This window comes from Gymnodraco acuticeps, unplaced genomic scaffold, assembly GCF_902827175.1.
Source record: "Gymnodraco acuticeps unplaced genomic scaffold, fGymAcu1.1, whole genome shotgun sequence".
Classification (NCBI taxonomy): domain Eukaryota; kingdom Metazoa; phylum Chordata; class Actinopteri; order Perciformes; family Bathydraconidae; genus Gymnodraco; species Gymnodraco acuticeps.
The window spans coordinates 773,856-918,034 of NW_022990271.1; the positions used below are offsets into that span (position 1 = coordinate 773,856).

General features: G+C 41.3%; 3 protein-coding genes across 7 annotated transcripts in view; all 3 read left to right on the forward strand.

Moving 5' to 3' along the window:
• Positions 1-3,681, forward strand: part of LOC117549295 (zinc finger BED domain-containing protein 4-like) — a 6,812-nt gene extending 3,131 nt beyond the window's left edge. Inside the window, exons 2-5 of the mRNA XM_034221064.1 lie at positions 513-689; positions 968-1,045; positions 1,189-1,532; positions 3,270-3,681. Coding sequence (XP_034076955.1) covers positions 513-689; positions 968-1,045; positions 1,189-1,532; positions 3,270-3,681 — 1,011 coding nt within the window. The remainder of the gene's footprint in view (positions 1-512; positions 690-967; positions 1,046-1,188; positions 1,533-3,269) is intronic.
• Positions 3,682-15,814: 12,133 nt separating this feature from the next.
• On the forward strand, positions 15,815-91,159 carry prmt3 (protein arginine methyltransferase 3). Of its 2 annotated transcripts, none has more exons than XM_034221079.1 (16): positions 15,815-15,899; positions 16,152-16,287; positions 17,406-17,488; positions 17,571-17,620; positions 17,854-17,959; positions 20,512-20,650; positions 21,792-21,933; positions 31,358-31,423; positions 32,991-33,112; positions 36,635-36,734; positions 52,813-52,891; positions 60,719-60,906; positions 64,261-64,347; positions 80,506-80,556; positions 81,433-81,520; positions 90,932-91,159. In XM_034221079.1, exons 1-16 carry the CDS (start codon positions 15,878-15,880, stop codon positions 91,039-91,041), a joined length of 1,569 nt encoding a protein of 522 aa, XP_034076970.1. In that variant the 5' UTR covers positions 15,815-15,877; the 3' UTR covers positions 91,042-91,159. The 2 variants fall into 2 exon arrangements, with proteins under 2 accessions (XP_034076970.1, XP_034076969.1); XM_034221078.1 differs by having other exon boundaries at positions 15,848-15,908.
• Positions 91,160-95,232: 4,073 nt separating this feature from the next.
• On the forward strand, positions 95,233-118,752 carry slc6a5 (solute carrier family 6 member 5). Of its 4 annotated transcripts, XM_034221376.1 has the most exons (16): positions 95,233-95,303; positions 96,273-96,752; positions 98,609-98,756; positions 99,284-99,415; positions 99,545-99,718; positions 101,166-101,316; positions 102,012-102,144; positions 103,757-103,891; positions 103,987-104,090; positions 104,924-105,048; positions 105,239-105,351; positions 108,846-108,977; positions 109,369-109,468; positions 110,924-111,024; positions 113,574-113,741; positions 114,726-118,752. In XM_034221376.1, exons 1-16 carry the CDS (start codon positions 95,301-95,303, stop codon positions 114,879-114,881), a joined length of 2,355 nt encoding a protein of 784 aa, XP_034077267.1. In that variant the 5' UTR covers positions 95,233-95,300; the 3' UTR covers positions 114,882-118,752. The 4 variants fall into 4 exon arrangements, with proteins under 4 accessions (XP_034077267.1, XP_034077265.1, XP_034077268.1 ...); XM_034221374.1 differs by lacking the exon at positions 95,233-95,303 and having other exon boundaries at positions 96,146-96,752; XM_034221377.1 differs by lacking the exon at positions 95,233-95,303 and having other exon boundaries at positions 96,146-96,743.
• Positions 118,753-144,179: the final 25,427 nt, after the last annotated feature.

Here is a 144,179-nt window from a genome sequence, read left to right on the forward strand (position 1 = left end):
AGAATTACAACGAAACATTAATATCCTGTTTTATGTCTTATCTAAGACTACAGGCTTTCAATACGTTTGTTAGGCTTGGAAGTAGCCTACCATATTAATGACAAAACAGCTAGTTTTGAGAGACTACCTATCAACAGGAAAAATATTCAGTGCAACTTTTGAGATGTTAACATCTCAAAAGTCTCATCAGATCATAATGGTTTGGAGGTATCATGCAGATGGTGGACCATAGTGTATAAATTACTCACAAATGTTATGGAAATTTCCCGAGGTTTGTTTAATAAGTTAAGGAAAGTCCAGAAATGTATGTAAGTCAATGAGAGGTAAAGACGTTACCTCTCATTGACTTACATACACTGCTATCAGTTTTGCAACCAGCAGATGGCTGCACTCTATTTGATACTATTGTGACATTGACTGCTTATTTTCCTCACTGACCAGTATCAATAGGCTATTGATATTCATCTATCTATCTCTCGCCATCATCCTCTCTCCCAATCTCTCGACTGTAGGCATTTGCAGACATGGGGGTGCAGAGCCTGGGCTGTTTCGCACACACACTCCAACTCGTGGTCATCCAAGGCCTTCTCGCCCAGCGAAGCATCATCGATGCTGTCGCCAACGCACGGAAGCTTGTGGGTCATTTTAAGCATTCCCCAAAGGCCTACTCCATCCTCGAAGACATTCAGGTGGTTATCATTTTATTATTATTATTATTAGTAGTAGTAGTAGTAGTAGTAGTAGTAGTAGTAGTAGTAGTAGTAGTAGTAGTATGTTATCTTTTTAGTAATTGCACTTTCCCCCCTCCCTGTCATGTCATTGTAAAGCAATCCATCATTAGGCTACACTAGTGTTGAAAGGATGTTAGCCAACAAATAATTAACCTAAATATAGAAGCATTTTGAGTGGCCTACTAGAAACACACAGCTGATTTATTTGAATTATTATCATTATTATTACTTTACAGAAAGACCTGCACATGCCAACACAACGACTCCAGCAGGACGTGTCAGTCAGATGGAACAGTACTCAGTACATGATACTGGTAGGCTATATGGATGGAAGGAATGAATGCAAAGAATGAATAGATTTTTTTACATGTGAATCAGCCTAAATAAATACATTTAGATGTGAGGTATATAGTTCTACTTGTATTTTACACATGAATGTTATTTACTTATTTTGCAGAGCCTTCTTCAGCAAAAGAGGCCGCTCAGTGTCTATGCAGCGGATCACGACCTTCCATGCATGCCCTCTGCCAACCAATGGGCGCTTATGGAGAAGGCAGTTGTGGTCTTGAGTCCATTTGAAGAGCTGACAAGGGCAGTGAGTGCTGCGACTGCAAGTGCCGCGGATGTGATCCCTGCAATAACTGTCCTCAAGCGTCATCTTTCCTGTGAAGAGAGCACAGATGCTGGAATCAAGACTATGAAGAGAACACCTCTTGAGGCTATCACTGAGCGCTTCGACTATGCTGAGACTGAACCAATCTACTCCGTTGCTACATTGGTTGACCCAAGATACAAAGATAGGCAAGTCCTGTTTGATTCAAAACTTATTTTGCGATATATAATTGCTCAGGCCTAATCAATTCACCACTTGATTATTAATTATCAAATAACATCAAAATAAATGTTCCAAATGTTGTTCTATGACATTGACAACAATAACTTTGATATGCTAAGGCAGGGGTGGCCAACCAGTCAGAGGTTAAGAGCCACATTTTTTCTATGTTACTGCAAAGAGCCACATCAAACACACAGTCACTGATACCGCTTGTTTCAGTTTTTTGTTTTCTGTAGACAAGATTTCAACCACGTCACTGATGCATTTTTGTGGCATTGGGATATATATTTTTTAAATCCTCTGGAGCAGAGAGAGGAGCTGTGGATTATTGTTATTGATTAATGCATCAGTGTTTTTTAGGGTCAAAAACACTAAACTCACAACTTAAAATGAAAGCGTTTAGTTTATTTAATAAAAGAGCACATGTTCAATGTGAAAGTGACAGTAGTTATAGATTATTTGCAATTTGGTGCTATATATATATTTAAAAAAAAATGATATATATTTTTTGGGCGCAGCGCCCCTCCAAGACAATGGTAGGGGAAACACTGGATAGTGTTTAATCAACGATAGGTTTCCCCCCCCTCAAAGGTGATTGGTTCACTGCATCACAGGTATTACTGTGATTGGCTCTTGGGCCACATCAAAATTAGACGCGCTCGCGCTGTCATCCTCTCCTACTGACACCTGACACCACACATACGTGGGGAGATGGGGGAGAGCCGGGACGAAAGTAACACGGGACGAAAATAACGGAGCGATTTTATCCGAGCCCAAACAACTTTGACCGGCCAAATTATGTCAGAATTATCAACATTCAATACTTAACAGACCTACTAAATATCAGGTTTAACTGTCAGGAGTAGTGTTGTCACGATACCAACATTTTGGTTTCGATACCAAGTCAAGAATTGCGATTCCGATTATTTTTCGATACTTTTCTTTAAAAAAGGGAAACAGTCTTACATGTAATTATTGTGCTTTATTTCACACCAGAACCATAACCATAACACAACCTTGTAAACAATGAGAACAATAAATAAAATAAATGACAAGAATTCGTATTAAATAAAATTAATAAATGTCTTACAGACAGGCCTCGTGGTGTCCGTAGGCTTGCCCTCACTGTCAGAGATATAGCTAAAATACATCAAAATGTCGCTTCTGGCGTCTTTTTTGTCAACAAGCCGAGGCGCAGCGGCAGTTGCACTCCCACTTGCAGCCATGCTTCTCGTTTTCTCACATGCTCTGGCAGCAAGCGCGTGGCTGAGAGAGGGGAGGGACTTAGAACGTGCTTGAGAGGGGCGGGACTGCAGGCACGGCTGCAGTGCAGGGATTGGAAGCAGAGCGCTGAACACACGGCTCGTATTAAAACGGCGCTTTCTCACCGGAGTACTTTCCCCCGTCATTCTTAAAGTAGGCCTACCGATAGGCCTAAGAATCGTAACGTTTTTAACGGCAGGGTATCGCGGTATACCTTTCAAGTATCGGTACACCGTGCAACACTAGTTAGGAGTCAGTGTCTCTCCCCCAAACTCACACATTTACAATTCGATATGAACTGAAGAGCCGTATGAAACTAGGCAAAGAGCCGCATGCGGCTCGAGAGCCGCGGGTTGGCCACCCCTGTGCTAAGGGAACGACAACATATGGTAGGAAACAAATAATAATTTTTAACTAAATGAAATTCTATCCATTTTCAGATTCTTCACAAGTCCAGACCACCAGGAGCTTGCCAAGGAGGCTCTCATTAGAGAGGTGGAGATCATGGAGAGAAAGAGGAAGGCTGGCAGTGAGGTGTCTGCAGAAGAGCCTCCAAGAAAGTCACCACGTCGAGGCGGTGTAGGCTGTGCAGCTGCAAACAGCAGCTTTGTCAGTCTATATGACGAGATCTTGGAGGGGAATGTGGTGGAGTCGAGGCCTGTGAGTACGTCAGCAGTCGTCACTCAGGTGGAGGCCTACCTGGCTGAACAAACCATCCCAAGGTCAGAGAATCCTCTACACTACTGGCGGGCACATGCTACACAGCGACCCACACTGGCTGATACAGCCATGAAGTTTCTTTGTGCACCTTGTACATCGGTGGACAGTGAGAGACTGTTTAGTGCAGTGTAGGGCTGTGCGATTATGGCAAAAATCATAATCACGATTATTTGGGTCAATAATTGATATCACGATTATCTTGACGATTATTCATTGACCATTTATTGAACTTTAAAACAAATAATATTTGACCAATAAACAAGATCAACAAATATGTTGGAGCGCACTTCCAAAACCATACTAAACATATATTAATATGATAAATAAAAATAAATTAGACCTAAATCAAATATGATGCAGTGCACTGTCACAACCTACTGAAAACTCCTTAACATATAGCCAACATTTTGGTAAAACATATTCAACATATTCCACTCAGTTAAACGTTGAAGGCTGGCCAACCGTCATGGTCCAGAAGTAACAGGAAATAAATGTTGAACTACAATTTAAGACCAAATAAAAATGTTTAGGCCACCATGGCAAATGCTGGTAGGACTGCTCATGTCATCTCTTAAAGATGCTTAGCAAGAAACAACAGCCTGTTTACATGGTCTAGTTTCAGAGATGAGCGCAGGCAGGTGACGATATTGCCACCTGTACTGAAGACCCTCAGCCACGCCCCGACACATGGGGTGACGCCGGCCAATCACAAAGCTTTGATGCGTTCAAGTGCATTATTCTGGCACAGGAAGATTATGTTACAGGACATAAAACAGAATATTGTTGTTCTATTTTTAGACACATCTCGCGATCGACTGGTTGGGCACCCCTGGGCTAGACCATAGGTCTGTTGTGGTAACAAAGTAGTCAGCTGAAGCCACATCTGTTTCAACTTCCCCACGGCATTTGTCATATAGTGCAGGCAGCGCAGACCTGCTGAAATAATACCGAGACGGCATCGCGTAACGCTTGTCCAACGTGTTGACAAGTTGCTTAAAGCCCTGGTTGCTAACAGTGCTAACTGGGCACATATCTTTAGCGATGTGAAATGTAATGGCACCTGTAATATCTCTGTGTCTCTGCGAGCTCGTCGCGTAGGCCGTTGCTCTGTACAATGCGTCCTGAATCGATGACTGTGATGATGTGGTGGATGAAGTCGAGCGGGCATCTGCTTTTTGTTGTATTACTGCCCGGTCGTATTGCACTTTGTGGTTGTATTTCAGATGATTAAAGAGATTGGTTGTGTTAGCGTGTGGTGCCAACACAACCTGGTAACAAATCCTGCACTGTACTTTATTTTGCTCCACGTCGGACTCCTGAAAGCCAAAGTACTTGCAAATAGTGGAAATAGTTTGACCCTTCTTTTTAACGAGTTGCTGCTCTTGTTCTGACATCTTCGCTCGCGCTGAACACTCACAACACATGTCACTCCCACGTGGCCGAGTGGGCTTTTAGGGAGGGGCGAAAGCGCACCCAGCAAAATAATCGTATTTTGTCAATTATGCTGTTTTCATAATCGTCGCAAGCCATAATCGTAATCGCGATTAAAATACGATTAATTGCACAGCCCTAGTACAGTGTCAAATGTCCTTGATGAAAAAAGGAACCGGTTGACAGCCGATAAGGTGCAGGTGTTGGTTTTCATAAAAAAAAACCTGCACTACACTTTGAAGAAGTCAGTGCAGTAGATTAAGATGGAGGAAATAAGGAGCTCTATTACACTGTAAAAATGTTTATGTTTAAGTTTAGTGATTACATGTCTCTGAGATCCCTTAATTACCCACACTGAAAAATAATAAGTTCAGTTTACTTGAAAAAAGGGTGGAAACTCGTTGTCTCAAATAAGTAACCAAAACTTTGTGTATGTTATGTTTACTTTATGTGTACAATTAATGCAAAGATTTTTAAGTTATGGTTACTTACTTCCAAGAAGTAAAGTTTAGTGAAGCTTACTTGTATTTACTGCTGTTAAATGAGTAACCTTTTGAGTTGTAAAGGGTACTTTATGTTGGATAGTAACGTTTTTTTAAAATTATTATTGCAAAAAAAAAAATGCTCTTATTTGTGATAGCGAGAGAATAAAAGCTATTGAGCACAGCTTGGGTGCCTGTCTATTTCTTAATGTATACGAAATTAAATGCTGTTTGCCAACACAAAAAGTGAAATCGGTATCGAAAAACCGGTATCGGGAAATATCGGGATCGGATCGGAACCTATATGAAAATATCGGAATCGGATCGGAAGCTAAAAAATGAGATCGGGACATCCCTAGTGAAATCCACCCACGGGTCGGAAGTACAGACAGCCCAGTAACTGAGCTGCTGCTGGGAAATCAGCCGACGACCGTCCCCGAGAGTCTCTGGGACGGTCGTAGGCCAGACCTGGCGACGAGTCTGCACCAATAAGGACATAACTCGTCCCCATTCCCTAGACCAGGGGTGGGGAACCTCCGGCCCCCGGGCCGTATACGGCCCGCGAGACCATTTGGTATGGCCCTCGAGGTAATTTATAAACACACGCAAAAAAGAAAAAAATTAAAGAAATCTAGACCGCAAAATAATTAAACAAGCAAGTGCTTGTTTTTCCTGGCAATGGTCATGGTCCTTGAACACAACACGAGCCTAACGTGTCATCACGTGGTATATGTCTCGTCTGACAGGGGTGTAGTTCTGACGGAGAGCACCAGAACGCGGCTCCGGGACTTCAAAAAATTGCAGTAGGCATAAGTCCGTACCATAAGGAGCCGTACACATGCTGCAGTTTCTGCGTGTCTTTAGTTGTAAGCCCAGTGGCGATCTGCTCATCTGTCATACTGATCATACAGTCAATAGCTTTGTTGTTATTAGCATCTGGTTAGCTAGCTATGCTAACGAATATAAGAAGCTTTTTCTCCAACCAGTGAGGTAAAGCCACATCTTTATGATCATTATAGTTATCAAAAAATAAGAGAATAAAGTAAACAGGTATAAAATACTATATGACAGTTAAAGGGGAGTGATTTGTAAAATATCCATAAAGAAAAAGTAAATCTGTTTACAGTTCTGTTTCATCTGGGTGTTGAGAGATGTTTCCATAGATCTCTTCATGGTGCTCTCAAAGTGCACCAGATTGATGCTTTTAACTTCAATATTTAAAAAAAAATCTTCCCGGGGGAGCATGCCCCCGGACCCCCCTAGAGGAGGTTAGGTCCCCCCCCCCCCCCACTTAAATCATGTCCACATGGATAGGAAACTAAATACATTTGCACACATCTTGTGTCCATATCTTTCTGTTTGGTGGTCATGCCACACCGTGCACGTGCATTCATGCGCGAGTCATGGTGAGATACTCCTCTGAAGGAGGAACAGTGGGAGTGAAAAGGGGCAGGGTTATGCCTGAAAAAGGCGCTAGCCTGAGCCGAGTCGGCCTGCGGAACCTGAAGCTGCAAGCGTACCAGGGCTGTACGAATAATGGCCGCCATGAAGGCGTCCTCCGTGCCCTGCAAAGAGCTCTGAGCAGAGGAGTGGGAAGCCTCCTCGGGGGTGAGCGGGGCCCCCCTCCCCCCTTCATAGAAGAGGTTTGTCCGGAGCCGCTAGCGACATGGCATCCTCAAGTAGAGGTGTGGCAACCGAAGGAGGGCCAGGCGGCAAGCTAGTAGCCCCCGCACCGGCCCCTGGCTGAAGGGCCAACAGGAGCGACTTCGTCTGCTCCATGACGGCAGCTAATCGACCCACCTTAGAGGACAGCCTGTTTCTAGCCCTCTACCTGGGGGGTGAACCCATAGCCATCCCTCCATCAAGTCGCCGGGAACGGTCAGACTGAGCTGGAGGAAGTTGTGACGAGGAGAGGTGCCACCTCTGCGACTCTAACTACTCTGAGCGCCTGAGGCATGAATCTACAGCTCATGCAGGCGCTTTGCGTGAGACCCTCCCTCAAATGCTCGAGGCCAAGGCAGAGGGGGGCAGCGGTCATGGCCGTCCTCGGGCTCAAGAGAAGCCATACAGGTGCTACATGAATGAGCCAGTCTATAGGTAGCCGGGAGTGGGCGCGAGAACACAGCCTTCCCCAGCTACCTGCTGAACGGAAAGAGTAGAGCAATACTCATACTCGCCGAAAACAAAGAGGGATGTAACTACACCCACGTTACCGGCAGAGGGAGCGGGAGCGAGAGCACTGCCTTCACCTAGCTGGATTAAATAAAGACGTTTAACAGGACAGCTTAGCCGTGCGGCTGCTGCTAGAATCAAGCAACACGTCTACCAGGAGCGGGGGCGAGCACACTGCCTTCACTGGTTGAGTTCATAACGAATGCCAGGTGCAGCGTACCCGGGAGCGGGTGCGAGAACACAGCCTTCACCGGCTACCTACTGAACGGAAAGAGTAGAGCAATGCTCCTACTCGCCGAACACAGAGAGGGATGTAACTACACCCACGTTACCGGCAGAGGGAGCGGGAGCGAGAGCACTGCCTTCACCTAGCTGGATTAAATAAAGAAGCTTAACGGGGCAGCTTAGCCAGGCGGCTGCTGCTAAGAATCAAGCAGCACGTCTACCAGGAGCGGGGGCGAAAAACACTGCCTTCACTGGATGAGTTAAACAACGAAGCTCAACAGAACACGCCAGATGTTAGCCAAGCGGCCGCTGCTAACAATCAGAGCAATACGTTACAGGGAGAGGGAGCGAGAGCACTGCCTTCACCAGCTGAGTTTAAATAAAGAAGCTGTAACAAAACATGCAAGATGTTAGCCAAGCGGCTGCTGCTAACAATCAAAACAATACATTTACCGGGAGCGGGAGCGAGAGCACTGCCTTCACCAGCTGAGTTTAAATAAAGAAGCTTTAACAAAACCGGCAGCAACACACAGCAAAGGAGAATTATCGAAACAAAACAAAGTGTTTTTATTTATTTATTTAAATTATAACTACAATCCGAAAAAACAGGGGAAGCCTGGCTTCCCTTGGCCTCCGGGAGAAAACGCCACTGGAACACAGCAGTTGCCTAATGTTGCTGAACCATCTGCAAACATCATCGATGGCATGGCTCTTCTACAGAGTCTCCCTGACTCAGGCTTTCAGACATTCAATGACCTGGGTGAGTGTGTCTGGAAGAAGATCACAACACTAATGGAAAAGTAAAAACAACAACTGTGTTGCTCTAGTGTTTGATAGGTATAATCATCCACACTCAATCAAAGACCTGGAAAGGCAAAGAAGAGGCACCATCCAAGCAAGCAGATCTACACATGTCATCACAGGCAAAGCCAAAGTTCCTAACTACAGGAAATACCTCAAGGTCAGTGGTAACAAGGCTGCTTTATGCAGCTTTGTAAGCAACTACATAGCCAATACAGGGCCCAAGAGAATCTCCTCAGAGAACACAGTCATTTTGGCAGGTGGCTTTGAAAATGGTGAGGAGGTCAAAGTGGTCAGCAAGTCAGGTGTTGACAACTTGACAGATCTGTATAGTGACCAGGAGGAGGCTGACACCAGATTGGTATTACATGCAATACATCTAGCAGAGTCTCATTCTCGGGTCGTCATCAGATGTGATGATACCGACGTACTGGTTTTGCTTGTGTATTATTCCAGCAAAGGAATGTTTGGATCCTCAACGGTGTTCATGCACTCTGGACATGGCCCAAGGGAGAGGTTTGTCCCAGTCTGTCCCATCGCAAAGAAGCTTGGTGCAGCATTTTGTGCATGTCTATCTGCATGCCACGCCCTCACAGGTTGTGATACCACAAGCAGCTTGTACAGAATTGGGAAGGCTACTGTGTTTACAAGACTTAAGACCCATCTGAGTGACTTAAATGAGATGGCCAGTTTTGGACTTTCTGGAAGTCTGGAGGAGGCTATTCCTGTGGCAAGAAAGTATGCCCTCCTTCTGTATGGCCAAAAGAAAAGGGAGGATGGCCGTCCTTGCACCACCTTGCATGAGCTGAGGTACACACTAGCATCTACAACAGATTCATCAGCTGCAAATCTACCCTCAACAGAAGATGCCTTCCAGCAACATGTATTAAGAGCCATGTACCAGACCGCAGTGTGGTGTCACAGCCATGTGGCCAAGCCTCATCTCTGGAACCCAGTTGGTAGAGGGTGGAGGCTCAGAGAAGATGGGTCTATTGAACCAGTGATATTCGTCAAAGAACCTGCACCTAAAGAAGTCAGAGACATCACCCACCTATACTGTAAGGACGGAAAGTGCAATGATAGCAGCAAATGCCAATGTCTTTCAGTAGGCTTGACAGAGTTTTGCTCTTGCTCTGACTGCCCAAATGTGAGCCATGTTGTTTTTGATGACAATGTGGATGAGTGATAGAGATGTGTTTTATATGCATGTATCCCCCGGCTCCCACTAACTTAGGTTTACTTAAGTTTAGATAAGAACATTTCATTTGAATACTAAAGTTTGTTAATCCAAAAACCTGTTTCCTTGTCTCTGTGTCTCACCTTCTAGTCCCTGGCACATTTTGGCTGCATTTGGGCATAACAGTGTATAAAGACACCATAAACGTTTAGTGACAGAACTCGATGAGTATGTAAGCTACCTTTACACAATTGCTGGATTCAGTAGAACCACACCTTTTCAACAAGCCATTGTGTGTGTTGCTATGGCAATCCATGTCAGGGTCACTACAAAGTAAAGAGATCATTCTACATAGATACATTTCCGCCTATTGTAGGTATGTGTTCAAATGACTGTATCTCCAATTTACATTAAGATATTGACATTCAGTCTTTTCTATAATGCAGAGGGATGTCCTGACCTCAGGTATGCCAAGTTTTAAACCAGACCTTCCATTGTGAATCTACATGAGTTGTTATGCCTCAACCCCCAAACGGCCAGCCTTTATTTTTAGTTTGGGGTGTCTAACTTTATATATCAATTTCACCACTTTTGCAGTAAAATATTTGTATACAACAATCCATTTCATGTATGGGAGGCCTTAGAGATGAGGAAAAAGTAAGTTGTGTTTTATCCTAACTCCGGGAGGGGTATCTCAAAAATGTTGGGGCCATTGTCACTAGCCTATTAACTCCTAATAAGTAATAATGTACAGTAGAACCAACCAAAAATAGACTTTTTTTTGAAGAAAAAACGAGCTGCTTTATTTTCTTCCTGCAGCTTTAGGTGTTGCCATCATGGCCGCCCATCCATTAGTACAAAATGAGGAACAGCTGAGCCGATGTCTCTCACTGCAGAGAGTTTATAAATAGGGTTTAGAGTCTGCCCTTCACTCCTGGATAAGGTGCAGCTTAACAATGAGCCCTACAGACAGGTTTAGCTAAGTTGTTCTGTTTAATTGCAGCTTTTTGACTTGTGTTTATTTTAATATGTGTTTATGACCTTTGCCCGTTGTGCCCTTTACTCTGCAGGCTGTGTGTGCTTTGTTTGTGGCTGCTGCTTGGTTATGTCAATTGTAAGAATACCCAGAGAGGTATGTATGCAATGTTAACAGCCATTAGGGATTTATATACAATTATTTTTACACTCTCTTTCTGTGTTTTGTTTTAATAGGTTATGTCCAGTCAGGACAGGCTCCAGTGGGCGTGACAATAGAGAATATAACAGATGGAGTGGTTACAATGGCAACATGTACCCTGCAGAAGATCACACCACAGCCTCTCAATCCTCACTAATCCAAATCCATCATCCGGTTATTCCTGAAATTCAAAAAAGCAAAGTTCCAGAAATCCAAATCAGCCATTTAAATCCTGGCTTACGGCCCGTCTACACGACAGGCATCAACAAATCTTGAAGCTGGGCGTGTCTGAGGCTTGGCGATTTCTCGCGACCAACAACCAATCACATGAATCTCCCGCCCCCGACATACAAAGCAATAGCAATGTTAAAACGAAGTAAACTGGATATAAAATCCCCAAACAGGCGAAAACCTACCAGTTTCACCCACTGTCTCTGCCACCTCCCTCCATGCCTGGTTCCTCCGGTTTGTATCCTGGTAAATAGTTCTGGTCGTAAAGAACCGGATGATTTGCTACCGTAATTTCCCGTTTGGAATATGAGGAAATGAACTGCGGTCTGGCTCTCCCAGCTTGCATGCGGTTTGATTGGCTAGCGCTTGTACTGGCGGGATTTGCATAAACGGGATTTGATTGGCTGATGCCAAGCATCGAGCCCCCCGATAGATGCTCGTGATGCTTGTAAAGCCATGCCATGCTCCCCACAATGCAGTTCGGTGAAGATTCAAAATCTTCTACGTCACCCCATTCAAATGAATGGGCGAAGCGTTGAAAGCATTTTTCGATGCCTGTAGTGTAGACGTGGCGTCAGCCTTAGTAACTCAAAGACATATTATTTGGTGTTCAAGCGCTTTGGAAACAAGGCATTCACTTCCCCTGATAGAAGACTCAGCAGGTAAACCCTGATTCGGAGTTCTCTGCAGGTGTAGAGCAGCGTCCACCCCGTGTCTCTCACACCACATTGAAATCAACAGGAAGTTTTCCAGCTGCTCCGGTAGACAGAGCACCAGACTTTGGACCAAACGACAGAAGGGTCCCGGTCTACTCATACAGCAGTAATGCACGTCCAAGTATTCAAACCTTTAAGCCTAATCTGAAGTCTATGTCACAAAAGATTCACGTAAACCCCACTGGGTCCAACGTTTCCCCCACAAGCTTGAATCATGGCAGAATAACCTTTCGACCTATCAATAAAGGACATTTTCCTGGCAGCAATCCAGCAGGAAAGGTTGAGACACGGATATCTTCTCCATCATGGAGTCCCAGGGTCTATAGCAGTGATGGGATGTCAAGAGGATACACCCATGTGCGCCACATTAAGCGTAGTCTTGACAAAACATGGCCCCAAGCTTCTGTAGGTAGAAGGACTCAGGATAGATGGGGTCTACCACCAACAGAGAGAGCAGATATCCCCGTCCATGGAGGGAAATTCAGACCTTTCCAAACACGTTTTACAAACAATGATCTCCCTGCTCGGACCAATTCATTAGACATTACAACAGCCCCCATTCAGACATTTCCACAGACAACCCAGCCCCCCAGTTTGATTTCCACAGGTAATGCAACAGCTGTTCCTCCTGTTACTGGGGAGTGGAGCACCAAGACGGCTTTGACCTTGCAGACAGAGGGCCGAGATGCAGAGCTCACACCTCAAGCATCAAACCCTGAGGGCCAGTCTGAAAGCAAAGCAGAAGTTGGATCTCCCTCTGAACAAAATGGGACCGTTACAGTCTTTCCCCCAAAGCTGCAACCAGAAGATGAAGAAACAAAAGCTCCTAGTACTGTCTCAGGTCTTCAAAACGAAAAATAATTGAGTTTGAATTGACCTGCCAGATGCTGATTTGACAAACATCAGCAAGCCTTGTGGTAAAACTGAAGTATTATTTACAAGATATTTTTTGCATCTGTTTGCAAAAATTTAAATTCCAAAGTTCCAGGGCGGTGAAATAGTTATATAATCCCCCCCCAGATTTGACACATTACATTACATTACATTGCATTTAGCTGACGCTTTTGTCCAAAGCGACTTACAATAAGTACATTCGACCAGGAAGACACAACCTTGAAGAAAACAGAATCATATAAGTATATCAGGTTTCATAGAGCCAAACATTTCAAGTGCTACTCAACTGGCTTTAGGTAATCCAGTCCTTTATTGGTATAAAAGTGCTTCGTTAATCGTTCTAACGCTCGAAGTGGAGTCGAAAGAGATGAGTTTTCAGTTTGCGCCGGAAGATGTGCAAGCTATCTGCCGTCCTGATGTCAATGGGGAGCTCATTCCACCATCTTGGAGCCAGGATAGCAAACCCACGTGTTTTCGCCGATGGGAACTTGGGTCCCCCTCGCAGCGAGGGCGCAACGAGTCGTTTGGCTGATGCAGAGCGTAGTGCACGCGCTGGGGTGTACGGTTTAACCATGTCCTGGATGTAGGAAGGGCCAGATCCATTCGCAGCACGGTAAGCAAGTACCAGTGTCTTGAAGTGGATTCTAGCAGTTACCGGAAGCCAGTGAAGGAAGCGGAGGAGCGGAGTGGTGTGGGAGAATTTAGGAAGGTTGAAAACCAGACGAGCCGCTGCATTCTGGATGAGCTGCAGAGGTCGGATGGCACATGCAGGTAGACCAGCCAGGAGGGAGTTGCAGTAGTCTAGGCGTGAGATGACGAGAGCCTGGACCAGAACCTGAGTCGCTTTCTGAGTCAGCTGGGGACGTATCTTCCTGATGTTGTAAAGCGTGTATCTGCAGCAGCGGGTTGTAGCAGCGATGTTTGCAGTGAAGGACAGGTTGTTATCTAGGGTCACACCCAGATTCCTTGCAGTCTGAGTCGGGGAAACAACTGAGGTGCCGATGTTGATTGTCAGGTCAAGAGTTGGACAATCTTTTCCCGGGAGGAAGAGCAGCTCAGTCTTGTCAAGGTTGAGCTTGAGGTGGTGAGCAGACATCCACTGAGAGATGTCAGCTAGACAAGCAGAGATGCGTGCGACGACCTGGGTCTCTGAGCGGGGAAAGGACAGAATTAATTGGGTGTCGTCAGCGTAGCAGTGGTAAGAAAAACCATGCGGGCTAATGACTGATCCGAGCGAGTTTGTGTACAAGGAGAAGAGGAGGGGACCAAGAACAGAGCCCTGAGGGACCCCCGTAGTTAAATGACAAGGGTCGGACTCAGACCCTCTCCAAGTCACCCTGTAGGTACGGTCTTTCAGGTATGAGGTGAGGAGGGAAAGTTGCAGAGCCAGAAAACTCCAAGTTTTTGGAGAGTGCGAAGGAGGATCTGATGATTCACCGTGTCGAATGCAGCAGACAGGTCCAACAGGATGATGACAGAGGAGAGGGATGCAGTTTTGGCAGTGTGCAGTTCCTCCGTGACAGCAATGAGAGCAGTTTCTGTGGAGTGACCTGCCTTGAAACCAGACTGGTGCGGATCCAGAAGGTTGTTCTGATTGAGATAACAGGAGAGTTGTTTAAAGACAGCGCGTTCAAGTGATTTAGACAGGAACGGGAGGAGAGAGACAGGCCTGTAGTTTATAACATCAGACGGGTTGAGAGTGGGTTTCTTTAGGAGAGGGTTTACTCTTGCCTCCTTGAGACTGTTTGGAAAGTGACCAGAAGTTAGAGAAGTGTTGATGAAATGGGTGAGAAACGGTAGAATATCAGGAGCGATAGTCTGAAGGAGGTTTGAAGGGATAGGGTCCAGAGGACAGGTGGTAGGGCGGGCAGAGGTAATGAGGGTAAGAACCTCACTTGGAGAGAGAGGGGAAAAGGAGGTTAGTGTGTTGGTGGAAGGAAGGTCTGGTGACCCAGCGGTGAGTAAAGGTGAGTCAGAAAAAGAAGAGCGAATATCATTAACCTTTTTTTCAAAGTGGGTAACAAAGTCGCTTGACAGAAGTGAGGAGGGGGGAGGAGCTTTTGGAGGGTCCAAGAGGGTGGAGAAGATGGAAAATAGTTTTTTAGGATTGGAATAGGAAGATTGGATCTTATCTTGAAAGAAAGTGCTTTTTGCCTGAGAGATCGAAGCAGAGAAAGAGGAGAGGAGAGCTTGATAGGTTAGGAGGTCGTCACGGTGTTTGGATTTCCACCATTTCCGCCACCTGACACCTACCAGAAGTTCTGCAGCTTGTCCAGGAAAGCTGCTAACTGACTGCTAATAAAGAACATTGATGCTTTACTTTTGTTCTTCAGTTTCTTTCTTTACATAAATGCTCTTTATTACACCTGAAATATAATCTAACATAAACCGTTTTTAGGTGAGCTCTGCCAGTTTGGAGTAATATGTTTTTGAAATTATAATTATTGTAATCACCACAAATCTATTTCAACTTGCAAAACGTATAACATATATTTTCCAAATGTTTCTGTCTGCACCATTTTCACTTAATTTTAGGAAGTGTAAACTCCTATTTGTCAGCTATATAATTTATTAACACCCTATTTCAAAAGAACAAAGTATCTGAGCGTCTTCAAATAATAATATTGTAGCTATTGAGCTACATTTAGAACCAACATTGTCAAATTAAACTATGCATTTTTCTTTATCAAACTATTAATGTCCCAGCTGCCTGCCCTCTAAATTATTTGTCTAGTTAGACATTAGTGGCTGTGGGTGAGAAGTCAACAACACAAAGATTATGTATCTGGAATTTTGAATAGGTCACAATAAACCCCGTTGATCTGTATGAGTGTAGGTGTAGACCGGTGTAGACAGAGGTATCATCATCATTGCTGTGTCATGAATTAAAATCTGGCGACATCTTGTGGTGTTTATTTAGATGTGCACGCTCTTCTTTTCAGTTTATGCCAGTCTATGGCCCGGCCCCTTTCTTTACGTCACCAAACGTGACCAGGAAGTCCACTGAAACCAAAGCGACATCATGGCAGAATACACAAACCCACGTGAGTTTGGTAAATAGCAAATTTTAACCCCAAAAACGATAGCTGTTGAACATATAAACCCTTTTTTTGGCTGACGTTTAATTTTAAAGCGTAAATAGTGGAATAACTGTGAATTTAGTTACGTCAAACGTTAAGTTATACACCTTTTGCTTAGCTGCAACGTTGATGCTAATGTCTGAGGAGACTAGCTTACTAAAACACAGCGAAAAGTTACCGTGTGCATGCAGCTGTAATGAGGTTTTATTTCTACAGACTGTGACGGGGTTGCAGACGAGATGCCCGAGCTCTCTGACGGTGAGGATGAAGACATTGAGGATGAGCAGCTGTGGCAGTGTATGGATGAAGATGACAGTGAGCCAACTAAAGTCACCTGTCTGTTCTGTGACAGGTGAGATGACTTTCAGCTAATCTTACAGAACATCTTTACTGTCAGACTTCTCTTTCACTGGTTGTGTCTATTTAACCGAAACCTCAAACACATAAGAAGTTACTTTGGTTTTAGTCTGCACAGCCAAATGTCATTACTGTTTAGTACCTGTTTTAAAACTATAGGACTGTGATATAGAGTGCTTTGCTTTTACACCTGCAAGAAAAGATGCATGTTGCATTTTAGTTAAGGTCAAAGTCCTTCTCGCAATTACATTTTTACAAACGAAACCAAAGGAGTCAAACAAAAGTTACTAAAAAAGATAACTTGTTGATTGAACACACGTTTTTATTTATTTTTGTTTTGAACTTGATTTTTGAACACAAATTGACAAGCAATGATGATATAGCGGTTGTGTTGTATGTACATTACAGCTGTGAAAAACATAACATACAATACAACAACAACACAAACAGCTTGGTCATACATGTCATACAAAACACATAATCTCCCTTTTCAGGTCAGAATAAAAAAAAATCAAAGATAATAAAAAAATGTATTACTAAATGTATTATTAAATGTAAAATTGTATTTATTCTCATTTGTCGTTCTTTGGTATATCATTTGAATTCAACTCATGTTATGAATAATATTTGAGATCGCAGGGACACACTTTAAAATTCGACTCAATGAACTGACTAAGTACATAGAGCAGTAACATGCAAAGCAGTTTAACTAGCTTTTGACCTATTAAACAGGGGAAATATGTGATTACTGTTGATGTGCTTTAATGGGTTATATACATGGCTTTATTGCATAAATAAGATTGCTTTCTGAGCCGTTTTTACAATTAGCTAATTCGATTTATTAGTAATTAAGCCTTTTAAAAACATGCTAAAGTCCCATACCAGCTATCATAAAATGGTTTGTTGGCTTTTACACCACAAATGAGGCGATCCAACTGTTTTGTATTCATACAATTCAGGGTGTAATTCTATGCTTTACTGGTTGTGATCCAGTCAATTCTCTACACAGCAAAGTAATACATCTCAGGATCCGTTACGACGTTTGAAGATGAACGCATGGAAGTTTACTGTATATATTTAATTAAACATATTTCCTCACTTGGTATGTTTTAGGTTGCTGAGCTCCGTGCCGGCCACCCTGCAGCACTGCGTTGTTGAGCACCAGCTCAACCTGGTGGACGTGATGAGAAAACACAGTAAGCAGGCACTCATGCTTTCTGTGTCAGAGGAATATTCGGTTTTTAAAAAATGGCTCACTTTTTTGTTTTCCCTCATTAGATCTAGATGACTATGGTTACATAAAGATGATCAACTTCATACGGTCAACAGTAAGTACAATCTGTCACAAGATTTAATGTTCACACTATATTGTTAAATTGATATATTGTTTGGTTTTTCCTTGATGTTTGCGACTTTTGTTTTTACCTTGTGTTCACTGAGCATAGAAATTGCTAACGTTTCGTCCAATAAACATCACAAAGTATCCACTGAAAAATAGCTAACTAAATGAAATATACATTTAAAAAAAAGTGCAATAGGACTGATGGATCTTTGTCTACAGAAATGTGATGCAGCCTGTCTAGCAGGGCTGCCAGACGGTCCTTTACCCTGGGAGAGTGAAGACTTCCTGCGGCCAGTAATCCAGGACGACCCCCTCCTGCAGACAGGTACGGAACTGCTTTCGTTTGATTGAACTCAGTTATAATCTCAATAGATATGTCCGTCTCATTAGAGAATATTTGCAAAAGTTTATTAGATTTTCAAAACTACTTATGAAACTGTCTTGTAAGGTTCTCACAAAGGCATAACACATTCACATTTAGCAGTTGCTCAGCGGTGGTTCGTAGGAAAGAGGTGAAACATGTTCAGTAAGTGCCATTGAATATAAAATACATAATTTTCCAAGTATAAATCGTAGAAATGTGAATAACGATGTACATTTTTGTATCTCAATATCTACTTAAAGACATCCCTGGTGTTGGGCTAGGTTGTGCACAGATACAGTCACACAAGTAGTTGTGGGAAAAAACATTTTTAAAGCGAGAGCTCCACATAATCATTTAGTATAGTTAACAAAATGATTTATGGAATTTTGTAGATAGCATTTCTCTTGTATAGCTGTTTTTAACCTTTACTATTAGTGTGTTATTGTTCCGAAATGAGTGAAGGAGCAGGATTTAGTTTTGGGTGTAGGTGCAGAGAGCGCTAGTGGAGTTATGGGAGTGATATATATTTTCCTGTTGAGAAAAAGTGTGACTTTTGTACCTTTTATTGAGCACCGAGCCTGGCTGTAGAATTAAGCCTCTCTGTCTCCTCTGCTGTGCAATCCTCACTGTATGGTTGTAAATGTGCGGAAATGGCAGCTGCAGCAAGAAGCCTTTGCTCTTTGATGATGTTTGTAATTGATATTTGAGCTCAGGCTTTATTAACAACTGGTGAAAATCTAAAGCTATAACATTCTTTCAGGAATAAAAACAAACACACAACATCTAATTACTAGGGCCGGGACTCGATTAAAAAAATTAATCTAATTAATTAGAGGCTTTGTAATTAATTAATCGAAATTAATCGCATTTTTAATCACATATAAATATTTGACCTGAGAACAGTGAGAAGCAATTTTTTTCACATGGATTTTAGTATACCATTAGGCGCATTCACACCGCAGTACTTTTCCCACAAAGGTTCATGAGAATTTAGTTCATGAGAACTCTTTGAACCTGGGGGTGGATTAGGCAAATGAAGCCGCTGACGTCACTTCTTCTTCTTCTGCTTTGGGTTTACTGGCAGGCCGCAAACCACTTCACGGCGTATACTGCCGCCCAAAGTCCCCCGGCCGGAAGTCCCCGGAGTTGGGGACTGGCTTCAGTAGAAGCTGCTGGGAGTCCCAGCAGCCTTCCGAGTAAATCGCCAGAACGCCGACACCTCCTCATCTCCACCGCTCCCATGTTTTATTTTGTGTTGCCATAAGTTAGTCTCTCTGCGTTTCTGCGCTGGGCTAATGCTAATAATGCTAATGCGAGGATAATAAAATGGCGGCTTCACAAAACTTTTTGGGAGTTTTACGGGGCGTGGTTTGCAATCCGCCCAGCCAATCAGAAATATAGCTCTTTTCTCACAAGAGAGCCGCACGAAAGTCCCTGCTCTCTAGCAGCTCTCTGCTCTCTAGCAGGGACTTTCGTGGGGGTAAAAAGGTTCTCATGAACTAATTTTAGTACCGGCTCTTTTTGGTGTGAACGCGATAAAAGAGGCTAACGTCCACGCTAGCTTCCACGCTAGCTGCTATATGTTTTGCATTGAGGTGATACTTGAGGCTTGATGTGCTGCGGTGATATGCGAATTCCTTTTTGCATAATTTGCACACAACCGTGCTCTTATCGACGCTTCCATCCGTCCGTTTTTTAAAACAACATTTCCCACTGTTGTTCACTGTGGTTTGTTGTTGTCTGAAGTCATGAACGTTAGTTGGTGCTCCAGTATAATCGGTACGCCTGAAACTCATCCAGTGAGAAACGTTCCGCGGTGCAAAAATAAGTGCGATTAAAATGCGTTAATTTTTTTAACGCGTTAATTGTTGTGTAATTAATTAATCTTAATTAACGCATTAAAGTCCCGGCCCTACTAATTAATGAACATTTCCTTGGAAAGGGTAATGAGAGTTTTCCCAAAACCACTGGCAGGTTTGAATATTAGATTAAAAAACAGGTCCTTAAAACCCCTAGGAGTTTGTGAATTTCAAGAAAGAAAATCAAGGCCTTGACGATGGTTAAAAAAAGACACAGATAGACCTAGATCATTAAAAGTTCTTGAATTCATATTGATCAAGAAATACATTTTATTCCAGAAATATTAGTTATTGCTAGTTTACTGTAACCCAGCACAATTGAGATGTGAACACACATGCAAACCTCTGCATCTTTTTGAAGTTGTGTAAAGTCTGCCAATTCTCATTTAACAATTAATGTAACCATTTTTTAATGTTGCTCTAATCAACCTTCTCCTGGTCTCAAACTATTTAGTGTTTGATACTTGAATTTGAGAACATTTGGCCTGAGAAAGTCCTTACATTTGATGTTTAAGATGTTTGTGCAGCAGCCCTGTGAAATACTCTCGATAAACATGGAGCTCAAAATACACAAAATGTAAACTTTGTCTTCCTGTATTTGAGCTTGTGTTAGTCACTGTATTCAGAAGCCTTTACGTTCTGTGTTTCTGGCAGACCCTGAGGATCTCTGTGAGGGGTCGAGCCTGTCGGCGTGCCAGTCGTCTGGGGCCATGTCCCATGATGCACAGGAGCAGAGGATACAGGCCGCTGAGGATGCGCTGACCAGATCCCTGGAAGACATGCAGAAAATCAAGTCAGTGACATTTCTGGATTTTTTGTTGTTGTTGTAACCTCTAGATCAGGGCTTCTCAAACTCCGGACCAAGGTCCGGATCCGGACCGAACTACAAATCAATCCGGACCGAACCCTGTGTCCCATTATAAAACATTATACAAAATAAAAAGTTTCTCATTCTGATGTAAATTAATGTATATTTTCTGATGCGTTGTGAGAATGAACGTGCATATATATTTACTTGTGTGCGCGAGCGTGACACGCATTGCATTGGGTGACTTTACTGGCATTGATCCGGACCAGTGACCTTGTATAAAGTTCACAAGTGGACCTTTAATAAAAAAGTTTGAGTACCCCTGCTCTAGCTGTAATAAGGTTGACCTATCAATTGATTTCATGTCAACATTGGTATACAGTCTACGGTCAACTAGGGCTGTGCAATTAATCATATTTTAATCTCGATTACGATTTTGGCTTGCAACGATTCCGAAAACAACGTAATCGAAATAAAACGATTATTATTTTTATAATAATTTTTTTATTGGTTTTTCAGTTGAATTATACTTAAAGTTCAGGGTAATCAACTGTTAAAAACATACTGTTCTCATTTTTTTTTTCAATAAATGGATATTTTCAAAGTAAATGGATAATCGTTTTTAATAATCGTGATATCAATTATTGACAAAAATAATCGTGATTATGATTTTTGCCATAATCAAGCAGCCCCTATGGTCAACCCTTGTAAGCTTGCAGTGTGTTCTGCGTGTTTACTTCTGCACTTCCCCCTAATGGCCTGCAGAGGGCCACAGTGAACCCAGTATTGCAGAAACATCCACTAGAATACCTTGTGGAAGAAGTTTGGAGCAAGGGAAAAGATTTATAAAAAAAAAGGAGGAAGGAAAATTCCACTGCAGCATGGAGGTTAAAGTGAGGAGGGGAGGTAGGAAGGAGGGGGGCAATAAGGGAAAATTACAGAAAGAGTGAGGCTGGGGGGGTTGGAAGAGAGTTAGAAAGATTAATGCCTCCCATCTCCTCCATTTACTGCTACGTCCTGCATGAAGGTTGTGTGTTCTTTCTGCTTTCTGGTCGCTGCTCTTGTCCCGTGTACTAAATCTATATATATGAGAAGTGAAACGCAGATTTGTCCCGTGTTCTCGCAGGCTGCTGGTTCAGGGTCTGGTGATGAACACAGACACCGGTCGACCTGGCAACCTGGGCACCGTGGCCGAGCTCCGAGAGGACGAGGACGAGGCCTACTTCAGCTCCTACGGCCATTATAGCATCCATGAGGAGATGCTGAAGGTCTGTGTTCTGCAAAAACATATATATATACACACACACCACCACACACACACACCACACACACACACACACACACACACACACACACACCACACACACACACACACACACACACACACGCCACACACACACACACACACACACACACACTGACCGGGCCTGCAGGTCTCATCGCAGTGTTGTGAGTCACTACCCCACGGCTGCCAGAAATCTCCGCAGAGTAAAAGTGTGCTCATCAGCGTGCGTCTTGGCTGAAAGATTCCATGTAGCATGCATATGAAAACGATCATCTTTATGCACACTTGCTACTGAGGACAAGTCATTTTCTCAAAAGGGATAAATCAGCAATAAATGTTGCGCTTTCATGTGAGACACCAGCAATGCCGATGCTCGAAAGGCGGAAATACATCTTTACACTGCTCAAGCGCTGAAACCTCAAAGTGTCAGAAGGCAGAGGGGGTGTGTTTGGGGGGGGGGGGGGCTCTCTGTCTCCTCCTTTCCTGTTCTACTTACCGCAGTGCTTAAATATTCCTGTTGGCTGTCCTGATTGGTCCCGAGGACTGTTAAGTTTTGCGTCATGTATGTGCTAGTGCGTCAGGTTGTAAAGTCCATCATCGCCTCAAAGGGGCAGAGAACAAGTGACGGGGGGGGCTTTGCAGTAGATAGTTGTCAACTCTTTTACAGGTTGCAATGAAGAGCAACACCTATGACGCACTGTGTGTGTGTGTCACAATATGACGTGAGTTAGACGTACATTGCTTCGGTTTAAAATGAAACGACTCATAATTTATCCCCGATTTAACCTTTTCTAAGTTAACCTGTCTAACTTTGCTTTATGAAGCTATCCCATCGAAACATTTAATTAGTTTCTGTGGAGAGTTTTAGTGTTCCATCGTGGTGGAAATTGTTCATATACTAAAATCTGATTACATTTTTTAAATTTAAACTGCAATACCTGGTGTTCAGTATGTAGCATTCATTTTACACAACATTGACTTTATGGACCAAAAAGGTTTTGGGGGAAGAACGCATTCAAGTGTAGCTGTTCTAAAGTTTGGATCTTCTATACTGAAATTCCCTCCTAGTGTAACTGTCCCTCTGCTGCTGCTCAGCAAGGAAACACTGTCTGGTAAAACACAGAGGGCTGGAGAGAGAGTTCAATTAGAGTGACAGATGACTCTCTTAAAGGGGACCTATCTTGCAAAATGCACTTTTTCATGTCTTTTATACATAAAGATGTGTCCTCGGTGTGTCAGGGAACTCACGCAGCGTCAGAAAATAAAACCCGCTCTCTTTTCCTCCGTACCCAAATCTCTAAAAACGGGGCTACAATGGAGCTGATCCAGATTTGCGTCTGATATGACGTAATATCGGAAATGTGGACCCACGGCACTATCAGAAAGTTGCTATCAGAAACAATGCCCGACTGTTTTGGACGTAATATGGTCGATAGGGGTGTAACGGTATCCGTATTCGTCACGGTTCGGACGTCACGGTTCGGCACACGCAGTCACACGACGAATACGCCTTTTTTTTACGAGTGGGAAAAAAGTGTCATTCAGGGCAGTATCCACTACACTATTTATAATCCAGGGGGCGGTATTGCGCATAAAAGCTGTTTGCCAGCCGCCCTTAAACAACAAAGAACAAGAAGAAACACAACAGCAAAACGAACAAAATACAAGAAGAAGAAAAGTTAGTATGGCGATTTCAGATAACACACAGGAGCTAGAACCCACCTGCTTCTTTTAAATCAGCTGTGTGGGAACATTTCGGGTTCCCTGTGGACTACAATAACGATGGAGTGTACGAGTGGTGGATCGGACGAGGACGGCGTGTCGGCGTTGTTCTACAGCGGTGCGGAATGCTAATGGTAACACACGCCAAACATGCTAAATCATATCAGAAGGCATCACCCAGATTTGCCAATCACCGGAGCCCGGCAAAAGCCAACAGCAGTTCAACAGCTGATCCCCGCTGTTTTAGAAGCCAAGAGACATGAGAGCCGAGAGACCAAAATAAATAACGGAAGCTTTTGGCATATGTTTTTCAACGACTTTGCGCTCTTGAAACACTTTCTTATTATTTATTATGTCATATTTTCAAGACATTCTTTTTAGTTTTACAGCTTGATGAAACCTTTTTGTTTGACATCAGCCATTATAGATAATATGGCCATCTGAGTGTACTGTGTATGGTTTGTTTTTAACTGTTTAATACAGTTAATTATTCAAAAAAGAGTTCTTTATTTTTAAACTGAAACTTGCACTACTGTTCAAACATAAATAACAACAAACCTGGAATTATGCATTTGGGACTTGTTGTACCGAACCGTGACCCCCAAACCGAGGTACGAACCGAACCGTGACTTCTGTGAACCGTTACACCCCTAATGGTCGGTGTTTACATTAGCATCGCTAACACTCAGAGCTAACCTGTACTGGAGAGCATGTGTGTGAAGAAGCTGGATATCAAAAGGAACTCACCTTGTGGTATAACGGGCAAGAGAGAAAGCCTTTGAGCTCCATACTGTTTCAGAAATACTCCTTTTTTATTTATCCTTTATTTATCCAGGAATGTCCCATTGAGATACAAGATCTCTTCTTCCAGGGAGTCCTGACCAACACGGCACACAACAAGTTTCAACATAAAACAAGGACATTAAACAAAAAACATACAATTCAAATATAAATACAGAAGGCCATTTGTGCAGTGGCAAGAAGCATAATCACATCAGCAATAGCATCAGGTAAAACAGTTACATGTTTCATGAAGGGCTAATCGTAGCATACCTTTTAAAAGCATTTACAGTAGGAAGTGATTGATTGATTGATTGAAAAGTTTATTAACAGCTTGTATATTGGGTACAGTACAGTACAGCTCAAAACATACAATTGTTAAGGGGATGCAGACCAGAGAAAGACTTTCGTCTTGTTTACATCAGGGTCCCCCATTTCCAATTCATCATATCATTTAAGACATATAAGACATATTTGACATACAGATGGCTTATTTACAATTTACATACAGGTGGTTTTTTTACATACAGATATGTATGCCTCTAGACAAAGTTTTACTTGCAGCGTATTCCATAAAAAGGGAGCATAGTGGGAGAATGCAGCTTTACCAAGCTCTGACTGCATCAAAGGAACATTTAAAAGCATCCCATTTGCTGCTCGTCTGGTATTAAAAAAGCAAGTATAAAAGGACAGAAGTCTGGAGATATATAAGGGCAGCTTACCTAGCAATGACTTAAGGATAAAAATCAACATGTGTGATTGTCTTCTTTGGTACAGAGAGGACCATCCTAAGGACTGATACAAAGTGCAGTGGTGGGTGCGAAAGCCTGCACCCGTTACAAAACGTATAGCAGTATGGTACGCAGAATCCAGCTTTTTAAGCAGGGAGGAAGGAGCATGCATATAGATCACATCGCCATAGTCTAATATAGACAGAAACTCTGCACAATTCTCTTCCTGGCTTCAGACGGGAAACATTTCTTTAAATGGAAGAAAAAGCCCAGTTTAGGTCTAAGTTTTCTCAGTAGGTTCTAGTGTTGTCACGATACCAACATTTTGGTTTCGATACCGATACCAAGTCAAGAATTGCGATTCCGATTATTTTTCGATACTTTTCTTAAAAAAAGGGAAACAGTCTTAAATGTAATTATTGTGCTTTATTTCACACCAGAACCATAACACAAACGTTTAAACAATGAGAACAATAAACAAAATAAATGACAAGAATTCGTATTAAATAAAATTAAGCATCATCTCAAACAACTTTTCTGTTTTATAAAATATAATTTTTTTGATATTATATTAACATGTAATAGTACAGTAATATAAATAATTATTGACAAAATGTACATTGCAGATATTAGCCACATTGGTAAGTTAGCTAAAAAGATAGCCATATTAGACAGTTATCATTGCCATTAATTGCCTCGTCAAACTACGAAAACGTTCGATTGTCACAAAATAAATTACACTTCTTTGACTTAGATTTGAGGGCATGGGCTTGAGCATGATGTAATTATGTTATCTATCACATTCGCTAACCTGTCTGTCTTTAAATTCTTTAAACAGCTCTGGATTCCGGTCGGCGGGGTGCTTAGTCAAGTCTGATGTGTTGGCTCCCTTGGTTTGCAGGGATCTAAAACATTTCTCACAGACAGGCCTCGTGGTGTCCGTAGGCTTGCCCTCAATGTCAGAGATATAGCGCAAATACTTCCAAATTTCGCTTCTCGCGTCTTTTTTGTCAACAAGCCGAGGCGCAGCGGCAGCTGCACTCCCACTTGCAGCCATGCTTCTCGTTTTCTCACATGCTCTGGCAGCTAGCGCGTGGCCGCGTGCACGAGAGAGGGGAGGGACTTAGAACGTGCTTGAGAGGGGGCGGAAACTGCAGGCAACGGCTGCAGTGCAGGGAGTGGAAGCAGAGCGCTGAACACACACGGCTCTTATTAAAACAGCGCTTTCTCACCGGAGTACTTTTCCCCGTCATTCTTAAAGTACCGATACTAATGAAACGGAGGAATCGTACCGTTTTTAAACGGCAGGGTATCGCGGTACCTTTCAAGTATCGGTACACCGTGCAACACTAGTAGGTTCCCAATATGAACATCAAAGGCCATCTTTTCATCAATCCATATGCCTAGATATTTGTAGGATGCTACTTTGTCAAGGCATGTCCCTTCCAGTGTCAGAATCGGAGGGACAGCTGTATTAGCTCGAGAGCGAGAGAAGGTCATGTACTTGGTCTTTTTTGCATTAAGGACCAGTCTTAGCCTTAGCAAGGAGTGTTGCAGTGTATTAAAAGCATCCTGTAGAAGCTCTATGGCCTGAGTTAAAGAGGAAGCCACTGTGTAAACAACTGTATCATCGGCGTATAAATGAAACCGTGCTGGGTTTATCCCATTTCCTAGTTCATTTATAAAGATGGAGAATAAGACAGGGGCCAAAATAGAACCTTGTGGAACACCTTTGTTTACAGTAAGAGCAGCTGAGGTATAATCTTCTACTGAGACACACTGAGTTCTTTCAGATAGATAGTTTTTAAACCAGCTCAAAGCCATTTTGCCAAGACCTATGCAGCCAAGCCTCTGCAGTAGCAATGCATGATCCACAGAAAAGCTTTAGACAGATCAACGAACAATGCTGCACAGTGTTTTTTCTTGTCTAGTGCTTCAATTATGTCATTTGAGACTAGCATAGCCGCTGAAGTAGTACTATGGCCTGATCTGAAGCCTGACTGAGACTCGTTAAGAATATTATGGTCAGTTAGAAACTTTTTCAGTTGTTCGTTTACAAGAGATTCAAAGACTTTGGCCATTACAGACAGTCTGGAAATAGGGCGATAATTATTTAGGTCAGAGGGGTCTCCGCCCTTTAACAAGGGGAGAACCATGGCCGACTTCCATGAGCTAGGCAATTCACCAGCACAAAGACTGAGATTCAAAATAGAGGTTATGGGTTCTGCAATCAGACCTGCAGCAACTTTGAAGAAGAACGGCTCTATCTTGTCTGGGCCTGACGATTTCTTTACATCTAGGCTCATTAAAGCTTTGTGAACCTGAGAGGTCAAGATGGGGGCGAAGGTGAACAGTTGATCAGGGTCAAGTGGCGGAGGACCTGGCTCTCCTTCTGCAGCGATCATCCCTGAGTTGCTAGAATCAAAGATTGAGCCATCAGAAATAAAATAATTATTAAAGCTGTCTGCAATATCCATTTTGCCCTTGATTTCACTCTGATTTACCCTTAAGAGATCAGGAAGGCTGTTTGGAGTGATAGAACCTGAGGAGGATTTAACAAGTTTCCAAAACTTTGCAGGGTTATTCAAATTGTCATGTTTTGCATTAAGATAGTAGGCACATTTAGAGTCTTTAATCAGCTTAGTGCATTTGTTTCTTAATGTCCTATACAGATTCCAATCTAATGGAATATTCGATTTCTTTGCTTTAGCCCAGGCAGTGTCTCTCTGTCGAATGAGAGAGGATATAGAATCCTTAAACCAGGGGTTGTCTTTACCGCTTATCCTAGATGTCCTAAAAGGAGCATGCTTGTCACATATAGCCAAGAAGGTGGATTTAAAATAATTCCATGCTAACTCAACATCGGTCATAAGTGAAACAATGTGTAAATCACTATTAAAAACATCATGTAGAAACGCCTGCTCATTGAAATGTTTGAATCGCCTCTTGTGAATGAGACGTGGCTTTCCTTTAGGGATCTTACAGGTTCTCACACAAGCAATTGCGCAGTGGTCGCTTATATCATTACAAAACGTGCCTACTGCGGAGAAACGGTGAGGTGCGTTTGTAAGAATAACATCAATCAAAGTGGACTTCTCTAAATCTTTTTGGTTTAACCGAGTTGGCGAGTTAACTAGTTGCACCAAACAGAGAGAGTCACAAGTGTCCTTGAAAGAGTTTTGTAAATCCGTTTGCCAGTCCCAGTTTAGGTCTCCGAGTAAAACCATCTCGGATTTAGTCCAGTTATGGAGAAGATTGGAGAGTATATTCGTGGCTTCGCTTGAGGCAGCGGGCGGGCGGTAGCATCCGACCACTATAATGTCTGAACCACTTGGGAGCGATAGTTTAATTACAGAGAGTTCAAAGCATTTTGGTTTTGTTAGGGATTCGATGCAGGTGCAGTCTAAATGGTTTTTAACATAAATCGCAACCCCGCCCCCTTTTCCCACACGGTCTGTTCTAAAGACATTGTAATCTTTTATATTTATCATATCATTTGTAATCGACTTTTTGAGCCACGTCTCAGAAAGGACAATGATATCAGAGTCAGTCGAATCGGCCCATATTCTGATGGAGTCCATCTTATTAATCATGCTGCGAACATTAAGGTGAAAAAGACGTAATCCGTCTTTCGTTCTAAACTCCTCTGGCGTTTGCAGCTGAGACAGTTCTGGGCCTGGATTCGGTTTCACGTTACCCGACATCAGGAGTAGGAGAATTAGAAGCCAGGTCCTCCTCGCTGGGCTGGTCGGCTTGCCGTCGCAAGTGCGCGCTGCATAGGGGGAAAGTCTCCCATTTCCCTGGGCCCATAGACAGCGTAGTCCTCGCGGCAGAACCCCGGGTAGATGAGACGTCCATGAGAGAAGGTCCTCCGCGAGCAGCGGGGTTGTCATTATGGCAAAAACTCTTACTGAATCCGGGGAAGCCATGGTGCCTGGGGTAGGCCACACATCAAGCGCAGGTGTGTCTTGTGGGTGTTCAGCGTCGGGAGCGACACCGATCCCGGAGATCCCCAGCACCAGGTAGCCGACCAGGTAGAATAGCAGGGGAGGTAGCCACATCATCACGTGTTGCCTCTGTGTTTAGTGTCCCGTCTGTCTGTAACTTCCTTGATAATCCATGATATGGTGTTTCATCACTGCAGTATTTAGTTTAGTCCAGGGGTTTCAAACTCAATTTAATCGCGGGCCACATCAGCATTATGGCTGCACTCAAAGGGCTAGTTGTAACTTTAAGACTATGTAAAAATACATATATAAATATATATATATAAAATAATGTATTATATTACATTATTGCCTCTGCATTGGATTATTATCAGATAGGGTAATAACTTCATAATTAACTACGTCTGAAAGCAGAAGTCTAGGGCAAATAATTGCAAGTCTCTTCAGTGAGAATGTCACAAAATGATTTGAAAAGAAAAACAAAATTCTGGAAAAAAAAAGAAATTACATTTAAAAAAAAAAGAAAGTGACATTTAAAAAAAGGGCAGATTCTAAGAAAAAATACATGTTTAGAAGAAAAAAAGTCAAATTTGAGATGCATTGTGGGACATGTAGTTTATGGGCAACGTGCTTCTGTAAATCATCATGTAACCGTATATTAAACGTATAATATTCTTTGCAAGCTCTTGTGGGGCCACAAATGAAGTCACGGGCCGGATTTGGCCCCCGGGCCTTGAGTTTGACGGCCCTGGTTTAGACAGTAGCTGCCGGGTCCCGTATGAGCTCAACCCCCTCCTTTTTTATTTTGTATCAATTCTTTTAATATTTTAAAGCTTTATACATAAAATCAGCACTTTTGAAACAGGAAGTGAAATAGAGGGATATAAGGCATGGCTAGATCTGTTTGGTATTTTGAGCAAAACACTTCATAGACATGTTTTTTATATATCTGAGACCTGTGCTATTGCCTAAAGATAGCATGATAGGTGACCTTTAATGTACATGTGGGCATGTCAGTCATTTACTGAGATAGATTCAAACACATTTTAACCTACCTTTCAAACATTATCAGATGGCCAAATTTGACAAATACGATCTGCGATCAAGTCCAAAAATGTTTGCTTTGCAGCTGTGGTGTTGGTCATAAAAACAAGGTTGAATCATTATGGAAAAAGCATTTAAATGCTAAGTCTATAACCTGTTCGACATGTTTCCACTTGTATTAATTAGCCTAGAGCTAATTAATGTTGACTACAATAGCTATTCTATATTATGATTATGAAGGTTGGTTTTTGTAACATTGTGATGTAGCATACATTTTGTGTTCTTTGGTCATTACTGCAACATCATTGTTAATTGACTCAAATATCGGGGCTTATTTAAGTGCAAAAAACTGAATGAGCCTCTGGTTATTTCTACATCACATAATGACTGACATTTTTTGTTGACCTAAATATCTTACAATAGCTGAGATCTCTTGAATTGATCTTTGATTGGCATGTTAATTAGTGTGTACTGACCTGACTTATTCTACACATTTGTATGTTTTGTAGTCCCAGTTATATCTATCACATAAGCATTTTCAAGAATTCCTCACATTCTGTTTTGATCTGCTGTTATCTGCTCCTGTGTTGAAAAACGTGTAACATGCCATGCTCTGAGCTTTTTTCTTTCTCCTGATAAGGCCTGTGTTAAATTCAGCTTCATATCACAAAATAAGCATCCTAATAGAAACTATAGTCGTAGAACTTAAAGAATATAAAATCCTTTTAAAAGTTAGATTTATAACCCTTCCCTTAAAGAGAATAGAAGTAGGGCTGTATGAGGTACTTATAAAAGTCAATGTATTACCTACAGTGTTGAGAAACAGACAGGAGTAGCAGCATCCAAGCAAAGCATTGTACTGCTGTGGACTAGGACAACATTGTTACTTCCACAATAACACAAACTAACTGATGAGTAAGAGGTAGACCAGCAACTCCTGTGTTCTACAAGGTTAAATTACGATTTTTTTTTCAATCAAGTCTGGTGGGTTTCGCAAAATCAAAGATGGACATAATGGCTTGCACTTGGCTTGACACCTCATACAACCCCACTTCAAACAATATAAACAATCCTTTTGACTATTTGAAACCCTGCAGTAAACCTTCTTTTAGTCTTTTCTCTCTCTTCTTTCCCTTTGTGTCTGTTTGTAATGTTCTTCATTTTTTGAATATTCTCTCAACAGGATAAAGTGCGAACAGAGAGTTACCGTGACTTCATGTACCGCAACCCTGAAGTGTTCCGTGACAAGGTGAGCCTGCTGAACACACGCCAACAGATATGTGCTTTAATGTGTGCATACAGTATTAGCCGGGGATCTGTTTTAATGTGTAGCCAAGCCTATTAACAGAAATGGGCGTGTGTATCTTTCAGGGAAGACATTAATAAGGTGATGGTGTCCGATTTAAAACACAGTGTGACTTTATTAGCGCCTTGAATGTCGACTGCAGAGTGCTGATAACAGGCCCAGGCAATCCACTACCAAAACCCCTCCCCTGAAAAAAAAAAAAAAACCTTCCAACTGCCCCCACCCCTCTCTTTCCCCATTGCCTTTAGTTGCAGGAAGCAGTGGCCTGTATCATGACCATCCATTATATGGGCGGCTGCTGGTTAGTGCCTGGATGAGGCTGTAGAGGAGGGAGGCAGGTTTTGTTGATGGGAACGTACATTATCCCTGTCACAGCGAAAGGGAAGTGTCACCTTCTACAGGAAGCGCTAGATAGAGAACAAAACAGGATCTTCTTGTTTCAGTACTTTTAACAGGGGGTGGGTGGCTGAGCGGTATACAGAAAGATGGAGAAAACAGTCAGGAGTTGTGCTGTGTCTGCAGTTTGTTGGCGACCCCCTGTGAACCTATAAAGGCAGCGTGATGCTTACAGGGGAGTTAAAGTCGCCCCAAATAGAGACACATATAAACACAGGGTTAGATATAGAGACGTGTATCGTCATTGAGCTGTGCCTCAGCCATTTAACATCAGCCGGGAGCTAATGAACAAATTAACTGTAACCTTCTGAAATAGAAGTGACTCGGCAACTGTGGGTGGATGTGAAAAGTTTTTTGATGGAGCACTTTGATTTGTAAAACTGTGGAGCAAAGCAGGCCAACATACACAACATTCATTTGGATGGCTGGATTCGGGATGTGAGAAAAAAAGTGGATGCCAAAGCAGCTAGAGGTTATCAAAGTTATGAAATCTTTCAAAACAATCTCCGCTGTGCCATACCAGCTTCTGTGACAGTGGCTGATGGTCCACTTTCCTTAGCATTCATCTTGTTGTTAATTAAAAATAAATGTATATATAGCTCAGCAGATCTGTTGACGGCCCATGTCTGAAATGTCATGCCTTTTATTTTTAATCTGCGTACCAAAAATACAAAAAGAGCCAAGTTGTGGAAGACATGCAACAAGATCTCTTTATTCTTACTATCCTGGAAAGTATCCCTTTGTCAATTTGTTTTCCTTGTATTTATCGTTTTGTCCCCTGCTAGCTTGCGCTGCTTCATTCAGATGTCATCTGATTGGTTTTGCGCCAAAAGGTCAGCGGTAAAAAAAAAAGCGTTGAAATAATTTGAACTTTGAGCACAGCGATCGACGTCAACTTCAAGTAGTGCGCAACACCGAGGGTAGCGCTTCCGCCTAGCCAGGCAGCATCCACTCTCTCTATAGAAACACAACGGCAACGTCAGTGAAGAGCCCTTTTACCGCCTATCATAGGATTTCAGCTCAACATAAATACATTTACAAATGACTTTGAGCACTTTTTTCCAGGGATCTTTTTCTTACCCCTGTCCCACCTCCTTCGCTTCTCGTCCTGCAGGTGGTGCTCGATGTGGGCTGTGGGACTGGCATACTGTCCATGTTCGCTGCCAGAGCAGGAGCCAAGAAGGTCATAGCAGTCGACCAATCCGAAATCATCTATCAGGCCATGGACATAGTCAGGTAAGAACCACTTTAAAATTAAATAATAACTATTTGTATTTATTTATGTTTGCCTCCACCCAAATACACTTAAAGTTGATTGAATTACATCAATGTTTCTCTCAGCAATGAACAAATAAACGTTTTTCTCCAGTCAGCAATTAACATGCTAGCAGATTAGCTCACTTAGCGGTATTGCTAGCTCAACCAGTGCCTTGCATGTCATAGAGGTCCTTCAAGAGTTGAGAGCGGACGGCTTGTTCCCCCTGTTTGCAGCGGAGGATTGTGGGACTAAAGGTCTGTGTGACCTCCAGCCACCTTTTATTTGTTGCAGCTGGTTGACTTAAATAAAGCTACTGTCAGTCGCGTGGCCATAACGCACATTATTTACACCTGCGGTCTGACTCATTCACCCCTCGCCTTTTCTCCCCTGCAGTATACACACACATTACATTGCATTTAGCTGACGCTTTTATCCAAAGCGACGTACAATAAGTGCATTCGACCAAGAAGATACAAACTTAATACACACACACACACACACACACACACACACACACACACACACACACACACACACACACACACACACACACACACACACACCAACATGTAGATGACCCCCTGTTGGTTCCATTTTAATAAAGTTCTCAGTCCAATTTCAGGTGCTGCGTTTTCTTCCAGTTTTCCAGCAGCTGGCTATCCACATTGGAGTCATTTACCTCCACAGAGCATGTCCCTACGTCTACCTGCAGCCACTTCCTCCATCACACCCCTGCCTCTAAAATGCATTTTTGAGTTAGGGGCCATTATGACTGCTATTATTACCGTTATGTAAGAGAGTGTCGTAAGCAAAACAACGGGGTTTTTGCTGAAGGAAAAGGACGTTTTAATTTTACAGACCACTGACTCGCTGTGGGAGTGTGCGTTGGCATGCAGGCTGCGTTGCAGGTTCGCCAGCGTTGAAGATTCAGCTAAAGAAAGATGTGTAACCCCCCCCCATTCCTACACACTCACACGTACATACTTAAAACACACAGACTCTTGCCCTTGGCTCTCTTTAAATCTACTTTTCTGCTCGAGTCGTGGTTTTAAAGCTCTCGTTTCTGTGTGTGTGTGTGGATGGCCTCTGTGTGCCCACCCCTTCCTCTAGATGTTAATATCAGGATTGTAATTAAAGTGGCTCCTGTTGGTTGGGCAGGAGCATCCATCTCCTGTCTCTACTCCGTCGCCAAAGTTTAAATGAAAAGCTAGATGTGACTTCCTTCCTTCACAGTCACTTCCTTAATGGATAATGTCTAAATAGCTTTTTTAAATGGCTAGAATTGATGGATTATCCAATAGAATGCTTTGAATTGTGAGAACAAAGTGGACACAAATTAGACAACATTTTATGTGGATGAATGGAATTCAACTTTTAATGGTTATATGTACTAAAGATTATCAGTTTGTTTATCAAAGAGGCCCTTTTGTGCTTTTTGAGGCTTTCTCTTTCATGTAGTGTGTTACATAGGTTTTTGTACATGTAAATGGTCTGCAAAGGCTTCAATCCCAGAGTACCCTTCAGAGGGAGTTTCTCCGTTCCTGTTTAGGAAATGCGACAAAACTAAGAAGTTAAATATTCAAAACTATAAAATATTATTTTCTCCCATATACTTTATATTTTGTAAAATAAATGTTGGCAAATATACAAGTTATTAAAAATCTTTACGATATTTTCAATTTGCTATCTTTTAAACTACAGCACAAATGTCTGAATGATGATGAAAATGCAAACCTGTTTAAAAAGGACAGATTCAACATCAAATTGTAGCAATTATTCTCAGACACTGGTTTCCTATCATGAAATGTGTACACACACACACACACACACACACACACACACACACACACACACACACACACACACTCTCTCTCTCAAAGCCACACAGATACTGACTCTCTCCCCAGAGTCCTGACATTGTCCTCTAAATTACCCCAATAATGAGATTACAGTGTTTCCCTCTTGTGAAAGGTGTAGGAGGTGCGGGGCTGTGGGTAAGGGGGGCGCTGGGTCCTGGGAGGAGGTGATAGCAGCAGTAGCAGAGAGGGGAGAGACAGTTCAAGATAAGGATCGCTGCCACAGAAATGCACTCTGGGCCGCTGTGAGTAATTGTTCTGTCCTCTGTAACATTAGCTGTCATGATAATGGAATATTCACAGAGATTGATACCCGGACTGGCCGCTCTGAAAGGAAGGATAATTTAAATGGCGGCACTGATCTTACTGTCCCTACCTGAGCCTGACACCCCTGCAGGCCCACAATTAGTTTCTAGCCTACACGGCTCCGAATATAAGAGGAACATAATGTACACATTTAAAATGTTGGCCATATTGCTGCACAGTATGCAGTGTTTCCCCTAGGTTTACTGCTTTGGGGGGGGTGCTGCCTGAGCGCGGGGGGGGGGGGGCATTGGAATATATATTTTTAAATCCTCTGGAGCAGAGAGAGGAGCTGTGGATTATTGTTATCGATTAATGCATCAGTGTTTCTTAGGGTCAAAACCACTAAACTCACAACTTAAAATGTAAGCGTTTAGTTCATTTTATAAAAGAGCACATGTTCAATGTGAAAAGTGACAGTAGATATAGATTAGTTGCAATTTGGTGCTATATATATAAAAAAAAATGTTATTAATAAAAACAAAAAAATATATATATTTTTTTTTTTAAACACCTTGAATTTCAGGCGGGGCTCCGTTGGCGGGGCTCCGTTGGCGGGGCTCCGTTGGCGGGGCTCCGTTGGCGGGGCTCCGTTGGCGGGGCTCCGTTGGCGGGGCGCAGCGCCCCTCCAAGACAATGGTAGGGGAAACACTGGTATGCATATATGTATACATCTTCCATTACTTTAAGTTTACTTTCAATTTATGTGACGGAAATGTTCGTGCCAGGTAGCTGCTCTATCTTCAGTGGCTTAAAGCAAGATTAGTGAGGCTGGAATCTGCACCCATCACCATTTTTTAAATTAAGATGAAAATGGTGATGCGTGCAGATTTCAGTTGGTAATTAACATGGTTCAAGTCACTTCGTGTAATGTATAAATGGTTTGCTCTCGTGATGATCATCCCCTAACTGCAGGTCCTTTGAGCATTAGTGGGTGTTTTAGCATCTTTAAGCTTATTGTCTTGGCTTCACAACACACACTATTACTGTTTTTGTCCTTTCCTGCTCGCAAAATATACAGCAGTTGATAAACTAATAAAACCACTGTACACTACTTGTACAGCACAGCATAGTAGATCATTTAGCTGCTTAACAATCAAGAATTTCCTTCAGAAGTGAGCAGTGACTATGAATTGGCCAATGTTGCTTGAATAATAATAAAAAAATGTAAAATGTTTTTTATTATTATTATAAAAAATTATACATAATGTAGTCGCTATTGGGGCTTTGGATGTTGTGCATCACAGCAAAACTACAAGGCTTACTTGAACCATCAGCTATTAAACGCAAGGCAATGTTCCTCTTAGTCCTCTGACACTGAGCTCTGCATGTTTCCCACAGGTCCAACCAGCTGGAGGACAAGATCACTCTGATCAAAGGGCGCATAGAAGACATCAAGCTGCCGGTGGAGAAGGTGGACATCATCATCTCAGAATGGATGGTCAGTACATTATTATCACAAATACTTAACCAGTTTAGTAATATAAAACCTCAGCATTCAAAGTCTTGCAAGCCTCGTAACATCAAGTAATAAAAAAGGTTATTCAAGATCGATTACCACTCAAAAATATGATCATTCACATTGATAGCTGAGGATGTGAATCAGTAAATGCTCCTGTTAGTTTTCCAAAAAGTTGAGGCTAATAAAATCAGTTCCGTGAGACGTCATCAACATCTACATTACATTACATTGCATTTGGCTGACGCTTTTATCCAAAGCGACTTACAATAAGTACATTCGACCAGGAAGACACAACCTTGAAGAAAACAGAATCATATAAGTACATCAGGTTTCATAGAGCCAAACATTTCAAGTGCTACTCAACTGGCTTTAGATAAGCCAGTCCTTTATTAGTATATAAGTGCTTTGTTAATAGTTCTAACGCTCGAAGTGGAGTCGAAAGAGATGAGTTTTCAGTTTGCGCCGGAAGATGTGCAAGCTATCTGCTGTCCTGATGTCAATGGGGAGCTCATTCCACCATCTTGGAGCCAGGACAGCAAACCCACGTGTTTTCGCCGATGGGAACTTGGGTCCCCCTCGCAGCGAGGGCGCAACGAGTCGTTTGGCTGATGCAGAGCGTAGTGCACGCGCTGGGGTGTACGGTTTAACCATGTCCTGGATGTAGGAAGGGCCAGATCCATTCGCAGCATGGTAAGCAAGTACCAGTGTCTTGAAGTGGATTCTAGCAGTTACCGGAAGCCAGTGAAGGGAGCGGAGGAGCGGAGTGGTGTGGGAGAATTTAGGAAGGTTGAAGACCAGACGAGCCGCTGCATTCTGGATGAGCTGCAGAGGTCGGATGGCACATGCAGGTAGACCAGCCAGGAGGGAGTTGCAGTAGTCTAGGCTACTAATCTGTTGTTTTGAAAAAAGATGATCGAATATATTGAATTTCTTATACTTGTGCACGAGGCTTCAACCTCCTCCAATTATGGTTTTGTTTCCGAGACCTCTCATATTCTCTCGGTTTAAACACATTTCTGGTATATTCTCTTGTAGTTTATTAAGTAGGAATAAAGATAAAGTAACACAGTTGGATAAATGACTGTTTCGTAAGACAGGGGGCGTGTATGAAAGGTGTGTCAATTCATTTGTGGTGGTAAGTAGGTAATGGTGACAAATGGCTAAAGTCTGGACATCATTAATGTCCGATTCATCAAAATCCACTGAAGATATTTGACCTTTCATAGCAGGAACAGCACAGGTGTAAGTAATAACCTTAATGAGGGCTCTGTTTTTCAGATATTTATTCAGCCATAGCAGCCAAACCAGTGTGTAAAAGTAGAGCCTGGCAATGAATACCAAAATGTATCGATGTTATATGTAAGTTAATTACACTTTTAGAAGTAAATCTTCAAATTCAGTTTAGTGGGTTTCTACAAGATAAAGCTTGATAAAGACAAAACGCTGCCAATATATTTACAGTTATAACTACTATTTTGGTCTATTCTGAAACTAAAACGTTTGCATACGCATGTGGTTTGAAAAACCACCAATCTATGAAAAGCCATCTTTCCAATAGTCCTTGAAGTCCTCGACCACAGACATAAACTTATCCTCATAGCACTTGCTTAGCTTAATCTCAGGTTTGTCCTGTAACCACTGATGAGTGGGCAGAATCTAAGGTGCCAGCAGATGTGATGCATGCTTTAAATAGGCTTAAACAGGGCTAAACTCTACCATGAGCTCCTCTGAAAACCTAACCAGGAAGAGCACTCCTTCCCGTTGATGCCCATTTATCAGGGAGATTCTCTGTGGCGATACAGGCGGGATGGCCAAAGTTGAACGCTCCGCTGAAGTCATCCCTAATTCATGAGCATCCCGTATCTGTCCCCCCTCCACCTCCCCATCCATCGTGAAACCCCAGGGTCACGAGCGGGGGTCGCCAGCCAGAGCCTTCCCATCCTCTCACCAGGGAAATTGAAATTGGGTGCTTGACATGCCGTTGGAACGGTGAAGGATAGGGGGCGTAATCTCTGATGACATCAGCTCGCACAGTGCTAATAAATCTAAGAATCCTCCAGTCAATTCTCATCATGGCGGCAATGGCAGACATTTCTCAGAGTGACCAGGACTTCAAAAGCTGCCCTCCAATCTGCCGGTATAAAATGGAAAAATGACAGTTGTCACAAGAATAGACTTTCTGGCCAGGGTAAATGGATTTTGACTGTATTAAACTTGAATGGTTTCGTCTTACAGCCATGTAGTGTCTCATTACTACAGGGATATCCGGAAGTTCGCTTGTTCCAGTGTGTAATTCTTCCATTTCTTTTTGCCTCAGAAGATGGCTTGTTCTTCAGAGTGTCAATTAAATAAAATATGAAATGTTAATTCTTTAAAAATAAGAAAATGGGATTTACCATGTGCGGGTAGAAGATTGATCATCCACTGAATCTAAATAAGCGTTAATTACAAAATATAATTTAAATGTTTTTACAAAAATATTATTCGACTCGCGTGTTTCTTTTCTCCCAAAAGAAGATTTCTGATATATTTGGCTTCTCTGTGAATACAGTAGACCAGGGGTGCCCACACTTTTTTGGCTGGTGAGCTACTTTTGAAATGACCAGCTCACCGAGGTCTACCAACCAAAAATAAAATCCCAAATTGCAAGGGTTGCTGAATAACACGTTTTATTTATACATGGGATAACTACAATAGGGCTGCAACAAACGACTAATTTGATAATCGAGACTATTCGGACTATTACTGTATGCCTTGCACAATTTCTCAAGCGCTCTTATTTAGCCATCAACTTTTAGATTTAGCTTGAGGTTGTTTTAGGCATGTGGAAACTAACGATGAAGACAATAAAGATGAATACTTGATTCAAAAATCCATATATTATTAAATTAACTAAACACATTTTGAACAAAATTAACATTGCTTTTTATTTAAATTAAATAGGCTACATAATATTTCACATCAAAAGAAACAACAATGTTTTAACAAATCGTATTAAATAATGTGATGACAGAACTGTAAACAGAATAGCTGAAACTTTAACAAAATAAATAACTCAGTTTCCTCTAATTATTAACCCATGTTTGTATAATTGAGTTAACTCCGTGTGGTGCTGCTAGCATACATAACACCTGACGTGGAAACGTTACTCGTGGATGGAGCTACAGAGCTGCTAGAGAGACAGTCGAGCCCGGTGCATTCCTCCGTCTGAATGTGGAGAACTTTTGATAAATGTTTAGACACATTGCTCGTGTTTCCGCCCTTACATGCTAAACTCTCTTGGCAAGGAGCATTGTCCACTTCAAGACGGGTAACATTTAACCACACCTTGGAGCGCTTCTCTCCGCCATCCCCGCCGTGTGTTGCTGCATGTAGCAGCTGCGTGTGTGTAAACTGCCCCGCCCCCTCGCACACAGACGGTGGAGAGAGAGAGATCGCGTCTGGATTGGAAAGATCGAAAATACACCGACCATAGAAGCATTTGTTTGTCTTTTTGCATATTAGAAACGAGTTGGCGACACTAAGACTGCGAGATAATGTTTGTGTAGCAATAATACCTTTCTCTTTCTCAACTCGCTACTCGGAGGGAAGTCGCTGTCATGCCTTATGAACACTCCGATAATGCCTCTCTACGTTACCTTTCTTTGGCTGAGCGACGCTTGCTTTACAAATAAGGCAAATAACCTTTGAATGTGACATCACAAAACAATATTCTTCCTCCCATTCTGGGTGGAAGTGGTTTGTCTTTAGCTTCTTGCTCGGTCCCGCACTCATTTTGTTGTTTGTCTCTTTAACTTAATTTGAGTTTTCCCGGGACTTGACTGATTTTGTATCGCTTTGCATTCTGGGTTAACAGACTGGAAAGCGATAGGTCGCTTTTTCTGTCAATCAAGTAAACTCCTGAATTAAGTGGCAGGGAGGCGGGATCAAAACCTGTTTTGTCTATTTTAACGGAGCTGGATTATTTTTTTTATGAATGACTCGCGATCTTCCAGCATTGCCCCCGCGGTCGACGTACTGGGCACCTCTGCAGTAGACACACCAGTTGCTCTTCTGTTTTCTTTTCATAACTGCCCAAAGAGTGTTTGCTGACCCCAAATGTCAAGGACCTAATTAAACTGTACTGCTAACTTAATCTGATCTGAGATCGTAAGGATTATAACTTTAAAATCACTTATCATTTATGTCCCAGTTCGTCACTGCATTATACCCAACCATTCTGTTTCAACAACAGTTTTTACATGGAATAATGGTACCTCAACATGCTGTGACTTTGATCATGGCTTAATGCCTCTAATGTTCCCAGAATGGCCAAATTGGGTCAAAGCAATGGCAGGGATGCACAAGAGGGAATTCTGTAACTAAGAATAGATAAGCATCCAGCACTTCAGAGAACTCACTGTCTTTGTATACCTTCATCTACTTTGTAGGGGTATAGGATTGACAAAATGTTTCTGGAATACATGATCTGATAACCAAGAACATTACACTGGTTTGGCTAGAAGGTATATTAGAACAGTCTGCTTAGTTTATGGTGTTATTCATCTGAAATATGTAGAAAAAAAGGTCTACAAACGTCAAATTAAAAGGTCTACAAATCCATACCCTGTATATCATGAGAGCCATGGGCTAATATAAATAAAATAATAACTACTACATAAATTAATCTATGATCACATGTGTTTGATTAAAGATGTTGCCCTCTGGCCAGGAAAGTAGTCTATTTTGAGTGGAAGGCGATCAGTGAAAATGGGGATATTTTTAATTAATTCCGAACAAAAGCAAGTACACAATGTGTCTTTTGTGAAGCGAAATTAAGGTGTTATCCCTGGATTGGTCGAATATACAGATGAAATGGATAGATGAAAACTGACACCAAAAATGACACCTAATAAATTAGTAAAAGCTTGGGGTTGGAAAAGCAAGAGCGGAATACTACTTTAACTGTCCATATATCTGAAAATGGTTGCTTTATATAGATAACCCTGGAAGTGTTTATGATGATACAACCATGTTGCTTATCTGAAAATTAAGGACGTGAAGGAAAAAAAAAATATGAAGGATTCTAGTACAAGAGTCCAGTTGTCAGAGTTGTTGGAGCGAGCTGACAGACAGTGGTTACAGGGCTAATAGACAGAGATGGGTGATGAATGTGTTGTATCTGTGGTGGTGGAGGAAAAGGGGCAAATGAGTGTCTGTCTGCTGTGGCAGTGTTTGAGAGACGACACCACTGTCATTTCATAACTCACGACATTGATCGGTTCTTTTTCTCAGCACACTGAAAAAACAAACAGTCCAGAGCAGATAAGAGAGTGGGAGAGAGGGAGGAGAGCCGAGTACCCCAAAGGCTAAATAAAGATTGTCACTCCAAGATCAATCACCAGTGATGGGCCTGCTAGCTTGATGGTGTTTAATGGCATTGACGCCAAAATACAGACATGAGAGTAGATTAGGCTTTAACAAACCTTAGTTACATAATACCGTAGTCAGCATTAACAACTAAAGGAGTTGTTAATGGAAAATCACATGTTAGTTACATAACGCAACGAGACTATAACGGTCTTTGCATTCAATGGAAAAGTCCAGTCTGTAAACATTTGCATTTCAGTAATTTTTTGGAAGTAAATGTAGATATCTGATATACTGTACACCTTGACTTGTAGCAAGAAATGCATTGGCTGTTTTTTCTCGTCTGAAAAGTCACTGACAATCATGCGAATGTTTGAGTTTTAATGCCGCTGGATGGTTGTGGCAAAGCCTGTGTCTGTGCATGTGGAACGTTTGCCGTTTGCAGCTACTGTTCTGTGCATATCTCTTGCTGCATTTAATGTAAATTAATTAGCGTAACACTTTAAGAAACAATCAATTTAGCTGTTACCACATTCCAAAAAAGAAACTGTAATGGCTGATTATTTCGGTGGGACCAAACCATGTGTTACCAATGGCAATGTCAGGAGTCCTGTAGTATGAAAGTATGAAATTGCCTTCCCTACATTAGACACAAACTGAAGATACCAAAAGCCATTGATAGAAGTGTTGATTTTTACTTGGAGCAAAAACTGTATTTTCTTTACTGTGGATGCCGAACCTGCATCAATCAATCAATCAATCAATCAATCAATCAATCAATCAATCAATCAATCAATCAATCAATCAATGTTTATTTATATAGCCCAATATCACAAATGCTACATTTGTCTCAGTGGACTTCACAGTTTGTACAGAATATCAGTATGACAATACGACACCCTCTGTCCTTAGACCCTCACATCGTACAAGGAAAAACTTCCGGAGAAAACCCACAGTTTAAAGGGAACATGGGAGAAACCTCAGGGAGAGCAACAGAGGAGGGATCCCTCTCCCAGGACGGACAGACGTGCAATAGATGCCGTGTGTAAATTGAAAAGATAATACATTTACAACATAGGTAGTCCAAATGTTTGGAAATGCATGTGTCTATAATAAGAAGATGAATCCACGAAGATGATCATATATAGTCTTCTTGAAAACAGTTTTTGTACAGGGGGATGGCTAGTGTCCCTGAGCATATTTAGGTATGTGGTAGCTCTCATGGTAGCTCTCATGGTAGCTCTCATGGTAGCTCTCCTTGGAGAAACTCTCCCAGAATGTCAAATTGGTCCTCAGCCACAGTGTTTTCATTACATTTGAGAGGAACCCTGAACAAGAAAAAGTGTCAAGTGGCCATGTTCAACTTCTCTGCTGTGGAGGGTTTCTTTGTGCCCACACCTCTGTTTCACCTTGAGGGAAACATAGTTGGACTACAAAAAAAGTATCAATAAACAACAAGTCTCCCTGGCACACACAAAGTCTGACTCATTGTGTGCGGTCGAGATGTGAAGTCAAACGAATGGCAGCCCCTTCTCTTTAGCCTTATTATCCGTTCTGGGAGACTCACCTGCCCAGGCAGAGGGCAGTAGTCATCAGTCATCCTGTCCCTCAGTCTGACTAGCTGTCAGTCTCACACACACAAACAAGCAAACACCCACACACATTTGGAGACGTAGCCGTTTCCAGCCAGATGCCCTATGTAACAAAAGCTCTGATGCATGTCATCCATCCCATTCGTTTTTATTTGGCAGGTATTTGTTGCTTTGGTGTTGGTCGGAACATTTGATATGTTTACAGTACAGTTTAATCCTTTATTTTTTTAAATAGTACTTTAAAAGCACAAGATTATCATGACACACAAATCCAAGAGAATAGAAAGCATTATTACAAAGGGGTCCTTAATTGAAAGAAAAACAAATGAGAAATGAAAACAAACAACTACACCATCAACCTTCCTACCCCCATGCAACTCTTTGCCTATGGTTCAAGCTCCCACCCTTTTTAAGTGAACTATAATTGCTCCACGAAAAGCTGCTTTAACTTTTCTTTAAGAAAAATGCTTTTTCTTTGTTTAATATTAAGTGCAGGTTGTTCCATAAAGGAACACAGGGAGCACTGCATAGCATAATGCTCTTTTGCAGCAATAATAATGGCGTCCAATTTGTCAATGTGACGTCTCTGGCTGCATCTCACTTCGGTTAAATGAAATCCTTGCGTCCCTCACTTGCATTGTTTCCCTGCGTTTAGTCCCTCCCACCAGGGAAGCATGGAGAGACGCAAGGAAACCACGAGAAGCAAGGAAATGAGTTTTAAGAGCAATGGGACGTCCTTTCCTCCGGAGCGTCACGTGAAGCGACGTCCGTTTGTGATGACGCTGCACAGCTGATCGTCTGACAGCAGCCAGATCAGTGCATGCGCTGCATCGTCCAATCAGTGAGCGATACACACTAAGGGGGCAGGGCGAGTGTCTGAGGATCTCACCGGAGGATGGTCTGGTAGTTCCTCGATCCTCGGTCCTCCGGGAAAAATAAGGCCACTGGGACGCTACTCAAGATGGCGCAGACAAATCAACTTCCGGTGATACAGAGACCGAGGAGCGAGGAAATGAAAAATAACCAAAGTGAGACGCACCCAAAGTGTCTCTTCTCACACATCTAGAAGTAATGGTTTCCAGCTCAAAAAACATACTGATCACTTTAGTTTACAGTAAGATATGTTCTCATACAGAAAACTCAGCTGATATCATTTCCGGTTATTGAAACAGATCAACAATGTTGCAAATTAGAGAAAATGCAAAAGACACTTTGGGTAAATAAACACACGTTCAAGCACAGAGTCCTTGCTTTAGACCTGGTGTAGCTAAAATCCTGATTTTTACCTCTTATGTATTACGTTTTTCAGATTTAGTCATTCATCCTCTGATAACATGGGTTTATATTTTCATGAATGTGTCGATCCCAAACAAGTCTAGAGAGAGACATTTGTGTTTTCTGTTAGTACACACCCCCCTCTGTTTTTATGCAACTCTATTCTTCCCCCTTCGCGCCTAGTCAAGTATAGTCATAAGGGCATATAGGCAGCCATTTACAACAAGCAGGGTGGTATATAAAGACCTGCAATTCAATACAATATCATCTAATGTATGTATCGAAACTACCGAACGATGTGAGTAAGTGCTCTCTGGTTTGAATAACGCTGCTACATGCAGAACCTGACGACCTGAAATATCCCTCAAACTGACATTCTTATAAAACCAAACCCATAATCCCGTACCGCTCAGTTGACATTGTTTTTGTGGCAAGAAATGGTCTCCATGTTCCCTCAAAATGATGAATTTTAATAACGGCTTGTAAATGCTTAGGCAAGTACAAAGCGCAGTACAAGTATATTAGGATTTTTATAGTGTCAATTCAAAGCTATAACTTTTTATATCGCAAAGGCACTCAAAGGCAAACGTTGTTCTTTTTTTCTGCTGCTGACTGACTTTGACCTTCAAACCAAATAAGTTATATTAAGGTTCATTTCACAAAATCCAAACAGTAAATCCATGCATTTGGAAATTGTGTTTTTAAATGAAATATCAAATGATCTACTGCTGACATGTTGTTCTTGTCATTACAGCCACTAACCGTTTGTATTTCAGAAGACGTTGTGCTGAATAATTTTTGCAGCAAATGTGTGTCTTACAATATACAATTTGGGGAAGTAAAAATGTGTTTGTGTAAAATACAATTAAATATATAGAATTCATGTACAGCCTAGTGTAAATATGCTACTTTCCTAAACATTGTATTGTACATTGTATACAATAAATACATTTAGATAATTTAATTTAAATCTTCTATGGCCCATGAAAATGATCGTTCCATCTTCTAAAATCACATAATGTTCTTATCTTTTTTCTCAGATGAGCCCCTGCTTCTAATAACCTTGTAGCTATACTGCAAATGACTTTGCTACTACACTATCTTTCCCGTCTATCTTCCATTTGCATGCCTTTTAAATGGAAATGACGCTGATATTGGAACCTACACAACGTACTCTCGCCAAGCGTTAAGGCTCCAAAATCTATTACTCGGATGTATGTGACATGTTTATGCTAATATGGTGTCACCTGACCAGAGAATAGTATAGGAAAGGCTTGTTGACGTAGAGCTGCTGCCATCGGTATGCAGTGAAGCATGGCAGTACTCCCAGAAACACACACGTTCATGCATGCACACCATCACCTTTATTTTGCCTGGGCCCTGCTGGGACTGGAAGTGATGATGATCCGCAGTAATTGAGAAAGACGTATGTTTAATGCAGTAGAAGAGAGGAGGTACTGGAGGGCGGAGGAAAGTGTGAACCGCTGATGCACATTTTGTACCAAAATGCTTCTTGGTACCCATAATTGACAGTCACTCAGTGTCCCATTGGTTGATGGACACGAACATCTGCAAATCGTAGCACACCAATGCTTTTTCACTGAGACAGGGAAAAACTGAATTGCATTTGTGTAAAGATAAGGGGAAAGGACATCTCTTTAGAAAGCTCGATTTCTAGACATAAGAAACACAGCTGTAAAACTGTTTTGCAGTTTTTATCTTTTTGTGTGTTTGTGTATATGTAGATGTGTGTAGTAGCCGACTCGTGAATGTGTTTTATATGCTAATTGTGTTAATGTGCATAAGCTGCTCCAGCCTATTCTCATTAGGTTTTCATTAGTCTCTTTTATGGAAATGCACAGTGACTGCAGAGCATGGCCCGCACCAGCCAGTACTGCGAAGCGACGCTGGTTTCTCAAACTAACACTTCGGCCCGTCTTTGTCACTGAGCCCGTAGGCAGACATATTGATTGGGGGAAATCAAAGACATCAGTCTGGCGTTTAGATTTAATCCTGTTTTCCCAACACAAAATAAATTAAGATAAAGTGAAGGGAGATAAAAGAGAAAGTTAGGCAGCTCTTTCTTTTTGATGAAGTTTTCACCTGAAAGTTTGCAAGAACGTGGATCTATCACCTTTGATTTGCTGCTATTGACCAACCCACTGTTTGTGTTAAAGAGAGGTACAACGACATAGGCCCTAACCCTTTAAGGAGCAGCGTGTAATTATTAGTTGCACCTAGCTATGAAGCAAAACAGAGACACTTATGACCTGTTTAGCCAAGAAAATAAGCTGGAAGCAAGAGGAACATGCTAGCATAGCTTGCCTTCCAACAAATACAACAATGTTATACATGTTTTATGTGTGTATTTTAAATACATACTCATATGGAATATCATGGTAACAACAGTTGGATCCAGTGACTGTACAAAGCATATCACAAGATCTTTACTCAACCTTAGTTTTTACTCTAAACAACCTGACTTTTTGTATATTAGTGTTTTTTTCTCTTTGGCATAGGCTAGTTAGTTATCTACTTTACTTGCTAGGCTAAGCTCAAAATGTTGATATCATTGTTTTGAACACAATAAATTGGAGCTGCAACAATAAGTCAATCAACAGAGAAATAGTTGCCAACTATTTTAATAATGGATTTCTTTTCCGGCCGAAAATATTTGGATTTGTACAAAAAAAACAAGACATTTGAGACATGAGCTTGGAATTTGAGAAAGCGAAGTGGACATTATTCCCTTTTTGTTGACCAAACCTTTGATCTAGTGAAATAGTTTGCATATTAAATAATCTTACATTTTAGCCAATATTTTCAATCACTTTTAGCCTTTGAAACATTCTACAGAGTTGCTGAAATTTCACAGGTCGATCTGATTAAATAAGATGGTATGACTGATCGTTGCACTGGCCCGGGGCCTTTTGCTGAATATATAGAAATTGTAGGAATATATATTAAAACTTGGAACTTTTCATTAAAACGCTGAGACACAGTTTGATGAATCTGTGAAGGATTTTACATTTGCACGCTGTGTTCCTGTAATTAATACATCAGCACTGACTGGCCTGAAGGATGCCTGTGCATCATTAAAAGTCTCCCTTTTCAATACCTTTACTTGTTATATTGTACAGTAGGTGTGACAGGCTCACTGCTGATTTGTCATTTACAAGTTGAAGTATTCGGGCAAGATCTATTCAGACTCAGACAAACGTAAGTGCTTTTGCTGTATTTCCTCCTCACGTCCAATTCTAATGGTTCAGAAGTAGGTATATGTTTCTGTGTTTTTGGTAATTAACATTGCAGATGTATAAATTAGGAGGAATGTGGTTCATGCAGCTGGGAGGACATAAAAGGCAGCAGAGGGGGGGGCAGTAATCCTGGAGCATTGTTGACGTGATAAAAGTAAGGTGTGACTCTGCTTTCGGCATCTCTCCCTCTCATATCCTCTTCCTGTCAAGAGAAGCAGCGTCCCGTGAAATTGGGATCTAAATTACGAGGCTGGTGTTCTCTTTGCAGGGGTTTTAAAAAAACGACCCGCTCGGCTGCTAAGGACATCGACCACACCAGTCAGCAACAGACGATTCGCGGACCTGACTTTAGTTCGAGACCAGTCCACTGTCGCAAAACCAAAAGAACGTTTCCCTTTATCGTCCCGCAGAGGATGAGTTGGTTATATCAGCTTCATCGCTGTCATTATCAGCTCAGGCCCGTTACAGAGATGGTGACGATTTCGGAATTTGGTTATAAATCAGAGCTGTTTCCCCGGTTGTCTGACGCTTGCTCGCAACTCCTTTCTCTAATGAAAGGTTGTCTTTATTTGAATAATAAGCCTCTTATCTCACCAAATTACTATTCTGCTGGCCACTGCGTCTTCGCTATATCACTTGTCTTGCTTTTCCTCTCTCCTCTACTTTCTCTTCATCATACACAACCCCATCCTCCACACACACATGCCCTGATTCAGTCTTTATCTCGTGTCATGGCCCTCACCTCTCCTTGCCCTTGGCCCCGGTTGACAAGAAAGTAGAGATATTGAAATCTTCAACATAACTCTTTTTTTCTTCTCATATTTGACCTGTTAATGCTGCAAATGTTATCTTTGTGTTGCGGCTTACATCTTGCTTTGATGTTTCAGTCACTCTAACATAATTGCCATTTCCCAAATATTAAACTACTAGAAATTAATTTACACTACAGTAGCAATAGTAAAACACTTTCTTATCATATTGATTGATTCAGTATTGTACAATTTTGTATCACACTTGTAAAATTGTTCCGCTATGGCCAAACCAGTTAATAATAATTATATAGTTTAAAGCAAATGTAAAACTATGTAAATGTTTGTCCTATTATTTGGATGATAACCAACATCCATTGTAAAATAATAATAAAAAAGGTTCAGACAACTTTCTGGATTGACTTTAATATGCTATAATTGGCGTAGTAAAGCATTTTTCCAGGGCAGTGGGGAATTTATAACAACGTTATTGCTACCCCACTCCCAAATAAATTGATTTAGATAATCTGGCTCATCTTTTGTCTTTTACGGTCTTCTATGATTATCTTCAAACTATTTATATATTTTTTTTAAACGATGCTGCCCTGTACCAAGATATTTGATGGTTATGTTTTCTTATTTGATAGAACCAAAGTTCTTGTAATAATAAATAACTCATTAAACAGCACCTCTTTCCTGTACGCTGTACAAATAGCAGAATGATAGAAATGGTCAGGTCATGTGTAAACTGATGATTAAGGACCAATGTGATTTATTCCTGAATGAATGAATGGCAGTATCAGATAGTCCATTAGAACTGATCCAGAAATCCATATAAAGGCATGGAAGGATTCAAAGATTTACAGTGAACAGGAGGACAAATTCATCATTGCCTGAAAATTGAAGGATGTCGTATTTTGCTTGTGCTCTTGATTTCATCGTAAAACACACATTTGAAAGCATAGAAATGTGTTTTTGTTCCTAAAGACAGTCAGTGTTGTCAAAGCTTTTACAGGACTATATGGGTCATAAGTTACAGTATAAATGTACACGTAGTAATTTTGCTCCACCTCCTTGTCCCAGATGGAGATATCCCATATGTCTGAACCCGCCCGATTGTTGTGCACATAAATACCATATTCAAGGGCTGGCGGTGACCATAGCCAATCGGTACTGTAGATCTGCTGCTTGGATTGGGGAGGAGGTTAAAAAAGCCATTTGTCAGCAGTTCCTGCCACTCAAGCCGAAGCCAACAAGATGTGGACAAAACTGAATTTCCCCATTAATGGAATAATACCATGGTTAATGTGCCATCTACTGGAGCAGAACAGAAGGTCAACCCAGGGTCAAATCTGTGGATGTTTGGTGTCAGACCTCATGGGCGCACTTCTCGATTCACAGTCACGGCTAATTCAGATTTCCACTTTAGTGATCTTGCATTCAAAAATAATTAAATTGTCCAGCGGTTCTGTAGTTTTGTCCTTGCGCATTTATTATCAAAGAAAAAAGATAATGCTATACGGACAGCTGCTTTTGCCCGTTTGTCAGTTAGGGTTGTACCCGAATATCCGAATATTCGGTCGTTGGCCCATTATTCGGTTTTCAATTTCTTTATTCGGATATTCGTTTTTTCCCGTTATTTTTTAATAAATTGAATTTATTGAAATCTCCAATATCAACGTAAGAGCTTGTGCCTCTTCGGGGGGTGCTAACACTTAACCATAAACTTTATTGTTTACTTTCTCCGTCTTTATATGTAGATGTTACTTTTCTCCGTTAATCTCCGCTCCTTTCGTCTGTCACGTTGTTTCCATAGCAACAACAACTTCCTGTCAGCAGCGCTAACTCTCCTTCAAAAATAAAAGCATGTCCATACAAAATAGGAAGCCAAGCCAAATTACACTTAAGACATATACAACTGCAACGGAAGTAACAAACACAATATCCTTTTCAATTTCAAAGAACATAAATTGGGTTATTTACATTAACAAATAACTATAAAACAGCAATACTGTAGAACAGGGGTGCCCAACCTTTTTTGAACCGAGAGCTACTTTTAAAGTTGCCAGTCTGCCGAGATCTACCAGTCCAAATAGAGAGGCGTAGCCATTACTGACAGCCTACTACCAGGTAAATACACACTTCTACTTGTATAAAACTGACCTTTGTACGATTAATACTTCATAAAATACTGCAGATCCTTTATCTTACCTCTTTCTAATCTGCACACATACAAGTATTTAACTGAAGTTACACAACAGTGTTGTTGATACAGAGTTGGAGTTTATTCACACGTCACTACAGTGGGTAATGTTTTCAAGAAACATTGAACAGTGCTGCCACATATGACACAGGACAAAAAGAAAAGACTCTGAACCCTTTCTTTGCCATTATATAAAAATAGTGTTGCTACAAAAGTATAAATGAGGCTTACTAATAAGACAACTCAGATCTGAAGCTACACAGGAATCTGCTGCCAAGGTGCAATAAAAAAGACAACATTAATAGAATCAAACCTTTTTTTGTTGCATTTTAGTCGAGTATCAAAATAAATGCCTTTTAAAATAGGAAGCAAGCAACACTAGTTTCTTAACCTGAATTGATGATAGACTATAATCAATTTAAGTTTGCATTCTTATACCATTTTGTACAATAATTATAATGAATAAGTTCAAACAAACTAAAACTCACAGCTGATTAATAACGGTATCTAACTTGAGTTTTTATTATATCAAAAACCTGTTGAAATGCTGCTGTTATTTTTACTGTCCCCCAAAAGTGCGTCGCAGCCTTCATGGAAGCTTCTTTCACAACTTCGCCGTCTTTGAAAGACTTCATGTGTTTCTCAAGAACGTGACTGACACGATACGATGCTCTGGTAGCAGCCTTGCTCTTGTTGTTGGGCCTGGTGAAAATGGACTGCTGTGCATTTAGCTGTGCTCTCAGGCCCCTCCCCTTTTGGAGCGTAGGGCAGAATTAGGAGGGAATTCCGTCTCGTAGCGTTTGTGCACTGTTTTGAAATGCCGCTCCTAAGTGACCCTTCTTCGATAAAGCCACGCTCGCATTGCAGATGAGACAGATGGACTTTGAATTGGAATAGATACACAAATAATGATCCTCCCACTCGGAGTGAAAATTATATATTTTGGGCTTATTTTGCTTCTGCCATAATTGCGGTCTTGTGTGTGTGCGGACTGTCACTCCTGTTGACACGGACAACGTCAGCTAACTCACGCCGGCCAATCACAAAGCTTTGATGCGTTCAAGTGCATTATTCTGGCACAGGAAGATTATGTTACAGGACATTAACGATAAAACAGAATATTGTTGTTCTATTTTTAGACACATCTCGCGATCGACTGGGAATCTCCCCGCGATCGACCGGTCGATCGCGATCGACTGGTTGGGCACCCCTGCTGTAGAATAACAAAATGAATGCTGAATAAACCAAAATACATGTGTTGAAGCGCGCGCCGAATATTCGCTGCTGATTACTACCGAATGTGTGGGCGGTGGTGGCGAAGTCCATAGGTACTTGGCTTGGCAACTGGAAGGTCACCAGTTCAAGTCCCGGCAAGACCAAGTGCTACCGAGGTGTCCCTGAGCATGGCACCGTTCCCTACACTGCATCCTAGTGCACTTGACACTAGGATGGGTCAAATGGAGAGAAACCATTTCATTACATAGTACCTGTACTGTGTAATGACAATAAAAGTGTAAAAAAACAAAAAAGAATATCCGGAGCCCGAAAAATGGTATTCAGGACAGCCTTATTGTCAGTGCACATGTTCCAGAAGATACCTTGGTGATAATGCTTATTTTCCTCTCTTTGCAGGGTTACTTCTTGCTGTTTGAGTCCATGTTGGATTCTGTGCTGTACGCCAGAGACGCCTACCTCGCTGACGATGGCTCAGGTAGGTCACATCTTCCCAAGATAAAAAAAAAAAAGGTAGCATAAAAGTTTGCCACTGTAGAGTTGGATATTTCTCTTTTTTTCTTCAGGCATTGTCTTTTAATTACTCTATACTTAAGTCTATGAATTAGTGATGAAACACTGTTTTCTACACAACTAAATCAAAGAGCACCATGAAGACATAACATAATGTGAACCAACAACATTGTAACCAATAAAGAATAATATTTCACATGGCTCGCAATTGCTGAATTGAAATGGAGAAGGTACTATACTGTTGAAAACATGTTACATGTTGTGAAAAGAGTAAACTAAGGTTAACAACAACATTTCCACTAAAGTAACTGCTTTTGTTTCAATTAGCGGCTGATAGAGAATTAACGTCAGACCTGCCACTTTAAGTACCTCCATTTCAGTGAGTTTCCCTCTCCTTGCCTTATGTTACAAGCGGCAGGCTGGCACAACCAAATGGAGCACAACTCTTGAAAGTATATGGTGTGATCTGTCAGCAGGAGAAACTTCTTATGCTAGCCCACTATGGTTTTTGGATATATTGTGTGTTCATTTGTTCATGTCAGTACAAGCAGCATATATACAAATACTTCTCTTCCAAATATACAAACCAGTTGACACATAAGCAAGAAGCCTATGACAGAATGGAAGATTTGACTATAAAACTGCAGCTTCAGTTGCAGGATTCAGATGTTTAGTCAGAGAAATACTCTCTGAGGAGGTGGGGACATATACAGCTGAGGGGGAGGCTCAACATCTCACCTCAGCACACAGCTGTTTTCAAAGACAACATGTCTCACGTTTGGCTGGACTAAAGAATGTGTGCTTGCACTTTTGCCTCAATAGCAGCTTGGCATAAGCACAGTGATGTTGCTTTGATCCTCATATGCTTCTTGGAATTCTATTGTGAACCTGTTTACATTTTTGGATGTACAGTAACAATTATTTTTAAATAACTTTAATTTAAACATTCAAGATTCAAAGATTTTATTTTCATATGCACGAAAGCTACTGTGTTTGAAAACATAACCTTGAGGGCGTTCTTACAAGTATAACTATTTGGACAACAGTTTGACACGTACAGTATGCACATACTTTTTGTCATTAGGGATTTGCCTTGTGTCTCCTGGGTCATCCCATCCCTGCCCCTGACCAGATTTAATGGCTTGTGCCGAATGTGACACAACTACGGAACGGTTCCACCACAATGCCTTTAGTGGCTCCTTGGAACACCAGGGATAGGTCAAGCATACACACACACACACACACACACACACACACACACACACACACACACACACACACACACACACACACACACACACACACACACACACACACACACACACACACACACACACACACACACACACACACACACACACCACACACGCGCACAGATTGACAGCCAGAATGACCCCACATATAGAGACAGATCTGTTTGCGAGGGAGTTTGGACATGCAAACCAGAGTCAGGCAGAAAGTGATAGGTCAGAGGACACCATATGGTTCGTCATAAGCCTTTAACCCTGATGCTCCCAGAACAGGCTGATCCCTGTGTATTTTGTGTCACTCAAAACCAGGAAAATGTGCCTAGCAGAACCATCTACTTAAGATAATAAGAGCTTTGATATGGGAGCATTAAGTCAAAAAGGGAACACTTTGTTAAGCTTATCAGCATTTCCCATGCCTAATTCAGCATGCATGGTGCTAAGCATAAAAAACGAGTGGATGCTGCTCCATGTTGTTGTTCAAGTAAACATTGCCAAGGCAGTATTTATGTGCCAATCTGCAGACTGCACCTTAATGCATTAATCCAAACAATGTGATATCTTTTTAAATGATTAAATTATACTCTTTTTACAATAATTGTGTTACATTAGATTTATTAACCTCCATCCATTAGCTTTTTTTCAGATTTTTGAGTGTGTGTGCTCATGGCCCTGCAGCAGTGCCGCTGTATGTGTGTTTAAGCTACATTAGAAGAGAGGTACGGCGGCTCGCTCATTCTCCCCACTACATTAACCTCCCCTTCATCCTTAAATGTGTCCCTGCCTGCCTGGCACAGCACAGCGTCCAGGGAAAAGGGATCTGTTTTGTCCCGTTCTCCCCCCCCCCCCTCCCACACCGTCTTTCCCTCCTTCAGAGCCAACCAATGGGGGGGGGTGGAGAGAGCAAGTGAAAGGGGAGGGGGGCATGACAAACGGGCTGTGGGCAGCGAGTCGAGAAGGACGCAGATGTCAAAGCCATGAATCTGGGGACGCCCATGTACCCCCCCACCCTCCTTCTTCCTCTTAGTCTTTCTCCCTCTCCATCCACACCACAGCACCCCATCCATCGCCTATTCGTCTCTCCATCTCCATTTCTTTTCACTATGAGTCTCAGACGGGCCTGTCTTGATTCTGCCAAATCAGCATCTCTCCGTCCTCCTCTCACCCGGCCCTCGTAATTACTCAGTCGGTCCAGTAATCAGAGTAAAATGAAGTGACAAATCTGCTGTTTGCATCCGTAGGTGTGTAAAAAATATGTGTGTGCAGTCATTAGGTAGGGTGACACTCACAGGGTCACACACAGGCTTCAGCTAAAAATGAGAGGCCATGAGTTGCCCATCACCGAGCTGTCACCATCCATTCACACATTTTATGGTCCAACATGTCGAAGGTTATGTGAGACTGAGCCCTAACACACATGCCAGGTAAAATAAAAAAAATCTCATTTGAAGGCTTATGTTTTTTAAAAGTGTAAAAACAATGCCCGTAAAACAGTTTGTAGTTTGCTCCTTTTATTGGTATTCATACAAAGGTTGGGGCAACCTTGGTTTCACAGCCTTTACAATGTGTTCAAATTCTCTGGAGGATTATGTGTCTCCACTATCCATCTCTTTCTCCTTTTCTTCTCGCTGTCTAACAATTTGTGACTTTTTTTTTTTTAAACTTCTGTATGAATGCATTTTGTGAACCCTATCTTTGTCAGGTGGAAAAAGCGTAAAAACACTTATCAAATGTATGTGCTTTTCTGATATCCATAACATATTTAAGCCAAAATGTGGGTAATAAAAATACAGAAACTCATCATTGCTATCAAAACCAAAGTGTTAAGCGTAAATATATGTACAGCATTTGTGAGAGAACTGATAAGCTTGCTAGCTGAAGCTAGACTTAGCATCTGCCACGCTAATAATTGAAGCACATAAAAGTGTCCAACTAGAAAGGAATATAATAAAGGGTGTATGCACTCCAACTAAGCCCCTATTCAAATGACAGAGATGTCTGTTTACATCCCAAACTGCTATCCTGCTGACTTCCGTTTCTTCATGCCTGCTTCTAAGCTTCATTGCTGCTGCTTGCTAAATGTACTGCTAACATTTGACTATTTCTAACGTTTCATACCTTAATTGTTGCCCCCTTTCTTATACTGCAAACTGTTTTGTGTTTTAGTATATAGTCTAATATCACTACAGCTAACTGCTTGCTTAGTATCAACTATTGCAATTGCTAATTGCTATTGTTAATAATTGTTAATGATTATTTTTGAGATGTTATAGTATACCAATATTTTGACCTTCTGAATATTGTTTTGAGGGTGGATATCAATTATTAGTGCTTTAAGGAAAGGCCATTAAATGTTATATCATTATAAATGATATAACATATCATATTTGTAGAAAGGCAGGAAATTGAATTAAATCTGAAACATGTTTAATTTTGGAGGACCCCCTGTTTCGTGTCTCCCCCCCACTTCTCAAACCAAAGTTACACCCTTGGATTTTAAACAAAGTCACGTGACCACAACAATATTGGAAAAAATATATATTTATATTTATTTTAGGATCTTAAAATCAGACCTGTTTTTTAAATGAAATCTGACGGCAGGCAGGCAGCTCTGTTCACCTAATGATAAATGTGCCACACCTAATCGCCAGCCATTCAGCCACTGCTCCCTCTATACAAATCAAACTGTAGACGGTGTGAAAGCGCCTATTGTTTTAAATAATGGTCGGAATGTGAGCCTTCTCATTTACCGTGGGACAGCAGAGAACTCTAAACAAAAATGTTCAATCAATCTTATCTTATCTTAATAATATCTTCATATTAATAATAATAATAAATCATACAGTATGTGTCCGAAAGGGAGCAGGAGGAAGCAAACACCAAAAAAATATTACAACAAATATACTGCATATTAAAGCAAACTATTATAAAGGTAAAAGTATGAGCATAACAAATAAAGAAGTGTAAACATTTACATTATTATTATGATTATTTAATATACAAAGACTGTATATTATTGAATTACAAGATTAGATATACTTTATTCGATCTAAAATATTGATGTTTTTTCGTTATACTGTAGTAGCCTGTGAAAACCATAACAAATATGTAGTCCTGTGTCTTGGATCCTCTATCCTGAGTTCTGGATTAAGTCGTGGACTTCGGGTCGTGGCTGAACCTGTCTCTGCGGTCCTGCCTTGGGTCTCGTCATGCTGCTTCTCTGATGGCTTCCACAGGATTGTAGCTGACATCCTCGTGGATTCATCTTCTTATTACAGACACATGCATTTCCTAACATTCGGTCTATATGCTGTAAAATGTATTATCTCTTCGATTTACACACGGCATTTATTGCACGTCTGTCCGTCCTGGGAGAGGGATCCCTCCTCTGTTGCTCTCCCTGAGGTTTCTCCCATTTTTCCCCCTCAAACTGTGGGTTTTTCTCTGGAAGTTTTTCCTTGTACGATGTGAGGGTCTAAGGATAGGTGTCGTTTTTCTCATACTGATATTCTGAACAATCTGTGCTGTTGTATTTGCTGTAAAGTGTCTCTACTGTAGGCTATTTTTATTATATGTACAGCACTTTGGCTCGACCAAAAATCGTTTATACATGTGCTATATAAATAAAACTTGAATATGTGTTCAAATGCTCTTCACCAAAACACAACTGAAGTACTGAAAGTCCATGAAAGTTGTCTTTCTGTATTTGTGAATGAAGCGCCATATCATGGTTAAATCCTGAAATTGAAAATCTGGCAACGCCCTCTTGGAAAATAGTGGGAGGGTTTAACATTCCCAGCCGCTGGGATCCGTTGGGTCTTTGGCAGGAAGCTGTTGGCTGGAGTCTTTTCTAGAGTGCTACATCTGTATCAGTAAGAGTTTGTTGCGTTTTGTACACATACATCCTTATCAGGCTTCGGAGAATGTAGGTTGCGTCTTTCTCATGATGCAAAAGGCCAGCTATATTGGCCATCAGCTATGCTCTCCTTATCTCTAACTGGGACACATTTTTACATTACATTTACATTTTTCTTCGCTGTGGGACTTCATAAAGGATTTCTGATATGTTAAAATATGAAGTTTTTCAGACATCCTCATGAGCATATTCTAAACTCTAGTTTAGGCCTAAGGCCTCTGGGTTGGCTAATGTTACTTCACAGTGGGGATACCAATGGCTTCAAGCATCTCAGCTCTGGCTTAATCACCAAGCATATTACCCAAAGGAATGTGCTCAGATGTGAAAACACAATGAAAAGGACATTAAGTCTCATGTTTAATGCTCATTTAAAACATAATGTTTCTCAAATAGACAGTGCAATGTAATATGAGGAGTGAGTAATCACTGCCTATGCCCTGTCATCAAAGCTTTGAAAAACAAAGGTAGAAAAACAGTTCCTCAGTGACTGACCGACATCTTTCATCTTTTAAGAAAAATGTTGTTTCTGAGGCTGCAGGATCAAAAGCTTGTTTGACCAACATCCAGCCAGGGTGATTTCCAGCGGCAGTCATTTCTCTAAAGTGATAGAAACACTCTCCGCTGTAAAACAATGTGTCTAACAGGACTGGCCACTGGCACAAGCTTCTAAACCTTTAAGATCCTTTTCAGCAACAACTCAGAATCTTTTCCATCCAGGTAATGAATTAGCATTAGGCCACATTCAAATCATTTTTCATTGTGTTTTTCCCTTCTTTGTTTACCTCCAAGCATAATATCAGTTATTTAATTTGTGATTACGGAAGTTTACTTTGTGTGTACTTTGAGTGCAAGTAAAGAGGATGTTACGTTTTCTGGAATCTGGTGATCATATGGGTTCAAGAAATATAACAAATGCTGTATTTATGCGATGGTGAATACAACTGTTCCAATTCTGTGATTTGACCCACTTTTTGGTTTGTACTGTAAGACCAAAAGTATGTGGAACAACGGTTATATTTCAGACAATGCTTTCGTACCAGTTCGGTAGGTTTATGTGAGGCCCCTTCCTGTGTAAACATGACAAGACCACTGCACAAAGGTGGCTCCATTAGAAATGGTTTTCCAGGTTTGGTGATGTGAATCATTGCTGACCCAATCTGACACCATTAACTGATGCCCTTGTAGTTGAACGGGAGCAAAGCCCTGCAGCCAAAATGTTGTGGAAAGCATGATCTTAATAGTGTAGGAGCTTAAAGTTTATTAGCAAATTAGCATTTATGGGAAAATTATATTTTGAACAATGCCAAATCTTTGTTTTTGGGTGTCCATATTTGGGCCATCTAGTGAACAACATGGAAGAATTACAAAAGTAGGACAAAATGGTCATCAGGTCATTTTTTGTCCGTATGTGATGGATACAGTCATTAAAGAAGCCTCATGAAATTGATGCAAAGCTCCACACCCACAAGATGTTAAGGCGTTTTCTGATTACATTTGTTGAATGGTTTTCGAGCCGTTTAATTTGTTGATATTAAGCACGTCTCAGCACTGAGAGTAGAAGTTCATGCTACCAGAGTTTGCCCACCCTTTCCTTTAGTCATGATTTATGTTCTTACGTTTTAGAAGAAACAAACCCCTGAAGGGATTCACTCATCGCTGACCAGGCTGGCCTCACAAAGGATTGCATTTTGGTCCAAAAATATGAACTGTAATTCATTGTGTTTGGTTCTCTTGTTTCTTTTGGATGTGTAGTGCATTGAGGTTGAAATACATCCTGATTAAATGCATTGTAAAAAGGTTTATACAACCAATGATACAAAAACTTAAAAGTGGATTTGTTTTCAGTTTTACAGATATTTTAAATGATTTTTGTATTTGTTATTTAACAATCAAAAGGAAAAATACATTGTTGACTGAGGATAACAAACAAGCAAATGCACACATTATTACACACATGTTTTGTTCAAAGAAAAGGGCAGGGCTTAAAGTTGCTCAAGAATTAAAAATGAAAAGATTCATTAATGCTGTGTGCCCAGAAATAATGACAAAGACTATAGAACTGTAAATCACATAAGAAGAGATTTACACAAATTGCTACACAAATACAATTCTTCATAGTTGAGAGAGATCAATCATATAGCAGCTAACTTTACGCTCTGTGAAAATAAATACAACAATGTTTAAACGTGAAGCCTAAGGGCAAAATAACTGCAGTCGGGTGCAGAAAAATAGTTGTTTGGGACCGGCTGGTTGCCAAGGTCCTTCCTCTGGCTGCATGCCGGCTAACATCGCTAACAGCACTGCCTGGAGTTAGCAGCACCAGAGGTGCTACTGTAGCATGTCACAGGTGTTCCCCCTGCTGTTATCTTTCTCTCTCTTTTGCTCTCTCTTTTGTTGCTACCACTAATTTGTCTCGTTTCTGGTTCCTTTTGATAACAAAAGAAACTAAGAAACTCAAGTGAGTACAGTATAACAGTGACGTGAGCAATGTAGGGTCTACCAGGTGATGCAGAGAAGGTTGTCATGCTAATATGTGTATTTGACTTGTAAACAATAAATTGCATTAAGGATATTTTCGTGTTTATGTATGCATGTTGTGATATGTCCTTGACTCCCTTTGCTCCTACAGTCTATCCAGACCTCTGCAACATCAGCCTGGCACTAGTTGGAGACCCACAGAAGCACCAAGACCACATTGCATTCTGGGACGACGTGTATGGCTTCAACATGTCATGCATGAAGAAGGTTGTGGTGCCTGAGGCTTCGGTGGAAGTCGTGAATGAAGACACACTTATCTGTGAGCCTACAGTCATACAGGTAAACAATCTTTTTTTCTGGCAAGGACATTTATCACTTTTATCTTAGGTTATTTTATTGTGAATCATCCTCATTCATTTCTTGTGTATAGTGTTGAAACTTAAAAATCAGTCAACCTGATCATGTTTTATTCATATATTAAACTGCTTACATAGACATAGATCGTGTGCTGAGGAAGCCATACTTTCTTTAAAGGGTGATACTGACAGACCACAATGCACCTGGGTTTGCATAGAGCTTGTTGCTCAAAGAAGACCGATTACATTAACTCTTTTAATAAATATAAAAATATAAAATAAAGACTGAAATGTTGCCGTGAGACTAAACGTTTATGGGAGACTAGTTGTGTTGAGATCAACCGTTATTGACTATGTGCACCGTATTAAAAAAATGTATAAAGCCGTTGCCAGGGTCATTCTATTTCTGGTTGTCCATGCGTTCGTTTGTCAGATTCTTGTGAACATATTATCTTTGGAAGAGGGGAATTTGCGCAATTTTGGCAAAAAATATCACTTTGACTCGCTGGTGAACTAAATAGATTTTGTCATGATCACCTTTGACTTCACAAAACACTGCTTTGGCCATGCCTCAATAATACATATAGCAAGTTATGCCAATTTTACACTTATGTCTAGTAGGAAAAATGTTAAAGTGACATTTTGGACAGACATGGTATTAATCAACATGATGTGTTGGTGGAGGAAAACCACCATGATGCAAAATCTAGTTTTTTGTCCCAGTGATTAGACTGGATCCTCAATTGTGTCGACTGTGGACGACATCAACTACCCAACATCTGATAATTGTATTGTACCATATGTCAGTCTCATGATCCTAGTGTACGAGGCTAGTGGAACCTACAGATAGGAAAATTAGAGTTTGCTGGACCCATGCTGTTATAGCTATAGACAGGAAATGAGAGCAAGAGTTAGCTGTGGAGAGCAAGATATGGCCCTGAAAGTGTGTGTGTGTGTGTGTGTGTGTGGTGTGTGTTGTGTGTGTGTGTGTGGTGTGTGTGTGTGTGTGGTGTGTGTGTGTGTGTGTGTGTGTGTGTGTGTGTGTGTGTGTGTGTGTGTGTGTGTGTGTGTGTGTGTGTGTGTGTGTGTGTGTGTGTGTGTGTGTGTGTGTGTGTGTGTGTGTGTGTGTGTGTGTGTGTGTGTGTGTTGTGTGTGTTTGTGTGTGTTGTGTGTGTGTTGTGTGTGTGTGTGTGTGTGTGTGTGTGTGTGTGTGTGTGTGATATGATGTCGTAGCGCTGGGTGATTGATATGTCTAATCCTTGTTTAAGTTCCTCTTCAGGAAACGTCATTACTCTCAGCAGCCTGTGGAGAGAGCGGTTTTCACTGATGGGAGAACACACATAACGGCGATAAAACAAACGCACACAGTCGAACATATAAGAGCACATATACCTCTTGGGAAGCTTTCTGTGTAGGAATGCTCTAACCCCTTGTCTCTCACACCATCACGTGTTTCCTCATCGACTGGCCCGTTTGCTAAGCAGCATGTCCTCCTCGTGATGAATGAGGGGAGAACTTGATATAATGGAATTTGAATCCTCTAATCGATAGTTTCTCCCCTCCAGTGACAAATAGACAGTCCCTCTGCCCAAATTACATGGACTCTCATCTATTGCCTCCCGTTGATACGATCCAATAACATTCCATTAAGGCTGGCTGCTATTCCGTAAATTGAGAGCCCTTTCATGGATTTATACATTTGTGCAAAACAGATGAGGTTTTTTTCACAGTGAGAACAGATAGGAATGTTCAACTTGATGAATGTTTAACTTGCAACCATTTGAAGCAGCTTTAAAACTGCCTTATATAACGTGTTTCATGTCCAGATTCATAATGTTAACTGTCTAGAAAGCAATTTTGCAACATCAAGTGTCTTGGTCTCTTAAAGGCACAATCTGCGATCCACATGTAAACCTGCCAGGGATTATGAAATGGATAATGCCTGATGAAGGGACAAACCCCGTTCGTACCATGCACATGCAATAATACTTTTTGTTTTGCAATCAAAATGTATGTCTCAGGCCAGTCTAAAAGGTTATTCAAAGGAAACGTTGTTCACTATACTTCTCTAAGACAAATAGGACACACTTTAGAAACTACTTCCAAACTGACTCAGCTACAGTCTATAGTATGAGCCAGAAAGCTTATGTTATCCTAGCAATATTTAAAGCCAATAACATTGCATGCAGTGGATAAATGGTCAATATGTTCTGATTTTTTTAGCAACCATACTTGCTAGCTAATCAGCCATGTCCGTGTCCAGAAATCAATATCAAGATCTTTCTTCAGTTGCTTAGGCTAACAGAAATGTCACATATTATTGTAATTACATTTAGCTTAAGTTGTTGCATTAAAGTGTGAATGGAGGATTTTACTGCCAATGTTGCAATTGTTACTCATATAAGATGCAGCCAGTGCATTCATTTCAAATGGTGAACGGTTTCACTGGAGCTACTTGCTAGTATAAGCTTGATGCTAAACAAGCTATCTAAATACCTGGCTGAAACTACAATCTTGCTAATGTGATATTTGTCTCCTTTGGACATTATGTTCACATTTACAAAGTTAATTACTGTGCTCTTATTAATGAGAGGTTATTTTATGGAGTCTTGATTTCATATTCAGCCAGTTTAGATTTCTACTCAAGAAACCATATTTTATGAACAGATATACTCCTGACCAGTTCTCTAGTCTTGCTCTAACCATCTGCACGTCGTATCAGCTATGCAAACATTGTATTCATTAGTTAATCATTCTTTAGTTGTTATACAAAAAAACTCTAAACAAATAAATTATGAAAATATCATTATTTGGAAGAGGAAAACAAAGACTAATGGTTATTTAACTACCAAACCTACCTTTGTAAGCATCTATAAAAGTTTACAGACTGACTTCTAGGCTCAACTTTGATCGACTGAACTTAATGTAGTTTTATGTACTGAAAGTTTTTAGGGCATTTTAGTGACACAATTGATGCATTTAGTACAGACCTAAACCTGTATCATTTTCTGACCATATGTGTTTCCCTGTATGTCCTGTTTTAGCCATGTTATTATAACAGATGAAACCAATGGCTAGAGAAAATATGCTGTGGCAGCAGTGTAGCAACATGAATGTAAATACCTTTATTATACCAGTGTGAATATTTGTATCAAAAATGACTTTTACGAACAAATGTAAGAACCAGTGCTGTCAGATATTCCATCCAGAACAGAGAGCTGCTAGCTAATCAGATTACTTTTGTACCAACTGCATGTTGTTATTGTGTTGCCTGTTTATATTTTGATCAGTATTTATCTTTGCATCACATGCTGTGTTTGTTTTTGACTTTCAACAGACGATTGACTGTAACAGGGTGTGTCTGTCTGAGCTGGAGTTTGCATCAGATTTCTGCTTGAAGATAACAAAGAGCACAGAGTGCACGGTAAGGAAACACATACAGACACTGCCCACTTGCACACAATGATATTGATACAATTCTAGAGTTTGTAAAGTTGTTAAAGTACGAGCTTTGTCTTCAAACATGCTATTAAAATCTAATTATTTCAATAGTTTTGTCTGATAACTGCATGCAGTGCCTCTACAGTAAAAAAATAAAACACTACCCATGTTCCATTAGGGCTTAATTGTATATAGCATTTTATACTTTGAAATGTTGCTAAGGTCTCTAATACAAACAATTGGAGGAACATTTTATAAGATTTTGTCTTTATTTTTTCCTTGGCAAGTTCTTTTTAAATTCAGATTTAGTCCAAACGTTAAGGGTTACACAAGAAAAATGACCTGAAACAAAAGTTTGCACATCCACTGTGACCTCCTGTCATTCATCAGAGATGTTGTGTGAAAGGAACAAGGCAGTACGACCAGCATAGACATCAGTCAGCTCATGTTGATGGATTATGTTTCTGTATTTAAGAGGATTTTTGTCAGTTGGATATTTAATAGAGTTTCAAATCGAATCAGAGCAGTGAGGCTAATGTGACTCTGAATTACATGTCATACAACAACATAGTGAATGTTCACAGCCTGCTCGCCCTGTCATTCTCTGAATCACACCACCACACACTCGCCTGCACGATCACAATCTCACACTGGAGCCTGAAATAGTTGCAGTGTGTTAAAAATGTGTCGGCCTGGCTTGTAGATTATTGTCCTGGTTATACAGCCACTGAACCAAAGCTGAGTTATTTGTGGAATTGTACTTGCCTCATAATTTTTTAACCAAATTCAACAATTTCTGAAGTCTTCAGACAAAAGGTAGCCATTACTGTATACTGTAGTTTAGCTAAGAAATAGTTTAAAAATAAAGACCTTTTTGAATATTAAAGCATGGAAACATGTCACAGTAGAGGCACAAAATACAATGAGCATAATAGGGCTTGACAAATCTGATTAAAATGTTTTTTACACAGCCTGATAAGTCTTAGGGGAAAAACACATTTGTTTTCTTTAATTACCAAATGTGTGTTCTCAAATGAATAACTTATGTTCACAAATTAACTAACTATATCATTACATCCTTTTAACAGATGTTTAAGGGATTTCAAAGATAATTCATCCCTGTTAACTGACAACATCTCCAATTTGTTCACCAAATCAAGCCCTATTGAACCATTTGACTCACTTAAAACACAATCAGAAAATTGTGAAAAAGAGTCCTATGTAAGATATTTAATGAGTCATTGGAACCCTGGCTGAACCTGTGAGCTGTGGTGTGTCGTGTCAGTCAGCTTGACCAATGCAGATTGCATTGCGTGTCCTCAGTGAGGGTCAGCTGCAGGCACCAAAGCACGGAGAATGGTTTATGAGTCTATTTGGTGAGGTGCTGGCAGCCCTTATAAACCGCCCCCAGCCATCCTAACCCACTTCCCCTGAACTTCTCACAGCGGCACATTTCTCTCCGTCTACAGAACAGCCTCACGACTGCAGCCTCTGCCGCTCTGCACTGTGAGAAGTGATCTGCCAGTAGAAAAGCCTGTTGTGTTGGAGCAGCTTTGTGTCGTGCTGCAGAGTTACTGCACTGTCTGGTGTATTGGTTTAATGGATAATCAATAGGTGGTTATTATCTGGCCTGTGCTCCCTGGATAAGGCCAGTGAATTTAATGGGATTTGTAAACATCCTCTCATTTTTCCTGTCTTTTCGGCTCTGTAATTGAAAACATCCAGTTTCTATAGGACGTAAGTACAGTCATGTTAGGGGTTCTGCAGCAAAACAGATGATGAGACCGCATGGCACAGAGCTGTTATTTTTCAGTTTTTTATCTTTATTTTATTAGATTTTTCAGATGCACAACCACTTTGTGCTTTCTCGCTGCAATTTCACGCTTGCAAACGTCCTTTAAAAGAGGTTAAAAGAGCATGTAATGTATGTGTCTTGGTGTATATGATTTATCATTTGCTCGTGCTATCATACTTGTTTTATCCAGCTGTTTCTGGCTTTTACAATGCAGGTATTCTGTGTAGAAGTTATCAATTGTCCACATTTTAGATACTCGCCTGCAGTATCCAGCCTGCGTGTCTCAGGATTTACAGACGGATTATTGACCTGCAGGAGTGGGGCAATGCTACCATAAAGATACTGATCTGCAGTCAGTATTGGCTGCAGCTCCTCAGTAGTATTTAAGGTTAGGGTGTGTGAAGGGTAAACCGCTCCTGGACCAGTGCTCGAGGATGGGTGAGAGAGAGCTGCTGCGCCTCTCTTCCTGTGATGGAGCGCCTGCTTTTGTTCTCCCGCCGACAGTCCATTCATCAGCTCAGCCTGCCTAACCTTGCATTAAATGAACAGCACAACCCCTGCGTCTGCGCCGTTCACGCACAAGACAGATCCTCTCGCTCTTGCATTTTTTGTAATCCTTCTTTTTCTTGCCTCCCCTTTTTACATATCACATGTTCTGCATCGTGTATGCTGTACATCCGATCTGCCTTTGTAAATCGTAAAGCTTAAAACGTCATATACTGTGCAAGTGCTGAAAGTTTTATCAAACTTGGATCAGAAATTCACTCAGGGCATCTATACCTTTTTTTGTTTAAGCCCCTACAGCTCTGTGATCCATTTACCTTAACTGTAGATCAGGTAGAAAAAGAGCCTCATCCCTTCCCAGAGGCTGAAAATGATGTATGCTGATGGTAAGGCGGGAGAGAATAAGTTTGTGTCTGTAATTAATTCTGACACTGCTGTCTCACTGCTGTCTCACTGCTGCTGATGTAGCTACTGTCGAGCTACAGAGGAAAAAGTCTCTGCAATCCGTCTTTAACCTGCTTTCCATCACATTTAAATTGTGTGTGGGGGGGTGGCCTTCTGGACTGACGGGGCAGGCACTCGTCACCTTCAAGGTTGACTTTCTGCACATTAAGAAGGGAATTGTTAATAGGGAAAAATACTCTTTAACTCTTGACAGTATAGTATTCAGATGAAGTGTATCACCTAAAAGTAAACAAGAATTGTTTCAGCAGGCTATTTATTTATATCAACATCCGAGAATACAATTAAAGTGAACGATTTGCACATCGTCCGTTTACAGCTCTTCCATAAGCATTCTGTTATTTGCTCAAGAATATTACATGGTGGAATTGCTCAACAGTCGTTCCATTGTCAAGCATTGGAATTATTCAATGGTGCTAGTCTTAGGGTGCATTCACACCTAATAGTCCGCTTCTCTGGTGCGCACCAGACCACAGTTTGTTACATTGTTTCATTTTTCAGAAGGTTCGGTTTGCGTTCACACAGGCAAAATTCAAACGGACTATAAACTTTAAACACAAGTCATGTGCTCGCAAATGCTGTTCAACAATTGGTCAGACATTAAGGGGGTAAAAACGCAAATCCCGGACATTTCTACCGGAGCCTCCGCCATGGAGCATCGGCAGGTTATTTTCATGCTGTTGTTAATCTGGAGAGCATATCAACAGTAACGGCGCATCCATCTTCTCCCGCTTATCCGTGGTCGGGTCGCGGGGGTAGCAGTTCCAGCAGAGAGCCCCAAACTTTCTTTTTCCTGGCCACATCAACCAGCTCTGACTGGGGGATCCCAAGGTGCTCCCAGGCCAGCGAAGAGATATAATCCCTCCACCTGGTCCTAGGTCTACCCCTTGGTCTCTTCCCAGCTGGACGTGCCTGGAACACCTCCCTAGGGAGGCGCCCAGGTGGCATCCTTACTAGGTGCCAGAACCACCTGAACTGGCTCCTTTCGACGCGAAGGAGGAGCGGTTCAACTCCGAGTCCCTCCCTGATGACTGAACTTCTCTCCTTATCCCTAAGGGAGACACCAGCCACCCTGCGGAGAAAACCCATCTCGGCCGCTTGTATCCGCGATCTCGTTCTTTCGGTCATGACCCATCCTTCATGACCATAGGGTAGGAACAAAAATGGCCCGGTAGACAGAGAGCTTTGCCTTCTGTCTCAGCTCCCTTTTCGTCACAACGGTGCGGTAAAGCGACTGCAGTACCGCTCCCGCTGCTCTGATTCTCCGGCCCATCTCACGCTCCATTGTTCCCTCACTCGAGAACAAGACCCCGAGATACTTGAACTCCTTCACTTGGGGTAAGGACTCATTCCCTACTTGGAGTGGACAGTCCATCGGTTTCCTGCTGAGAACCATGGCTTCAGATTTGGAGGTGCTGATCCTCATCCCAGCCGCTTCACACTCGGTTGCGAACCGATCCAGTGAGTGCTGAAGGTCACAGACCGATGAAGCCATTAAAACCACATCATCTGCAAAAAGCAGTGGTGCAATCCTTAGTCCACCGAACTGCAGACCCCCTCCCCCACGACTACGCCTCGAAATCCGATCCATGTATATTACAAACAGGATTGGTGACAAAGCGCAGCCCTGGCGGAGACCAACCCTCACCGGAAATGGGTCCGACTTACTGCAGAGGACCCCAGCTCTCACTTTGGGAGTACAGAGATTGGATGGCCCTGAGTAGAGACCCCATACTCCCGCAGCACCTCCCACAGTAACTCCCTGGGAACTCGGTCATACGCCTTCTCCAAGTCTACAAAACACATGTACAGATGTAGCACTCCAGATCGGACTCACATGGCTGTGTCCCAGTCAAAAGCCCAGCGGATGCCAGTGGCTGGGGGTTTTGCCAAATTGCTAGAGGGCGTTGCCCAATTTCCCCATTTGTTCAATTACAGGATTTAACCATGAGATGGCGCTTCATTCACAAAATACACAAAGACAACTGGGTGTTGTAGAACTTAGTCTGTTTGCAATGTTTGCAGCTCTGCAGTTGTGTTTGCTGAATACTGTAGCATTTAATCACTTATTTGTTACTGTATGGTTTTCACAGGCTACTATAATGAAAAAACATCAATATTTTAGATCAAATAAAGTATATAGTTTGCTTTATGCAGTATATTTCTTGTAAAATTGTTGGGGTGTTTTTACACAGTACAGTAGATTGAAGTAAATCAACTTATACATTAAGATAAGATAAGATGGACCTTTATTAATCCTGTGGGGAAATTCAGTAGTTCAAACAGCAACAGGGTGAGAGTGAAAAACAGGACAGCACAGATTCACACAGATTAATACAATCAAAAATAAGATGAGCGATAAAAATAATAATAATGAGAAACTATGAAATAAGAAATGAATAAAACTAAAATGTAATTATCATATCATATATTATAATGTATTGTATTATTAAGTAATATCATACATTAACCCAATTATAGCAGATGCCACATTGAATGGATGAACACATTTATGCATCAATAATTACAACAGAGTATTTCTAAATACAAGTTGTAAAAATACTTATATGTATTTAATATTAACCCTTTGGAGTCGACCGTCACGCCGGCGTGATCAGATCACATGACCTGTTCAAGCCGGTGCCGCATAAAAACAACAGTCCGGACAACATTGCCGTGTGTTTCTGTCGAAAGTACTGGCTTGAAACTATATCCCAGTCTTTGTTTCATGCAAAAAGACCCAGTAAACACGGAGATACGATGATATAAAGTTAATACATTTCAAAAGTATGAAAAATGGAAGCACATATTTGAATATCTTCACCGCATTTGATCATTTTACGAAACGGAAAATACTGGAAACTGTAGATCCTGCTCAACAGGATGTATATGTGTATTTCTGTCGAAAGTACTGGCTAGAAACGATATGCCAGTCTTTGTTTCATGCAAAAAGACCCAATAAACACGGACATACGATGATATAAAGTTAATACAGATATATTTCAGAAGTATGAATAATGGAAGCACATATTTTAATATCTTCGCCGTATTTTATCATTTTACGAAACGGAAAATACTGGAAACTGTAGATTCTGCTCAACAGGATGTATTTACCAGGGAGGGGGTGAGGTAATCAGGTAAACGGAGTGATACGAAACGAGACGAAGAGGGACGGCGGGAACCGAAGAGAGACGGCGGGAAATGGAGAGAGACGAAGATATACGAAGACAGGCGACGGGAGACGAAGAGAGACGGCGGGAGACGGCGGGAGACGAAGAGAGACGGCGGGAGACGAAGAAAGACGGCGGGAGACGAAGAGAGACGGCGGGAGACGAAGAGAGACGGTGGGAGACGAAGAGAGACGGTGGGAGACGAAGAGAGACGGTGGGAGACGAAGAGAGACGGCGGGAGACTGCGATTGAAGTAAAGTGACAGACAAACATTGAGAATTTAGATATAGTTAGATAGATTTAGAGTTTTGAAGATTCAACTATGATGAAGAGAACTCTGAACGTGAGTCAAGCTTTAAGCTTGTTTTTTGACATGGAGGAGGAGGAACCTGTGATGTTGCCCTCTGTGTTGTAGTTGACAGAAACCGCTTTGAAGCGTGGCACAGATAAAGACAGAAAAAACTGATTTTTGTACATAATGTGTGTATATATATTTGTATTATATTTATAATAACACTTTTGCCTTATCAGAATGAAATCCCATGCTACCTCAATCAAACTTTCACATTATCATGGTGACATCCCATGTATATATTTCCAGCTTTTAAATGGTTTCGTTGTGTATGTTTGTGTTACATATGAAAAATAATATCATTTTCAAAATCTGTTTTTACGTTTTTTTTGTGATTTTGGGTCCAAAATGTTCATATAGTATCTCAAAATGAAAGAAATGACTATCAGGTTATATAGGTGAGGTTATCCTTAAAAAAAGATACCAAACATTGACATGCCAAACATTTCTTAATGGGGTTTAGTAAGACAAATCAAAAGTATGTGAAAACGGCCAAATTAGCCCAGGACTCCAAAGGGTTAATAACATAATGATTACTTTCAGATGATAATACTTTTCAGGGTTAGGTCCGGTCTGACAGCGCTTAGCTCTGTGCTGCAGAGAAGATCACTGCTCTAAACAAAGTCAAAACGAAATAAATATAATTAATTATGATGAATACGTTAAGTCTTGTTCATTGTTTTTCACTTTTATTAAATGTTTGATATTTCCGGCACAGACCCTTTCATACCGGCAATGCGCGATAGAAGCAACATGACAGTTTAAATATGCCAGTGTTAATTTCGTCAACGAAAACTATGACGAAAAATGTTCGTCAACGACCTTTTTTACATGACTAAGACGAGACGATGACGAGCTAAAAATAGATTCTTGATAACTGTTACGACCGGCTCGTAGGCCACAACGGAAAGATAACAAAACGTACACGAGTTTCCAAAAACCACGGCACATTTATTGCGGTTGTTAAATATAATGCACAAAATAGATGGACGAGGGGAGAGAATCGCCGTGTTACTCCTCATGCGGCCGGCTTGGAGAGAGTCAGGGGCCATGTGACTCCGGGCAGCTGGGCTTAATAGCACCTCGGTGCCGGCCAGGTGTCCGCGATCGCGCTGATTGGCCTCTTCAGCTCCACCCCACCGTAAGACCTGTAACACACAGGCTCTGGGGCCGTCACAATAACGAAAACTATGACGAAATGTATATTTAGTTTTCGTTGATGAGACGAGACGGACTAAGGTGTTAATGATGGACTATCGGACATTCAAAATGCAGCATATTTCCCCCAAATGTCTGTCAAAATGCATTCTACGTTTCTAACTTGCAATATCATTATTTCCGCTCTCTTCACTCCAGAAGAGCGATCTCCCTGTGTCTCTCTGTGTGCGGGGGATCACAGGAGGGGGGGGGGGGGAGAGCTGTGGAATGTGACTCCACACATTCCGATGGCCAATTAGTTTTAAACAAAGAGTTCCCAACATACAGCATAGGAAACATGGGGGGTTGGGGCTGGTGAACGGTATGGTCCTATGGATGTGTCCTAATCAAACTATCTATATATTTTATACTATACTTGCACTGCTTACCGTTTTCATACTTTATATATCTTAGCATATTCATACACACTGTTAATACTGTTCATACTGCTCACAGGCTGATATCTAGTGTATTCATACCCCTCCTCACTGTTTATTCATCATTCAATTCATTCTATATTTTATTCTGTAGATTGTGTACATTACTTTTCACTTTACTGCTTGTTGCACCTGGTTAGAAGCTAAACTACATTTCGTTGTCTCAGTACCTGTAATATGTGCAATAACAATAAAGTTGAATCTAATCTTGAGCAGGAACAAATGTATTTACTTAGTACATATCTGACATTAACGATTAAACACATTTGTGCATTCTTTATGAATGCAAACCGAGTCAAGCCGACTCCGGAGGAAATCATATTTCGTTTATTTTTAACGAAATAAATGTGATTTAATCCACATAATTTACTGTGTTAATTGTTTACTGTAGTATTGTTTAACTTGAAGGTGCCTGATGTGAACATTTCCAGAATGTATTGTCTTAACTTTTTAAATGCCTCTGTGATGTGCTGCTACCCATTTTCCCCTCGGGGACTAATAAACGAATACTATATATTGAATGTCTATTGAATGGCCTTTGTATGTATACAGTACAGTATAGCCCAACCATTTACACCTTCCTTGTTTCCCGTCAAGAGTTTGAATTGGAGAAAAGTAATCGATGGTGCTTTTAAAGCCTATTGCATAATAACTGTGTGATTTGTATTGCTTTTCAAATGCATGTGGCCACCCATTTACACTGCTCTTCCCGTCAAGAATACTGTATGAATAGAACTTAGTTAAATCACTTTACATTTCTGCGAATGAATTTCGCTCCTGATCTTATGCCACTGGTCAATGTTCAGATTTGGGAACCGATTGGAAACATAGGACTCAATCTTTTGCTTCACATTGAGGGGAAGAGGCATTTTCCCATTGGTCCCAGTCCAGTTGGTTATTTTCACCATTCTCCCATATGTTACAAATGGCGTTATGGCCATGAACATATTAGCAGCATAGATCTCAGGGCGATGCTGTCCCTTAAAATTATTATTATTATTATTAGTACTCTTATGGCGCATTTCCACTGCAACGGGGTAGCCCCGTTTAAGCGTCCCTAAGCGTCCTCGCTCAGGCCTCGGGCTGCCTCGCTGGCCGTCCGAGGCCGTGGCGCATTTCCATTACAGTTTAGGACCTGGGGTAGCAACGCAGTGTAGGCGGGGCGATCGGCTTCACATTTCGAGTTGTTCCGTCGAGCTCTCGCTGGATTTTATCATCCCCAATGAGATGTAGGAACGTCGTCACCTCCTCGGTCGACCACGGTGTGCTTTTCTTATTAGACGTAGCCATTTTTGTAGCACCTCCGTTTACAAAATGCTGTTTATAAAAATGCTGCAAGCTTGCTCCTAAATATATATGCGACGCTAGAGATTAACTCGCGCGCGATCTTGTGACGATTCTCTCTGACCAATCAGCAGTCGAGAGTGTTGACGTCACTAGTTCAGCCCTGGCCCTGGTCTGATAGAACCACGATTTTATGGGGCCGGAAAAAGAGGGAAAAAGTACCCGCTAGCCGGTACTAGGCTATATGGGAAGGCCACCAAAAACTGGCCTGGCCGCTTGAGGACGGTTAAGGACGCTTAAACGGGGCTACCCGCTGCAGTGGAAATGCGCCATTAGTGCCAAGTTGTCTCAGACAATCTGCTTTTCCTAATGTGGGACAGTTCTGTGCAAAATGTGGGACACTGAAAAGTCTATGTTAAAAGCCTCAGTCACCTTAATTCATGTAATAAAAAAAATCTCAGGCCAGTAACACTCAAAGCTAAATGTGCAATACCATGCTATGTTACTATTTCTAATGTTATTGTTGTTACAACAGAAGATGTTTTTATTTAAATTGAAGTTAAATGCATCAATCTGGTGCACTGAGGGCAAATTTAAGAGATTTGTGGATACAGCTCTCAACACTCATATGAAACAGAACTGTTCTTACAATGTGTGTTGGAAGGTATTAAATTACTATGCATATTTTATTGTGTAAACACACAGCTGATCACCTGAGAGCTGCTGTTTCATTCAGACTGTTTAAAAAAAACGACGGTCTGATTTCAACAACTCAATGTGTGATTATTATAGCAGTAATATTAGACACTAATAATACAGTAAACTATTAACACTGTACATATTATTGTTTGCCCGTGGGATTAGGATGATCGGTAGTGAGAGCCGTGCTCCATTTGCCTCCGGTTGGATGTGATATAAAAACATAGCGATTATTTTTGTTGTTGTAAACTCACGTGGAGTAAACTACATGTATTAGTGCATTCATTTCAATTTGCGAACATATGATACATTAAATGATCGTGAGGATGATGATTGAAAATCGTTTGTTTGAGCCGGGCTGCATTTCCTGATCTAAAAACATAGCGATGGTTTTGTACTTACGCCAACGTGAATTAAACATTATTTTGTTAAATAAAAACATGGGGATGTTTAGTAAATGATTACATGTCTCTTATTTAGCACAGAATATGATCCTATCCGTGATATATGGATCTTAACAAATATCCGCGATATCAGATACCTGTAGATCAGCTGTTTATTTCACATGGGTTCCAGTGTGGCAGCTTTTTAATCACGGCTCCCCCTGGTGGATCCATGATCCATTGCAGCTGGTTTCATTATAATTAAATGTATTTATCAAGGGGGCGTTTCAAGTCCTGCGGGGGGGGTTTTCCTTTTCAGCAGGGGCCCACCCCGTGCCGATCACGGACCCGTACGGGTAGGCGTCTGAAATGAAGCGCTACATCTGTAGACCAGGATCCTAGCGAGAGTAAAAAAGCTGATCCGTCGTTCCACGACCAGGACGGAATCCGGATTGTTCCTCCTCAATCTGAGGTTCGACAATTGGCCTGACCCTCCTTTCGAGTACCTTAGAGTAAACTTTCCCGGGGAAGCTGAGTAGTGTGATGCCTCTGTAATTGGCACACACCCTCTGATCCCCCTTTTTGAAAAGGGGAACCACCACCCCGGTCTGCCACTCCTTCGGTACTGTTGCAACGGCGCATATGATTATATAATCAGACAACGTGCGATACAAAACATTGTAACACATATAATTAGAGACGTTCTGCAGTAAGGAGGGGGTTTCACCGACGGCAGGTGGCTCTGACTTTTATGTATCGTTTTTAGTTTGATAGTTGTTTTTACTTTACATGACACTGTTCAACCTGTGTTCAACACATCATTCTGCTTCACTCTTTCACTGAAGAAATTAAGACACCCGCGTTCTTGTGACACGTAAATACTACGCTTCCTATGTTTTGGTGCGGACTGCATTCACACCAGCGATTAATCGCTCCAGAGTTCGAGACCACCTATTTTAGCGGACCAGAGTCCGGTTGTTTAGTTCACTTAAGAGGTCTCGGACTGTGTTCACACCAACCCAAATGAACCGCACCAAGCGGCTAAACGCACCAGGGTTCGATTCAACCGGACTATAAAAGGCTGGTGTGAATGCACCCTTACAGTCTTATTCCATTGTTGGTAATGAATGTGCAAAGTTTTGACAAGGAAAATAATGGATGCATTTAAAAATACCATATCTCTGGTTCTTCCACATCAACCTAGACCCTTTTTTAAAAACTATGCATCATGAGACAACTTTTTTAGAATGTATCTGTAGTACTATGTACCTGTAGTACTCTTTTATATTTTAAGGCAATTCTTCAACATTTCTAGTGACAAACGGGAATGGTTTTTGTCTTTATCAAATCCGGGTTCATAATAGAAGTGGGCTGATGGCTTGTGATAAGATGTTGTGTTGTGTGGCACACCAGAGACACCACACCAGGGACCTTCAGGAACCTACAACCAAGTTACTGCTAGTTGAACCCCGGAGAAAACAGCCCGAAAAAAATTCTGAATTTCTAAGATGAGAAAATGTCTTCCCATATAAACAATATTCTCAGGGTTATTAGGATCCAGCATTTATTTAGTGACAACTGGGTGGCTTAAAATACTTGTGACAAGTGCCAAGTATCCCTCACCACGTGAATGATAAGGGGTAGTTGGGATTGTAAGGAACTGCAAATATTATGGAAAGGAGCATTGGCCACCCACAACTCCCCAAATCATAACATAGACAGCTGTTATCTGGAATCCCTGCAGCTGTATAGCTATAGCTAAAGTGCATAGCTGCTGTAGGAAACTTAGCCTTTACCAAGAGTGGTGATGGTTGAATACCACTATTGGAAACTTACAGACACAAATCATCTTCTTGCTTCTGATACTGTCTGTTTATCAATCACCAATATGGCAAGTTGACCATCAGATGGCTATAAGAATTTATCTTCTGTTTGGTTACATTTGTTCATCAAAGGGAAGAATTTGAGATTGATGCAGATTACCCCAGCCAGCTGTGTGAATCTGGCCCTACTGTAACTGTCACAGTAAACAAAATGCTGAGAGGCAACACCAATGTCCGGCTGGAGGTGTGCTGTAGCTGAGGCTGATTGGTGCTCCACCTCGCCGGAGTGGCAGCAGTCGCTGATTGAGGGGGAGATAGAGGACGTTAGGTGGGGGGGGTTGTATTCACACCAACACGCCTGTGAGGCGGTCGTGCTTGAAGCCTCCGCGCCTGGATAAACCCCATCAAAAGCGCATTAGCCCCCTCTTCTCCCGCTCCCTCCCTCCCCCTCAGCGCCCCTCCCATTAGCTCCCCCCTACCCCCCTCCCTACGTCGTATAATAGTATCTGGCCGGGCCACGCAGCTCGCTGACACACAGCCGGGCGAAAGGGGAGCGATGATGAATTGCTCCCTGTTGGTGTTATCCATGATGATAATTATTAATTTCCCCCCCCACTCTTCTCAGAGAATGGGGGCCGGAGAGCTGCAGTGTGGAGCCCCCTCAGTGGGCCGCCAGGAAGCCCACTGTCATCACTTATCACAGACAGAGCTGGGGGCCCAAGGCTAAATGCTGATGAAAATGAAAAGCTCTCATTCTGATTTGTGCTGTTTTGGTGTGTGTGTATGTGTCTCTCTGTTTTAAGTTTACCCTTTCTTCTCCTTCTAATGTCTGTCCGTCTCTCTTGCTTCTTTAACCCTCCATTCTTCCATCATGTGCTCGGATATAGAGGCCTAAATCTGTCAGAGATGACAGGAATTATTAGATAATAACAGGGTTGATCATTTATATAAAAACAATAAAACGTATAACAAGACTGCATTCATTTTTACTAGTGGTGTCAATCGATTGCAAATTAATGATTGATCACTAGTTTAAAGCGCTAGTAAATACACGTGTGCTGTTGTAATAAAACATACACGACAAACTGGTAAGAGAAATACAATTTTTTTTTTTTTTTTTATACCTTGTTATAAGATGTTTACTGAATTATTGGCATGAAGTCCTAAAATGTTCTGACTCTTAGCTAAAGCATCGACAATGACGCCGTTACGGAAAGCCACTGCTCTGTACAATATGCGCTACACGGGGCATGTGCTTGTTTGGTATCATTTTTGGTGCCACTTTTAAACTGCAAGCACTATCTGCTCTTACAGTGGTTACCCTGTCAGCTATGTACCACTCCTGTGCAACTTCAAGAAACTGGTTATCACTTGGATTGGAAAAAACGCCTTTCCACCGTTTTCCCCTCACCTAAGGAGAACGAGTTTGTGACAAACATTTGTCATGGATTAGGTGTGCAGTTACACCGAGGTAGAGATGGTTCTTACTGATGTCCAGTGGTCTCCAGTCACCGCCAATTTCTCGGCTTTCTTTGTCATTGTAAACATCCGTGCTGTAATCACGGTAGGAAGTTTGGTAATGTTATTTTTGAAAGGCGTTAAGGTTTCTAGACCTAATTTTAAACAATACATCATATGACTGTGAAATGGGAAAGCGCTGCTTATAGTGAAAAAAGGGGAAATGAGCGCCAACCCTGCTTCTTTACGGAAATTCTCTTTTAGCTCATTGTTTTGGTAATACAGCACATTTACTGGTTTTTTTACACAGTTGCTTTTAAATCTTATCAAGCAAAGATAGATGCAGTTGAATAACAGCTGGATTTAAAGTTGTACCGTTTTACTGCGAGCCGTAAAAGACTCCATTAAATCCCTTTAAAGGGCCCCCAAGAAATTTGACAAAAATTCTTCCCTCAGACAACTTTTAAACAAAAGCATTACAAGCCTATGATCACCTACTGTAGGCTTTGTCCTGTTTGTGTCAGCTGTGAGTCATCAAGGTCTTTTACCTCTGTGTGTTATGCATGAGGAAGTGGCATACCTTTTTATTCTTTTCAATGTCATTTTAATGGAGCAGTAAGGCGCCCAACTTCTCCGCTGGCTTTGTATTTGCAAGTTTCACTCTGTGGCCTAAATGTTAATTGCCCGTCTTGCTGCTCGTGTGAAAGTTGCACAGCGCAGAAGTGACAATCAATCTCGCTTACGAGGCGTTGTCATCAGCGAGGCGCGTTGAGGATGATCTCTGCCTCTCCGGCTGAGAGAGGTGAATCCGCTCTGCCTGACGAGTAATTACTGCTAATTTCCTAATTACCTCAGTACCGAGCGTCTCTGTAACGTTCATTAAAAGCCATAATTGCATTGGGTTGACATGCTCTTTTATCCACTTTGTGTTCTTTTCTGGCGGTTTAGTTGTGAGTTAGTGCGCCGCCCCCGCCTGTCTCAGTCGATAAAGGTTGATTGAAGCCTCTGTGTGTTGAACATGGCTTCTGATGGCATCATGATTATCAAGTCTGCATGTGTGTATATTTATGTGTGCTGTATGTGAATGCTTTGTGAAAATAAGCTCTTTTTGCGTGCACATTTTTAAAAATAGAATTTGTGAGACTTTTACAGAAGCTGTGAACAGATGGTATTGGATTTAGCTTCTCAAAGTGATACAATTCAATAGGAAACCCTGTAAAAAAGAAACCACTTCCACAGCCTTTATATTTTCTTAAGCCACCTCCCCTATCCTGGTTTCCCCTATTTTTTTTTTAACATTTCTTCACATTTTCTTGTGTTATTTCCTGTCTTTGCCTCTCCCGTTCCTCTCTTATGTCCCTCTGCTTTGCACTCTCCCTCTCTTGCATTGATTCGGCTCTTCTTTGTCTCGGAGAGCTGGCCTCCAAGTTGTCAGCTGCGTCAGGATTAAAAGCTATTAGTTCTGCATCATTGCCACTACAAGTGCGCTCCTGAGATTGATAGAGTGCCTATCTTCCTCCAGTGGGGGGAGAAATGGGAGGAAGACGAGCCTGGGGGCTAGTTTTTACCTCGCATATCTGACAACGGTCACCTGCAGGCACTCTGGCCCTGGACCTCCCCTCAGTTTGTTTTGGATGTGTGAATTGGTTTTCACTCAGTTGTGTTTATAGCTCTGTAAATCCACATCAGTAGACTGTATCTTTTTCAAGTAAGACACCATTTCCAATAAGGCAATTAGTGACATTTAAAACCCAATATGAAGGTACATAATTGTATCATTTTTGGTCACATCAACAACAAAATAAGCTTTTTTGAGTTTCAGACTAGTCAGTTACTCCTTACTTGGTTTTCAAAACTCTTATCAACATTTAAATTGATTCTTTAATAATGGAGCATAGATATGTCAGTTCTGTAATTAGCTTTACCCTAGTAAGCATTATTCAGCTGAACACACAATCATATTCAGTTGGAACAAAACCACATTGGTATTTTGTTCCCCCTCAGTTTTCACACTGCTGCAACGCTGTCACCAAAGTTGCCACCTTTGCTAATTTCACATACCAACCTTTTTTTTTCGTCAGCAAAATTGCCTTTATGTTGTTGCCGGCTGCCTCATAATTTGTTTCTTTTGTACAATGACAAGTCTCCCAGGTGAGCAAAGTTGTTGTTGACTCAGCCTAAAGGAGAAACCACGTTGGTTTGGAGAGGAAGGAGGGTTGCAGAGTGCAGTTCTCACATGAGTCAATACCCACTGTCTCTTTAACTGGGTAGCCACACGACAATGACATGGTGAGCATGGCAAGCCAACTAACCAACATTCCTATTTGTCTTTAGGTTTGGTAAGTAGTGTAAAGATACCTGTAAATAATTGAGGATGAATGTTATTCTCAGTTTGGTTTTACTGCCTTCTTCCTAAACACAGCAGCTCGTTTAGCTTACATTTCTCATTAAAACCCTGAGAGTTGTTCTGCCTCCTGCCTCTGTCAGCTCTGCATGTCAGGGTTGCAATGTAGTCAAACAAATCCAGATGTTTATTATACTGTCACATTCTAACACGCCCCTCATATTTCATTGCAGGCAATTGTGGGCTACTTTGACATTTTCTTTGACAAAGGCTGCAGCAACAAGGTAAGCAGCATCGGCAACAGCCAAGCCATTTAACGGAAACTCAATTATGTTCACGCTTTAGCTTGTCCCTCCTCCCTGAGGCGTTCGCAGGCAATCGACGGGCGTCCTAGCCGACTGCTGATATAAGCACTTACCCAACAGAGCCGGCCAGTTGGAACAGCCGATGCCAAGCTCCGTGAGCAATACAGATATGCCTTTTGATTGCACTGCCTTTTGTACCTGAGACTCAAACTGCATACTATGGATCATCCAGAAAACTAAGGGGGCAACTATGTATCATGTTATTATCTGTTTGCTTTATAAATGCTGGTTAGGTTAGGTTTCTTTTGCAGTGCAAGCTAGGCTATAAAAGTTTAGACACAGAAGTGTAAGAGTGGATTGACTGTAACAGACACCACAAAGTAGAAGATTGATACCAAGGACTGGTGCTGTTCCTTTTAAAGCTGAACAATACTCATTCAGGATCTCCAGTAGGTTTTCCTGTTTTTAAAAACAGGTTTATTCTTCTTCCTTTCTTTATTCCTAAAAAATATCATCTTTACACAAGAACTACTTATAAATAAAATCCCCTTTTAAATTGTATTGCTCTCTGTAACTATTGAATATGGGCTCACAAGAAACTACATAATTCTGGATAGCATGGTTACTTATGTGCTCAAATTAGGGCTCATTGCTAATGTTTTCTGTCGATTTTTCCAGAAACGTATCCAAATTTAATTTTAAAAGTGGTCCATTACTAAAAATAGATTTGATGTGCTTAAACATTTAAAAGTGGTTTAGTTTTTTGCAAAATCCACAATGTGACAAAGTGCTCCTAGCTGTTAGGAGCGTTATTTGTGACGTCAATGCTGTTTTTCTCTCACTATGTTGCACTAGGTGATGTTCTCCACGGGTCCTCAGGCAACAAAGACACACTGGAAACAGACAATCTTCCTACTGGAGAAGCCTTTCTCTGTTCAAGCAGGTCAGTAACACACAGTCCACGTCCCCTTTAGGAAACAAACCGTAGATCTTTTTCAACAGAACATTAAGATCTTTTACTTTGTCAACTCTCATGAACATATTACTTGTCCAAGAGTTTGCATGTGTGGATAAGCTCCATTATGTGTTTCATTTACGTTTGCGAGGTATGGATTTACTTTATTTCATGATTTTATTTTCCTCTCGTGGAGCTTGGTAGTGTGTCATAGCGAGCCGCGGCAGGTAATCTGTCTGTGGTGGAGATGTAGTCAGGCTGGTTGACACCCGTTATCTGTCACCCACAGAGACAGCGAGGGATCAAAACAAATCACATTCAGCCATCAGAGACAGCATGTAAAACTTCATCTGATAGCCGCTTGCAGGCCTCTGAATCATGACACGCTTCAAGAGGAGCGCTTTGCAACTGACCAGTGAAATATTTATAGAATCAGCGTGTTAGAAGATTAAAAGAATATTAAACATTTTAGCTGTGAGGCGTAGCTGTATAGATGTTCTCTGAAATAACAGGTTCAAACTCCAGCAGACATGGCTGAGCATCTTGTGTCACATTTTGCTCTTTTACTTTAGTGTGTCATCATCTGGGCATAAACCTGATAACTTTAGCACACGTGTTTTTACCATTTTGATCAAATCTGGCATTGCCAACAGGGCATTGCCAACAGGGCAGATACTACCCAAAACACTTTTAAAAAAACAAAACAATAATAACAAAACTGATTCTCACAATTACCAGAAAGCAGTGTTTCAGTGTCTGTTAAGTATTTGACATATCTTGTTATACTGTTGCAATAGAGTGCCACAGTGACACGTCCTAAAACCCGGAAGTAAGCTGCACATGGGTTCCTTTGACAAAAAGCAATGCAATTTCTCCATAGGATTTTGGAAAATAGCTCGAAATAAGGTCTGTGGTTGAGACACATTTAAGAGACGGATCACGTTTTGTTCAGTCGGATAATCTCCACATGTCTACCCTACTTTTATAATTTTTGAATTGTAAATCGAATCGATAGATTTATGATCGACTATATATGTTCAAGCTTTAACTGTTACACAGTTTGGCTTTAACGCAAAGTGAAACAAACAGTAGCAAAAACTTTGAGGCAAAATGACATTTTTTTGAGACTTTTAGGATTTCAGGAGGTTTTCTATCCATCGTTTTTCTACTCATACTTGGAGTACAACTGCATACATACTCTGTATTTATCCAAGGAAGTACCTTCCTGATCTCTGAGTGGTTTAGCAATTAACTAAATACAGGACAAATATATGTTTTTATTATTACCATTGAAACAAAACTATAAAAGATGCTTACTACTCCTACTCTGGCTCTGTGCGCGTTATCATAGTGGGAATCGCAGATGTGTCTGCTGATGTGGGGATGGATGAGCCTCTGTGCGAGCTGTCCACTTGCTGACCAGATATTAGATTGAGTCTACTGTAACAAATGACCTGCGGCGGAACGGAGATGCTTGATGTCCAGCGGGCCCTTAGCCACGCTCAGCCGGGGCGATAAGAACATCAAAACCTCTGACGTTGCTCTAACGCTATCGCAGGATTCACACTCCGCTGGCTCAGATAAACACAGCTGACTCTGAGAGCTGAGCACGACAGTATGCTAACACAGTACGGACGCGGGAAGCTGCAGGGCGAAACGGAGACAGATTTATTTTTATTATCTGGTGCAGAATGTCAGGCTCTGTTCCCTCTTTCAATTGTGCAGAGCAGAGAAACCTCATGAATGCAGATGCACCGTAAAGGGCTCGAGAAAGTTCTGAATGGTGGCTTGATGAACATGATGTCAATTATATCATACATATAGCATTTACAATTACTTTTCAAAGAAGTGGGACACCTATGGGTGATTCTTGACCAATGTTTTAGGATCATCACCTTGTGAAGGATCAATGCCTTACTAAGAGACTTGGTGTTTTGTTTTCCTTAGATTTTTCACAAATATGTATACACATCACAGAAGTTACAACATGAATAACTTTTCTCTCCCTATTTCTCTTCTTAAATTCGAAGCGCAAAAATAAGTACCAAAAACCACATTTCCTAAAACAGCCCCTTGAGGCTGGCTACAAAAGCGAGTCAATCCCTACATGCCCCTTTCACACCAACGCGGTTCCAGGGCCGGTTCGGAGCTAGAGCCTGAAAAGCACCGGTTTTTCCTGTTCACACCGCAGCGGAGCCGCCTCTAAGCTCCGGAATCCGGTTAGTTTCAAGCACCAAAAAATGGTCGGTCTAGAAGCAAGAACCGCACATGTCACGCTTACGTCGGAGAGGGGCGAGATTAACCTGAGCTAACAGTTTATGGCGAGTAGCCTACGGAAAATAAAAGTGTAACAAGCAATAGCACTGAGCAAAGTGACTAGAACGCAATCACACACTTATTTAAAAAAAAACACACTTTATAAAGTCAGGCAACACTAACCAGGCTTCGTGCGATTCTGTTTATTTGTACCTTACTTTGACCATCCGTTCACTGTTATTGATCATTGTGGAGAGAGGCAGACCTGTTGTTTTGTATTATAGCAGCTATCGGATGGAATCAATACATGGGCTGCACAGGTTGTCGTGTCCGACTATCACAAGTAGAATCATGATGAAAAATACGCCGGTAAAATGTGCCTGTAGAAAACGGCTTATGCCACAATAGGATAGCAACAACAAGTAGTCAAGATAGTCAGTTTAGCTTCGGTTGCTATGCTAACATCACCCATTTTATACCAGAGACACTTTCATAACAGCGTTGTGATGCCAAACAGCGTCAATTCAGACTGAAACACATTCACTTATGGGGAATTGGGGATATGTATCAGCTGCTTGTGTGACAGTTGGACAGTGAATACTTTACAGTGGCCGCTGCCGTGAGTTAACGGGAGAATAAACTCCGGTGGAAGAGCAGCAGTCTGTAAATGCCGCTGAAACACATTAATAAACAATGAACCAAGGCACTCCGGAGAAAAGTATAAGGTTGGAGAAGTCGTTATTTTATTTAATCTGGCTTCGTATGATTAAAAGCAACAAGATCATCGACCCAACGCAGTCCCCCATTGTTGTTGTAGTGAGCGCAGTTGGAGAGAAAATCAATGATGTAAACGGTGACGTCATGAGGCAGCAGCAGCAGCGGCAGCACCAGTCGGGCTCTGGGCGGTGTGAACAAACGGTGGCTGAAAAGAAGAACCGGTTCCGAACCAGAAAAGCCCTAGCACGGAGCTAGAACGGGAACTGCGTTGGTGTGAAAGGGGCAATAGACCCCCATGTTAAAATGAACCGTCAAAATGAACATGAAACAGTCTGGTTTCCATAGTTAATGGAATTAATTAATCATTTTCCAACAATTTGAAGGGGGTATAGGTGTCTGCGCTGACCATACCTTGCTTGTTAGCTCATTAACTTGAAATCACAGTTATCGTTTATTTCGGACGAACCATGCAAACAAAGCTAGCCATGTAGCACTACCGAGCACATTAATGCTCGAAAGAAGGTGAACACTTTTCATTTGGGCATTAGTGCCACTTAGCCAAAATGTCAATGGTTCAAATCCACCAGCTGGCAGTTTTTTCCCCTTGTCTGTATAGCCTTCCTACAGTTGATACACCATTAGAAGTATATCAAATGCATTTTTACAAAATTGTTAATGAAGATGAAAAAAACATTTTCCTAACACAAACCACTTTCAGCAGAGCATTTGGGCTCTTGGAGTTACCTGAAGGCATTCTGACACATGTAAACACACACATGTTCACAGTCTGAGCTCAGAACCAGCCAGTTCCTATCCATAGCTGAGTCTAGCCAAGTTTAAGGAGGAAAATGTTAAAGAAAGTACAAAATGAATGTGGAAGTGTGTGAGTGAGGGAGTGAGCGGCAGGTTATTGATATCCTCGATCCACAACGGCACCCTGATGGTCCACAGCCTCCTCCAGGGGCCGTAAACCAGAAATTGAGTTTTTAACAGCCTTTACTGGCTGCCTGCTATGCCCCTATGGAGTACTTTACAACACACACACGCTGCTCCTTTACACGCTGAAATTCACAAGAGTACTTGCATAGTTCTATACTTAACTCCCTCTGGCTGTAAGAGGAAACTTCCTAAAGTCACCTTGAAGATGATAAAACTTTCTTACACACAGACACTCACACACACACACACTGGCCTCTCCTCCTTGGTGTTGACTGAGAAGCACCTTCAGCTCTGAACGGCTGTATCGAGGGGCAGGGCAAAAACATCCAGTGGTTTGTTCTAATACCGACTCTGTCTGTGATGATTTATCATAGCGGAGAACGAATCCTATTGGATGTGTTTGTACGAGTGCAGCAGTAATTAACTCAGAGGCCGCTCTTCTGTGGGAGGTGCCGGCAGAAGAGAGAAGCCACGCAGCAGGCTGGAACAAAACATCCCTGCAAATTCTCCCAGCTGGTAGCGTAATAAATTAAACAGCGAATCATTTGTCATGCTTTGCTGTGTTTGTGTAGCTCCAGTATTGAAGAGGAGGGTCCTTTTATTCACAGCATTACCTTACTTAATGTAACCAGAGAAAAGGAGGTCACATTTTGTTTTCTCCTGCAAGACAGTCCCATGATCCTCGAGGTGAGGCCGTGGCCTGGTTACCTGCGCCATGGGCGTTTCTTCTTGTCTGGACTTCCATTGGACAGTCAGATGGTTTTTGTTCCCTCCCACTTTCATGAGTCACCTCCCCTGTCCCGAGTGGGGCTGTAGCTCATCCAAATCTCCATTCCGCCCCGCCCTCACCTGTCCAGGCTCACTAACTCTCTCGCCCTGGCCCCTTGTTTGAACTCCGAAGGTCCTTGAGCTTTCCAACAGCAGAGGTCGAGCCAACCTTCAGCTTCTTCAGGCCTGTAATTCAACATACTGCTTTTCTGTCTACACACTGGTGCATGGGATTAACACCCCATCAGCTTGGCTTCTTAGCTCTTCACTGAAGAGTAAGGCCTGAGAAGTAACAACAGATTAAATGAAGGAAGACTGCAGCAAGAGGGAGAAAATCAAACAGATGTGTCTGAAATGTGACCATGAGCATCAGTGCCGTTTCAGAGAGGGGCTGAAGAGGAAGTGGGTGCATTCTATGCTTGAATTATTCCTCTAACAGATAGGAATCCTAAGAGCATTGTAGACAAACGTTTTTTCTTTTTCATTTTGTTTTTCATGTATACATTTTTTTCTTACGCCTTTATGAACATTTGAATCATTTGTGGAATGCAACATAAAGCTAATGTAGCTCTCTGTCCTTCCCTCTTATTGATAGAGAGGGACAGTGAGTAATACCGATACTAAATACGCCTAACATAAAATCATTGGAATTTCCTGTTTAATTGGACATATTGTTAAGATAAAACTCAGATTTAACCAATCTGCTCTGTTGAAGAACATCATGGTGTTTTTTTGTAAAAAAGCTGAGCCTCAGTACTGTAGTACTTCAGCACAGTCACCTCCAGCCCCCACTGCAGGAGCTACACATACTGTAGAAGTGTGACTGGTTAAATGTAAATGACAACAGTTGAAATGATTCAGTAATGCGAGTCTCGTATTTCCAGTGTCATTTCATGGAGGAAGGCTGGGTTTGGCTGTTTCTGTGGGCCTGGTTGTGCTTAATGACACTGGCATGTTGATGTACGACATCGCGGTGAAAGGCCGCCTCCATTCCCCAACTCATTTCCACACATGGTTAACTTTTTCTCCCAGCATCTGAGTGGCCAGTTCACTGAAGCCTCTTCCAGGGGGAGTTGGGTCTGACTGATTACAGCAGAGCTGCTGAAGTCGAATTGCGGCTTATATGTTTCAGTACTTTAATGTGAAACATGAGGGGTTAGTTGGACATTTTTCTGCAGTTATTTTGATGGCAAACGTTCTTGGTCCCACACCTTTTTCTTTCCAAAAAGTTCACCAAATGTCAAACAATTATTCCTTTGACCTTAAACAGCTTTTCGCCAACTTGAGTTTGGACTGCAGCCATCAGTGACTCCCATGAGAATCGGGCTCTGTTGCTGTTACCATAGCTAGGGTAAATTGAGGCTACTTTTTTATATTCCTATAAAATGAAAGAAATCCAAATGAGTTTGAATATATGTTTTTTTTGTACATCCTTAACATTAGCCTATGAACAGAGATCAGCAGTGTTCAGCAAAACAGAAAACACAAACCAGGCATCTGTGTGAACGTTTCCGTTACAGATGGGCCAACATTGCAACCCATCGGCTATTGGTCCAACAACAAATTAGCCTCTGGGATCGGGCTAGCCATTTTTACATGGGAGAACAAAGTTAGAGTTCAGAGACGATAATTAGGCCTGTATTGTTTACCAAGTAGCCAGGCTTCACTTAGTTAAGAGTTTATTTGTATCTTATAATATAAGATACAAATAATAATAAGATACAAATAATAATAATCGAAAGTCATCAGATGATAGCCAATGCAAACATAGACTGCTCAAACTTTTGATAACAAAATCATGTCCCCCTGCCTACAGGTTCTGTATTCAAATGCACATAATTGTTCATTGAAATTGTAGTTTGACCATGGACGCGATGCAAGTTGGTGATGGAGTGGAAGATAGGCCCCGTCTACATTCGTGTTACTGACTACATCTGTACCAGTCTTGCAACATTTAAAACTGTTGTGTACAGTAACAAGCTGAGTCACTCAAGACAGCCAGATATTTAAATGTTTGGGCCTTTAACTTTCATTTGCTAATTATTTCTGTCATCCGGTCATGTTAAAACACAGCTGTCTCTTTCTTCTTCTGAACTTGAAAAAGTCATTCAAGCAGTGCCTTAATCTATTACCTAAAATACTTTCCGGCAAACCTCAATCTCTTTCCTGAATGAGGTTAGTTATACCCCGGCAAGGCTCCTTATTATACAAGGGGTGATGTCCCAGCCTTGTCTTTACACAATATGGTTATTAAAATCCATTGTGATATGTTTCTAATTACCCTGAAGGCATGCTGTGCCTTTTTTGACAACTAGAGAACTTTGAGGAGGTCCCTCTCAACAGCTCCATGGCAAATTTAAAAACTTTACCCAAGTCTTGATTCTGCCATTGTTTGGTTTCTTGTTACTTTTTAATGCTGTACAACGACAGTATTTTTAAATGTACAGTTTTTACTTTGAACAGGAGATTTTGTCTCTAGTTTTGACTAAAGCACTCGCAGTGTACAGGCGGTGTCAATCTGCCATTTTTCTGCAATGGACCTACAGACCCAGAGAGCGGCGCCAGCCGCAAAGACTCTGTGACAGCGGTGTTGGCATGGTAACGAGTGAGATGTGACAGCAGTGATGGCGAACGCTTCAACGGAGAAAGTGCCACAGTCAGCATTTTTCTCTCCTCGTCCTCTTTTAACCTCCAGCTATGAAGAGTGTGTAGCACGGAGAGGAGGGTGGGGGTGAGAGGATGCTTGTTTGCCGTGTGGTTAAACATTCATTTACCTCCAGCAGTCAAACGTGAAGTTAATCAGAGTGATTATGCGTCATAATCATCAGCCTCCTCTTCCGGCCTCTCGATCGCTCGTGCGTCGTACTGTAAATGCACTTCTTCCTCGCTGCCATCAGTTTTCAGCACGTCCACATACACCCTTACACGATCTTGCTTATTAGCATACATTTAACCATATTGCCTTTACACACATCATCATTTCTGTAAGCACCAGTGTGTGTCTTTGCTCGTACTACAGAGTCCTGAGCTCAGCAGCACTGTACTGCTACAGGGTGTCAGGAAAATGTATTTTTATGAGCATTTATTCATTTCTCTTTTATTATGAACCCACTGATTGATTTGCTTGCCTTTTGATGTTTTTTAAATGTCTACTATATAAAGGCGTAGATGTTCTAGTTGATATATACTGAGAATGCTAATCAGATTTTTTTTTTATGATTAAGAATTTTAATTATTTGATTTGTCTCGACGTCAACAACAACTCTTATTCTCAGCCATTTGTTCTCAAACATGTTGGTGAAAAAAGAAAGAAGCAAACAGGAATAACTTAACATACATGCTATCCCAGAACAAAAGCAACTGTTTTCCAAGTGGAGAAAATAAAACACACATCGTAATTTAATTATTTGTTAGAATTATACATCAATGAGCCACACTGTTCCCCCGCACAGGTTTTACTTGGTTCTATTTCAGTAAAGGTTGCTAAAAACCTAATACCCAGCAATTTGAAGACTTAAACGTACCATTTACCAAAAAAAACGTAATATTTGTGACCCGCGATGTTTTCAAATCTGTAATCAAAAAGCTCCTCAAAAACGCAAGCAGTTCCTACCGTTGGCTTTTCAAACTGAAGACAAGAGACGCTCTAACTGTTTTTCAAATGTAACAGTTTGAAAAGCAAACTGTCTGATTGTCTTTAGTTTTCCGCTGTCGTGTGATAGCAACATGGAGGATTTTAACATTCATTTTAAAATATTTGGAGAGCACAGTAATTTGGAGGAATGGTTAGTGGCTGATGAGTCCCCAGTGAAGAAAAGGAAAAGACAAGAGGGACAAGAAAACAGCGGAGAAGTAACGGGCAGAAACCCTCCTTTTTACGCAGCGGTCCAGACTAGACATCAAACGGCGACACATATTCAGTGTGCAGTTACTTTGGCATTAGGGCAGGGATATCTAGATACTTTCCAAGGTTTGACATAATGAAGTGTGCTACTTTTAAAGCAAGCGGCGATGTTTTCAAATCTGTAATCAAAAAGCTCCTCAAAAACACTATCGAAGCACTTCCTGCCGTTGCTACGTTAGTTCAAACAGTAACAACGGACTATTTTTCTTAGCGGATGCATGTCAATTTAAATCAATACAACTATTTTTTAAATCAATAAAATCATTTTCTAAATCCATAAAAGCATTTCAATTAATATTGGAAGTCATAACGTTACTTTGTTGAGAATGTGGCCATGTAATAAGCGGGATAATGTGCAGCGACTTGGTCATTATGGGGAAAAGAACACCGACAGGCTGATCAGGAGCCCGACGCGAAGCGGAGGGATCTAGATCGGCATGAATGTGTCTTCTGCTATTGGGCTTCCCCCCCATTATTATAAATGCCACCTGATTGGAAGACATTTCAAAATCAACTTTGAGGTAAAAACCAACTCTTCCCTCTGTCTTACAGTCAACTTCAATCTTATTTGCCACCAAGTGTCCTGAGAAACTTCAAAGCGTGAAACTCAAATCAAAGTCCTGCTTTTTTTTCATATTTTACATTTGCACTCAGGAGGGATGGCCGACCGTGTCCCAGATCTTTCCAACTTTACCCTTCAACAGTGGCCTTCTGTGACTCACACTTAAAGGAGGAGGGACACTCCAGTGAAGGTTTTTCCTTTATGCAATTTGAACGAACTACACTGATTAGTATTTATCTCTTCTTTTTTTCAGGAGAGGAACTCCAGGGAAAGATCACTGTGCGTAAAAACAAGAAGGACCCGCGCTCGCTGTTCGTAACATTTGACCTCCGAGACAGGAAGCTGATTTATAGCCTGCAATAATGTCAGCTATCGCATGATACAACATACAGTAAATATAACCCACATTTTTAACTGAACATTCATGTATTCAGAATGTATCTTGTGTCTTGTAATAAATAAAAAAAATATGACATATGAGATTCCTTGTGAGTTTGTTATTTATTTGATTCATTGATACATCATTTAAGGAAGGTTTTGAAATTGTTAAATGTAATCATTGTTTTAAGTGGCATTAACTCAATTTAAATGTGATGCACCTTGAAATGCATTCATATACACACTGTTGAAACAACTATAACCTAATGTCCAAAAATGCTCAACTTTTAAATTTGGCCCAGTTTTAAACTTAAACGTCTTGTGACTTGAAAATAACCAAATCCACACAGACTTAATGGTTGAAATTACTCTTATTGTGCACCTTTACACTCATGTCTCATCGAAATGTCTAACTAAAAGAAAAACACTGAGACGAACTGTCCGCCAGTTCTTCGTAAAGACATTTTGTCCTTTTGCCAAGTATTTCTCCTAATTTCCCTCCACATTCTCCTCCTTATTGTCCTACTTTGAGCTGCATGATATCTCACCGGAGGCATCATCCATCTTCCGTGAGTTTACTGGGAAAACGCAAAATGAATTTCAGCTTTAAAAAGGCTGACTGAAGCCTCTTTACATACTTCATTGAGCAAGCTCTGCTTACAATTAAATATTTGTTCCTGTTCTTCTTTGCCTGAGATGATGAATCCTGGACGATGGGATAGTGTAGTGGTCTGTGAGGAGGAAGAGGGACAGACTGCGGCTGGCTGCCTGCTGACAGTCATCTCTTGAGATGTATGTTCACTGCTTCTGTGTCCTCTGCCATTATTTGAATAGTCTGGTCTGCACACTGACATGAAATGGAGCATACAGGCTATTCTTAGGATGAAAAAAGTAGAGGCTGTAACTGTTGAATATGTGGTTCTTGAAGAAATACAATTATAATCAGCTGTCTTTTTTTAGCATGCAGATGTTCTTAATCACCTTATAGTCAGCTATTAATTACATTAGACGTGGTGGAATTACTATTAAAATGTTGTCTGTTAATGTCTAGTGTACTATCAAATGTTGCATATTTGTTATCATATAAAAAGTAAAAAATATGTGCATTATTTAGTTTAAAGGTGGGGTAGGTAAGTTTGAGAAACCGGCTCGAGATACACTTTTTGATATATTCCATGGAATGCTCTTAACATCCCGATAGCAATGAATATCTGAAGTGCTTTGACAACAAATCCATTAAAAAATGTCATCTCTGGAAGCTGTAGTGCTGTAAAAAGCACGACCAATCATTTTAGCCGGCCCAGCTAAAATAACTGGATGGCCTACCTGCCTGTCAGCCTTCATCTGTGCACAAATTTATCTCGTGCACTCATTGGTCATGTGCGCGTTCGTGTGTGTTGGAGGAGGGGCTCTGTAAGGAAGTAGCCGATTTCTTCCGGCTGTGTATTTTCAAATTCTAGCGCACTCGAGCTGGTTTCTCCAAAATTACCTACCCCACCTTTAACTTTGGTTAAAGTTATTAAAAACCGACTCAGAAAGGTTATTTTTACAAAATCAACTTGTATTTAAAGTATTACTAATAGTGGCCGTGGCCGACTATAATTGAAATACTACCTTGAATGAGACAGTCACAAAAAAACCGAGTCTGTCAAAAAAAAAGCAGCTGCATGAACAAATCAGACCGCGTGTATAACTGTCATTATTAGTACAATTACAGCACGGTTTTTCTAACGCTGTTACGTACATTCCCTAACACAAATGCAGGTCCAAGACATGATGATGATGATGGATGCCACGGGCCCCTGGCTGACCTCCTCCTCTGAATCACTGCTTCCCAGGCGATTCAGATGGATGAGACTTCTTATCAGTCAGGCGACAGTGGAAGGGGTCAATTAATTACACGAGCTCATGTAATTAACGAGCACGAGGAGACACCGAGAAACTCCTCGTGGAGGTTAGTTCAGCTCCTCGATCAGCAGTCTCTTCACAAATAAACTATTGAAAAAAGGTTTGTGAGAAAAACAAGACGGACGGATTTTAGGGACTCTCCTCACGTTAGAGAAGGAAACGTAGGCTATTTGCGATATACGTGCTCTTTTTTCTACTAATGTGTACAAAGCATCATGTTCTGTCAGTTCTTTGAAATCCACAAGGGAATCAAATGTAGAGTAGGCCCTATAGGATATAGCCGTGTGTGTGCAGTAGTCCGTGTACAGCGGACTCTGGAAGACGAGCAGAAATCAATTACAATTATTCTCTGTTGACAATGTAATTAAAGTGAAGGCGGCGGCCGCTGCAGCTCTTATCTGGGCCGTCCGGAGATTTACAAGGGAGGCAGCGGCGCGTGCACAGTGAGCGAGCGGCCGGAGTGTCCCTGTGTAACCGCAGTAATCACAGCCGGGACACTGCCTCCAACCTGCTCAGGTGTCGTGAAAAAAAAGGTTAAAAACACTCAGCAGATTCGCTTCTTTATTTGAATGAGATATTTTTCTAAGTGTTTGGCCTTTGGGGTTCAGTTGAAACTATTTGATGACATGATAGCATTGTTCTTTAATGTTAAGCATTATCTAACCTTATCTTGGTAAAAGTTGCACAATTATTCTAATTAATTAAGAAAAAAAAAAATAGGATAATGGCTAGATATTAATTGTTGAGTACATGTTGTAGACATTCCACTAGGCAATGGGTTTTTATCATTATTATTTGTATTAAATGTTATGCCTATCCCATTTTTCGCCTGCATATCGCTTGTAAAAACAGCTACTAAACATCGTGGTTGCTAAGCAACTAGCCTACCTCGTTTTTCGTTAACACGTTTATAATTGGACTGTCAGATCCAACCAACCAGTGTGACTCCGCCAATCACAGGGGAGGAGATATTCCTGCTTTATTCAGCACAAATAATTTGTTGCAATAAAGTGTCCTATTGAAACACGTGTGTTTTTTTTATTATTTTGTTTTGCAAGGAGGCCTGAACTGTTTATAATGAACACTCATACAACTTTTCCTTAATTGATGATACAAACGAGTACGCTTGTGCCTTTTTTTGTTGAAAGGCCTATACATTCCCACACACAGGACTTGCATATACATTGGGCGTTTAAAGGCAGGCTTGGAGGATGGTATGCGCAATGCAGCGTTTTAGAATCTCCATGGCACTTTTTCCCCTCTGCTGTCACTGCTTACAGTCCAAGCTCTGTGGTTGGCTCTGGTTCCTCCTGGCACACGTGATTTAAGAAAAAAGAGGCCTCCTTCTTGCGTAAGACTTTAACAAATGAGTAGCTTTATAAAGACCACCCCACTTTTTTTTTTAACTTGATCAATGCTGCTATTGCTGACGCACGAAGGAACGTATATAGAACCTCTAGTGCGTAAAACCTGCCAAGTGGAAACACTATTTATAGTTCAGACCATTTATAGCCCATAGTGTTAGACCGTGTATTTTATTACACCTTACATGTTAATGCATGTCTATGATAATATGTGTACGAATACCATCCTCGTCTATCTAACTGTCCAACTATTATAAACCTCTACAACTAATGCCCCCATTTATTACATTGTGTAGCTTCTGCATTGTCGGGCCTAAATGTTTATGGCGGGGATATAACAACGTGTTTCTATAAAATCAAGAATCTTGTGCACTACTGTAATGGTCATTTTACCAGAGAATCAAGACTCAGCACAGTATTATTTAGACACGTGCTCTCTGCTGCATTAGATCCTCTCCAATAAAATCCTAAACCTGGAAATCTTTATCCCAAACGAGTGTGTGTGCTCGCGTGTGTGTGTGTGTGTGTGTGTGTGTGTGTGTGTGTGTGTGTGTGTGTGTGTGTGTGTGTGTGTGTGTGTGTGTGTGTGTGTGTGTGTGTGTGTGTGTGTGTGTGTCTGTCTATAACACATCCCCAGAGACAAGTGTATTAATCAGCTTTGGAAAGAGTCCGTCCAGCGCTCACGTATGCCGTGCCCGTGCGTAACAAGAACGCATACAATTCACGCACGCACTCACGCGCCCCTCGTCGTATTGGCTCCTTTAAAATCCGAATCAAGGCCAATGATTTATCAAACTCCTATTATCAAGAAAATGTCACGCGAAGGGCACCTTGCTCTGCACTGACGCAAACTCCACTCTTTCCCACGGAGCAATAGAAGAGCTTTTGCACTCGCTGCTTTGCGCGGGTACAGGCAGTCCGCTTCCAGTCCTCTCTTACAGCTGACCTCAGCCTGCCAGCAGACACCCAAATATGGTAAGTGTTCGAAAACACTTTTTTGACTTTTATCTGCTGTTTTATCTGTTTAATGAACTTGTTCTTGGATTTGTTCATGTTCATTGACACTTTTTAAATGCAGTTTGGCACGTTGCTGTTCCGAAGCTCTCCATGGTGCTGATTTTCAGCTGCGTTAACTCCACATTTAAAAACTTTTTTCTCTCTTTCTGTCACCTACTATTCCGTTTTTTCTAACTCGTAGAAGCCCATTGTGTGGCTTTTTTAAAGTTCTGACGCGAGAAAACTGTGTATGTTTGTTTATCATACCACTTTTCTATTTTTGATTGTACTTGTTTTCTTTTTAAATATAAGCGATTATAACCAGTTGCAGTTCTTTGTTTTCTCACTAATTGAAATCACTTCTGAGCATTAATCAATGACAAAGTCGATTTTTTTTCTTTTTCAAAACTGAAGATTTTCTGGTTGCTATCCCTCAAAGCAGCATTTCAGGGAGTCATTTGTAATTCCCCGCCTCGGGTCCGCTCACTGCTGTAACGCCGGTGATCTTGCATGCCTGCAGGGGAGAGTGGAGCTATACCAAGAGACCCGCAGCAGCTTGTCTATTGCCCATAAAATCAGTGGATGTGTGTGGCTGAATGACATGAGGGGGAAATGGGGCGTAAAATTAAAGAATCTTGCAGAAAGCGAGAACTGGAGAAGCCGAGCAAACCCCCTCCCACCAACATATACACACACACACACACACACACACACACACACACACACACACACACACACACACACACACACACACACAAACCAACACACCGGGTAGACTGTGAGCTGAAACTATAGAGCAGCCAGAACATGCTGCAGAAAAATGTTGCAGAAAGACAATTGAGTATTGTTAGGTCCAAAGCACAGCTGGACAGCAGCTTCACCACAGCTTCATGCTTTCGGTCGTTTTTCTGCCTTTTGTTTTGCTGATCTGTCACTCCCATGTTCCAGGATTTCTCTGACCAGAGAGAAATGGCCAAACAGCCGGCCAGCGCTCCCACCGGCTACATCCCGGCGCAGCAGCCCGACGGAGCTGCGGGACTTACAGCAAGCAAACCGGACAACACGGCCGCCTGCCCGCCGGCTTCCCCTCACCACCACCCGGCGCCTCAGCCGCCTGCTCCCTGCAACGAGGGCAAAACTTTTTCTTCCACGGAAAATAAACCGGGAGAACTGGACAGCAATAAAGCGTATGGGACGTTTAAAAACACCGCTCCAGCGGCCCCTGGATCCGTGGTCGTGAACTCGGCCTTCAGGAAAGAATCCGCAGGTTCGGCCCGAGAGGGGGCCGCCCTGTACGGCGACCCTATCCGGACAGCAGAGCAGAACAACACCGCGGGCAACTGGACGGCTATGAGCCAAACCACCATCATCCTGGGAACAGATGGGAACACGTCTGTTCAGCCCGACACCGTGACGGGGGTAAATCAGGTAAATGAAGCGTTTCCTTAACGGAGAGCGGCTGAGAGCGGTGTGGATGTTTCCGTGTGTCTCTGAGTCTAACCAGCTGTTTCCAACGGGAGAGGTGCACACCTCTGGGAGCTCCCACCGCCATGCAGGGCTTTTGTAGAGCAGGGCTGCTGATGTGTGGTGGAGTGAAAGATCCGGAGTGTGTAATGCTGAGACGATATGAATATCCCTTAAAAATGTGCTGGCTGGTTTATGGTTTTGTCTCTGATGTGTCTCAGATGTGCCACATGTGCTTAAAAAGACTGGTGAATGAATGAAGCAGTGGATGTGTAACCCCCGGTTACTAAGACATTATGAGACCCCTTTTGTCATGGCGATCAGATAATAGCCTAAAAAGTAAGCACTCATTAAGATAGGGGTAGGCTATATAGATCGTTCATTTTTGGAATATAAAACAAAGGCTTTTTACAAATGCTATAGTAGAAAGTATTTTCCATGTTTTAATCCAGGCTGAATTAACACTTCCACAAAGCCACATGGCAGAGGTGCATGCTATAGGGGCTTTGAATGGAGCATGTGTAAACGCCGGATTATTGCATGTAAAGGACTGTAGCTCTTTGGGGGGATTCTGAGCTCTTTGGGGTCCCTGCTCTGCGCAGCGTCAAGTCCGAATCCCTCTGCACCAATCTGATCAAAACTTTCAAACCTGCTTATGTCAGCTAAATATCCGGGAACAAAACGGCGTCTTATTTATGAATCAGTGTGATGGATGATCTGATCAGCATCAGTGCAGATGGAACATTAGTCCTTAATGAGACTATTTGTTTTTCGTACAGAGCGATTTCCAATGATTTGTTCTGCTTGATTTTTCTTCCGACAGTAACAATGGTAGCACGATAAATGGAATTCAATTATACTCTCGTGGTATTTTCGGTGTTCCCCGCTCCCAGCAGACACACTTGGTATGGCCCAAAAGCCCAGGTGTTATCCGGCTGATAGACAGCACTGTATTACATGAGACTGCGGATTGTTTCAGTCCCGTGGAGGGCACCCCCCACCCCACGCACACTTACACGTATATATACACACACACACACACACACACACACACACACACACACACACACACACACACACACACACACACACACACACACACACACACACACACACACACACACACACACACAATACACAAATTCCCATGCATGGTGTTGTTTATTATCTGAATATTCATGCAGTTTTTTGTATTCTGCTCATATCCTGCCGTACAATTGTATTTATGATTTTTTAGTAGCCCATTTGCTTTATATTTGTGGACCCTTAGCAGCTTTTTAATATTAGAATCTTAGATTTAGGAGGTGCTTTCAAGCGGTTTGGCTGCAATATCGGGCCCACAAGAGCAGTTAAAGACGAGTTTTTATAAAGGGTTGTCATTGGAAAGTTGTTGCTGATATCTGATTGTCCACTGCATCTGCTAATGAAATCAACATAATGGAACAATTTTATAATGGAACAAATTTTAGTGAGGAAATCATAAGATAAGATAAACCTTTATAGGGAAATTCAGATCAAATGTATCAAGCTGAACTCTAAAATATTTGTATTGATTCGTTTGTATTTTTAAATGGGGATAATATTTCAAGGTTTCTTTATGATAGTTAAATAAAATTGTAGCCTATTTGTTCTTTAAAAAGAGATGTGCATTTAGTTGGTGGTTTTTGACTTGAAATAACTAACGTCCATATATTTTCATTATAAAATTCCATCTTTTAGGCCCAGGTCTTTATTTATAGTATTAATATACAGTTATGGTTTAACTTGGAGACTAGTGTGGGTTTTATTTTGGAGAATAATTGAATGTTTTTCCCTCTTAGGCTGACGAGGAGGACGAAGAGGGAGATGAGAATAAGGCCAGAGGAAACTGGACCAATAAACTGGATTTTATTCTGTCTATGGTGGGCTATGCTGTGGGTCTGGGGAACGTGTGGCGGTTTCCTTATCTTGCCTTCCAAAATGGTGGAGGTAAGACACTAACGAAAAATCTGGTCGAAAAATTTGAGTTATTTCCCATCAGAAATCAGGGTTTTTAATGTATTTCTATTGCTCCTTTTGAGATGTTTCTATAGCCCTTAGACCAGTCGGAAAAAATACAGGAGAGATTTTGGATAGCAACTATTTGAATGAGAACAACGAAAACAATTAAAGAAATAAAGATAATGTTAATACAAATGCATTTAAATCTTAATAATTTGTATAAGACTGCTGTGAACGAAGACACAGTTAATGATATTATAAATACCATTATTATCAATTACTATCCACTACATTTGATATAACAATCAATTACTTGTTCAGCTGCTTGAAATCGTTTATAGATCATTTATGTTTTTTTAATTTATCAATCAATGTAATGGCACAAACTGGTTTGAATAACAGCTGATGAGATTATTTACTTACATTCAATTCTAATAACAGTTTAGTGTTAGTTTTCCGGCTTTTCTGTCTTTTAAACTGCGCTCTGTACATCCGGCTGCTTCCTTTCCTTGCAGGAGCTTTTTTGATCCCCTACCTGACAATGTTGGGCATTGCCGGCGTCCCCATCTTTTTGATGGAGGTGGCCCTGGGCCAGTTTGCCAGCCAGGGGCCCGTGTCAGTGTGGAAATGCATCCCAGCTCTGCAAGGTACACTGCAACAACTAACCAACCAAGAGCCAATTCAAAAATAAAAAACTAATTTGTTGTTATAAACAAGAGTTCATCTACTTTTTCTCAAGAGTAATTTATATATTTCGTCTCATTTATTTATTTTAGGTTGCGGGATTGCCATGTTGATAATATCTGTCTTGATAGCCATATACTATAATATTATTATGTGCTGGACACTGTACTACCTGTTCGCTTCGTTGAAGGGCTCACTGCCATGGGCTAACTGTAGGAATGAGTGGAACACGGCGGAATGTAAGGACAAAGACATGCTGCTGCTAGGTAAGACACACACACACACACACACACACACACACGCACGCACGCACGCACGCACACACACGCACACACACCAAAAGTACCTCTCTCTCTCCACAATGCGCAATGCGTCACAACTCCCTCTGAGGTGTCCTGCAGTATAATGAATCCTGACCTGTGATCTCTGCGGTGTTTTCACTCCCCAAAATACTTAAAATCCATACATTTTTTATGATACAGGCAAACTATATGTAAGGCCAGGCCTCAATGTGACATTTTCAACTTAGAAACAAACATTTGAAATAGTTGTGATTTTTCTTTTGTGTGATAATGTCATATGTTATGGCTTTGGTTAATTTTTAAATGAAACTGTTTATGAAATGGTGGTTTCGCTGCAGAAAATGTGTGGGGAGGGCCTTGGAGGTATTTTATGTCGACGTGGTTCGAATAAATATCGAAATTCCGTTAATTTTGTTTAATATTCGCCTTTAGCGATTGTGTGAATTCAGCAAAAAAACTGCTTGGTTGACACATTTACTGTACAGGCTGCTGCAGTGCTGCGGTGTGCCCGAGACTGACCCCTGCTGGCTGCTGCGTGAACTGCAGGCCTGTAACACTAGGCTCTGGACCTCAATAAGGATGGACATTATAGATAAAGGAGAAATATTAGCAGTGATAAAATCAGTCAACCACTTTGGTTATTGAAGGTTATATAAAACCTGTCATTTAGGCAATGAATACGTTCAAATCATACGTGTACATGTAGTGCAGGGGACTCAATTACATCTTTACAATCTGATACAATAGGCATGCAAAACAATACACATACCATTTTGACTGTGCTTTTTCCAAATGTTTCGGTCAAACAGACGTGTATTGAGGTTTATTTTGTTGTGCATGTTCTGCAGTGCTGTTGCATTAGGTTCAGTGGTTTGATATATTTTTTCTTTCCTAGTAACAGGAAACACTCTTTTTATGCACTTGAGTGCTTGAGCCATTGTTTTGTAACATATTATATGCAGTATTTTAGCCATTTTCTATCTTAGGAAAAAAAAAAATCTGAATGCAAAGCACTGACATGTTTTCTGCATTACAATGCATTAAAAGCAGGACTTAAACAAGTGTCATCACACTTTGCCTGCATGACAATATTTTGCAGTCAAATTAAAAGCAATTTTCTTGTCTTACATTACCTGGACTCCTGGAGTATCATAAATGAGGCATTGATTATAGATAGTTCAGTGTAATAATTTGTATTTTCACATCTTGATATCACAAAAATAACAAAACATCTAACTAAGTCCTCTCACTGAGGATCCACACTGCTGTCTCCTGTCAGCCCCCCACTCAGATCCATGTGTCCGCTCCCACTAACCTCAGTGGGTGAGCCTGAGGGACAGTGAGCTCTGTCCCACTGCAGCACTCTGCCAGTCTCTCCCAGTTTACGTGTGTTGGTTTCTGATTGGAACAGACTCGTGCATCCTGCGGGACAGAAACTTCACCTCCATCAAGAACTCCTCTTTCTGTCTGTCCGCAAACACTATGGGAAACCTGAGCAAACTGCTGAACATGACGGTGGACGGCAACCACACCTACGTCAGCCCCAGCGAGGAGTACTTCAAGTGAGTCTGGCATAAACAGCCAATAAAAGTAGCATTAAGAACTCATAGGAACATAAATAACTGCTGTGTTTTACTTTGAAGTTTTAATTTTCTTATTATTTTCCACAGATGAAAGATCAATCAGATATGTTTGTCTTGAATGTGCTCGACACCAAGCTTGATCATGATAATAGAGAGTAATGTTTAACTCCTTAAAGTTTGCCTATACGCTTATAAAAGAGTTTCACAGAACAAGGTGTTAACATGTTTGTGTCTAAAAAAGGATATGTTAAGGAATTCATTTAACACAAAGAAAAGTTTCACCTGAAAATGTTCTGCAAAAATAATAATAGTAATCTTTTTCCAGTTATAAATCAAAAGTTGTATATCTACAACTCAAAAACATATACAAAAAACAAATAAACCTTTTTTCCGTAGCATTTAATGAATGTGTGAAACGAGACAGAATAAGGGGAAACTTCTACAAACAATGAAGTCAAATAATTATACAAATTCTCAAATAACTTTGATTTCTGTTGGAAACAGTTAAAGAACATATTTGAAAGATTTGTGGAACAATACATATATGACTTGAACATTTAAAAAGGAAGTTAGTTATTTGCTAATACATATTTGAATTGTGTATTATTGCATTTTGTTTGAGTTTATGAGGTGTGTTTTCAGGCTGAGTTTTGCTGTTTGAATCCCGCCTGCAGGTACAACGTGTTGCACATCTCCAAAGGAATTGAGTTTCCAGGAGATATCCGCTGGCCTCTGGCAGGCTGTCTGATGCTCGCCTGGTTAATCGTCTACGCCTCTCTAGCCAAAGGAATCAAATCGTCAGGAAAGGTAACACAAAACAAAATTCTCCTCAAAATAGTCCTCTGATCTGTTCTGCTGTTCGCTACTTTATTTAGCTGGTGAGGAGAACAAGTGTGATTGAAGTGGTGAGATGCTGCATAATGGTGAGCAAGGGAAGAACTCAAGTGAAGAGCCCTTAATGTCACCAAATGCTGTTAGATTTTAGCCCAAGCTTTTAACATATTAAAATAAGCAGATGAATTCAATGCGATCTTTTTTATTTAATAAATCTGGAGGAAATTCATTTTGATTTCTCATCAGGTCGAACTAATAAGGCCTTAAAATAAATATACAACTTAGAAGATAAAAAATATTTAAAAAAATATTTTTACAAACGATCAAATATCTTGTACATTTTATTTCAGACTCAAGGTCCATATCACATACAAAATGACAAGATACACATCAATAAATAAGATTAAAAAGCTAAACAAAAAAACAAACAGATAAAAAACATAAAATCAGTCCAATGACAGCTAGCCACACGCTCACTGTCTGTGGAGGCTGTTGCGCCAATGTCTCCAAATCATGAAGAGAACCGAGTAGAACTCTTCACAGGGTTAATTAAAATCGAGATAACATGATTGTCAGAGTCTTCTAGGGCTAGGCGACACATGAATTTGTACATTACATTTCTTAAAAGGGCTTGACAGGTAGGTACCCCCAAGTTAACAAACAGCTGGCTGGCACTGTGCCATCTCGGTACCCTCAGCAGCAACCGTAAAGCATCATTGTATGCAACTTTTAGTTTGTGCATGCTTCTAGCCTTGTAGTTACTCCACAGGTGAGCCGTGTACAATGGTGTACAGAAAGCTTTGAAAAGTGATACCTTGACATCTACAGAGCACTTGTGAAATTTCCGCATTAATATGTAAGTATCAACAAAGTCTCATTTGATCCATTCGCATCCGAATCCTAATACTTATTCCAGGGGAAATATCTTTCTGTAACATTTGCTCCATTTCATAATAATAATAATTAAAAAAATCGAATAAGAATATGTATACTTATATAAACAAAGAAGTTAAAACCCGCTGTTTTTTGGTGGCTCTATTTTCCTCCCTTGTTGGACAAGAATCTAGCACAGTATGGCATCCATTGAGAGATTATTGAAGTTGAATTGTTGTATAGTGTTGCCCTCTGCTGGACATAGATGCAACACACACACTGTCAAACCTTTAGAGACACCAGCTGGCTTGAAACCGTCTAGAGCCAACAGATTGTCATGTTACATAGTAGAAAAAACATCTGGACAGTTTTTATTTTAAGGTGCAGTGTGTGTAACCTCACATGTTATTCGTATTTATCATCATTTCTGTGTGCGGAAATCAAACCTGGAAGACTGAATAATGTTGTTTTTGTTTGGTTGCTGGTTTTCTAAAGTTAATTCATATTAAATGTTGTCCGAACACCAAAAGTGACACTCTAGTCTACATTATTGGATCCCCAACATTACATCCACCTTGTGTTTGGAACAGTTGATTGACATACCTACAAACTGCCCAAATGTTCTTTTCCCCACTGAAAATATTGTAGCAACTTGACACAGGCCGTTTTACTGGCCTTCCCTCTCTCACTTCGCCTCATCTTGTCTCCTCAGGTGGTGTATTTCACAGCCACCTTCCCCTACGTGGTGCTGGTCATCCTGCTCATCAGAGGAGTGACCCTCCCTGGTGCCTTCAACGGCATCCTCTACTTCATAACTCCAAAGTGGGAGAAACTGTGGTCTGCAAAGGTACCTGACGCATGACGCTTAATTCACCCATGTTGTGTTGTTCTCCGTCCTTTTCCTGCTCTTCACCTGCAGCCCTTCCTCTCCTCCTCTGTCAGGTGTGGAAAGACGCAGCCACTCAGATCTTCTTCTCTCTGTCGGCTGCTTGGGGAGGCCTCATTACTCTCTCTTCCTACAATAAGTTCCACAATAACTGCTACAGGTAAACACACAAAAGGTAAACCATGCTTCTGGCAGACACATTCAAACTGTCACTGTAGACACTGACACTGTTTCTTTATGTCTGGTAGAAATGTCAACAATGAATGTGACTCTTTGCAGCCTGCAGTTCAGTGTTTCTTTCATTTCCTCTCTTCTAAAGCATCCCCCTCTGTCTTTCGAATCTGTGAACTATTGTTGTGTTTTATTCATTTCACTCCCACTCAATTTGAAACATATAACGGTCATATGTATGGGACACATCTACAAAACCAACACATTTAAGGAGAATTGTACTTTGTCATTTATAGCATTTTTTCTCTCCAAATAAACTAAACGTAATGAATGTTAGACTTCAGAATGGCTTGTTGTTGAGTTGTTTTCATAATTCTAAGAAATATCCATAACATAACACACATAATTTATTTGACATATATTAAAAATGTTCTCTTTCAATTCAAATTACATCATTAATGTTTTGCTACACAAATACCTTCAATAAACCTATCTAATAACATATTTTACACACATGCCCATTACATAACATTGCATGGTTATTATTTATTTTACAATATAATGCATAATGCAAATGCACTACACCCCCCTGTGTACACTTTCTGTAACATTTAGGTTTGCAGTATTAACTCCTACCACCAGATGGCGCCATTGTTTCTCTTTTCTGCTTTACACAACAGTCATGTCCTGGTTCAAATGATAGAGCTTTACCATCATATCAAATTGGTTTTATGTTGCATGTTTAACATATTGCTCCATTAATTAAATCACTAAAGCAGATATTAACCATTTGTTTCTCCCTTTCCCTCTTTTCCCCTGCAGGGATACTATTATTGTGACATGTACAAACAGTGCGACCAGTATATTTGCTGGCTTTGTCATCTTCTCGGTCATTGGTTTCATGGCACATGAGTTGAAAGTGCCGATAGAGCAGGTGGCGGATGAAGGTAAGTTACCACGGTAGCAGCAGGCCGGAGATGTTCACTCAAACACACCTGAAAACTTTACCTGCTGTGGAGATGGTGTGGGTCATCTTCATTTACCTGTGTGTGTGTGTGTGTGTGTGTGTGTGTGTGTGTGTGTGTGTGTGTGTGTGTGTGTGTCTCTGTGTGTGTTTGCTCTGTTTGTGTGTGTCAGGTCCAGGCATAGCGTTCGTGGTGTATCCAGAGGCGCTGACCAGACTTCCACTGTCTCCTTTCTGGGCGATCATTTTCTTCCTCATGCTCCTGACTCTTGGCCTGGATACCATGGTAACCACTGCTCCGTCTGTCTCTCTCTCTGTGTGTGTGTGTGCGTGTGTGTGTGTGTGTGTGTGTGTGTGTGTGTGTGTGTGTGTGTGTGTGTGTGTATGTGTCTGTGAGTGTGTGCCCTATATGTCCTTATAATAATGAGGAGTAAGATTACTTTGTGGTACTCTAAAAGTGCCAGCTATTTCGACACAATCAGAATTTTAGGCATTACAAGCTGATAGTAAGTTATCGTTATATTTGATTTAATTATAGTTAATTAGTTACTTTTGGTCTTCCTTCCAACACATACCTTTATACACACCAACCCCTAACGCCTCACACTTGCTACTAGTTTCATTGACATTTACACTATATTATATGACTTCTTTATTTGATTAAATTGACAATTATAGGCTACTATGCTTATTAACATATTATTTTTTAAAGTTGGTTCGCTTGTTACGACCACCTTAGTCAGGTCATAACAAATAACAATTCAACAACCCAATTCAAAATACACCTGTCATGTTAGCCAGATTAAGATGTGAAAATAATTAAAATCTGACATGTGATTCGTCAGAAACTGTTGTACTAGCCCTGTTAATAAAACCTCAAAAGTGTTGTTATTACATGTTGTGTCTTGTTAGCAGCTAAGCTAGCCACCAATTGTGTGAAGAGCATTCAGCTATGTTTAGCTAGCTTGGAAACTAATTTTAGGGACAGGACTGTTGCTGCATACACTGAAATCACGTTGTTCAGTGGTTGACGTTGAGAAATAGCCTTTGGTTTGGATTTTTATTTTTGCTTTTGATGGATGTCAGCAAGTACTGTATCTTTAGCTTTCAGTCTTTGTTCTAAGCTATAGGCTAAAGAGCTGCCGGACATCCCTCTGTAGTGGGCACACAGTGGTGACAGTGATGTCACTTCTCTCTTTGGAATCTGGTACAAAACAGCTAAACAAACCTGGACCTTAAAATGGTGACATGTATTGGCCACTTGGGGGCCAACAATACTCCACAGCTTGTCAAATGTAGTAAAACCTACAACAACCAACATTTTCAATTCCAGCAGAAATGGAGCAGCACTATGCTCCGATTGGAGTGGAGTTCCTGAGGATTGTAAATGCAACATTCATGCACTTTCCTGCTAAATTATGTTTTTTGTTGTTGTTGTGTTGTACTGGGTAGGTAGTGTACTATGACTTTATAGGGGATTGTTTTGGAAAAACATTTAAAAACAACAGCCTGCTGCTGTGGGAAGTAAGGGTGATAGGGCAGAGCTGAGGCTGAACCCAACAGTAAATGTGCAGTTAAACCAAAATAATGTTTCAACAGAGTCTAAAAAGATAATTCGAGCTGCAGTGCTTATTCTCTGTGGGTCTGTAGCTGCAAATTAAAATGACAAAGATTCATATGATTATATATAAATTATTTATATTTCCGAGCTCCAAGGGCAGAGCTTTTTGTTTAAGCACCAGTCTCTTGGTGAAGATTTCTAAGTTTGATAACATCAGCAAGCTTTATTTTGGCAAGGAGAGTCTCAAAGTAAACACTCAACTTTGTTAGCAGCATGCAGCTCGGTATAAACTCTGCAGACATTGACCTAATTATCATAATTACTCACACACACCACCCACTGTGGCTGATTTCAGCTGAAGAGCTCCAGCTCTCCGGGTTCTTGAGCTGAGGGGGGGGGGGGCTGCATGATTGGAGTGAGTGAAATGAAGTTGACCTTAAAGTTTTGCAACAACAACAACCCTGAAGTAAATCTATGTTTGGGTACAATTAAAGTACATAAATAAAGTTATTTTTCCAAACTTTTGTCTGACATTCTCTAGATTAAACCATCACAAAAAAGTGTGGAGACAGTCAAGTATAAGTAGAAAACTTAAAACTGCATTAACCAGTTTGTGTCATCTACGAGGCTGGAGGCCTTGAGTGTGCCATTAAAGTATTTAAACAAAATTAAACATTATTATTAAAGATGTAAAATGTATTATAAATGTAATTATAACGTGCCTTTAAATTATACACAAAATGATATGTTTTGTTGTGCCCGCTAGCTTTGCATATTTAGCCATTATCAATTTATAGCTGTCACAATTGTGTTTCAAGTTTGTTTTGTTGGCTTAAATTCGTAATAACACTTCAAAGTGCTTCCTTTTCTGTACTACCAATGCACACCACTCTTCAAAGTTACAGAACTGTAATTGTGTCAGTTACTGCACTTATTAATTCCTGATGTGACTTCAATAAACAAACCCTTAAGTTCCTGGCATGTTTTAAAAAAAGTCCAGAGCACCTCTGGATACAATCCTGGGCAAACAGATCCAGTAAGAAACACCAACTCTTCTGCATGCAGTGTGATGCTTCTGAGCCGAGCAGAGGAGCGGGGGGCACAGCGGCGCATTAAGACACAAGTCTACATTAACAGTAAATGATGATGTTACTTTGCCTTGGCAGCGGCAGGTCTGAAGAGAGGGCTGCTGGCTTTGTTGTAGAAAGAAGCTCGGTGGTAATAGGCTTGGGATGTTGACGGGAAATTAGTTTTGGGAGTTCAGTAGGAAGTAGACGAGCGGAGAGGAGGCAGATAGCTCAGCTCCAATGGCTTTCTACAGAGTATACACACAGACACTATACCAACTCTCTCAATGTTTCTGTTTGCATATTCATCTGCTGCTGTCCTCTGGGTTCTGAGCCCATTTTAACATCATGTTGCATTTGCTAATGGAACATGCTCCTCCTCAGAATTAGGATAATGTTCTTTATTTGTTTTGGTAATAAATGGAATTACGGCAAAAATGGGGCGAATCCTGCAAGCTAGTTCAGGCAGTCAACTCGAGCACTTGTGCTGCATTCATACATAACGCCCCCTTGCCACTCTACAACCGACCAAACAGAGTCTCCTTAATATGCCGCTCTATTTAACCTGCCAGATCCCTCTCCATGCATTGCTTGCTGCTGCTATTGCTGCTGCTACCTCTACGTCGCTGCTGCTTGCCTGCCCCACCACCACCCCAGCTTCCACCTGTAGGCTCGGGGGTTAGTTATTTAATCATCACTCATCGTGCTATGTATATGTATGGAGTGATGATGCCCGAGCTTAGATGCCAAACTCAACTATATGCTGCTTCTAATAAACATGTGAAAGAAACACGTGAGTTGTCTGACTGAACTGGGTTTATAGGATGAATTGGAGACGAACGGCTCTGAATACTGAATTCCAGCATCATCAACTGCTCTGATACAAAAGAGGAAAACGTGCTGACTGGAGGCTTTTTAGTTGAAATGCTGCTGCAAAACTGGGCTGATTAGACCATTTCAGTCATTCTGTAGTCAGGATATGTGGTGATGTGTTTTTCAGAGTTAGCATTTCGAACTTCATGATGATTTCACATCATTTAATTCAATTTGTTCTATTATAGGCTAATCAAATTTGAGTCTGAATGAAAAATCTTTCATCTGGCATGTGATTGAACTCTCTCTGTTTCTTCCTCTCTATTATCTCCATCCCAGTTTGCCACCATAGAGACCATCGTAACCTCGGTGTCTGACGAGTTCCCCAAATACTTGAGGAAAAACAAACCTCTCTTTACTTTGATCTTCTGTGCCATCTTCTTCGTCTGCGGGTTCCCCATGATTACAGAGGTACGGCACTAAAACACAAATCCATGCACACACTGATGCTTCAAGGCCCCACAGGGACATTTGAGCATTATCTCCACACGTCCTTGGACTCTTTCTTTGAATAAGCCGACAGATCTCTGCATGTAAAGTGAATTCAGGGTCTTCAGAGGACAAGGCTCGCTGATTGGAACAAGAGAGGCTGAGTCTTATTAGAATCCCCCCAGACAGCCTCAGAAGGCAAAATCCAGCCAAAAGTAGGATTTATACATGTCATTTATTTACATCTGCTGCAAGTCGCTGTGACAGTTATCTCCGTTGAGAAGTCAGAGGTTGACAGCAAGTGAAGGAGGAGGAGTGTCCTTGAAGCATGATACCTCGAACTGCTGTAACATTTACTTTGTGTTTGTGACAGAATGGGATGTTCATGCTGCAGTTGGTGGACACGTACGCAGCCTCCTACTCATTGGTCATCATTGCGATCTGCGAGCTGTTGGGGATTTCCTACCTCTATGGTGAGTACAGCTGATCCTGTTTTATCTCTTTCACATGCAAGAATGAATGGCTAGAGGCCACTGGAGGCTGTAATGTTATTGTTACAACCTACTGTGTGACACAACTAACATACGGACTATTTTGTTCTTTGAGGAGAACAAATGTTCTCATTAGATTATATTCCTTGGGTATTCATTTTATATCAATGCAAATCTGGTTAGTTTTGTCTACATATCTTGACCAATCTCAGCTCCATCCTCCCTTTTGTTTGCAGGTCTTACATTCAAAAATCCATCATCAAATATCCAAACATCCCTGAACACAGCTTCAGGAAACTGTTCTGGTTTTAAGAGGAATTCTTCATTTATATAAGAAGTAATTCAACAAACCCTGAATGCTACACTTTTCATTTGCAGCCTGATAACATCTTTTGACCCTCAATGTCCATGTCTTTCAAATTCTGTTGTGAAGTGCGAGTGGTGCCACTTGAGGTGTTTTCTCAGACTTGACAAAGCTCCTCCAGAGCCACCGAATCATTACTGGTTTCACAGACTTCGTACATCTAGAAAAGCTGTCTTTGACATAAACAATCAAAGTGACCCTTCAAAGATTTTCTAAACATATAATAATTGAATCAGCCTAGCTTTTAGGCAAGAGTTTTAGTGCTCCAGGAGGATTCACATGCTGTTTCAGAGACGTTTGTATTCACAAGTAACCTAATACAGAAGAAATAGAGAAGTCTTTCAACTTAAACCCAAATTGAAAAATCTCTGGTGTACAAAATCCCATGTTTTATTCAAAACCTTATCGACATGAAAAGGAACTTTAGGAATCTATTATTAAACGTTAAAAATGAAGTTCTCTAGTCGCATTCTTAACTCATTTTCTTATGAACATGTTAGGTAATTCAATAGCCTACCCTGGCTAGTATTTAAATATATTTCAAACTTTCAAAAAGTTTAAAAGATGTGGTGTCTATGTGTATAAGAGCTTGATCATCTTGAAATCTTTCGAGTAGGACAGCAGTTCTCACTTCCCTTTCTCACCGGTATACACAGTGTAATTCCACATGTGACCACTAGGGGTCTCTGTTGTGATGTCTAAGTCACACACACAGGGCTCAGGTGTACAGGAACAGGCTGTTCCCCAGGTGGAGAAAACTCCAGTTTGTCAGAGCATCAGTACAGGTGACATATTGAAATGATTGTGTGACTGCCTCTTCATGTCACTCACTGTTATCAGTCAATAAAGCCGCAGGAATGAAGCCATCTGCTCCCACGCTTTTTCTGAAGGACCACCGAAACTATACTGCTCTCTCTTTCTCAGACACACACACAGTCACACATTTTACAAGGCCTTTTATTTAAGGGACCTTATTAAACCCAGCTCAGTCTCTGTGTCTCCTCTTTCTGTCTTTCTCCCATGTTTCTGTTCTTTTATGTCATTTCGCTTCTCTTTTCTTTCTGTCTGTGCAGGTCTGCAGAGATTTTGTGAGGACATTGAAATGATGATTGGTTTCCAGCCAAACCGATTCTGGAGAATCTGCTGGGGTTTTGTGACTCCAACCATTCTGACGGTGTGTTTGTTTTTGCTCATCTTATTCTCTTTCTCTCGCACACACACACAGAACATGTGCGGCGTAAATATGTTTTCACTGCTGCCTTTCAAGTGTATTGATTTGCAATTGGAAAGCAACAGAAATGTATTCATTTTTTCCTATTCCTGTCACGTCACCAAGTCTCAAGTTGTTCTACAAAATAGTTACTGCGAGATTGTAGATAACGCAGCTGCTGCAAACACACACATACATTTATCTCCAGTCAACACATTTTCTGGGAAACGGCCATTTATTTGTGGTAGCAGAATCTGATGCACAGAGTTCAGTGTTGGACCCTGGCCAGAAGCCGTGTTAGTAATTGTAGTGGAAACCATTGTAGCTCTGAATCAGAGGTGACGATGACGAATGGAGCAGCAGTGAGGCCGGCTGGTCCTCTCGCTGCTCTCCAGGGAGATCTGATTTCCTCGGGAAGCTCATTGATGCACTGCAGCGACTACACCAAGCTCATGTATTTCTGTCGGCCCTGGGTTTATTTCTGTTTTCAATTGCTATTCTAATCTTTCAGGTTCCAAAATGTAGTCAATAGAAGGTACTTTGTCCCACCCTGTCCAATCCTTTGTAAATATAGTAAAAGGAAGGTCTGCTTTAGCTTTAGCTCTGCGTCCTGAGTTTAATCTAGTAATTGGAAATAAATCTTCAGACTACATCATGCTACAGAAGTCTAAACATTTGTATTTGTAATAGTTGTTTATATTCTTACCCATGAGTGTGGAGTTTGCAGGGATAGGACTTTGTGAAGAACAGTGGGGTTTTCTGCCTTTGTTTTTATTGAACTTTGGTGCCATGTCACTGTGTCTCCAGTGCAAAATATATTTTGTTTTGAAGGTTGCAACATAATCTGAATACTTTGCCCGAATTAGTACAAATAGTCTTTGAATTGAGAAAAATATATAGAAACAGGCTTGTTACAGAACTGGAGGCCATCTTGGTTATTCTGTGTCGGACGTGCGACAGCAGTTGAACATTTTATTTCCTTTAAAATACTTTATTTACATTGCACAGATGTAAATAAAGCTACAAATATTATTTTAACAATTATCTGAAGTTGCACCTCATCACAAAGAAATCAGCATTCTCTCTTAAGTGATGAATACAATTCAATAACGTGAGTCCTTTTCTGTGAATCAGATAAGATAAGATGGACCTTTATTAATCCCTGTGGGGAAATTCAGTTGTACAAGCAGCAACAGGATTAGCGTGAAAAACAGGACAGCAAAGATTCACACGATTAATAAAATCAAAAATCAAATCAAGAATTTTTCTTTAAATAATAATGATAATAATAATAAAAGACTATGAAATAGGAGATGAGTAAAAATAAGAGTAAAATAACTGTCAGCATATATATATATTTGGTCATATAAATTATGAAGTCCGAAATGAGTTAAAGTGACAAGTGAAAATGGACATCTGTACTGACATATCTATCCACATATTTGGTCTACTACTAATATATTAACATGGGTTGTGGAAACAGTGTATATTTATGTCCAGTGATTTTTTTCTTTTTCATTATTAACCCCTTGTTGTGCAGCCTGATGGCTACAGGCACAAAGGACTGTCCGAGGCACTTGGTGCGTTGTCGTGGGGGGGATGAGTCTGTGTCTGAACGTGCTCCTCATATTCACTAGCTCTGCGTGGAGTGGGTGGGAAGGGTTCTCTAGGATGCTGTCAAGCTTCCTCCTCGTCCTCCCCTCTGCCACCTCCTCCAGATTATCCTGTTGTACTCCAACTACAGAGCTAGCCTTCCTCACGAGCTTGTTCAGCCTGCCAGTGTCCCTAGTGTTTGTGTTTCCACCCCAGCAAAGAAGAGCACACTGGCCACCACAGACTGGTAGAACATCTGCAGCAGCCTCGTGCACACATTGAATGACCTGAGCCTCCTCAGGAAGAACAGCTTGCTCTGTCCCTTCCTGAAGAGAGCATCTGTGTTGTCTGTCCAGTCCAGTTTATTGTTTAAGTGCACTCCCAGGAACTTGTAGCTGTTCACCACCTCCACATCCTTCCCCCTGATGGTGATGGGGGTCAGAGGCCTCTTCCTGCTCCGCCTGAAGTCCACCACCAGCTCCTTAGTCTGCATATGAGTCTGAATATCTGCCAACACAACTTTATTTTTCATTTTATTTGTATTTTATTCAACATAAAACCTTTTTTTATTAAATTCCCTTAAAAAAGGGAATTATTGGAGGTATGTGAAATGGGACACCCTGATAAACTATCTGAAGCTTTAGAATAGGGGCCAACACACAGAAACAGAAATGATTTACAATCTAAAATGGGACAAAACAAGAATTACAGTTAGAGTTCATTGTATTAAACAGAAAGATCCACATGCTAATAAACAACAAACCCATTCCCAATATCTATAACTATGAAGCTGACCATTACAATCTAAGCCTTTTACCTGTGGCCAATAAGCTACGTCAGTGTTGCAGCAGCTGAAGAGATTCTTAAAGGTAACCTAGAAGACATCCTTTTTTAATCTCCATTTTCCATATTCCGTGCAGGGCATCCTAGGATTGAGTCTGTACCAGTGGAAGGGGATGACGTACGAGGACTACACCTACCCCACCTGGTCCATGGTCATGGGCTGGCTCATGGTCTGCTGCTCCGTCATCTGGATCCCCATCATGTTCTGCGTTAAGATGTACCTCGCACCCGGCAGCTTTAGAGAGGTATTAGTGAGAAAAAGCCGTAACATGATCACGTCACGTATATGTTCTGGTCCCACACAATCACAAACACACACTGTTGGAGAAATCAATAGTCTCATCCTTCGCTCATTAGCAGGGAGAGGCAGTAGCTAACTGACTATTCATTTGGCAATTTTTCTTGGAGTCCGGCAGGTCCTAATTAAATACTCAGATTAATGAATGATGACTAGCGTGGCCTTCTCTCCAAACGTCTTTGTTCCCTGTGCGGCTCTGACAGCCGCCCTGATCACAGAGCATCCTCCAGCTTTACCTTTTAATCTGTTTTCTGTCTGTGACTATATTGAAAGCTTAATCATCAACGTTTTTACTTATGCATTAGGACAGACACCTCATGTTTCCATTATGTTTTACAAGCAAAAAGACTAGACCTATAACTTTCTCTGCACTTGTTTAATTTTAGGTTTTAAATGTTGTATTAGAAAAAATAAATCAAATCAGTCCGTATATCAGGACCTTTAACAACCAAGCTATTGTTTAAGAAAACAACTCTGTCTCCCACCCACCGCGATTAACCTAAGGCAACCCGCGGCCCTTGAACCACATGCAGCTCTTTGATAATGGTAGAAAGGTCTGTCTCACGGCAAGGTAAAGCATTGGAGACATTCTAAATATGATATACACTTACATTAGCAATACCAGTGAGAACAATATATAGAAACAGACTAGTTACAGAACTGGAGGCCATCTTTGTTATTCTCTATAGGCTGATGATGACCTTTAGACCAAATCTACAAAAAATAGTTGAAATGGCTGGAAATGTTTTCAAGAGTTCTCAACTCTATGTGGCTTAATTAGGTTTTGATGCTGACCCTGTCTAAAGCAGAACATTAGTTCTCTTCAGTGCTGATACTCCTGTGTGTTTCTCCAAACTGAGGTTAATGAACTGACCGTGGTTAAGTACCTCGTACAAACCCACTTGTGTTGTGTCTCCCCCCCCCCCCGCAGCGCCTGAAGCTGGTCTGCTCCCCTCAGCCCGACTGGGGTCCCTTCCTGTTGAAGCACCGTGGAGAACGCTACAAAAACATGACCGACCCCCTGGGAACCAACTCTCTGGGCCTCAAACTTCCCCCCAAGGATTTCCAGCTCGGCACCTACCAGTAACCAGTAGCAGTTACCCTGACATAATTGTACCAACAACCTCCAACCCCTGCAGGGGGCACCTGGAGACCCCCCTTCCTCTCCCTTCTCTCCTGTTTGTGCTTCACCCTCATGTGTCCTGTCATCCTCCCTGTTTGGTGGATCTGCAGACAGTCCCCCTCTCCCTTCCCTCCTTCCTCTCCACCCCCTCCTCTCTTCTTTCATGGAGAAGTGGCTGCCCAGGTGGGGTCTACTCCTCCTCTGCGGCTTCGTACTCGATTAATGGGCTATCATTGCCCCCCACACATGACCACTGATTACTTCAGAACCCTTCCCAGGGATCTTTATTCCAAGAGAAAATTGTGTCATAAAAATGACACGGCTCAGACTGCACTTGCAATATTAGACTCACCATAGCTGCCCCCTATGGAGTCGTGTGTGTGTGTACGTGCGTTTGTGTGTGCGTGTGATAATGAATCACTTGGTGCGAGCAGACACAGGAAAACAAAAAGAAAATTGTGCGACAGAGAAGCAGCGGTTCAATGAGCTCGGCGGGGATCTGTGTTTTGTTCCATTCGTGTACACATTTCCAACAGCATTACCAATAATATCAGCCTCTGGAAAAAAGAAGAAAAAAAAAATTGCTCTGGTTTCACATTGTGTTCCTACCCAGCAGTATATATGTATATTCACAGCAGCTTCTGCTCACCTGCTCTTGCTTTGTTAAAAATAGATTACACGATCTGCAATGTGTGCCTCCTCCTTCGCAGTAGAGTAGCGAATGCATCCTGATAACCACTTTCAGTAGATACACTTTGGCCTGGATGACTCTGCAGTATGGTAGAACGCAGTATTCTCTCTGAATCCAAGGGACTATTTGTGATACCCTCTCCCTTGGTCTATTTACTAAGTTATACTCCTGGTCTCCTTTATTGTATTATTCTAAAATGTAAAGAACACATTCCTAATGTAGGACATCACTAGAGTAGTCTCTCCTATAGTAACGTGGCCATTTAACCAATTTAACACACTAAAACCTGACCTTATAGTCACTCTGTGCTTATATTTTAGACAGTGTATTAATCTCTGTATGTGTTGTGAACCTGTCAAGTCAAACCATCTTAACAATGTGCATCACATCAGTAAAGTAGATCAAATATATCATTACATATATATGTATAGCCTCCAGCAGAGGAGAGAGCTAGCAAGAAAGAGATTGAGAGTGAATGTGTGTGTGTTTGTGTTCATGTCTCTCTGAAAACCCCATGTTTCTCTTGCTAGCTGTGTATTATCTTGTACAAAGTGTACACTCCTTAATAGTAGTAAGCGCGTGTGTTGTCGCGTGCTCAAAATTGTTAGGAGCAGCTGCTAAGTGTGAGTAGATGAAGAATAGCGTAGAAAATGGCCTCCTCCTTTCTGGAAGTGTACTTTGTCTCTTGTTGTTTGTGGTTGACCTTTGGAGACCTCTTAGCCATTTCAGACTTATGCCTCTTGCTTCTCTGTGTCCTCGTAAAAACAGGGTCTCAGGTATACTCGTCTCCATCAAACTACTCCGGTAGTTGTAGGAACAATAGCATTCAGTGCATAGGAAACAGAATCTTGAGCCATCCGAATGCTAAATTATATTTAGAGTTTGTTGCAGAGGGTCAGAATACTACTTTCTGAGTACCTCAACGCAGCATCGCTTTGATTTTTGCTTGCTTTTTGTTAAACGCGCCTTGCGATGCCGATACAGGATGTACGAGTGACTTGTGCCCAACTGTGTGCAGTGCTAAATCAAGTATATTGCTTTTTATAACATAGTTAAATGTAAAACAATAACTAGTTAAGATTAATTAACAAAATCCTCATCCTTGTAACCAACTTTAAATTGTATTGGCACGCGTTTTATCCTCATATTCAGAAAATGAAAGGCTCACACTGATCCATCAGAATCAGTTAAATGGCTGTAATTTAGTCCCTTTAAATTGTGCTGTCAAGACATCATGAGCCTCTGTTAGAGTGTTTCTGTGGGCGTCAAAATCCTCTTCAGATGTAACTACTCCGCAGCATGAAGGAAAGAAAACGGTGCAGCTCAGCAGGCCTTTAATGTCACATGACAGCAGTCAACTTTTCGGTTGCCAAGCAATTACCTACACAGTAACGCCATGTATAAACACAGAAGCAGTTAGACCTTTCCACGCTTTGAGTATTTGGGTCTGCACATTCACGTTGACACAAAGTCCTGATTGGCTTTATTATGCTTTTAACACTGCAGGCGTTTACTTGTACTTGGATGCAATTACCGTTGCTCAGACGTTTAAGGGTCTTCTTAACCGTATCTCAAAGCCATGTCTTTTCATAATCTCGACATGCATATAGCACAGATGTTATTAAAGAGGTTGTATACAAAAACATAATCAACTAATGAGCACAAAAGCCCTGTTGTTAAATAGCTTGCTTACTCCACAGTGTTGCTTTTGTTAAGTAGCTTTATTCGTTCAAACATAATAATAATGTATGTCTGTATGCTCGTGTGTGTGTGGGTGTTTGTCTCTGTATTCGTTTTACGGAACTCCATCTAACTATCAATCAGATGTTTGCGTGGCCAGTCTCAGCGTAGAACTAGAGGAGATTTCTCTTTCCAGGATGCCTCTGTCTTTCTTAGTTGACAAATTGTGAGCTGGGTGAAACTGCCAACACCATAATGCTCCAAAAGAAAAATGAATCCAATGGCCACCACTCACTTGAGAACAGGGGTGGCCATAAGGGTAGGCTGGCCTTTTAATCATGTGTTGAATCTAATGTACAGTATGCTCAAAAAGCCTCTTATGCCCTGAGATAGATTTGAATGGTTCCCTTAAGAGCCACGGCTAAATAGCAGTAAATTCTGTGTTTTGTGTCTCTGTGTTTCCATTTCTACTCGGCTTCTGTGCTTTTGGTTCGAGAAAAAAAAACAGCTTAGGGTTTAGTTAAATCCACATTGCCTCATAAAATATAACACCGAAGAGCTTGCATGTGCAGTTTGTGTTGCTGTAACTCAATGTTCATGTATTGTAATCCTTCTCCTTTCTCTCTCAGTAGAATAAGTCCGTGCATGTATGCGTTGGGGAGCTTTTTGTTCTACATGAATTTAACAGAGGAGGACGGAGAAAACAGAAAAATAAACGTTAATTCGCTTTGCCTGCAAGTCAACTTTGGGCAGTATAGGTAACCAAAGAAAGAGTACTTAAACTAGGGTTGTAGTGAAAACAGAAAAACAAACTTTAGAAGAATAAAGGAATGTGTCATCTACGTACATAGGAAGTTAAGATACTGCCATTCATATCCCATGTAGTGTTCCTCGATGTTTGCCAATACGTTACAAAACATCTTCAGGTAACCATTGGCCTTATAGATGTCCTCTAATGGTTGAATATTGTATGTATATCAAAATAACACCACAGAATAGCTAATTGTCTGTCTCATATGGTACCGGTATTCCTATTGTTATGTTTGTCGTGTCTTTTTGGCACTTTGTTGTCTGACCTATGAATGCATAGGTTACATTTCTAATTACTTGAGTAATGTCATATATTTCTGTGTGTTCTACGTGAGGTACTGCTGCCTATGGATATAGATATGTGCCTCCGACAGCCCATAACATTGTTTTGATTTGAAAACAGAGTAGATATTGATATAACAAATATCTTTTAAATAAGTGTGAAATGTAAAAAAGAAAAAAGGAAATATATATCATATATGTGAAATGCATTTATTTATTTTCAATGTCACCAATCTTTGAGGCCCTACCTCAGATTTTGTATTTATGTATAGAAATGCAATTGGATTATAGTATCTTTGCCAATAATAATATATCGCTATTATATCATGAAATGTATAACCTATGACTCAATAAATAAATGTCATTGTTTTATTTGTTGTCACTGTCTTTTAATTATGCATAAATCCCCTCTCTGACCTTTTAATCCACTTTTATGACCAGCGAAATAGCTGAAAGCATAGCAGCTGAGCTGTATGAAAATGTTACATACTGTTTTTAGTTAACAGGATTTATGATCAAAGAGGAGGAGATTTAAAAAAACAAAACATGATTTGAACACTCCTTCAGGCCTGGTGTTTGTTGGTACATACCATGTGCTGACTGAGGGAGAAGAGATGCATCTTTCATGTCAAACGAATTTGCTATTTCAATGATCGGGTGGAGCTTGCCTGTTGTACATTAAATGCACGCAGGTAAAAAGTCATTTAAGTGAATCCACACAAGTAGGAAGTCCTTCAATAAGCTGGGATGCAGAAAGAGACGGTTTAATTTATTACCCTCAATAGCATTGATGCTCATTTGAAAACAAATTAATATAGATATAACATATATCTTTTAAATAAGTGTGAGATGTAAAATGTATTAATTAGTTATGAAAGAAAGGAGAACAACGTTTTTTGAATTGTCTGTTTAGAAGTTTTTCGGACAAAATGTAAATCTAAAAACACATTTGATTGCATATTTTAAAACTAGACTTCCAGACTTGCTAGTATGCAAATGTTTTGCTGATACATATTTAAGTACAGGTTATTTACAATGTCATCAGTTCTGCAGTGACTGGTTATTCACAAGAGTAATGGACCTGGTGATGGAGGTGGATGAATCTGAGGATCACTAAAGTCAGTATGTGTCATCCTCTGGGGACTATGAATGTCTGTACGAAGATGTATGGCAATTTGGCAAAATGTCCATTCTACAGACTGCAATACTACCTGGTACAAATGTTTGTCAGCAGCTTTAAAATCAAAACTGCGCCACCTGTTAAAAATCTGCTCAAAGATTGTTGGTCAACCCTGTCAGAGACTCTATGACTCAGCCTATCATAACAACCTAGTGAGGCTGTCCAACAACATCATCTAGATATTTGGTTGATAAATCAGCCTAAAGACTATTATGCCACAATGGCACATCTGCCAGGTTAAAGGAATATTACACATTCAAAAAACAACCTTACATCCATGTCAGTCAACACTCAACTCACTTAAAGCTAATGCTTTAGTTTAATTCCAACAAATGTACCTTTTGGATTATGTTATGTGAGGTCAAAAACGTTACTATTAAGAATATGGAAACCTGCAAGTGGTTTCACCCTATTAACACACATTCTGAATAAGACTAGCAAGAAACATTGGGAGAGCCTGAAGTCAATATGGAATCAAAAACTGTTTAATAGGCCTGAGCAAAATCAGGGTGAGGTCGTCTGTATAATTTACTATTTTTAATGATGAAACTTCACTTGGCAGATGATTTCTCCCAGACTGTTGATAGATTGTATAGCAATCCAAATAGTTGGTACAATAATGGTACATCTCACTTGGTATGTGAAGACCTAGGATTTTCTAATCAAGTAAATGACTGCATCTGTGCTTTCCCCATGTTGACCGCTCTTGACAGTTTCCCTTTCCATTTGACATCCACGTTTCCATACCACACAACCTTCTAATTTTAAGATCTATCAAAAATGTTCTCTTATGTGTCAAAGATCCATCGAGCAGAACACAAATAACATGAACCTCATCATCTTTGGCCTTTCCTCCCTCACAATTGTTGATTTAGAAATGTCAGCTTGTAACGATCAACTATCTAAAATAGTTGTGTTAATTAAACGCACAAGGGGTTCTTCAATGAAATAATATTATAAAAAGGTAAACAGAAATAATAAACGGATAATCTGCTCCTTAAACAAAATAAACAGAGACAGATTTCATGCATGGATCCATTATATTGACAGTTTTCCAGCCAAACAACACAAACAAAATTAAACAGTCCGCTCTGCGATAAACAACAAGTGTCTTTACTGACTAATCCAGGCTATTGTTCATTGACAAAAAAAAGGCTGTTGCTCCTGCGCCCGTCGGCGGCAAAAACAGAAATGTTTGTAGGCCTTTTCAGGCTATATTCCACAAAAAAAGGAAACACGAGGTCCAGCGTGGCACAAAGGAGCGATCTCACCCTAGAGGCTTCTCAATACTCACATTTCCCCTCCTCGACTCCTCGGTCCTCGGTCCTTCGGTAGTGACCCGGAAATGAATTTCAGCGCGCCATTTTGAAGGACGTCTCATTTCTCTAAATGCACACCGAGGACCGAGCATCGAGCGTCGAGGAGGCTCTCTGGAGGAGCTATAACCGAGGATACACTGATGGTTCCTCCACGGCTCCTCCGCGGATGCATTTCAGGGAACGGTGGAGGCGTGACGCACAGCCGGACTTATCTCAGCCAATGACAGCTCTGCATGCATCCTCTGGATATTATTTTAGAAACTGCTTTCATCGCGTTGCGATGTTTACAGGAGAGGCTTCTCAATACTCAAATTTCCCCTCCTCGACTCCCCTCCTCGGTTCCCCTCCTCGAGACTTAGACCCGCCCACAGGAGATGCGAGCGGAGGACCGAGGAGGGGAACCGAGGAAAGAGGAGGGGAAGCAGCAGACGTTTAAAGAAATGAGAACTCCTCTCCTCTGAGCGGTCATATTAAAGCGACGTCCGTTCATTATTACGTGGCAACAGCTGCATCAGCTGTCGAGTGTTTTGTCATAGCGCTGTATTTTATAATCTCTGTTAGATCAGCTGAACATTGTTCCCCCACATATTTACTTTGAATTAATTGAGAGTGCGGTATAATGAGACAATAACAGGCACAGATGCGGACACACACACACAAATATATTTATATAAATATATACAATTTAAAGTATGAGAGCTCAGCACTCTCATAATAACGTAACACAATCAGAGACTGGATATATCCCCCCCCTCTCTTTGGTCGCTGAAATGGGGAATTGAAATTACGGGCCAAAAGTTGTATTTACAAGTATTAACTTGTAATATAATAAGCCACTTACAATTTTCCGTGAGATCAGGGAGCAGATATAAGATGGAAGTTTTCCCTAACATACAAAGCCATGTTAGGGAAACTTCCATCTTATATCTGCTCCCTGATCTCACGGAAAATTGTAAGTGGCTACTGCCTGAGATCGAATGCATTTTATTAAATGTGCCAACTGCTAGGACTGTCTTAGGGAAGACAGCTTTTCGATGCGCAGCTCCTCTGTCTTGGAATAGTATGCAAATTAAATGGAAACTGAACAATCTGGTGCCACTAAATGTTTTTAAAGCTCGGTTGGATGCTACTCAATCGGAAGCTATTGGTACCTGTTTATGTGGATAATTATGTAAATGATGCTGTATGATGTCCTTTGTTGTTCTATTTATGTTTTATGTTTCATGTGGAACTACTTGAGGCAGGTCCTCCCTTGAAAAAGAGATCAATGATCTCAATGGGATTTATCTGTATAAATAAAGATTTGAAATTAAATTAATTAAAAGTAAGCAGAGGACACCAAACCAACTGAGACCCGTCTGTCCCGCCGCACCTACGCACTGTACAACACACACACACACACACACACACACACCACACACACACACACACACACACACACACACACACACACACACACACACACACACACACACACACACACACACACACACACACACACACACACACACACACACACAACACACACACACACACACACAACACACACAACACACAACACACACACACACACACACACAACACACACACCACACACCACACACACAGGGGCGTCAAAAAAGAAACAAACAGGTGCTTTTACTCTGTTTTGACAGAATGAGCACCCCTCCCTTAATTCATTGCATGGTATGGGCGCCTGAGCAATGGAGCAAGCAGAGCAGGTGCATCCCCACAATTGACCTTGGGGGAGCAAACGTGTGCTTTTGCACCACCACTTTTTGATAATATGGAAAAAATATGATATGTCCCCCCCCATATATCACTGTAAACATAAGTATGTAATTTCAATCGAATTAATAATACGCAATGAAAGAAACTTGTGCTGATTATAGACACTTAATAGCGAGTTCTTAAGTTTCCAAAGATTTGTGACCCCCCCCAGCATTTCGCTCACAATGGTTTGAATCAACTGCCTTCCCACCCACAGCAGTCCATGCAGGTAGGCTGAGTGTAAATCACCGCGACAGTCGGTCATTGGTGGCAGATGCAGACCTTTTCAGTAAGTTGTTCAAACAAAGAATATGTTAGACATGTCTTTACTTCTACCACTCAATACAATAAAACACATTTATAATCATCACCTTCTCTTCATTTTCGCTGCATTGAATTACAGGTCACTCTTTATGTTAGCTAGCGGTTAGCTGACGTTTGCTAGCTAGCTAGTAACATCAACCAGTGTGTGTGTTTGACTAGCTAGCTACCTGGTAGATCGAAGCCCATTAGAGTTTGAGTTTATTAGGATCCCCATTAGCTGTTGCATGACAACAACTAGTCTTCCTGGGGTCCACACAAAACATAAAACATTACATTCGACAAGACTTTTACAGAACAGTAAATACAAAATAAAAAACTGATTTCCGAAGTCCATTTTCCTTCAAGCATTGACTTTCATATTTTCCATCATATACCACTTATTTTCTGATTTCATTTAATTGGAAAGAAAATAATGATAATGATAATAAAATAAGAATAAAGTAGCCTACTTATATCTATCTGCATTTACAGATGCCAGCCTTCAATTCTCTTAAGGTACAACTACCTGAAATGAAAATAAAAGAAGAATGAATTATAGAATGATAGAAGATAATATGATAGAAGCCCATCTCCTACTGTAAACTAACCTGCACACTGTGGTGTGTGTGTGTGTGTGTAGCCAGCCAACCAGGTAGAAACATGGCAGAAAAAAAGAAAAAATCATGTATTCAACCCAGTTCAGTGTATTCATACGTGTATTGCTCTCCTGTGTAGAATGATGTGGTGGTGACTGTGCAGACTCAGGGAGGAGGCAGAGGAAGTGAGAAAGAGACCCAAGAGTTACAGGTAATGGGATATCAGACAGCTTAAAGTGTAGGATAACATCCCTAGTCAAAAAATGCTATAGGAATCTCTATACGTGTTTGGAACCCTATAGGAATCCTTTAGGATCCCATGGGATTTTGAGACAGTTCTGTGCTCTATATTGCAGGAAATTGCACGTACAGGTGTTCATTAAATTAAAAAAATTCTGCCATGGAGGTGGTCGTGCCTGACCCACTCCAAACCACCCCTTGCCTGCCAGTTACTAATCTTGCACCCCACTTTCAACTATACTAGGCGGCACAGCAGCGCACCAGCAGCTTGAACAGACTGACAGGAAAATGTCCTCTTCAGCTCATGAATCAGGAGCTCAGAAACGAAAGAAAAAACGTCAGCAAAGAGGAAAATAATAAAAGAGGGTCGACAGCTAGTCACCAAGTATTTTCACAAGAAAGGTAATTTATTCACAGAACTTGTTTTGAAGCCCATAACAGCTTGGCCAACATTTTGTGGCTGACGTTAGCTACCTGTTGCTATCAAAAATTAGATGAGTGTAGATGAGCCCAGTGAATTTGTATCCAGCAGCTATGCCCTTTTGCTATGGCTAGCTAACCTAACCTGTATAATGTTACATGCTAATCACATCTGCTCTAATGCACAGATGCGGCTTCAGGATCAGTACCCCTTCCCTCAGGCCAGCTCCCAGTTGAAGGAGAGGGAGGTAAAGCAGCAGGGCTTGGGGTTAACAAACAGATTTTAAATATGCTTACCATGCATTGAAATACAACTTTAGGTAATATTCACATTTAGTTACTTCTAGTTCTTCCAGTAATTGCAATACCAGTGACCACTGGCACATTAAATTGAGGTTGTTACAGTAGCTATAGCTAGATTTGAGCAATTGGAAAATATCTATACAAATGATTATTATTATTATTATTATAACAATTAATAGATAGCTCGAGCTGTACTGTGTTATTACTATTATAGGGGCATTTATAAATTATGTACACTATGGATACTCTAGAGCCAGGGCCCTCGAGCAAGGCAGCCAACGAGGAGAGCAGAGGTGAAGAGGCCAGAAGTACCAGTACAAGAAGAGGTCGAGGACCATGAAAGCAGCACAGATGAGGGAGGAAGGCAGCTATGGACAGTCAATGTCAGGGACAAAGTGAGGCTCCGACACAGGATGCCACAGATACTGAGACCACCTGTAGTGGTGTCTGAGGTAGAAGATCTGCTATCACTTGACCCAGGGTTGGTTCCCAGCTAGGATGAGTGGACAAGGACAGGGCAACTATTGTAAAGAAATTAGCAATGCGAGAAACAGATCAAGAATTTCCACATGATTCAAAGGGAAAGAGATTTCCAGATTACTTGAAATACAGCAAAGCAGATAAGGGTAGGGGAAAAGGGAAAGGGACTGGTTGATTCACAGTGAAAGTGCAAATGCACTGTTCTGCATACCATGTGTTCTTTTCTCCAAGGGAGCAACAAATACCCTCTCTTAGTGCTTTGAGTAGTGACCAGGGATACAAGATGTGTGACGTCGAGTGGCGTCGCAGTATGATAATTCCCAAGCCATGAAACAAGTAGGAATCACAGGGACTGTTATTTGCGATGGAAACACCTACAGTGTTCGGTTTATGACTGCATGTGGCGTTGATCATCAGTTGCAGAGAGAGCTACAGTCTGAAATTGAGAAAAACAAAGCTATCTTGCAGAGACTCCTTGATGTCACTCTGCACTTGGCAACGAGGAATTTAGCTTTCCGAGGTAAAACGCATGCTTTGGGCGATGTCCACAATGGAAATTTTGTAGGTACGCTAGAACTTTTGTCACGATATGATCCACTCTTGAAAGACCACTTAGACAAAATCAGGACATCCAAAAAAGGAAGCCAGCTAACCTCATTATCTGAGCCCAGACATCCAGAACGAGTTTATATGGAATTGTGTGGGGGAAAGGTTTTAAAAACCATTCTGACGGAAAGGGAGGATGCCATATACTATGGAATCATTTGTGATGCAACGCCTGCCATTTCCCACACCGAGCAAATGTTGTGCTCATAAGATATGTACATTTTAATGAAGACACAGGCGAATGGGAGATCACTGAAAGATTTATTGAATTCAAAGATTTCAACGGAAAACAGGATGTGAAATAGCAGGCATGATGGAGAGTGGCTTCTGGATCTAGGGATAGACATTAGTAATTGCAGGGGGCAAGGGTATGATAATGGGGCGAATATGTCAGTGGAAAATCAAGGGAGTCCAAGCCCAAATACTGAAAAAGAATAAATCTTGCTACTTTCTCACCTTGTCGTAGCCGCATGCTGCAGAATCGAGCCCTGAAGTGTCCCAACTTTTTTGGTTACATTAACCGCCTCTACACATTTGTAAGTGCCAGTCCATCTCGTTGGTCTATATACAAAAAATAAAACAGGTTGCTCTGTACATAGGCTATCTGACACTCGCTGGAGTGCGAGAATTGATGCTGTGAAACCTGTAAGCAAAGCACCTACCTGGTGTCATTGAAGCCCTTGCTACCATACTGAGCTCATGCAGTCTCACAGGTGAGGCCAGATCTGAAGCTGTTGGTCTGAGGAAACTACCTCATGTCATTTGATGCCATTGTCCTTCTCACCATTTGGGTGAAAGTATTGCAATCTATTGATGACAGAAATGTGATACTCCATCAGGGAAAATCTCAATAGAGGTGGAGGCAGGTAATGTTGCTGCAACTAAGAGATGAGATGCAGACTCTCAGAAATGGATGGGATGCTATTCTGTCTGAGGCATCAATGGTAAGCTAAGGAAATGGAGGTTTCACCTCATTTCAAAAAAGAACTTTGCCGTGAGAGGAGGGAGGAAGAGGTTTCATGATGAAACTGCTGAAGGAACAGGTCAGGAGGATAGGCCAGAAACAACATTCCGTAACACTGTGTTTTTTCACTGCCATGGACCAGATCATAAGTGACTTGGACACTCGGTTCCAAACAACAGCAAATATTGTTGAAGAATTTGCTGCCATACTTAAAATTGGGAAGTTGAGTGACAGTGTCATGGCTTCTGTGTGTCAGCCACTGAGGGGAGAAATACTCACAGGATCTCACAGATCAGTTTGAGAGTGAGATAAGGCATCTCAATAAAATATTTTCTGCCACTTTCCCCCCTGATTGTAGCTCTCTTGATCTACTGAATGCAATATACAAGATGGAACTCCAGAGCATTTTTGGAGACGTTTGCATTGCCCTCAGAATTTTTCTTGACGCTCCCAGTTACCGTAGCTGGTCGTGAAAGATCATTTAGTAAGTTGAAACTTATCAAGAGCTATTTAAGATCTACCATGTCGCAAGAGAGGTTGAACAGCCTTGCAATGTTATCGATTGAAAGCAAGCTGGCTCTGTCACTTGATTTCAAAGAGCTCGTAAAAGATTTTGCCACCAAGAAGGTCCGGCGATTGGCGTTCGGGATTTAGGGATACAAATCCAGTCTATGCCAGGATTGTGGGATGTTTCCCTATAGTAAGCTGACAGGCTACAGCCCACATTGTGAACAATTACTATCTGATGCATAGTCCTCTAGCACTACATTTTTCATTGTTTGCTGTAAGTGTGTTCATGTCCTGAGAGTTTATTGTTTTATAATTGTGTTCAAATCTTCAGTTAATTTATACTTTTGTCCTTGTGTTGTTCAAATCTTAATTTAATAAGTCAAAGAATGTTGAGATTTTTTGTTTGTTCATTCCTTGTATTGGGTGTAATTTTCAATTAAATAGACAGAAGATCAAGTCGATAGTCAGTGCATGTTGATTTCTTGCAGTCCATTACAGTTCATTAACTTCAACATGGTTTTCGAGGTTGGGTTTCATCGTGTCGTTTATGGGGGTGGACGCAAGGTCATACCAACACCAGTATCCAAGAATCCTGAATTGTCCCCACCAATAGCTCAAACACTTGTCACTACTGCGCCTCCTCGAATTACTTGCGCGTACTCGCATGGATTGGGGGCCCACAAATAGATTCTTTCATGGGGCCCAGCAATTTCCAGCTTACGCCCCTGCACACACATACACACTGCCTACAACACACACTTACAGCTCCTAAAGCATAATCAGGCTACAGCCGTTGTGCATTTTATTATGTGAAGCACTAATGGGTCTTAGAAAAATATCGACTCTTTGTACTACTAACAGACAAATAAAGAGAGTAATGTAGGCCCTGTTATACTGAGTGATATTGTACACTGCTCTGCGTTCTGCACGGACCTCACAGCTGTTCTCGACTGTAAACATCGCAACGCGATGAAAGCAGTTTCTAAAATATATCCAGAGGATGCATGCAGAGCTGTCATTGGCTGAGATAAGTCCGGCCGTGCGTCCGCCTCCACCGTTCCCGGAAATGCATCCGCGGAGGAGCCGTGGAGGAACCATCAGTGGTATCCTCGGTTATAGCTCCTCCAGAGAGCCTCCTCGACGCTCGATGCTCGGTCCTCGGTGTGCATTTAGAGAAATGAGAACGTCCTTCAAAATGGCGCGCTGAAATTCATTTCCGGGGTCAACTACCGGAGGACCGAGGAGTCGAGGAGGGGAGATTTGCGTATTGAGAAGCCTCTAGTGAGAACAGCTGTGAGGTCCGTGCAGAAAGCAGAGCAGTGTACAATACTCAGTATAACAGGCCTACATTACTCTCTTTATTTGCTGTAGTACAAAGAGTCGATATTTTCTAAGACCATTTAGTGCTCACATAAGAAACTGCACAACGGCTGTAGCCTGATTATGCTTTAGGAGCTGTAAGTGTGTGTTGGTAGGCAGTGTGTAGTGTGTGTGTGGTGGTACAGTATGTAGGTGTGTTTTGTACAGTGCGTAGATGCGGCGGACAGACTGGTCTCAGTTGGTTTGGGTGTCCTGCGGCTTACTTTTAATTTAATTTATTTCAAATCTTTATTTACAGATAAATCCCTTGAGATCATTGATCTCTTTTTCAAGGAGACCTGCTCAAGTAGTTTCCCATGAAACATAAATAGACACAAAAGGAGCATCATACAGCATCATTTACATAATTATCCACTACACAGGTACCAATAGCTTCCGATTGAGTAGCATCCAACCGAGCTTTAAAAACATTTAGTGGCACCAGATTGTTCAGTTTCCATTTAATTGCATACTATTCCAAGACAGAGGAGCTGCGCAATTGAAAAGCTGTCTTCCCTAAGACAGTCCTAGCAGTTGGCACATTTAATAAAATGCATTCGATCTCAAGCAGTAGCCACTTACAATTCTCCGTGAGATCAGGGAGCAGATATAAGATGGAAGTTTCCCTAACATGGCTTTGTATGTTAGGGAAACTTCCATCTTATATCTGCTCCCTGATCTCACGGAAAATTGTAAGTGGCTTATTATTATTACAAGTTAATACTTGTAAATACAACTTTTGGCCCGTAATTTCAATTCCCCATTTCAGCGACCAAAGAGAGGGGGGGATATATCCAGTCTCTGATTGTGTTACGTTATTATGAGAGTGCTGAGCTCTCATACTTTAAATTGTATATATTTATATAAATATATTTGTGTGTGTGTGTCCGCATCTGTGCCTGTTATTGTCTCATTATACCGCACTCTCAATTAATTCAAAGTAATATGTGGGGGAACAATGTTCAGCTGATCTAACAGAGATTATAAAATACAGTGCTATGACAAAACACTCGACAGCTGATGCAGCTGTTGCCACGTAATAATGAACGTACGTCGCTTTAATATGACCGCTCAGAGGAGAGGAGTTCTCATTTCTTTAAACCTCTGCTGCTTCCCCTCCTCTCTCCTCGGTTCCCCTCCTCGGTCCTCCGCTCGCATCTCCTGTGGGCGGGTCTAAGTCTCGAGGAGGGGAACCGAGGAGGGGAGTTGAGGAGGGGAAATTTGAGTATTGAGAAGCCTCTCCTGTGTCGGAGAGAATCTCTCTATCTGTGCGCGTCCTCTCCAAGGAGACGTGCTTCCAGGTCGGTCGATGCAATATCCACTATCAGTACGGTTACTTTCCCATTTGCATTTTAACATACATGCTGAGAAAACGTAACTATCGCCGCTGAATACCCACATTCACCACACAACACGCTTCCTCCTCCCGTTGAGAACCACCTCTGGCATCCTGTTGACGCGCCCACTAAAAAGCCTCTGGGTGCGCCGCGACAGGTGAATATGCAAATGAGGCTTGCAGAACCACACCCTCAAACCTTACATAAAAGTGGACATTTAATGACTGTAGTTGCGAGGATAATACACATGCATCATAGATTCTCATTTCATTTGAATCTAAACTACATGCCTTAACCCTTTCCCCTGCCCCTACAGTTTATAAGAAACACTGAGATCAATCTGCGACTGTCACAAGCTTACAGTAGCAAAGATACTTTTCGTATAAAGAGCAAGAAAAGCTCTGAATGATATGTTGTTTCTGCTTCTAAACTGCTTTATTTACAACCAGAACACTTGTTTTATGTGTCATTGGGTATATGATCCACCTCATTATTGGTTCATTTTTATAGCCCGTTCTCCAAAGGAGTATTCATTTCAGTATTCTGAACTTACACCAAAAGGCCTCTTGCGCCTTTCACCTCAGCTGCAGCTGAGTAGTAGTGTACCCACAGGAAAAGCAATTCAAATATGGAAATCATTTTGTTGAGACCAAAAAAAGCTACCAATCTGAATAATAGAAATGTCACATGTTCTGTTACTAACCTAAATTATGCAATTTATCAAAAATGATGCTATTTACAAGGAGAAACACGGGGCTAAAATTATCAGATGTTCATTTCAGTTGTTTTTTTGCTTTACTTTCAAAGGGGATATTTACTCCAGATTCAGAAAACCAAAGTCCCATGCAATTAATTAAAAACCAGAGGGGATAATCTCTTTGTTTAAAGACAAAGCGTAATTTACCGTATGCTGAAATCACTCATACCTGAACGTTTTGTTGAGTAAAAGTGCTGCCATCTGCACTGTCAGCTCTGTCCTTCTCTTCTCAGCCTGTTAATGTAAGATCAAAGATCTCTGCGGGTGAATACAAATAAAGTTTGACGTGTTCAAGAACACTTTTTTGACACTCAGACATTTATCATTCTGACCGAGGCAGTCTCCGCCGACAGCCTGCTTGTTTACTTCACCATCAGTTAAAAGTTGCCCGGCCTCCGCGTGAAGAGACAAGACCCAGCTCCCAGTTTCCCTGCTTCTATTCAGCTGACAGGAAAATCTTTCATGATTTATCTCTTCAGCTGATGAAAGCTGACGAGATAGAAAAGAGAGTGAGCTGACCTTGAGGATCAGAAAACACCACCGACAAATTATGGTTGTAGCTTTTAAGTCAGACATTCTGTGAAACAATGAGAAAGAAGAATGCTGCTGAAAACTAACATAATGGATAACTGCTTTCTCCCGCTCCGCTAAAATGCTTTCATTACTGCTGAAATTAAAGTATTTAATTTGGTTTTGGCCTTTTGTCAAAACCCAACATGATAGAAAGAGGAAATTAGATTTTTAAAGGCCTCTCATCCATCCCCAGACAATTGAAGTGCTGTTTATTTATCCTTTATTTATTTGTGTATTATTTAACCTTCTGCTCCTGAAACTACAAACTCAGGTCATTAAATAGCAATGATAAGAGAATCATTTGTGTAAATGCACTTTAAAGCCAGTGGTATGTTAATTGTTTCTCCTTGACTTGAGGGCATCCTTCAGGAGAAACAACGCTTTAATTTGCAGCTCTGTCAAATTCACAAACATATGTTTCCCCTTGATTCTTATGTGGTTGTTGGAGACACAAAACTCTGGTGGTTTGGAGGTTATATGCAGTAACTCTAGCACCACAGAACCTGAAGGTTGTGTCTTACCCTGTGCATCAGATGGCCTGAACAAATTAAATTTGTGCTTTTTTTAACAGTTTCATCACCATGCACTAACTTGAGAAACTGAGAAAAAAAGCGACATACTCATCAGACGAGCCCCACACTCTTTGATCCCTTCTTGCTTCAATAGAATGTTTTCACACTATTTATTGGCTAATACACTTAAAAAACACACAAAGAATAACTCTTAAGGTTTCTACGAGTACTTTTTCAACCAGTATGAAGCCCTTTATTACCAATCTTATTCATAGAAATGTCTATGTGGTATTTTAAGATGAACTACTTCTCACGGCCAGCCTCCATTTTCTATCTTATAGTGTATGATCACATTATCTAACATGTAGCCCTGCAGGTGTGATACCCTATGTGTTTATTTTGCTTTTGGGTAAAAGGCTTTCCTGATTCTGGAGAAAATTATAAAAAGGTAGTTCTGAGCAACGCTGATAGCTTTTTAAGTGACACTTATATATTATCTCAGTTAAAACCTTTGAACCCACTTTTTCTTTCCTGGGAAGGCTTTTACTGGAAGGCCTGTCTTGCAGCTCATCTGAAAGGCATTGGATGGGTTTGAGATTGGGGGTCTCTGCAGGCAAGTTCTTCCAAACTAAACTAAGACCTTCTCCTACCTGTTGCCACAAAGTTGAATGTGCATTTTTCTGTCTAAATGATCAATGTGTGCCGTAGCATTACAATGTTCCTTTTGGAACTAAGGAGTGCAGCCTAAATAAAATGGACTCATAACAAAGCAACATTAAAGTTGCATTTAGAGGAAATATTTTTGAAAAGCTCACCATTGCAGACAGTATGAGAAAAACCTGATTTCTTGATTTCAGCACGTAAATCAGTCAGTAGAAAACCAGAACATTTGCATGATATGTATCTTTTAAAATCAAGAGAAACAAGTGTGAAGTACAAGTACACAGAGTAAATAAAGGGAAAGTGTATTTCAAACAGATATTTCGGGAACCATTATTTTGAAAATGCCTCTGGTGGAGGCGGAGCTTCCTAGCATATGTCAATCCTCATTGGATAATTGATAAAGACGTCGGCCATCTTGTGTTTCACCAAACAAACAGCAGACTCTTCCAGTCATTCAGTTAGTGGCCCTTTCTCACTTCTCTTATTTTTCATTTCCTCGCTCTCGGTCTCGGTCTCACCGGAAGTTGATTTGTCTGCGCCATCTTGAGTAGTGTCCCAATGGCCTTATTTTTGCCGGAAGTACCAAGTAGCGAGGAGCGATAATGGAGGAGCTATAATCGAGGAACCACCAGACCATGGGCTCCGTCTCAGGTCGGTTAAATTAAATCCTTGCGTCCCTCACTTGCGTCGTTTCCCTGTGACTAGTCCCTCCCACCAGGGAAGCATGGAGAGACGCAAGGAAACCACGAGAAGCAGGGAAATTAGTTTTAAGAGCAATGGGACGTCCTTTCCTCCGGAGCGTCACGTGAAGCGACATCCGTTTGTGATGACGCTGCACAGCTGATCGTCTGACAGCAGCTCTGACCCCGTTATTTTCACACACCCCCCGCCTCTGTTAGTACACATTTACTGACACTGTGGTGACACGTTATTGGACATAATTCACCTCTCGTATTGTGTTGCCACACGGACCCTTTAGTGGGAACACCTGTAGCGTTAGCTTCCATTCCTGCTAGCTCGTCAAGCAGAGCAGTTCATGTGATAACCTCTCTGTTATTAATGGCTAATAAAAATTGGAACTCTGTTCTTAATACACCGCCACCGACTCCCTTTTCCTGGCACTACACTGGTGACCTTGACTTTTCCGAGAAAGTTTCCGGGAAATTAACGAGCATGGCTGAACGCGATGTGTTCGGAATTCCATGATGTGGAGGCGCACTTCGCCTGCCGACAGGTCCGTGACGGGGACCTGAAATACCTGGGCAGCGCTGCGTCGTCCAAGTTGGCGGGATTCATCGCAGCCCCCCCACATCATGGCAAATATGAGGCGATTAAGGCCCTTCTCCTTAAGACATTTAGCTTATCTGCTAAGGAGAGGGCCCGCCAGATACTTGACATTCAAGGCCTAGGAGACAGCAAGCCATCCCAGCTAATGGAGAAAATGCTAAATCTGCTAGGGGGGGAAGATCCCCGGATTTTATTCTCGGAGATTTTCCTGCGTCACTTGCCTCCCCGGCTACAGACGGCGCTGGCCAACACGCCTGTCACGGAGCCCCGTGCTTTGGCTGAGGAAGCGGATCGTTTTTTCCTGGCTACACAACAGCCCGGGGCAGAGACGTTAGCCGCGATGCTCAGCGGCCCATCTGCAGTCAGGAAAGCTTGGCGGAGGCCGGACACGGCTGTGGCGAGCCGGCGTGGAGACGCCGGAGAGTGCGTTTACCACGCACGTTTCGGGACAAGGGCGAAAAGATGCATCGCTCCGTGCAGCTACAAACCCCCGGGAAACGGGTTGCAACATTGTAGATACATTCAACCACCGACACCTGTCTGCTCTCACATTATTCTATTCTGCAAATTTGGGTTTGGGTTTTTGCTCTATGAAGCCTGATGTACTTATATGATTCTGTTTTCTTCAAGTTGTATTTTGTTGGTCGAACGCACTTATTGTAAGTCGCTTTGGATAAAAGCGTCAGCTAAATGTAATGTAATGTAATGTAATGTAATAAAGTGTCTGTCTGTCTATTTATTTATTTTATAGATTAAAAAAACACATCTATGTATTTTCAAGCTAAAGGTGATACAAAATATAAACTGTATACTATTATATTATTTTCAAAGACATGTTACATTTCAAAAGCATATATTGCTATGTTTAGGACAAACAATTAAAGACTGCTTTAATTTAACAAATTCTACAATATAAAAGTAGCAGATTTGCTTTATCAAACAGAGCAGACCTAGGCTGCATAGTAACACCATTAGGAACATTCTCACATCTTACTGTGTTGGTCTGAAGAGCTGAAGCATTCATACACAATGGATAAAAACTGTGTTGTCTCATTCTATATCATGTGAGAAAATGATATACATTTAGCATAACATATTTGACATACCTAGCCTGAGGACATTTGAACCGGAAGATGAAGTCTCAAAGAATGTTTTAAATAAAAGGACATAAAACAGAAAGGTGGATAATAATAACATCTATTAAATGTATATGTAAAGACATTTGTTCAAATGAAATGACACTGAGCCAGTGATAACAGCAACGCCCAGCGTGGATGAAGCTGGTGCAGGTCTTTCTTCATGCTCCGTGCTGTCCCCTCAGAGGAAGTGGGAAAACGAGATAAGACTCTGGACGCCACGCTGTCTCAATGATCCACACTGTTAATATGAGAGGAACATAAATGTTTCAGGAAATGAAAAATATGAAGTTAACAAATAAAACACAGCTCAGGGGCAGTCATGGACGGTAGGTTTTCCTACAAAGTTAACTCAGCCTCCATTGATTTTCATATCAAATTAGCGTGTAAATAAAATAAGCTATCATGGCTTATACTTGCATATCTAAACAGAATCATGAAAGCCTGTTGGTAGAGTCAGGCACACGAGTCCGTTTGAGTGTGTGTGCCGGTGTCTGAACACTGGAGCGTCCACACAGCAGCGTGCGTTGACGCTTGGCGGTGGGCGTGTCTGAAGCTTGGGGATTTTTTGCGAGCAACGCGACCAACAACCAATCACAAGAATCTCCCGCCCCCGACATACAAAGCAATAGCAATGTTAAAACGAAGTAAACTGGATATACAAACCCAGTTCATCTACTGGGTTTGTATCCCAGTAGATGAACAGAGACTGATCATACAGCACCGGGTGATTCACTACCGCTATAATGAATTTTCCCTCCATTTTTTGGAATATGAGGAAATGACCTGCGTAGTCTCTCCCAGCATACACACGGTTTTATTGGCTCGCGCTTGTACTGGCAGATTTTCATAAACGGGATTTCATTGGCTGACGCTTCTGCCGAGGCGCCAAAAGTTGAACATTGCTCAACTTTGAAGCCAGCAACCGCCAAGCAACGCTCCACGTCGCTTCCCAAAATGCAGTTCGGCTAAAAGTGACGTCACCCCATTCAAAGTGAATGGGCAGAAGCGTTGGAAGCTTCAACGCACGCCGCTGTGTGGACACTCACTGCTAGCTATGTAGCTAACGGAGCGTCCACACAGCAGCGTGCGTTCACGCTTGGAGGTGGGCGTATCTGAAGCTTGGGGATTTTTTGCGAGCAACGCGACCAACAACCAATCACATGAATCTCCCGCCCCCGACATACAAAGCAATAGCCATGTTAAAACGAAATAAACTGGATATAAAATCCCCAAACAGGCGAAAACCTACCAGTTTCATCCACTGTCTCTGCCACCTCCCTCCATGCCTCGCTCCTCCGGTTTGTATCCCGGTAGATGAACAGAGACTGATCATACAGCACCGGGTGATTCACTACCGCTATAATGAATTTTCCCTCAATTTTTTGGAATATGAGGAAATGACCTGCGTAGTCTCTCCCAGCATACACGCGGTTTGATTGGCTAGCGCTTGTACTGGCAGATTTGCATAAACGGGATTTCATTGGCTGACGCCTCCGTCGAGGCGTCAAAAGTTGAACATTGCTCAACTTTTGAAGCCAGCAACGCCTGTGAGCTAACTTTCATAGCACAGCTTTACTTCTCACTTAACACAATAAAGAAACAGACCGTATAGTACAGCACAAACAACACAAATCAATACTTACATATATTTTCACTTGTATTATAATAATAATTGAAATGCTGGTTCTTCTGGGGGTCTTCTGTCCACGCTCAGCTACCGCACCGCAGCTGTCTGCACTGTACAATCGCTGGAGGACTGGGCTGTCACTCAAAAACTGAGTAGCCAATGGGGACGCACCCCTGAAAGTCCAGCCTACCTGGGAAGTTTGTGTCAGAATCTCAAACAAAAAGTGAAGGAGCGCAAATGAGAGAGCTGCAGCGAGAGCAAAAGTCTGATCATTGAGAAAGAAGAAACAAGAACTGCAAACAAAAATCTATGTTAAAACAAAGAAAAAAGACTTATAGTTTACATGATTACAAATGATTTGTTTGCAACTTATAGTTTTATTTTTGACATTTATTTTATTTAGCTTGACTCAGTTTTTTTCTTCTTTTAAACTCATAGTTTTGCTTTATTCTGAGAAAGTGTTGCTTTATCTTTATGATACAAAACTAATCCCATACTTGACTGGCCTCAATCTGACAAACTGGGGGGCAGGCCTTGTGGGAAATGTTGTTTCCTAAAGCACACTAAAACCAAGGATTTGACTCAAACAACAATAGATACATCTTTTTTTTTAAATATAAATATATTTCCCTCCTGTCTTGACTGATGTGACACACTGAGTGCAATGAAATATTATGCATCTTTATTTGTAGTTAATGCAATATTACACATGTGAATGCAAGGTTTTTATTAAACGTTCTCATAGCAAATTGCTCTGAGAGCTTTGTTGTTTGGCCTTGGTGAGGACCTCCTCGATGCTCTCCAAAGAAACCGTTGCATATTTTTACACATTAGATATTTACATATTTATATAGTGAGATGTTGGTATCTTGATCATCTTGCAGGAAACTCAACAGCACATAAGCCAAAGGGTTAAAGATCAACAGAGTAACAAGCATCCATTGAACAGAAATGCAAAGGTGAAAGCTATTAACGCCTATGGGATAGATGCAACTTCAATATTTTTGCACTATTTAAATTACAGGACTGCATAGAGACATATAAATGATAAGAACTGTAAATGGTAGATGAAAAAGTCAATATTATTTTTATCATATGGAGTGGCTAGAACAGGGCTCTCCAACACGTCGATCGCGAGCTACCGGTAGCCATTCCAGAACCAACAGCAGAATGAGCCGCTCTGAATCAGGCCCTGTGGCTGCGGCTCAGAGACACACAGGGAGGGATGTGTATTTTTTTTTTAAAACACTCGTTATCGTCATGTCAGGTTTGTGGTGGATTTAATCAAGTCTTGGATTGCAGAGTATGAATGTCCTCTTGCTATTTTCAGTTGATAAATACTTGTGTAAAGTTTGTGAAGGCAGGAGGAAAGCTTCCACGATCACCGTCCCCTCTCCGTTCCTCCAAACCCCGCCCCCTCCCTGAAAATAATGGCTGATAGTAGTGTATCGATAGTGTAGATAGAAACTTTATTATTCACTTAATCACTGATTGAAATATGATGAAGCTAACTTCATCTCATAAAATCATGGGATTTATGTAACAGTAAGACAGAGAATGTAAGTGTGCACCCACATGCACTATTTTAGTTTTTATAATGCTGTTGTAAATACTCCTGTTGTCTACTGTGTTCTTTTTCTGACATGAATGTCATGAAATCTAAATACAGAACAAGACTGACTGATGAACATTTAAATAACTCTATTAGAGTGAACCTAAGTGGATACACTCCAGCATACACCTGTATGGTGGACTCCATGTAGCGCCATTCATCTCACTGACTGTAAAAAAGAGTGAAATGCTTGTAAGGTGGTGATTAAGGACATTTATGTGAATTTTCAGTGATGTGCTCACTATGTGGGCCATAATAATATGTGAGAAATCTTCGTTTTCTTGGACCTTGATGTGAAGTTAAGATTTTTGATAAGCTTTAGGTATTGCAATTTCACACGTGTACAAAAGTATAGCTTAATTCAACTGATGAGGGCTATGTGAATACATGTAAGCGATGTGATGCAAGTAGCTCTTGGCCACTTTAATTTTTTCAAAGTCTCAGATGAAGAAAGGTTGGAGACCGCTGGGCTAGAAGAACATAATGTAGTTTGAGACTAATCAGTTCAACATATTAACATATCATAGAGATATAATCTTAGGCTCCTAAAATATGTTTTTAATGTTGTTTAACTATACCGTTAACTACCTGTAGAAAGCATTTTCTGTGATATATATATTGTCTTGATTTAGTTTGATATTCTAATTTTTGTTCATAATCTTTCTGTTTGAAGATTAGTACGGTAGGCCTACCTGTTTGATTTTTCTCATACCTCTGTCACACGTTACTATAACTTAAGCACTCCTCTCCTTCTCTTAGCGACTGTAACTCCACAGTTGCCTACACTCTTTTCGGGTTTGCTAACGGTAGCTACTTTAGCTTGATAGCTAGCCATGGCTCTTTCCCCACCCTCGGGTGCTATTTCCTGCTCTAACTGTCTCATGTTTGGTTACTTCCCTACCTCCTTTACTGGTACCGGTACATGTGTTAAATGTAGTATAGTTGTTAGGTTGGAGGCGGGAATCATAGCCATAGAAGCCCGGCTCCGCATCTTAGAAAGTAACTCAGCTACAGTAAAGCCCATGTTAGCCGGTGCGGACCGGCAAAAGGTAGCTCCTATTAGCCGTCCCCCGGCAACTCCCGAGCAGCAGGGAGACTGGGTGACTGTTCAGAAGGGGCATAACGCGAAACCCGCAGGTCCCCACCAACCCGTTCACGTATCTAACAGATATTCCCCACTCAGCGAGACACCCGCTGAGAAGCCAACTCTGGTTATTGGTAGCTCTATTATGAGACACGTGAAATTAGAGACCGAAGCCTCCACAGTCACATGCATTCCGGGGGCCAGAGCGGGCGACGTTGAGGCGCATCTTAAACTGCTGGCTAAAAATACATGTAAATACAGTAGGATTGTTATTCACGTCGGTGGTAATGATGTTCGTATACGCCGATCAGAATGCACCAAACTTAATGTGGAGTCGGTGTGTAGTTATGCTAAAACAATGTCGGACACCGTAATCTTCTCTGGTCCCCTCCCCAATCTGATCAATGATGACATATATAGCCGCATGTCATCATTTCAGCGCTGGTTGTCTTGGTGGTGCCCAGCAAACAATGTGGGCTTCGTAAATAATTGGACAGCCTTCTGGGGAAAACCTGGTCTGATTAAGAGAGACGGCATTCATCCTACTTTGGAAGGTGCAGATCTCATTTCGGCAAACATTTCAGGGCTTTGTGGACTTAATCCATGACAAACTGGAGTTGAGACCAGGAGGCGGAGTCGCAGTTTTACACGCTTCTCTGCGCTCTCTCCTAGGCAGTCATCCATAGGAATCCCGAACCCAATAAAATACCCAATATTAGCGGTGTGTGTGTCTGCACAAGGACAAGTTAAGGTAAAACCTAATAGAGGTGTCATACATAATAACCTAATCAAAGTAAATGTAACAACTACTACAGTGCAACAAACCAGGAATATTAAATGTGGTCTCTTAAACATAAGATCTCTAGCATCTAAAGCAATATTGGTAAATGATTTAATATCAGATTATAATATTGATATATGCTGTCTCACTGAAACTTGGTTGAGACATGAAGAATATGTCAGCATAAATGAGGCTACTCCACCCAGCCATATCAATACTCATATTGCCCGAGGCACGGGCCGAGGAGGTGGAGTTGCAGCAATCTTTGACTCAAGTTTACTTATCAATACTAAACCAAAATTAAATTATACCTCCTTTGAAAGTCTCGTTTTTAGTCTTACGCATCCGACCTGGAAAACTTTGCAGCCAATCTTATTGTTACAGTGTACCGTGCACCAGGTCCTTATTCAGAATTCTTATCTGAATTCTCTGAGTTTTTATCAACTTTGGTTCTTAAAACAGATAAAGTAATTATCGTAGGTGACTTTAATATTCATGTTGACGATGATAAAAATAGCCTTACTGTTGCATTTAACTCTATATTAGATTCTGTTGGTTTTTGTCAGAGTGTAAATAAACCAACCCACTGCTATAATCACACTCTCGACCTTGTTCTGACTTATGGTATTGAAATTGAGCAACTATTAGTCGAACCGCATAATCCTGCTTTATCCGACCATTTCTTAGTAACTTTTGAAGTACTGTTACGAGACTACAAAGCATTAGTCAAAAGCTCCTGCAGCAGAAACCTATCTGTTAGTGCTATAGCCAAATTTAAGGAAGAGATTCCACCAATACTTAACTCGATAGCATGTCTGCATGTAAGGGAGGAAACTTATACAAAATGTACACCACCCCAAATTGATCATGTTGTTGATAGTGCTACAGATGCGCTGCGAATAAAATTAGACTCTGTTGCTCCTTTGAAAAAGAAGAAAATAAAACAACATAGATTAGCTCCATGGCATAATGCCGAAACCCGCAAAATAAAGCAAAAGTCGAGACAACTTGAAAGGATATGGCGTTCCACTAAACTTGAAGAATCTCGTTTAATTTGGCATATTACTCTCAATGAATATAAGAAAGCACTGCGTAAAGCGAGAGCAGACTACTACTCTTCATTAATAGATGAGAATAAGAATAATGCAAGATTTCTTTTCAGCACTGTAGCCAGGCTGACAGAAAGCCACAGCTCGATTGAGCCTTCTATTCCCATAGCACTCAGTAGTAATGATTTTATGTGCTTTTTTAACGATAAAATTGTTACTCTTAGAAACAAAATTAATGACCTCTTGCCTTTGACCAGTATAGTGTTATCAACAGCTCCCGGAAACGTAAGTTCTAATATTACACTAGATAGTAAACTTGAATGCTTTCCAGCTATAAACCTTGAACAATTAAATTCAATGATTCTCTCTTCTAAACCATCAACGTGCATGTTAGACCCAATTCCAACTAAGCTGTTGAAGGAAGTTTTTCCATTAATTAGCACTTATTTATTAAAATATTATGAATATGTCTTTATTATCAGGCTATGTTCCACAATCATTCAAAGTAGCAGTGATAAAACCGCTTCTTAAAAGCACAACCTCGATCCAGAGGTTTTAGCCAATTATAGACCTATTTCCAATCTCCGTTCCTCTCAAAAATTCTTGAGAAAGCGGTCGCAAAACAGTTGTGTGATTACTTAAAAAACAATGATTTATTTGAAGCTTTTCAGTCTGGCTTTAGAACACATCATAGCACAGAGACAGCTCTGGTTAAAGTCACAAATGACATTCTAATAGCCTCTGACAAGGGACGTGTCTCTATTCTTGTTTTGCTCGATCTCAGTGCTGCATTTGATACTATCGACCATGATATCTTATTGCAAAGACTAGAGCATGTAGAGGAAACTTCTGTGTAGCATGCAGTGGAGTCACCGACTCAGGAAGGAGACACGGGAAGAGTCGGAGCTTTGATGTCAAACCACTGTGATTTATTTGGAGTTGGTACCAGAGTATTCACATCACAAATCCAAGAGTCAGAGGTTCTGACTCCACGGTAGAGTTGCCACGTCAATTCTGGAGAGCCTCTCTCTTGCCAGCCCATCTAACTGGTTTCGCAGAGAGTAAACAACATATTTGAGGAGATAGCCTAAACAGTGTGGGAACACAGAGCTACTTGCCTCGGACACTTATGACCTCGAAGATTTTACCTTGGAGTCCACAAATACAGAGAAGGAAGTGTCCCAGCGTACCCACAACACAGACCATCTGTATCCCAGTATTGACCGGTCACAGAATGGGAACAATAACATTATTGGCTAAGCCGCCTGTGTCCTTAAAGAAGGTAAACAGACATCGAGGTTTGTCCTGTATGTTACTAATTGGCGTCTTATGATAATTATTTCCACAACAGAGCACTTAGTTGGCATACAGGGAACTGCTTTAGACTGGTTTAGGTCCTATCTATCTGAACGCTCTCAGTTTGTACGTGTCAATGATGAATCTTCCACGCAAACCAAAGTTAGCCATGGAGTGCCACAGGGCTCAGTGCTCGGACCTATTTTGTTCACATTATATATGCTTCCGGTAGGCAATATTATAAGGAATCATTCTGTAAACTTTCATTGTTATGCGGATGATACTCAACTATATTTATCAATCAAGCCTGATGAAATTAATCATCTAAATAAAATTCAAGACTGCCTTAAGGACTTAAAAACGTGGATGACCTTAAACTTTTTGATGTTAAACACGACCAAAACTGAAGTTATTGTACTTGGCCCGAAGAATCTACGAAACAAATTATCTAAGGATATACTAACTATGGATGGCATTAATTTGGCCTCCAGTGAGACTGTAAGGAATCTTGGTGTTATATTTGATCAGGATTTATCCTTTAACGCCCACATAAAATCAATTTCAAGGACCGCCTACTTCCATCTACGTAACATTGCAAAAATCAGGCATATCTTGCCTCAAAACGATGCAGAGAAACTAGTCCATGCATTTGTTACTTCAAGGCTGGATTATTGTAACTCTTTATTATCAGGGTGTACCAAGAAGTCAGTCAAGTCGCTTCAGCTGATTCAAAATGCTGCGGCTCGTGTACTAACCAGAGTTAGGAAAAGGGACCACATTACTCCTGTTCTGGCTGCCTTACACTGGCTCCCTATAGAACACAGGATAGAATTTAAAATTCTTCTTCTCGCCTACAAAGCCCTTAATGGGCAGGCGCCATCTTACCTTAAAGAACTCATTATACCCTACTGTCCTACTAGGGCATTGCGTTCCAAGAATGCAGGGTTGTTGGTTGTTCCTAGAGTCTCTAAAAGTACAATGGGAGCCAGAGCCTTTTCTTATCAAGCTCCACATTTGTGGAATCAGCTTCCAGTTTGTGTTCGGGCGGCAGACACCCTATCCGTTTTTAAGAGTGCACTTAAGACCTTCCTTTTTGATAAAGCTTATAGTTAGGGCTGATTAGATTCAGCCCCTAGTTTTGCTGATATAGGCTTAGTTTGTCGGGGGACATCTTACTTCTTCCTTCTCTCTGTCTATACCTGTGTACTCTCATGTTCCGATTAACCCAGCTTCCCCAAATGTCTTTCTTTTTGGTGTCTATATACGCCGGGATCCGGAGTCATGGATGATCCTGCGCTCCTCTGTCCTGGATCGCGAGCCCTGGATCTTGAGTCGTGGCTGTGGTCCTGGATCATAGGTCCTGGATGGATATCCTCGTGGATTCATCTTCCTATTATACACACATGCATTTCCAAACATTTGGACTACCTATGTTGCAAATGTATTATCTTTTCAATTTACACACGGCATCTATTGCACGTCTGTCCGTCCTGGGAGAGGGATCCCTCCTCTGTTGCTCTCCCTGAGGTTTCTCCCATTTTTCCCTTTAAACTGTGGGTTTTCTTCGGAAGTTTTTCCTTGTAAGATGTGAGGGTCTAAGGACAGAGGGTGTCGTATTGTCATACTGATATTTTGTACAAACTGTAAAGTCCACTGAGACAAATGTAACATTTGTGATATTGGGCTATATAAATAAACATTGATTGATTGATTGATTGATTGTGCACTTGACATTGTGACCTGACTACTGTAGGATTAACTTTCCTGTTTCAAATTAAATGTGTATTTTCAGTCTGAAAATCCTCTCCTTGTGACAGTTGTGGAGAACTGTGCAGACATTGAGCCGTAGAGACTGAAACGAGCATTCAAACCGCATTACATTGTGTTTCATTGAATTGAAAATGGTTTGACGACTAATGCATGCAGCAAGCTCAACATTTCAAATATACCTTGAGGCTTGACTTCCATCACATATATTTTGTTCACCTGTAAGCAGCTTTAAGAGACCTAAAGAAAAAAAGACTGTCTCAGA

Excerpts from the sequence above, each read along its gene's own strand:
- slc6a5 (XM_034221374.1), top strand. The coding sequence starts at position 96,264 with ATGTTCCAGGATTTCTCTGACCAGAGAGAAATGGCCAAACAGCCGGCC. Across the intron at positions 111,025-113,573 it reads TGACTCCAACCATTCTGACG|GGCATCCTAGGATTGAGTCT; the intron begins GTGTGTTTGTTT and ends TATTCCGTGCAG. Across the intron at positions 113,742-114,725 it reads CACCCGGCAGCTTTAGAGAG|CGCCTGAAGCTGGTCTGCTC; the intron begins GTATTAGTGAGA and ends CCCCCCCCGCAG.
- prmt3 (XM_034221078.1), top strand. The coding sequence starts at position 15,878 with ATGGCAGAATACACAAACCCACGTGAGTTTG. Across the intron at positions 21,934-31,357 it reads TCCATGAGGAGATGCTGAAG|GATAAAGTGCGAACAGAGAG; the intron begins GTCTGTGTTCTG and ends TTCTCTCAACAG. Across the intron at positions 64,348-80,505 it reads CAAAGAGCACAGAGTGCACG|GCAATTGTGGGCTACTTTGA; the intron begins GTAAGGAAACAC and ends ATTTCATTGCAG.